Below are 127,956 nucleotides of genomic sequence, written 5' to 3'. Positions count from 1 at the left end.
AAAACCAATCATTTGATTCCTATAATTATAACTCAATTATAACTTAATTTTTAAATTTTAATTTATTGTAATTCAATCTTTATAGTTTTAACTAGATTATGATTTAATCCTTAAATTTTAACTCTAGTAACCAATTCTCATAGTTTTAACTATTTAAATTATTGATCCCTATATTGTAAAATTAAAATTATAAATATTAAGATTATGTTAAAATCAGGACTCAAATTTTAAGTTACTAAGCCTTTTAAATTTTTATAAAGATAAAAAAAATTAAAATTTTAAAATAGTTCTAATCTTTATAATTTTAATTTTTAAAATATATGGATTGATATTTTAAGTGGTTAAAACTATAGGAATTGAGTTATAACATTTAGAATTTAGAAATTGAATTACAATTGAGTTAAAACTATAATGATTGAGTAATAATGAGTTAAAATTTAAAAATTAAATTATAATTAGATTAAAATTATAATGATCAAATGATTAATTTTTTTAATTTTAAAAAAATTAAATAAAAGGTTTACATGCGCAACCCAAAGCTATAATAAAAGGAGCAAACTTTGTGAATCATATTCTGTATGAGAAAAATGATTTGCATCACCTAACCCTTTTGGCTGGAGTTCGGATTAAATATGGGTTGGGTTTAATAGGTTATTTATTTAAGCTTGTTTTTGTAAGGCTTAAAAAATCAATGTAACTGAACTCTTAAACCCTACCTTGTAAACAGGAGCTCTCTCCCATATTATTTTATTTTTAAATTACATTGAAATGCACAGATGAAGAAGAAAAACCCCAATATCTCAATTTGAATCCCAAAGGCTTTTGTTTCCTCAGTGAAATTTTTATACTTGAAATGTTTTTGTTATGGTGTGGTACTGTTAAATAATTATTGGTCTTGTTCTTTGATGGGTTAAGCAGGTTTAGGTGTGAAATATTTGATCCATCTGACTTCCAATTTAAACTTAAATTGCCACGCGCATATTGGCTGTACCAGAAGACTATTTTCTTTTATATACAATACTGTCTTGATGATTTGAAATTAATTATATTCTCTCGTTCTATTTACATACAATTTATGATTAGCATGTAAAAGCTTGGTTTATAATTGTGATATAATCGATGATCTGAATTGATTCAATTTATTTTAAATTTTAGAAGATTCTAATTAATTTATAATGTCATTATGTTGAACTGTATTTTAATTTTTTAAAATAACTTACAAACCTGGTTTTGAGTCATTTAAATAAGGACCGGATTTATATAATTTAAGCATGCCCGTTTTCCAATTCTTATAACTAAACTCATTGGATTGAACATATTAGGATCGGGTCACCTTGTTTTCCACCTCTACATGTCGACTTGGATTTGAACTTATAAATGTATAAAACTTGTTTTGAAAGACCAACTTCAAATTAATCACGACTCAACTCAATTAATTAGTCAGAGTTAAATTCAAGATGATTTGCCTTTTACATTAACACATGGCAGGAGGAAATTTTGCTTTAGATTTGGTGCCGCAAAAGGACAAAAGTGGGTTCCCCACCAACATAATGGCCATCGTCCCCTCTTCTTCCTCCCTACCCCACGCCGCTCTCTTTCCACAACCCTTTGTATTGGATTATTGATGACCCTTCCCTCGTCAATTCACGATGAGGATGTAATGTTTACTCTTGAGAATAATTTTTTATTTTTTTTAAATTTAAAATTTCAGCATCTAAAAGTCAGACTTGAATTCGATGAATGAAATGAGTACCCTTATTTAACAAGTTTTTAAATGACAATCGTTGAATTTTATTTCATTAATATTTGAAGATTTTCAATAAACATTTCTCTTCAAGAATTTAAAAAAAAGTTAAAATAGTTTTCTTTATGCGTCATCCCTATCAAAAATTTAAAATTTTATAATTTTTAATTAATATATGACAACATTCACAAAATTTTTTTGAAATCATTTAATAATTGAATAGTTGTCATGAGATATTTGTTAAGTATGTAAATTTAAGTTATTCATCAAAATCACATTTTAAAAGTCACATAAAATGATTACTATTAAGCGGTTTATTGTAATAAATATTATTTATTCTTTTCGAATATATATATATATTTAATTTATTCCAAAATAAACTAATAATTACAAGTTATTTTGAGTCAATTAAACATAATTTCTAGTACTTGCTCTGCGTTATAAAAATAATAAATAATGTACGAAAAAAATCAGTAAAATAATGCTCCCTCCCGAGCAAAACCATCCATCACCGCCCTGCCACTAGCAGAGCCAATCAAACCCCTCCTATTTCATATCCACGAATCATTATCTGACACTCAAATTCACAAACCAGTATCATTATTACTAATCTTTATTCTTTTTATTTTTATCCAAAAAAGAAAAATTCATTTTTCACTTTTCAAATCAAATTTCCTCCACCCTCAGTCATCTTCTCTCACAGTATCCGTGGGTGTACTATTTTGTCCTCTTTGTCCTCGTCCTCCTCTCGCGAACCTTACATTACAATACAAAGCACTCTGTTTAAAGCAGCCTCATTTTCACACAACCCATTACCTAATCATCAATTCATCATCCCCTGCTTCTAATTCCTCTATCTCAGAAGATACCTCTCTGGAGAGTGCCTGCAGCATGACACTGTCCCTCTCGCTGTTGCACAGGCAATTCGTAGCTATAGAGCCGTAGAGTCGGTGAACCTCATTCTGATTGGTAGAGGGAGAAACAAAAGGAAAGATTAAAAGGTGTTTGTAGTTATGCCTCAGAGGAATGAAAACAAGCAAACAATAAGATCTTGGCGTGTATGTGTGTGAGTGTAATACGAGAGTACTGTCTGTGTAGCGAATGTGTATAGCTGATGAGGTTCTGGACAAAGATGTGGTGGGATTGAGGTTTTGGATTGGATCTGACTTAGCCTGATCAGAATAAGAGGCGTGAGAACACACATAGAGATAAATGACAGAAGAGAGTGAGCACTCTGCTGGCAATTGTATGAGTTCATACATTTGCAGGTGGGTGCTCACTTTTCTTTCTGTCATATCTCGTTTTCCTTTGTCGTGTGTTCCTTCGTCGCACAGAAGCCACCTTTCATGTCTTTCTCTTTTCTGGCCTCCATGGCTCTATCTGCAGTTCAACACTCCACAGGAGAGAGTTTTACTCTCATATTCTCTTACTAGCACGGTCACTTTTGACTCTCTCAGCCAGATCGCTTCGTTTTGTGTTCATCTTTTTCTGAATCTCTTTCAGTCAATTTTGAAAGGTTACAGAAAGCATGCTGTGCTTATGCACACACAGACCCCCATGATACTATAGCCCTTGAAATGACATATCTAGCAGCAGGCCTAGCTAGGCGCCTCCCAAATCTGATCCCTATCCGCTTAATGTTCTTTATCTCGATCTGCTAGAACCTACTAATCCTAGTGTCTAACCTGATCTGATTTCTTAGCCCAAAAAACCAAAAAAGCGATAATTAGGAGTGTCTATATTCATGCTGTTTTTGAGTATCTGGAGATAAGAGCTAGCGTGTAAAGGCTTCTCTCCATCTGTTTATGACCTGATCTTTATCTTTTCCTGTATTTAATCTTTTTTTCCCCAGTTGGCTGTCTGTAAATTATTTTTTTGCCTTTTTTAATATTGTTTGCGTGACTTTTTATGGTACTCTCTCCTTCCGGGGAAGTAGAAACTAGAAGACCCAAAAGAAATTCTTGAAGGTACGCTCTGTTACTGTTCATATTTTAACGGAAAGCTGTATGCTTTCTTCAGTTTTCTATCAAACCCTTATTTTCATTTCCTCTTATTCACCATGCAAAGAGCTAAAGGCCCATGTTTTGGCCACCCGATAAGCTCGAATCTTCCGAGAAAGGAGCGAAAGGGGGGAAATTTGTATCAGGAATATAAGACAACGGGAAAATAAATCGAAGCTTTAATAATAATGCAGAGATTTAAAGCGATTTTTCTCGACGAATATTGGAATCTTTGTAGAGTTGGAGGAAAAAGGAAAGTCTTGGGAACGTGTTTCAGGAGGCTAAATATGGGAAGATTTCGTTCTTTCCCTTTCTGGGTTGGAATGCATTTAGTACTTGCCGTAATTGAAGGATTTAAAGATGCGAGCTTCCTTTTACAGGTTAGATAATTTTCAGTAAACAGATTCGATGAGATTTTCTTGAAATTTTTTCCTCTCTCTCTTCGCCTTAATGCGATGGTTTGATTATTTATACAACAAGTAATTGGACGTCTCCTTTTATATTTTTATCACAGAACCTGTTTGGCGTTAGGAAGCAGAAACCTGCCTCACCTATTTCCTGCAGTATAATTGCTCAGGTAAAGTTTCTCATACTTGGTATTTTTATCTTCCTCTCTCTTTTTTTTTAGCTTAATCATTTGTTTGATAACTTTATTGAGTATACAAAACCAGTTCACTTTAAGGATTTTGTTGTTTGTATCTTTTTATTAATTTAGCTTTTATCAATGATGATACCTGTCGTTCCGTGTGTGCTATTCATGTAGTTTTTGATACAATTGGGGTTTCAATGGAGGATCCAGAGGTCCCATCGTTTGTGAGTGTGTGTGTTTTCCTGATAGCAGCAGTCCCATGGTTCACATTTTAGAACAAAGAATATAACTTTGACCTTTTTAATGATACAGTCCAAACAAAAACAAATTCTCAAACCCCGGTGCAAGAGATGTCCCTTTGCCTTCACATGCGTGTCTGTGTGCATTATTCATCTTGGAAACGTTTCGTCAATACTGAATTTGATAACTTATCTGATTAAATATGCTTACTAAAATTGTCAAACTTATGACCCAAATGGTGATTATCTAATTTTCTTTGGTGTTTTTCTTTTTTAAAAATATTGCTAAGAATTTTTGTTGTGACAACATCCATCTTGACCATTTTGGATGGCATGTGATATAATGATATGCATGGATCTTCAATCCTCAATTTTTTTCTCCTAATATTTTTACAAAATACCAATTGTAAAATTATTGTAATAATTTTCAATTGTAAAAACAAACACAAGAATCTCATATGCCTATATCCTTGTCAAATATCTTATCAAAATTTAAGGCATGTACTTATGTGGGCCACTGTCCTATATTTGGTAATTTACAGTGATACAACATTGTTCCCAAATCTTGGGTATCGTGAAATATTGTCCAAAAATTGGTGATCTTAGATGTAGCTTCCCTAGCTTTTATAGCATGCTAGTTGTAAAATTTCTACGGTAACTTCCTAATGTCATGATATATAAAAATGGATAAAAAAACCATACCAAAGTATGTTGCACAAATAAATGACGCACATGAATCCAATAGGTTCACCTAGTGTGTGTTAAAAATTAAAGTACTTGACCGTTACAATTTTTGTTTGGAATAATGTTTGATTATTTACGGTTACGGTAGTGTTCCAAAAATAATAAATCACATGGAATTGCCACGTAATATATTAATTAAAAGCCCCCTACTCATCCTATGTCCATGTTAACATCGCACTAGCCTTAATGGCCACCGCAATATCTTGTCATAGGCCTGAAGTAAACCCTAAAAGGGACTCCAAGACTTGAACCTGCAGTCTTTTTGGGACATAAGTATCGTAGCTAGGCAAAATCCCACATAAAGACCCCAATTTATATATGTGCTGGAAATTATTATTACTTCAAATTCAAAAAGGTTCATCGATCTGATGTAGGTTTGGGGCTCAGGGTAAGAATATAAAGCACACCGACTTTTATGCCTGAGGAACCATGGAAATTATATTGTTTAGCGGTAACGCCAGTTTGTGCTTCATTTCAATGGTACCATGGAAGAATGTCATGATTGCAAACTGAAACTGATGTACTTAAATCATGTCAACTAAACGCTGCTGGTGTCTCATATCTTGTTTCTCTGAAATAGTACACAAGTGACTGTAATTTTATATTTCTTCAACAGGAGACTGTTGGTATAAAATTAAAGAAAAATATAACTTTAAATTTTTATATTTTACTTTCATATTAATATAGGTTGCGACATTTTTTTTGATATTATAAATTTTTATACTTTTATTTTTTAGTGTTTTAAGTTTTTGTACTTTTGTCTTGTTATAAAACATCGAAAAACAAAAATATAGGGATTTAGAATACTGAAAAAAGTGCAAGAATTTGTAACAAAATGTGAGTAAAGTGCATGAACCTAAAGTTATGTTTTTCCTAAAATGAATGTAACCATCTATTGATTATCCATCATTCATTAACTTGGAAGGTCATTAAAAATATGCATGTTTAGTAGAATAGGTGTTTTATTTTTTTCAATATTAAAGTGTTATTTATTTGTAAACTTCATTGTCCACGCAAGTCATTTGCCATTTTGCCTGCAAAGAAATTGGAAATATGGTGAGGAATTCTACTTCTATCTCATTGTGTTACTAATCATTATAGACAGTGAGATCATAGTGGGTAGCTTCCTCACATGACAGTAAATAGTAATGCCATTGAACAGTTTGTTCTGGTATTGTGTATGGATTTTGATTGCACAGGCTTCCTTGTACTGTGTATGCCTGTCTGGAGACATGAAAGCGATGGCTTGGGTCTATTGTCAAGATAATGTTTCTGGTGTGTTGTGTATTGATTTATAATAAATGTAATTTCCTCTATTTTCTTAAATTCTTTATTCATAAGTATCCAACATAAGATATATTTCTAACAAGTAAAATAGCTGCGAAAGAACAGCCTCTTAAATATGAGGAATGTGAAAAATTGATTAAGCCAACCTCCTTTAGGGAGGGGCATTAATGCATTTTTTTCCCTTCCCATTTGTTCCTTAAAAAAAATTATAACACTTTGTGATTCCTTTTAGCTCTCTACCATTTATTCATGAGATCCATTCTCTTAAAATACCCACCCCCCAAAAAATAAACATGATGATGCAGTAAATATGTTGATTTGCTTATTAATTTGGTGTGTCTAGCTTTACTTTTTTCTTTTGAATCTTTTATTTTTAGTAACCTTCACTTCTTAAGGTGTTTTTGTCTCTTTTCCTTTTATCTGGGCGCCTGTTTCTCCTCTTTTCGTTCCTTTATCATTTACACTCCTTTTCCCATCAGAAATGGTTGTCTTAAAAGCACTAATCTCTTCTCTTATTTATATGATAACTTAAAGACTACCTTTAGTTAAAAGAAGAGAATATAAAATATAAATTTATAAAGAGCATCTGATTTCTTTGTCATAAAGAAGAAAGAACACTGAGCAAGTGGTCCCATGAAACAAATTACAATGAGATAATTAGCAAATAATGAGGTATAACTGTGGACATTTTTGCAATAAAATTTAACTTTGTGCTCCGGTGATGCTGCACTGCTTGTGAATTTTATGTCAGATATTCCGAGTTTCATTTCCTTTAAAACATGAGAACCAATCTATGATCAACTTCAGTTATAATGGTTAATGAGGGCCGATTAGTGTTGGTTTCACTTCCCGCTGTACTTGAAACTTATGAACTCAGATTTGCTGCTTTAAGATCGCATTTCAGAATTGGAAGGTAGAAATATCAAAGCCAGATTTAGGTCTTCTGTGTGGAAGAAAGTTCCAAATTAATGCAGGGAATTTGAGTTTTGGTTAGCGGAAGCCTATCCTTCAGTCTCTCTGGACATTTTTACAATAAAATTTAAATTTGTGCTCTGGTAATGCTGCACTGCTTGTGAATTTTATATTAGATATTCCGAGTTTCATTTCCTCTAAAACATGAGGACCAATCTGTGATCAACTTCAGTTATAATGGTTAATGAGGGCCAATTAGTTACTTCCTGCTTTACTTGAAACTTATGAATTCAGATTGTGGTGCCTTAAGATCGCACTTCAGAATTGGAAGGTAGAAATATCAAAGCTAGATTTAGGTCTTCTTTGTGGAAGAAAGTTCCAAATTAATGCAGGGAATTTGAGTTTTCGATTAGTGGAAGCCTATCCTTCAGTCTCTTCTAATTGTATTCTTTGCATAAACAAGTTATAGAGGTAACTCTTACTTGCTTGAGTGTAGTTGATTTAGTCTGTGGGATATTTGTCTAAAATCTCTCGTTGTAATGATAGGTATAACAAGTAAAATATCATGCCTAGCTATTGACCTTTGGGTCTAAAGACACTTCTGCACTCCCTTAGATTTTAACTGAATGAAAAACAAAACGCTCAATTTCATGGGACTGTGATTGCTTACATATGATATAGTCATAAAAATTGGGTTTGGTTGGGTTGAACTCTTAACATTTAACTGCGCTTTTTGATCTGATGTTATAAGAAGGAAACATCCATCTTAAAAGTTCAATGTTAAGAGAAGACTCGCATCACAAACCATTAAAGGATAAGTTTTCAAAGCTGAACTGGTTGAAATAAGCTCTTAATTAAGACATCATTCTAGTCATTGCAGTTTGTGCATCCTTATCAAAGTGATAAAATCATAAAAACCAAACCAAGATGCTACGTGCTGATTGAACATATTGGTGTGGTAAGATGTTGTCAAATCTTTAACCAAACTGCCTTCTTTGTCAGTGTAGCAATTTGAACAATTATCATTACAAAACCATAACTAGATGGCATTTTGCTATGGGCTTGAAATATAACTATTGTTTACTTTACTCAGTCATATGTGGTATATCTTCGAAGAACACAAGCAACTTTATCAGCTGTATGCTTCAATTTCTTGTTTTCAAGGAAGTGTGATTAAATGACACCATGTTGATCTGATTATTTCAATTTGACATGTAGTTAAAATATAGGTCACAGTGAAATTCTTGATTAGCTTTTACTGAAAATCTCAATCTAATTTGCATAGTATTTGCTGCTTAAACTAAATGAATGAACTATATCTCACAGATATGACCGATTCTTTAACTTCTTTATCTGCCACTTTTTCCTTGGACGTTCTCAAGAAATAAGTTAGTGAAGAGCGGCTCACATCGGTACTTCTATTTGGTTGTCCCTTTAGTCGCCTGTAGTTGTATGAGGTTTTTGCCCAGACTTTGTGAAACAAGTTGGATGTTCAACATGCTTCATGGTTATATATTTTCTCATATGGCATATGGTTTCTCATTGCTTTTTGATTTTCTTGAATGCTTGATATTTTGAGTATGTCAGAATATTCAACAATGTAACATATTTTCCCTCCCATTATCACATGGGGCTTATGTAAAGTGGTTCCATCCCCCCTTTTTAGTTGCATTAGCTGCTTGTAAAGTATTCTGTTGTTTTTTCCATTTTAATTTGTTTTCTGTCTTGTGGTTATCAAACAAGGATCTTCTGGATTCCCTACCATCAGCATATCAATATTATTGTTTCAGATTGACAAGTGTTTTAGATAGTCAGCCAGAAACTGAGTTTATGATTTGACGTTGTATGCTTGATGCATTAGCTTTCTGATAGGACTAGATTTGACAGATTATTGGATATGCAATCCCTGCCTCTTTCCTAGCCATCTAAGTGCAACTAGTTTCTATTCCAGTTATTTACATTCACGTTTCAGTTCAAAATTACACATTCTTGTCTTGGCATGAAACTCTCCATGATTGCCCTGTGGCTTGAAATAGATTGAGGATGCCAATAAACTGTGTACATGACATGAGGGATTCCAATATGAATATATTGCTGAAAAGTTCAGGATACAAAATAAAGAAATGTTGCTTGAATGGTTTTGCAGCAGAATTCTGGTGGAAGAGAAAGTGTCAAGTGAAGGATCAAGTGGTATGGATAATGTGAGCCCAGAAGGTTTAGATTCAAATGGCGATTGTTATCCCACCTATCCAAACAAACATTTAGGACATGGCAGCAAAGAATCCATTAATAAATTAAAGGGCATTGTGCCACGGCAGAATGGGAGTTGGGGTTCTAAGATGTATGTTAATAGTCATCAGATTTGGCTTGGGACTGTCAAGTCCAAAAAGGAACCCGAGATGGCTCATGAAAGTGTGACTATTCAGCTTCGCTGCGCTGGTTCTCACCAGAATTTTCCTTGGACTGATTTTACTGTTGAGGAGCCAAGCTTCATGAGTCAATATAGCCAAGAAGCTGTACTTGAGATGATAAGGGGTGGTTCATGCCAACCAATATTCCAAGGACATCATAGGGATAATTATGGAAAGGCTGAATTAGGTATTTGTGGCCCCAACCTTTCTGCAATGCAGAGGAGAGGTGGCTTCTCATGTAAACTACTTTTCCGAAAGATGCTGACACCGAGCGATGTGGGTAGGCTGAACAGAATTGTCATACCCAAGAAAAATGCCACCACGTGCTTTTCTGAGATCTCTGGAAGAATGGAAGAAGATGCAAAAGTTGGAGTGGTCACTGATGTGCAGGTAGATTTCTTTGACAGAATGATGAGGTGCTGGAAGTTCCGGTACTGCTTTTGGAAGAGCAGCCAGAGTTATGTGTTCACGAGGGGTTGGAGCAGGTTTGTGAAAGATAACCAGTTGAAGGTTAATGATGTTGTTGCCTTTTACTTGTGTGAAGTCCAAAGGGAAGGAAAAATAGTGGACAAGTTCTTCATGATTGACCCTGTGAGAGGTGAAGAATCTGTTGGTAATGGCAGCAGCAGCTCAGTGATTGAAGTTTCTGATCACAATGCTGGGTTGAAACCTGAAATGTTAACCTCGGTATTTGAAGGCACTTATCACAACAATGTTGGGTTGAGACCTAAAATTAGTAGTTCATCAGTATTTGAAGGAGCTTCTTGTCACCACCATAATGTTGAGAAGAAGCTCGGAGAGGAAGTGACGGAAGTTGACCCACCAAGCAATGTTGAGAGGAAAGGATTTAGACTCTTTGGGGTTAAAATCAATTGAAGGACGTAGGCCTTCTTATATTATGACATATTTTATGGTATACTTTTATAAAGTTAGGGTTTGTAGTGTTTTTCCATAATCTGGTCTATGCATATATGATATGAATGCCTTATACTTGAGTTTGTGACATGGGTTTTGGCATTTAAGTTTTGATCATTATTAGATCATTGATAAACTCTCAAGACTCTTTACACTATTAGGATGATGTAATTTATGGCTTATTTGTTATATTTTCTTGTTGATATTTTAATTATTGAATTTCGCCTTATTGATATTTTACATTTATTGAATTAGATGTGAGTGTATGTGTCTAACATTAAAATTATGTTTAATTTTACTTTCTTGAACCCCATGTCTCAAAAAATGTGAACAAGGTCTGTCCAACCAAAAAAAAAAAAAGAATTGCACAAAGAACTTCATTGATTGTAGTTTTCTGAGAATAAAATATTTTGAATTGAGGAGAAAAAAATCAATTACAAATAAATCTGATAATTCAAATCTTGTAGGCATAATACCAAAACCAAAAAAATTAGAGAAAACACCACTTGGGGTATTCTACATCAAAGAAGAACATTAAGTTTTTGATTTTCCAATGCATCACTTTAGTCTGCAGTTGAAAATAAATTTTCATGAGGCATGACTTAATTGTCCCTCTTAGTGAAAGACAAATAACTAAACAAGAATTTGTTGTTAACATTTAAATATATTGTTGTTAATCATGATTTGATTGTTGTTAAAATTTGAATGGTTTTTTTTTTATGTAAAGTAAACACTTATTTTATTAAATTGTGCTATTAGATTTTTAATTTTATTAAAATTTGAATGTGTTGTTGTCAATTATCAATTGGATGTTGTCAAAATCTAAAAGACTTGTTGTTTATGCAAGGTGAACACCTGTTCTATTAAACTCGTACACTGAGTTTTTCAATCTTGTTAAAATTTAAATGTGTTATTAATCACAAATTAATTTTTGTCAAAACTCAAATGACTTGTTTATGCAAGGTGAATATTTGTTCCATTAAATATGTGTTGTTAAATTTTAAATGTATTATTATTAATTATGAATTGATTGTTATCAATACCTGAATGACTTGTTATTTATACAAGGTGAACACTTGTTATTTTAAATTTTAGAGGTAATTGGATCATTTCTCATAAAAACTTATTTTTAGCTAAGAATAAGGGGGTGCAATGAAAAATTGGAATCTTGAAGTTCTTATCTGATATAAAATACTTCTAGTAATCCTTTGGTGATATTTTCCCAAAAAATTATGACGTTTTGAAAACATAATATTGTCTATTTTATTTCCAATGAAGGAAAAGGTTATATTGATGAATTAGGAAGGAAGAGCTATTATCATTTACAAACCCGAAAAGGAAATATGCAGCGTCAAAATTATTAAAAAAATCAGTAACACCATAGTTATTATGATAATGGTTATATATATAATGAAGTTATAGTAGTACTCCTATTTGATTTGATGATAATCGCTAGATGCTAATTGTCCCATTACTAAAGGGGCACGTTTCTTCTATTCTTATCACTTGTGCCTAACCAATTTGCTAAACTTATCATCAAATTTGGATTATTGGAGCCAATTAAAAAAAAAAAACACACACACCCACATAGATACTTTTCTTGATCTTTAAAATTTTATCACATTTATTGTCACGTTGTCTGTGTACTAAGAAAGAAAAACAAAATTGCCATCGCACTGATTAAAAAGGCAAAAATGAGAGGTAGGAGTTAAAAATTCAAACCTTTTATGTATTATTTTTTTGAAAATATATATAATACAATGTTGATATATACTCCCTGTGAATCATGATATAAATTATTTTTTAGAAGCTTTGCTTAATATAAAATATAGGAAATTGGGTAGTTGTTATATATATTTTTTAACTACACCCTTACTTTATTGAGTAATTAATGAGGCTATTTTAAATAGTCTAATATTACACTTATTACACATAAGGGCACGATTGAAAATATATGAAAATTTTAAAAAATTAAAATTATAACCAACTTTTTTTTATAAATTTAAATTAGTTAATAATGATTTATATTGTGATCCTAAGAGAGTATGTCAAAATGATGAAATAATTTGCTAGCCAAAAAAATTGATGGAGTAATTATATATGTGGGAACAATACTTAGATACTTAGCCTTTATACTCTTAATTATTTTTTTTTGGTTGAAGGAATACTATATTAGAAACATCAAAAAATCAACAGTATACCAACCAAAGACAACAAGAATACTAGAAACAAAATGAGCAAAAACAAACAAAAGGTTTAAATGTCTTTCAAAAGAGAACATCCCAGAGCCCATAAAGTTATGATTTTGGAAAAGAGCCAAAGGGAGTGAGGGTTGGAAAGCCTAATCCAAAGAGCACACCCCATCCTACTGCAAGAGAGACTCAATTTGTAATAAGGCTGAAGCTTTATAGGATTCACTTAAAGCTACAAGGATTTAGTGTTTGCCCATAATTCAAACTAAAATTCACAATGTTAGAGCACTTTCATTATATGCATGAAGCATTGCACCTCACAACTTCTACCAAAGTGAACCAAGCCAATAGACCCAGCACCTATGATAGACCCATAAAAGAGCAGCACTATAGGTACTGGATCATGGCTTCCACATGACCGTAAAAAGGAGAGATAATGCCTTTACTGTAGCAACCTTAATATAGCCATTAGATGGCAATTGAACTAAAAAAACCACGACTAGAATTATTAAAAACATGACCATCACAGAGAGCAAAAAGATCCATGTCAATAGTAACAAAATCAATGTTAACAAAGCTGGGTCCTTCATTGGTTGCATCTTGATCCCTACTATCCATAATTTGTGCCTTTGTTACAGTATTACACTAATTATTGGCAACTCAGAATATAAGTATATGTGTGGTAGCAAGCTTCTAATCATACTTCCAACCCATAAGATCAATAGTAGGATTCAAAATACCATAAATCTCTATCATTAGAGGTATATTAATTTGATTAACTATTAAATCTCATCCTTGCTAATTGCAACGCAAAGGAGAAGCACAAACAAAGACAGAGCATGGCTTAATTCCCTTAATAGAGAGCAGTATATAATTAGATTCAGAAAAAGATAACTTGTATATAGGATTGAGGCACCTAAATGGGTAAAAACACTAGTTCTTCTTTAACTAACTTAGGGACATGCCTCGTCAATTTCTTAGATCTTGGTCCCTTAGTATCACCAAGCTTCTTCTTTGCCTTTGCTAATCTAACCAACTCTAGTTCATCATTATCCATTGCCATAAGCTCCTTCAAATGGTACTTCCCTGGCCTTGGGGTTGGGGGCACCCATCAAAGGTCATCGGCCACCATCACAAGATCAAAGAGCTTCGAAGAGCAATCACCCAAGTGATGAAGATTGACACCCTTAAAGAAACCCCAACTATGCCTTAACTTTATCTACTTAATATGTACTTTTATCCAAACAAATCAAAAGAAATGAATTTTAATATGTTAATAATATTAATAATAATTATTTGTTTTAAAATGAATATTATATAAAAAATTCACATATCTTGAATTAATTAAAAATAAATATCTTTTTTTTGTCAAAAAAATAAGTATTTTAAATATATAAAGTTAAGTACATAAATACTTTTCGTATAAGGAAAAGCATTGGGAACAGATGAGACCAGGGGACATAACTAACACAAGGTTCTTGGACTCCTCTTTTTCTACATGGCAAAACGATTTCACAAGGTGTCGTATCTCATAACTATTACTCTCTTATCTCATGGATTCACGTATAAAGAAAGCTAACACTTTAAAATTAGCATCTCACATTTTAATTTTCTAAAAACTTGATGGGGAAAAAATCAAAGAAATAAAAAGTAGATTGAAGATAGGGTAAGATCTCTAACACACCTAATATCTTAAATATTTTATATCATCGTTTACAGGTAGGATTTTTTGTGTTTGGATGCCTTGTATCTTTGATATGTCAAGTGGTAGCCACTTTTAAAGCCTATCCTCAAAGTTGGCCGCAAGCTGCTTATCTCAAGCATTTCACATGTCACACCTACCAGCAATTTCTCTGGTTTTACTCATCTAACTCAATATTCAATTATAACCAACTTAACTTATTCAAATTTCAGAAAAAGAAATCAACTTAACTATCTGATTCTTCTCTCCTCCCTCGCCCCTCCCATTAGAGACTTATTTGATTTATTTTAATTCGAAAAATTGAATATTTTTACCATTCTAATTTCGAACACTCAAAGTTTGAATTTGGTAAAAATGTGCTCACCTCACATATGGTTAATTAATAATTAAAAAACAGGCACACCATAAAATGCACATGATAATTAATTCATTCAAGTAGGATTTGAATTAATTGATTTGAATTTAAATTTTATATATTTAAAATTATTTATTTGAATAGTGTACAAATTTTAAAAGTAAAAAAAGACAAGTTGAAATTCAAAACATAAACAAAAAATTAAAAGAAAAAAATTACCTTTATTCTTTAATTGATGAGACATGAAAACGAAAAATAGAAAAGAGGCAAGACTAATACTAGAAGTATAAAGTTTAAATGTAAAGAAAATGAGAGAATTAGAGTAAGATGGAATTCCAAATAATCAAAGTTTAGAGAACATTTAAAATTATAAAGAAATTATACTAAAACATGAATATGACTTTGGATTAAATTTGAATATGAAAAATTTGGTGCAAATCCAAATCTAAATACTTATACATCTAAACAAAATATGTTTGCATCAAATGCACATCCTTGAGTTAACCATAGAGTTAGATTCTCTCCACTATCCCTCCCATGAGGGATAGTGAATCTGGGCAATCTAGACGTTCATATTTAGAATATTTATTTTTAAATTTATTAAAAAATTATAAAAAATTTAATAAATAAATTTCACTACTAACTTGAGGAGTCTAAATTTAATATGATCGGTCCAAATTTAATATTAAAATTAAAAAATAATATTAAATTTGGACCATTTATATTAACTTTGAATTATACATATTGATAATTAGATTTAATAAAAAAATTTAATTATTATAAATTAACTATTCAAATTTACTTTATATAGTTCAGATTTAATATTAAAATTATAAAAAATTATAATATTAAATTTGGATCGTCTCGATTAGATTTAATAACATTTTTATAATTTTTTATTTTAATAAATATAAAGTTAAAATTAAAATTAAAATATTTAAGTTGGACTAACTAGATTGAATTTAGATAATTCAAAGTTAATGGGGGAAGGAGGAAGCGAAGGGAGGAGGAGAAAAACCGAGTCCATAAATTATCTAACAACAAGAAACCAAGAGTGATCAATATGATCCAGAATTAAAAAGGAATCAAAACTAAAAAGATTAAATGGTTTTAATTAAAAAAAATTAAGAGGTAAGGTTATTTTTGCCATCTCAAGTTTATATAAAAGGTTGGGCACCCTAATTTAACTATGAATTTATTATATCCCTCAAGATTTTTTCCCTCAATATTATGCCATTAACTTGTCATTTAATTTATTATTAGTGGATTTTTTAATAAAATATTAAATTAAAGATTATTTTTATCCCTCAACTTTACTTAAAAAGATTAATACGTACATTAAACTTAAATATTTTACAATAAAAAATATTTTAAAAATGTAATATGAGACCCACTTGTAATAAACAAACGGTGAGTTAATGGTAACTGAGAGAGTGAATATTTAATGTTGAGAAATAAAATTAGCTTATAATTAAATTTATAATTTATAATACCTAATGACCTTGAAATAAAATTTAGGCAGAAAAATAAACTTTAACCCAAGCATCAAACTTTTTTTTTTTTAACCTTACCCTAAGATCAAACATGAGAGCCTGGAGATCTGGATCCATTCAGAAATAAAAATAGTTACGCCGTCACTAATCAAATTCCTTTCTACATAACACGTATATCTCTTTCTAAATGAAAGAGATTAAGATATTTTAATTTTAAATCTTAATCTAAACATTTACGTCTTTGTTATCATTGCTTTTCATTTGGACTGTTTTTAGCAGGGTTAAGGAAGATTTGCATAGAGAATTAAGCATTAATTAAGAAACTAAACAGGAATTAGACAAAGATTAACACATTCACACACAAACATGAAAAACCCTATCACTTGATGAACCATCAAACAGTCAACACAACAAAGTCGTTGAATCATTTTGTTCCCTAGCTTCCCATTTTCATAGGGCTTTGGAAACATACAACACAATCACACAAGGGACAAGGGTATAACAAGTAAACAAGAGTAATTAAAGCAAAACACACAAAAATGGAACATCAATCCCCACTAATTGCTTTGTATCCTCCTAAACCAGAAGATTACAATAATCACCTTAACTAAATTAAAACGACGATCGGCTACGAATCGATTCGGGTCGGCTATCCGTTGGTGATGTCCAAGCAATGTCTTTCAGGGCGGGCCGGAGCTCCTTGCTGCAGAACTGGTTGTACTCCAAGGTGTCGCCGTTATCCTTCTTCACCTCCACCACCACTAGCGACGGCGTCACGGCGTATATCTCTGCCGCAATTGCCAGCCTCCCTTTCCGTCCACACTCCTTTCTCTGCAGCCTCACCATGGTGTCGCTCTTCTTCACGTTGAATCTCTCCGCCCTCGCCACCTCCTCTAGCCTCGAGATCACGCTGCTCGCCGGCCTCGCCGTCGCGAACCTCATCTCATCCTTTTCTTCCCTCTTCTCCGAGAAAAGTGGCGACAAGTCGAATCCCTCTGATAGGGATATCAAATGGAAAGCGTTCATTGTTGCTGGCTGATTCTGCTTTGATTTCTCGAAATTATCATCGCAATCCGGATCAGACTCCTTCTCTGTTTTCGTCCTAATACTCTTCGGGATCGATTTCTTGAAGAATGACGAGTCCATGATTTTTGAAATCGTGATTCGAGTATTGGGGTTCGGGTCGAGGAGCTTCGTAATAAGTCTTCGAGCTTCGGATGAAAACCACGGCGGGCATTTGAAGTCTCCTCTGTAAATTTTCTTGTACATTGAAACCAAATTGTCGTCCTGAAAGGGTAAGAACCCGGCGAGGAGGACGTATAAGATGACACCACACGACCAGATATCCGCTTTTGCGCCGTCGTAACCTTTTTTACTGATTATCTCCGGAGAGACATACGCCGGAGTACCACAGGTAGTGTGAAACAAACCATCTTGCCATAAGTGCTCGGAGAAAGTGCTGAGACCGAAATCTGTGACTTTCAGGTTTCCATGCTCGTCCAGAAGCAAATTCTCAGGCTTGAGGTCGCGGTGGTAAACGCCACGGCTGTGGCAGTAATCGACGGCGGAGATCAATTGCTGGAAATAGACTCTGGCCACGTCTTCTTTCAACCGACCTCGAGCGATTTTATTGAAGAGCTCCCCGCCTCGAACGAGCTCCATGGCGATGTAAATCCTGGATTTGCTGGCCATGACTTCGTAAAGCTCAACAATGTTGGGATGCTTAACCATTTTCATCACTGAGATTTCTCTCTTGATCTGTTCCATCATTCCCACTTTTATCACCTTCTCTTTCGACACGACCTTCATCGCCACGCTCTTCCCCGTCTGCAAGTTCCTGGCGTGGTACACCTTCGCGAATGTTCCGTAACCCAGAAGCCGACCCAGCTCGTACTTCCCTTGGAGCAAAGTCGAGTGACCGTCTTTGCCTTGTTCAGCCATTTTTTTGGAACACAAAAGAAAAAAATCCACTACAAAGGGCGTGAAACAAAAACAGTAAAATTTGAACGGGATATTTACAAGAAAACGGAGATCGGCATGAGGTTCAGCCGTCTTCGACCTGTTTTCGGTGGCAATTCCGGCCGCCGATACGGCACTTGGTGGCGGTGGTGCCTATCTCATCAGTGTTCCTCAACCCAGGCCCTCTCATCTTTCTGCATTCCCTGAGGGAAACGACAAAGATGATAACTTTTTTAAGGATTTTAAATCGTTAATGATACTGCAACAGCGATATTCTTAATCAGCAAGCGCTTCTGATAGAATTCCTCAGGCTTCCATTTTTATAGTGGTGTTCATCCATGGAGTTACTATTGTGCCCCCGGAAAGCGGTCGCTGCCGAACGATGTAATCCGTCGATGAAAAGATTAGCCGGTGGATGGATGCCACGTGGCTGGAAGTAATGTGGTGATATGTTGACGTTTGGGGGTCCTGACACGTGTCCGTATCTTTTTGGAATGATCCGGTCAATAATGACGTGAACATGCTGGACAGCTGAAGCGTGAGTGACTACGTAAGTACTCAATAAACAGGCATGTTATGGAAGAGGACAATTAAATATGGGGAATTAGAGAAAATGATATCTTATATTTAGTAGCTATTCAAAAATTCAATAAATTTAAATCAACGGTTCAAATTTTAAACTTTGGATATATGATAATTTAGTTGTAAGGGAACTACCATTGTAGTACAATATAGCAACAGTGCCGACCAATTTTCCTTTTATGATTTAATACATTGATTAATTTTCCGTGAACAAATTTTTATTATCTTTTTAAGCCCAGCACTTGTTATGAATAATTATGGTTAAGATATTATTTAGTCTTTATAATGACGAGTGTTTGTTTTTTTTGGAAAAACAAATACATGGCAATGTAGCGTGATGTTATATTGCAACTATTAGTGTAATAATGTTACATAGTTAATAGCAAATTTCTCTTATACAAATTAATCTGTATCTTTTTTTGGTAAAAGAATAAATATATATCTTTGTTGCATCACTTTAAAATAAAACAATTTAAAGAATCCATCAAACAATAATTCCCGAGCTCATGTGCACATATAAATTAATCACATGGTCTATTTTTAAGTTTATTTTTTGTCCTGGTAAAATTAGTTAAATCCTGAGGAGAGGGAGTATTTGTAATATTTAAACATAATTACTAATTAGTAAAACTGTACTTTTATTTTTCAAATTAGTCTTTTAATATAATAATTGATTAATAATTTTCCCCAAACTGAAAATCTTCCTCAAACACACAACTTAAGTGGAGTTAACTTCCCTTTATTTTTCATTCTCTCTACTTTCTTCCCATTTCCATCTCAATCAAAGGTTGAAATTTAATATTTTATAAAATTAATTTTTTATTTGTAAATATAATCTTAATTCTTAAATTATGATTTAGATAAAATTACTTACATCTTAAATTTATTCAATTATTTTTTATAAATTTAATGTTTTAATCATAATTAAAAAATTAATTTTATAAAATATTAAATTTTAATCATCTAAAAATGAATTTGATGATTGAGGTAAGAAATGTCTTGAGGGGATGGAGAGAAGCTTGACTCAAGTAAGGCAGTACCGTTTCTGCACCATAATCATTAATGACTAATCGGTGATTGGGCCTCGTGGCCTTGTGACGTTCTTGCTATATCGGGAATGCCGCCTTTCTGGGTAATTTTCTTTTTTTTAAAGGAAAGGGACAAGAAAATTCTCTTAAGATATAAGAATAACAATTATATCTCGTGTGAAAATTAAATGTTGTAACATTAATATCTCTTGTGAGAAAACTATGATAACTCTAATTTAAAGTCTAAGTGTTATAAATATTAATAGCTACTCCTTCCATTAAAAAATATAAAATATTTTTAATAAAATCTCACTCTAATAAAATAATTCTATCTTTCCATATCTATCATTATTTAATAGATTATTTTACTTTAAAATAAATGTAAAATAATTTATTCAATATGAACACTTTTAAAAAAAATAATAATTACATTTTAAAAAATTAAAAATACTTTATATTTTTTAATATCTAACTCTTTAAAAAATATGTTATATTTTTTAATGGAGAGAGTACTTTAATTTAAATAATAACTACTTTTATGTTGAAAGTGATTAAAATGAAATAGCAAATGATCCACTATGCAGATTTTGTAATCACTAGTCCAAATTTTTATTTTAAATTTGGTCAATTATAATCATTTCACAAAAAGCGTTAATGTCAAAAAGAATCAAAGTGACTTGAGAATAATTATCACATTTTACAGAATCTCATTGTCATGCATTTACATACTTCCTTCATTTAAAAATGTAAGGTATTTTTAATTAAATTTCATCTCCTAATAAAATAGTTATCTATTTCAAACTAACCTTATTTTTTTATATTTACCCTTATTAAATACCTTACAATAAATATAAAGTTAACATCAATAGAGGCACTTTTGAAAAAAAGTAATAATTACACTTTAAAATATTAAAAATGTCTTATATTTTTTAATATTGAACTTCTCAAAAAAAATTTTACATTTTTTAACGGAGTATTTCTGAAAGATTTTTCAGTCATTTTCCCATGTCTTTTTCCCCTAGTTTCTCCTTTCTCAAATTTTCATTTTCCAAGAAAGATGAAAAACAAAGCGAGACGAGAAAATGAAACCACATTGTCGCATAATCCAATGGCGAGAATGTTTATCAAATTTACTATCAAATTTCTCGGTTATTGTCAGTGAATATTTATATTTTATCCCTCAAACCATCTTTTATTACTGATCTTATTTTTCTGTAATTTTTAATTAGTTAATCCTGTTTAATTCTATTTATCTTTCGTGTGCTTCCTGGTTCTTCCTGGTTCAGGTGAAAGAAATAAATTAAGATTTAAGAGACATCATTTCATGAGAGAGGTGCTTACTGGTTCAGGCAACATACACATATACGACATACACACACATAAGTTTTTTCTTTTTAAGTAAAATGCCATCGATCTGGCTTTGTACCTTAGTACATAATTATCTATTTAGGTCCCACATGTATGCATGTTCATGCATGCTGCTTGCTTCTTCTTCTCTCTCTCTCTTATCTTCATTATATTGTTGTTACTGTCTTATTTATTATTTTTTCTGATATAATATTTTTTCATGTACATGCTCTTATAATTTCGCATATGATTTATTTATTCAATCTTGTTAGGTCCTGTCTGTAGTTTCGCAGGTGATCACTTCACCCTGCACGCCCTAATGATACGTACGGGAGCTGTAAACCACAAATTAATCACCTACCTTACCTACATTGATCATTTTTTTAATCTCATTTATTAGTTTCGATGATCCTACCTATCCCACGTGTCAGACAAGTTTTATGGTATTCAAAAAGCAATTATAAGGGTGCTTGCAAACACTCCTCCATCGTAATTTATAAAAAAATTTTGGAAGAAATTCGACATCACGTAATATAATACATTTTTATAAAAATAAAGTTTTATTGGTGATTTTTTTTAATATTATCATTGTCATTATATTCTCTCTCTTTAATATGTACTCTTTCATAAATGAAGTATTAAATAAAGGATAATTTTATATTTTATATTTTTGTCTTTTAAAAAATAAAATTATAAAATATATTTAATGAGCTTTATTATTAATATACATGCTTTTTATGTAAAAATATCTTATAAGTTGAGACAGAGGGTGTGAGTCACTAACAAAAGTCCTTATTAATTAATTAAGGATACACACATACAAGAACACAAGACTCTCAAAATTATTCATCTTTGTTAAGTTTATGATCCATTATTATTGTTACTATGACTAAATCAACTCTCCTTTCTATAATTTAGATATTAATTATAAATGAATTCAAGCTGGCGTGTGTGGTATCGTCGCTTAAGTGAGTAGTTGGACTATCTTAGATTCCATGTTGTATTTTGATTTTTGAGATCAAATTGATTTGTGTATGTGCTTTTAATATATTTTTTAAAAAAATCATTTTAAAATTTTACAATTGCGTTATGAATTAAGTTTAAAAAGCAATTCCTCGCCAAAAGAAAACAAAAATTAGAAGGAATATTTCTTGGATTAGACCCATGGTCACACGCTTTCTAATGTAAACAAAAGTTGGTATTATATATCAATTAATTGATCCAATAATATAAGATCTAAAATGAAGGGAAGTTTGATTGAATTTGTCAAAGCAATTGAATCAGCTTATATATTTAAGAATTGTGAATTTAAGTCTTGAAATATACAATCATGTTATTAATTATTATCCTTATGTTTGTAATAACAATCTCACACAATAAGAATTTGAATAAGTTTGGACTGAAGTGGTAATAAGTACTCCTGACTTTTTAGGATATCGAGTGATGTAATAAAAAATAAAAAGAAAGAGGCTAAAATAAGACAGAGTTTAAAGCACAATGGAGATGATAGGTGTTAATATTCTGATGTGAGAGGTGTGTGCATGCACCCATGTGAAGTATGAAGGGTAGATCATAAAAGGGTGATGTGATTGGTTGTGTCTTGAGAATGCACCATGCATGTTTCTGTATGATTTGGCTTTCTTAACTCACAACCTTGTTTGTCTTTCATGTCATTTTCAAGGTTGTACCCACAACATGCATTGCCCGCTCAAGTCACCTTCTTCCACACAACCCTTAAATTTCTGCAAAACAGATCATTTCCAATTTGCAATATCCTCTCTCTCTCTCTCTCTCTCTGTCTCCATATATATATATATATATATATTCACATTCTAATTTTAAATCAAAATCTAAATCCGATGTTTTTAGTTTAATCCTCATATGATCTACATTATAAACATGATCTACAAATTAAAAAAGATGCGTTCATTGGACACATGTACATAACAACTCAATAATCACAGTTCTATTCTAATTTCAAACATTTCTTAAATATGAGGATTTTAGTTCGTTCATATTATCTATATGCAAAAGTATGACATGACTTACAAATAAATATTTGGTTCAATTGATCAAGGAAGTTAAATCAACTTATTACGTAATTTTGAGTTTGAATATTGAAATGTGATCACATTAAATAAAAATGTCAAAGGTATTTTGAGTTATCTATAAAGAAGTTAATATAACAATTTCACAGCAGGGGTTCAGATTAATTTAAGTGAGTGGTAGTAATACACCCTGAATTTTCTAGGATGCCGAGTGATTAAATTAAAAGAAGAAGAAGAAGAAGAAGTTGAATCCACTGGACACAAAAAACATGCTACGTGAGCTTTCATTATTTGGAAGCTAAGGTCCCCCTTTATGATTAAGTTTATTTGAATGGATGCTTTTCTCCTTCTCACAACACATGCAATGAATTATTCAATTGTTGAATAGGATGCAGACTCAGTAAGAGTGATTCATCAATTATTTGCACAGGTGTTGAGGTAATTTAATTTTTGTTAAGAAAATATTCACCAATCAACAGTTTAGACTTTGGGACCAGTAAATTTGAATCCATATATCATCTCATTAAATAGTCATACTCCTTTTATCTTTTTATATAAGAGGTTTTTTAGAATATTTTTTTATTTCTAAATATAAAATGTTGTTAACATATTTTTTTAATGAATGGACTATTATACCCTTATTAAATTGGAAAGAAAAAAAATAAATACTCTTATTAATTTACTTTGAAAAGAGAGATTTATTTTTTATTTACAATAATTAAAAAAATTAAAAATATTACTGTACTTTTAATTAAATAACTAATTTTTATTAATTTACGTGATTTAATTAAAAAATATTTTATACATAGTGACAGAGGAAGTAGTTCTTTTCATAATTATGACAAACACACCTCTAATTTAATCCAAATAAATGTAATGATATATGTTGTCTGAAATTCTTGGAGAGAGAGATAACATTCATGTTCGTATAATTACTTCAATCATATTAACAATTAATGTCCGACTCATATAAAAATACCAGTCACTTCTATATATACATATATATGCAATATGCTATAACACATAAAATCTATATAACTCGTATTGTTCATAAATTTGTCTTACATGTTGTGCAAAGTATGGCCCATGATATAATTTTTAAGAATGCTTATATTAAAACAATACACGACACGAAATAGAAAGGGACGCAAATAACAAACAGGTTGTATCTTGTATGTCATGCGTTACATAATAGGAGATAAAATAATTTCAAACTAAACTACAAAAAATAAAATATACTTTTTTTATTATATGGAAGATATTTTTAAAATTATGTTATGTGGATCTTATTATTCTATAACCACATATCACATCACAATAAATATTTGTGAAACTAGCCATTTGATTTTTAAATTATCGTATTTACTATTTGTGTTCCAAAAGCAAAAAAATATATCTTTAAAAAATAATAAATTCATAGTATAGTTAAGGAAGTGAAAGATAATAGAAGGATAGATTAACAAGCTTCAAACTTCGTTTTTTATATTATTTTTATAATTACTATTTTTATGAATTCAATTGCTAAATTATATGGCTAGTGTATAAATTTAGAAGGATTCAAATGAAATTAAAGCATATGGCAGACATAGAATCTCTAAATAATAAGTATGATTAAATTAGAGTGCACATATGCTGAAATAATCGACGCTAATTTTGATTAAAAAATACTCAATTAATTAATTTATTATCTATTTTTTGTCATATGCTAATGCTATCATATTCTTGGCCTTTTACTATTAAAATATATAAACTTTTGGCCTGAAATGAAGGTAGTTATTGTCCGCATGCACAAATTTGAGGCATATGTGTGCTGTACACGATTCCACGAATATATATATTATTGTGAAAATTATTGTTTTAGTCCAATGAATGACTATCTACAGTGTCTTAAAATAATGTTAATCATCGCACCCAAGTAAACGAAGAAAGATCAGTGAATTAATTAATTATAGTGCATTGAGATATTCTGTTAACTGTAGTCAGTACATTGTATTATTATTAGTTAGTTTTAGTTTGACAATTTTTTTGTGGCTAAATAAAAAAATTAGTTTAATAATACTACTTATTTTAGAGCTAATCAATATTATGTAATTATCTGACTAGACCTAGCAACCCAATTGCTGTCCTGATAAGTACTGAACTTGTTTTTTTTATCCCCAAGTTAATTAATTTAATATTACATAATTATGACATTAAAAATTAGATGGCCATACAATCTTTGGCATCACAAAATTAAATTTACAATCTTTTCTGAAAACGATGCCAAATTTATTAATATAAATAGTTTTCACATATTTTTTTTATTTTTATGGTATTAATTAACTAGCTTGCATGGTAAAAAAAGGTATACATTCAACAAATTTGAAGGTACAGTGAAGTATAAATAGTAGTTTTCAGGTAAAAAAAATCTAAATAATAGCAATGAAGATTCAAACCCTCCTGGTATTATAAAATAATTCAAATTCAAATCTCTAAAATATATTATTATAATCATTCTTGTCTCCTTGGTTTAATTGTAAAACCCCATTTTTAAAAACTCACAAGAACCAGATACCATCCATTATACATATATTCATATACATTTGTTTTTTGCGTGGCATGATATTCATATGCTAATAATGTTAATTAACAATGTAATGCAGGTCAATGGATTTTGCTTATTTAGAAAAAAGAAAACAATAAAAATGAGAAGATATTCTATATCCAAATAATATGTTCTAAAATTCAAAATGCATGACTAGTTATATTGTTTCGTTGTTTGTAATGCACATGCATTAGGAAATGTAATGGTCAATGAATAATTTTTTTAATTGAAAAGAAAAGCACAAGCATAGTTGTTAAATTCTCGAATTAACTCTATAAGTTTAATGTGTTTATGTTTTTAGCTTATAAAATCATATCAACTCACTCATAAACTTGAATTAAATATAAACTCAGTTAAATTCACGAGTTTACCTTCAAGTTTATCATTTTTATGTTTTTAATTTACAAAATCGTGTCAACTAATTTATAAAATCAGACTAAATATAAGCTTAGTTAAAGTTTTTAAACTCATTAATTTTTTTCTTTGAGTTGACTGAGTTGACTAATTTTTTTAAATTCTTCGTAGAGAGCTCGCTCATGGGAAGTCGAATACCTGCAACATTGGCAAAACTTGAAGAATTCATAGATTACGAGACAAAGTAACATCAAGCAAGAGGACTCACGATTTTCTCCGCTGGCAAGGACAGTTCCAAAGCTACGCACAGGTAACTGCTTCTCCGTTGAGTCCTCCTAAGTAGCAGAACAATATAACAAATAATGAATGGAACAATTGTATTAAAAGTTTTCAACCAGAAATTACATACCTCTGTAACTTTTGGTCTTCTCATTGAGCGCGCAAGAAATTTTCTGTAAGCATCCTTCAGTTTAGCCATTGGTTGAGCATTCCTGTAAAATGAATCTAATAAGGCATTTCTATGACATTTCCCCCAAAAGAATTCTTAAACCGGGTATCCTTGAGGCATTCTCATGTGGCTTTGTCTTTTCCCCCTTAATTTTTTTACTCATCAGACTTGCTTGCACATAAAGAATTTAGTTCATAAAAGTTATAGAATTTGATTCAAAAAAAAAAACTCAAAATGCAAAAACTAATATTAATAAAAAAAGATAACAAAATTACCAAAAATAAGTTCCCCTATTTTAAAATTTTTATGTCTTTTATATGATAATTTATTAGTATAGATGGGTTTTAATTTCAATAATTTATATTTTTAATATATTCAAAGTAAATTACAATCATATTTTAATAGCTATTTGTTAATAAAGGTGAATTCTTACAAGTTTACAATATAAGTTTACATTTCTATTACAAATTTACTTAAACTCGTGAGTTTAACTATCATGAGCACGAGAATTGATGGTCTTCTCCCACTAATTTTATATACTACAATAATTATAATAACAATATATATATAGTCTTAATTTATATAATATGTGTTTTAAGAGATTGAAAATGATAATATATACCTTATTCTCTCAATTTTTCTGGCCCACGCATTTGGAAATATGCAAGGATTGATTTGATTAATGTTTCCAATATTGATGGTTACTTTATTAATTAATAATTTTAAGAATGGCTAAGATCAAGAAACCAGTAATATTCATCAGTATATCAATATATACAAGAATATTTCTAAGAGGCATATATCCATAAATATAATGCGGCTTATTTGCGCAATTTATAATAATAAAAATTTAAGTATATAACCAAATGACGAGGGGAAGTGGGGTAGGGTATAATAATAAAATTGAGGTGAATGAGAGATACGTATTAATTAAGAGATTGAAATAAATAACTAGAGTCTTGAGGAAGAAATTTGGAACCTATAAATAGATCTTATCCCATCATCATTTTTGGCAAGTGGGATTAATTATATATATGGGCCTATAATTTTTAGGATCTTAATCACGTATCATTTATTTACATTTGGATTAGGTGACTGTAGTTAATATAGACAGTGGGTGCCTATATCATTTAAACCGTTGAAACTCAAATTAATAATTCTAAATTCACACTTCACTTGAAATTAATAAATGAGTGAGTTGATTTGAACTGTTGACGTGAACTTCAACAACTTAAGTGATACTGGCATTCAATACCTTCACGTGAACTTGAGTGTGTGACAAGCTTTATTAAGTAAAGTGATATGCTCATGTTTGATTTGTGAGTTCTTTCTACTCAACTTTTTTCACTAATAGGGATTGGATTTGGTGAAAGAGATTACTCCATCACCGCATGACAAATCTATATTTGAATCTTTATTAGGAGATATTTTCATATTTAGTGTCTGACTATAGAATATAATTGCCTTTAATATAAGAATATTTACTAGCAATAAAGAAAATAAGCTTCTTTCTTTGTTTCCCCCCTCTTGATCTTTTCTTTATCTTCAATAGTTTCATAAATGGAAACTTTTAACTAAGTGTCCATAACTACTAGGTAATGAAACTTTCAACAATTAAAATTTTAAAGTATTAACTATATTAAAAGAACAAATTGTTACTGACATTTTTCAACATATCACATGTTTATTAAAATTAGACCTCGCACGATCTTCTTAATATTACAATGATATATGTTGTTTTGTATTCATGGAGTCGAGATAAAAAAATATTTTCATTCAAGGACGTCGATAGAAACAAATTTCTAACATATTTATATTACATAAAGATTAAGTTAGAATTTTACGAACAAAGTTGATGATGGTTTTGAGAAGCACTAATAATAAATTGAAAAATTAATTAAATAATACTTTTAAAAAAATTCAGCTTCGTTTTAGATAAAGAAGAGCTATATGTGTTAATTCTGATGTTATAGATAAATGATATCATTGTTGTTGTTGTTATTATTCACAATCACTATATATTTTCACTTGATATGTAGCATATATATATTGCTCGTCGTTTGAAATTGTGACATGTGTGAAAAAAAGAACAAACTCTCGTTTGCCAGATGTCTCAATAATAATGCAACCTTCCATCTGCCAAATTTGTCTGTTTTAATTTGTGTGTCCTATTTTTTCACATTTCTTTATCACTGCAATATATCCGCTTCAAATCATGCCGCGTAAAAAATCCTCCACATCATCATCATCATCATCATCAATTATTAACACGAATATACAATTAAGAAGCTATTGTACATTTGAAATTTATTAAAAAAAAAGTTATGTATACCGTGAAATATTGCATTCAAGTCCGATTAATCGTGAAGACCATCTCTGAACAAACAAGTATAAAAAGTTATATTATTCATTCATAAACTATGACGGTGCATTAGTTGTTAATTATAATATTAATATTAATAATATTATTTATCATATATAGGATGAGAGGACAATTATAGTAAAAATGACACAAAAACATATATGGTACGTATGCAGAGTGGAGTTAACTGAGACAGAAGGTATCAAGATTTGGCCACACAACAATAAGGAACTTGTTGGTAATAATTATTCATGAGACAATGCCTGACCAAAGCTATAATATTTGTGGCTAGTAAAGTAGTATTTCCTTTGAACTATAATATAAGTTGTTAATTAAATTGTACTTCTTAAAAAAAAAAGATTTAATTTTTTTTAAATATTCATCTTTCAGAATGTTTAAAACTACCGCATCAATTACATTAATTTTATTAAAACAAGAGTATAAATATAAAAAACTTATTCAATGACTTGTATTTTAAATAAAAAAAATTTTAAAAATAACTTATATTATATTCAAGAAACAGCGATGCACAAATTTACTTGGCAATCAAACTCAAGGCGTAGTGCACCACGTGTCTGGTTGTCACGAGTTGAGTTGAGCAAGAGACAAAACAAACGGTCGAGAAGATTCTAAAACGCCATCGTCTTGGACATTTACCACAAGAGAGCAAGGCGAAGCAAGGCAGTGTAGGGTTTTGAGATTATTGTGACAATGAATTACATTAATTCGACAAGGACGTTGACACCAACAGCTTTTAAGTTGTAGGGTCAAACAATTGATAGTGGTGCCGCTTGTGTGGATTTCTATGGCTACTTTCCTTGTGTTCACGGTTTTCTAATTTTCATTTTTATTAATGTGTACCCCTCTCATTCTCTTTATAAATTATTTTTATTAATTTTATTAATATTAATATAAAAAATATATAAAAAATAAAATTTATAAAATTTTAAATATATCTCTATATAATAAATTTAAAAAGTGATGTTATATTATTTTTTTAATAAAAGATAATTTTAAAAATATTTTTAAATATTGTCTAAAAAATTGTATTATAACTTATAAATGAAATCAAATAAATATTTTAAAATATGCTTTGTAAATAGGAGTGCTTTCTCCATTTCACAGTTTCAACTAATTCACCATAATTAAGAAAAACAGTTAAGTTATTAATTTTATTTAAAAATAAAATAAATTCCAAATTTGTTCTTATATTTAAATAATTTTTTTAAATTCTACATTTTTATCATAATTAACAAATTTAAATAACAATAATATTAAAAAATAATCAATATCCTACAATATACCTTATATCAAGAGTCTACATACTCTATATGATAAGGACGAAGGGAAGTATATATTCCAGTAGGTTTATAGTGCATTATCATTAACTATTAAGCAATCATCAAGTTTTGGATTCATATAGAATAAACTTTAATGATTATATACAAGTGTATAAAAAAGAAAGATTGCTTGTAGACATGGCAATATATAAGTAATTTTGATTTAAGTTGTTATAATTAAATTTCAACAGTTCATAATCAATATCAATAAATTCATGTGCATTTACATATATTTTATCCACTCAATATTATAAAGTACTTTTAATTAAATTAAATTCTTAATAAATTAGTTAACTCTTTTTTAAAAAAAAATTATACATATTCAATAGCTTGGGTGGTTTTTTGTGAGTTGTCAATCTATCATTACTTGTTGGTCCTTGCTGTGCCACTTGTCACGTTTTCATAAGTTGATACCCAGTTTTCATTTACACCTTTTCAGTCTTGGAAAAATTCTCTAATTATGTAATGTACTATTTAATAATAAGAAGTTAATATAAACAATAATGGCTAGTATATTCTCCATTTGATATGACTGATTGGGACCAAATTAAGCATCAATGAACATACAGAATCGATTCTTCGATTATTCATTATATACACATGTCTATTAATTGTTATATATATGTGTATATATACTTCTTCTATTTAAAAATATAAAATATTTTAAATTAAAATGTAATCATTATATTTTTTTTTCAAAAGTACCCCTATTAAATAGATTACTATATTTTTTTAGGGGTAAAACACTTTATTAAATAGAGGTAAATATAAAAAGATATGGTTAGCTTAAAGATAAATAACTATTTTATTGAGAGGTAAAATTCAATTAAAAATATCTTATATTTTTTAATAGAGGGAGTACATATAAACTACCCATCTATTCTTACTACTATTATGTATGAATTGTGACACAATGATTAACAAATCTTTAACTAATGTACACTAAATCATTTAATCTTTAAATATTATGAACATTAAAAGTTTAAAATATTTTTAATTTTTATAATTTTATTTTTAAAAATCTAGGGATAAATATTTAAGTAATAAAACTATAGAGACTGAATTGTAAGAGGTAAGATTTATGAATTAAGTTACAACTAAATTAAAACTATAAGAATTAAATTAAACAAGTTAAAATTTAAGAATTGAATTATAATTATGTCAAAACAACGAACTAAATAATTAATTTTTCTTTTAAAATTCAATTCTTGAATGTGTGCATAGAAAGTATCACATCAAAAATAACAACATTTTAAATAATGCTCAAATCTATTAAAGAATTAGTTTCACAGCTGTCAGTTATAATGATCTTGAAAAATGTAAAAAAGAAAAGGAAAATAGTCAAATATATGTTGGGAAAAAAAAACTTCATAACTCAAACAATGTTAGTGCTTTACACAAATTCACAATCTTATTAGTAAAAAAGCCTATTATCAAACCCTCCATATTAATATTGATCCTGCAGCGGCATAACGATATTATTAGCTGAAGCACCATATATTGCTTTTTGTAAATGTTGTTTCTTATGTTCAGATCTAGAAAAGACGAACAAATAGAACCAAGATGTTTTTAAATTCTTGGGCTGGTACTGGACCATTTGAACCATGGAAAGAGATGTTTTAACTGAAGAAATCTAGACACAACACACACACACAGACAATTTTAGAACCATGTGACTGGTATTGTGGATAACAGTTTTGTGGTCTCTCTTGTTCTTTCTTAATCCCTATGTTTTTTTTTTCCCATAATAAGTGTGGAATAATAACTTGGTCTGGGTGTAATTTTAAGCTTCTGTACTGTAAACATATAATTTTAACTCTTCATAGGTTTAATCTTAACTATGTTATCTCTTTAATATATTAATTCAAAAATAAAAATATTTAATTTCGATCGAATTAATTTTGTTTGTTGATTAATTCAAGTAAGACGATTATTATTTTTAAATTACACCAGGTTAGAATTTTGAACTTCACTCAACTCCTACCACTGGAAATGATGATTAATGCCAAAGAACTAAATTGTTCTAATGAATAAGCAGATACAAAATATACTGGAATTGTTTTTTGTAATATATTGCATTCCTAAAAGGGGGGATTAAATCTAAAAATTATGGTGGCAAGTGGCATTAATACCCAAAAATAATAATAATAACTATTTGATCTTCTTATCATGCTGGTCTTCAATTCTCATTGGACTAACGTTAATACTTGATATAAATTTAAGGTTGGCTCCAGACTTATTTTGCCTCATTTGCAATTTAAACTTCTTAAAAAACAAAAAATGCCCCATCCTATGACTAAGCCCAACAATACCAGTTTTGGACTAGTAAAAAATTCAACCCAAATATGTGGCTCAGCCGAATTGGGCTGCCATAATGGTGGCCCACTTGAAGTAAATTGGGCCACACTGTCATAATTGCTGAGCACGCAGCTTGCCTTAAGAAAATATCACACACACACACACACACTCGCCCAGTAGCTATCACTGTTATCTATTACGTATGATTGTATTCAAATCATCTTCACACATTACTCCCTCGGGTAGGACTCTAAACTACCTTGGTAACAATAATTGAAAGCAGTTTGAATCATTTTACTTTCTTTTTTAATATAATCTTTCCCCACAATACATCTTAAAAAATGTTTCATGCCAAATAGACGTAAATTGTGCGTGCTAGGTTTCGTTCAACCCCAATTGTAAAATCAAGCATAATTGATCACCATGCAACTAAACATTGAGAAAATATTACATTGACTCAATTCACAACACTATTATGCATCAATGATTGCATCCGTGGACCTAATAAATGTTAACAATTAGTGGTTAGCCATGATGAAATATGGGATCAAAACGGGTTACTCTTAACATCTAAGTAAGCTACGAGAAAAGAATAGCTTAATACAATAAAAAGGTCACTACTATTTTTTCTTGGGAGAGAAGTTAACTTCAGGCTGCTTCTGCCAAAAGTAATTTGCAGCCTCAATCCATCTGGGATGAACTAGAAACTTCTTCTCCTTCACTGCCCATCGTGCCTTCTCTGTCCCCGCATCGGTTGCCACTACATGTGTCACAGTGGGATCCACTTCCGTCAAACATGTGGCCCCCATCTGTTCTGCCATCTTCCGGAGTGTTGGTAACATAGCATGAACTATACGGCTGAATACAAGCACGCATCCCTTCAAGACTTCACTTTTAAGAGCTCGCAGTACCTGCACAAAAATTAGTGGAATTTTACATGAAATCTCAATTAAAAAAAAAATCGTAAATTAAACAAGTTTCCACCATCAAAATCTCAAAGGCATAGCATAGTTAAATAGGAACATAAACTACCTGCCTCACATCTCTTTCAGTAAGATCATCTTTAAGTTCCTACAAAAGGATCCCAGCCACATTAGCTTAGAGCACATCAGAAATTACCGGACAATGAGAGAATGAAAGTGACATACGTCAAAGAATGTGTGATGAACTTGTTTGAGAACGCTTAGAATTCTTGAGAGTGCCCCATCAGATTCACATTCGTCGCTCTTTGACTCAGCAAGAGATTGACAATTGAAACCAAATTGCCGGCAACTTGAAGCGAAAAAATGGTATCTTTCCATCAGTATCACATTATCTTTATGCTTCATCCATGCCTATCAAGTAGTAGACAATTTCCATACAGATTATAATAAGAAAGAAAAATGGTCTTACAACGTAAAAACCACGCTGAATGGCATTACCTGAAAAGATAATGGTCATCATACTAGCATACAACGGTAATTTTTTTTTGGGGTTTCTGTCATTGACTAAATTAATTATGAAACAGAGAAATAGACTTGGTAGCATACCTGCATAACATTCAATTCTTTCATACTAACAAAAAAAAAAAATTTGGAAAAAAAAAAAAACTCCAGAAGTGACATTCACAAAGGAAAACTATCCAATCATACAAGCATGCCGATTAAGAAAAATCAAAGTTATAAGTCCGTGAATTGGAATGCACTTACATTTTCTGTATCATCAAGAATGAGAACAGCACTTTCTTGCCCCAGCACAATATCAAGACCCTTCTGATGCTTTTGAGTGCCATCGTCCCGAGAAATCACCTTAGAATGGAAGTATTCCCCCTTTGGATCAAGCAGCTTAGCCATCTCTAATGCATAGGACCGATCGCCCATGGTATATATGTACATTTCAAACATTTCACTCACTTCTTTGAGAAACGTGCGGACAAAGGGCCTCAACTTGGTCATCATATGCATATAATCCAACTTGAAGAGGTTGCCTTTAGCCACATCTATTCATTTCATCATGCAAAGATTTCAAGGTCACTTTTATGGTATAATGAGAAATAGTAAAATACAGCCATTAAGGTAGATTACTTGACATTCAATAAAAAAAAAAAGGAAAGAAAGGTGGCATTGAAGGAAAAATTATTCATAATGCATCATTAAGATCACTATATATAATATAAACAATTGTTGACAGACAAAAGAACACAATTAACATAATAACCTGCTAGAGAATCTGTCTGGTTCAGTAAATACACCTCTTCTGAATTCAAATCAACAAGTTGAGTAGAATTCAGCAGTGTGTGATCCAGATCAAGAACCAAGTAGAGCTTTTTATGACGTAATAAATTCTTCATGTCCGTATCACGCAATCTAGATATTTCTTCATTATGAAGCCTCAATCCCTGTAAATAAAAAAAAATCCATCCTATATAAAGATTAATGAACAATAATTCAACTAAACTAGTTAGACTGAGTTGCCCAAGAACACTAGTCACAAGCCAAACTATCAGCTAGTCAAATCATGAAATTCAATAAAGGATTTATGCATTAGAGATTGAAGGAATACAAAATAGCAAATGTAAATTGGAAGAATCTTCATATTTCAAACCCCCATACAGTAAACCCTTAAGTTGTTAGTAATGCCAAAGATTGAGGCCATTTTGTATAGCTCAAGAATCCAACAATCAAGTAGATGTTCTTTATTTTCAGTTCCTCAACCATGCCTTATAAAACATGAGATTAAATCAACAAACAACCTAATAATTTTGAAAATTTGACAATCTTGTATTGGCCAGGTTAATTTCTCGTATGCATGTAAATGATTGCCCCAGCACATTTTTTTCACATCACAATTGTCATGATCAATGATAACCATTTGTTAACAACAGTGTAACCCAAAAATAAATTTTAGACTATTCATACCTTGTGTATGTACCCAAATGTCACACCAGATTCCCCATCCAACTTTTGCCCACAACGTATACACATATCTCCAAATGAACCAGGATGAGCACATACATCTTCCTTCACAGTTTCCTCTACAGCAACAATCAATGAAAAGGGAGAAAAAACCTCCAAATTATAACATTTCCAAGCTAAAGAGACAGTTGTATATCTAAAATTAAAAACTAAACATTGGTTAATCCATATTACATAGGAAGATCTACTTCCTTTTTTTCAAGTAATGAAAGAACTGAGTTTGCATGTTATTCATGGCATACTCATTTGATTTTTTTCATGAAGAATAAAGAACAATTATTTGACTACTTGATTAAAATGAAAGTTACAGACAGATAGTGACACAAGCCAAATACCCTCATGCCAAACCAGCAAATTAGTTTGAGGGTGCTTTTGAGGCACAAAAAACTATGAAAAGTTACCATGTATCTTATACGTTAATTTTCTTTCTGAAAAGAAAGGTAATGCATAAAAAGGCTCCAGGAAGTTAGAGCTTATCAGTCATACAATTGGAAGGATTCTGGGCTCACCAAAGTCAATGACTGTTACAAATAAGACCACCAAACTCACCTAAGCTCTCCTCTACAAGCCCTTGTGAAGTAGACCCCTGAGTCTCCTCTATGCTTTCAACTTTACGCCTTTTAATTCTGCATCAATTTATAAATCTGTAAATTGAAACTGCATCAATTTATAAGTCTATAAATTGAAACAGAAATCAATGTAATTTGAGAACAAATATAAAACAATTAGAAAAAGCCCTAAAAGTGGCATCAAGACAAAACTTAAATGCAACTATTTTAGAGATTGTTATTAGGTTCTCTAATAAAAACATAACATGTGAATATTTTTTTATAACCAAACATGACATAATTGGTTCTCTTAGTAAAGTTCGTTGCATGTGATGTTTCCAATGGAAAAGAGAAATTAATAGCATACATTTAAGAAACTTTACCAAGCTTTTTTGATAAAATTGTCAATCCAAAACAGCTGAGTACCAAGAAAAAAAGAAAAATTAATCATTTGGTCCTTGTAATTTTGACCCGCGTGTAACTCAGTCCCTGAAGTTTTGACTCAGTTGTAAATCAGTCCTTGAATTTTGTCTCTTGCAATTTAGTCCATGAAGTTTCAACCTCTTAAATATTGGTCCTTCTATTTTAAAAAATTAAATTATAAAGATTAAAAATATTTTAAACTTTTAATATTTGTAAATATTAAAAGGGTTTAGTAAGAGATATTAGTAGTAAATTTTAAAATATTTTTAATCTTTATAATTTTATTTTTAATATACAGGGACCAATATTTAAGAAGTTGAACCTTCAAAGACTAAAATGTAAGAGGCAAAGTTTAAGGATTGATTTACAACCAAGTCAAAACTTCAAAGATTGAATTATAACGAGTCAAAATTTAGGGATTAAATTACAACTAAGTCAAAACTATAAAGTTTAATTGATTATTTTTCCCAAAAAAAAAAAATCATCACCACGCATATAGATGGTCAGTAACAACACTAAACTAAATATCTTTTTTGAATTGTAATGAATATATCAGCTACAAGCACCAGAAAGATATCCCAACTCATTCAATAACTTGTATAACATAGAATTTTTGGTTAAATATATTCTCAAAACATGAACCCTCAAGAAGCCAATGTCTCTCAGATTCATCCAACACTGACATGTTATGAAGTGAAATTGGCTACCCCAAGGCAGTCAAGATTAAGTTAAATTACAAAAATCAACAATTGTAAATGCAGTGACTATTAAAAAGGAAAAGTTGATAGGAACATTTTCTATAGTTTAGTTAATACTCAATGGGAAAGTATCCAAACCTACATCATTAGCAAGCATCCTACGATACATATACATGTTCATTAGTAATTAAACTCTTGATGTCAAATCTCATGAATTTACAAATATAAAAACCATTAATAGTGATTCAAGAATAGCTAGATAAGTGTCATTTCATAATCACTTGTGTGAAAAGAAAATTAACTTAAACTAGATAGAAAAATAACTTGAAAGCAAACAGGGAAACAGATCCAAATTGCCAGAGCACTCTAAATAAAACTGAAAAACGATAACACATCAACTCATTCTAGAACTGCAAATAATAAAATGAAATAGCTTGTAAACAGCACCTGACAGTTTCAGACTCATCTTGATTCTCAACTTCTTGGGTAGCATCTGGAGAGCTTGCATCTAATGCAGAATCAAGGTATGCAATAAAATCATCACTGCTAGATGAATGTACTGGAGAATCTGTCGCAAGACTCATCTGAGTCATAGCCACCCAATAAACCAAATTAGCAAGTGAAATTCAGTATTACCAATAATATATATTATGCTTCATATGAAAGGTATATAGTAGTGTGTTGATTATACACCAAATTAAGCCAGTGATCAAACAAAAGGAGAAAATAAGAAAAAGGCAAAGCATCCACAAGCTTAGATATCACAGCAATGTAATACCAGCCTGCCTAAACCTATGAATCATATTGATAGGTCATAAATGGAACACTAATTCCATCCAAAACTCATATGAAAATCAAGCCATTAGGTTGCCACCTCAGAGAAATTTTACAAGGCATGCTTTGCAAGGCAACTCCAATTCACCCATTACTCTCTTTCTCTCTGTGTCTCTCTAGTTTTGTATCATACAGACACAACGGTTTTACAAGTCACAAAAGATAAGTGTTACAAAAAATTTAAACAGGAATACTTTAATGATGAAAATTTAAAATAAGTAAAGTTAGTGTTGTTTCTGAAATTAGTTGATGCGGATATTTTTGAACAGGTCTTCTGAAAATGTAGTCCAGAGAGGAGGTGCATGGAAATAACTCTAACATGACTCAAGGAATCGTACTGCAGTGCTTAAATTCGTTCACATATTGGCATATAAATTAAAATCTAGGATTGTACCACCAACATAGTTAAGCTAAAGCAAAAAAATAAAAGCCAGATAATCAAGGAAGTAATCTTACCCTAATTCACAAATATTCTTCGTAATGGGAGGTCTTGAACAAAATTTCTCCACAATACCTGAGAAATTCACAGCAAAAGGTCCTTTTCAAAAAATAATGCAGATGGAAGATAACAGGAGTAAGAAAGGAAGCACACCTAACAAGACATGTAACGTTACCCTGGACTTCTTCTTCAGTCAAAAGGGCGAATTGGTAAATTCTCCGAACTGTAACATAGGCGAAGGGTCCCCAAAAGACCTGGCAAAAGAAACAGAACTCATTGACAGACTTAGCCAGGCACCACTCTAACAAAATTACACATAGCATGAGGAAGAGGAAAGGGAGCTAAAAAGCTAAATTGGAGCAACCCAACAAAAACACAAGTAACAATTGAACTCGCCAAATAAAGAAAGTAAATTCAATACCTAGAACTGACACCCACTATGGAAATCAAACCATCACACCAGGAGTAAGAATTAAAATGATAAAACAAGTGGATTGAAACTGGTATTATTACATGACGGGCTATTTTATTGAAGTGAAATTAAAATCTCGAGTAGATTAGGTTAGGAGGTAGAATCAGGGGAAACAGAGCCTCGCTTCTGATACGCCTTCCTCAGGGTCGTCCTCTTCGCTGCCAAAGTTTCCGTCAATGCGGGCTCCCAACATTCCAACGGCGGAAATGGAAAGCTTTCGTTAGACTAGAAGGGCCGGGCTTTTTCTTTTGGGCTGCGAGTCCATTGTAGATAAAGCCCGCCCTGCTTTCATCATGAGGTGTTTCTTTTCAGCTGTCCACCCTCCCTCTACTTCACAACGACAAAACCTATTTATTCAGGCCGACATCGGCATCGAAAGTTACAGTCCACGCTCAATCGTTGGTTATTCCCAAAAATAATTGTCACTTAACGAGCATGATGGGCCTATTCATTTTCCTTTAATCTGAGGGAGCTCATGGCATGCCGATCGATCATAAATGTAGGTGGGGAAAAATGAGAGAAAAAGGAGAAAATGTCATACAGAAGAAGATTAGAGAAGTTCGAGCGTGAGTGTTGGTGTCTGTGTGGGGAGACTAAAATTCTGAACTCGAAATTAAGAGGAGATTCGTCCCGGTTGAACTCGAAATCCCCAAAATTCTGAAAATTAGAAGCTTAACACTTACCTATCGAGCCGATTTTACCGATTAGCACCAGCAGCAGAAGGTCTTCACTTATTTGCCCAAAATCGCTGCTATCCTAATGCTCTCAATCGCCGATCTGGTCTCTCGGCCTGTTTTCTCATCTCCGATAGCTACGGCGGGAATGTGAATATCGTTATGCGCTAGTTGCCCCGTGCGTTCGGTTCAACGGAATGGAGGAAAGAGAAGGAGAGGGAGGGATAAAGAACGGATTTGGTGCAATAGATTTTGTAAAATGACTGGCAAGTAGGGTGATGTTGACGGTGTGATCTGTCTAATAGCTAAGAAGAGAGCAATACGCAAATAGATCTAGCCCTAAAAGGTTTGGACCTGGACGAACTAGCCCTTTTAAATTCAATAATATTTTGGAGATTCATTTTGCATGGCGCGACCTAGGCTCTTAGAATTAAAAGGTCGACCCTAAGGGCTTCTGGTGCATCATGCAAAACACGGGGAAGAGAGGAGGGAATATAGGAGATAAAAGAAATAATAATTTTTATTCGATTAAATATATTAAATAAGCTGAAGTATTATTTATAAGCTTCAACTTAATTTTAAAAATAAATGTATAAAAATTTTAAAAGTTTTAAAATTAAATAAAAGATAACAATAAATAAAATAATAATAATAAATATTGAAGGATAACAATAATTTAAATTAAAATAAAATGTGTGTAATTGATATGAGAACAAAATATCTTTAATTTTTAAATCTGTAATATTTTTATAATATCTTTACTTATTTCTTTCTAATTTTCTTTCCATAAGCTTCATTGCTATTTTTTTATTTTTTAAATTAAAAATATAAAAAATATATTTAAAATTTTTAAAAAATTATTACACATAATATTAAGTCTAAAAAATAAATTTAAATCAATCTACAAAATAACAAATTTAAGTCTAATAAAAAATAACAACATTCCAAAATCAACTCCTTGACAATTAGATTTTGCTAGCATAATCAACTAAATGTTGATGATTTTTATTATCATTAATATTAATAGAATTTGATCCTTTTTCTTGTGAAGCTTCATTTGTAACTAGAGTTTTCTTTTGATGTATTTATTTTTTTCATATTGAATTTTTAAGAAATATATAAATAAGTCTAAAAAAGTTAGCTTTTTTATTTTTGGAGCTTAATTTATTATTTTACACCTTAAAAGAAGAGCCCAACACTAATTTTTTTAACTTAAAATGATTGACCAATAGGCTCAACTCTAATTGATGACTCCATATACAATGTACTCGAATGTTTAGAAAAATATTTTTATAGACCTTTTAAATTATTTTTTCCTATATTACCTTCAGCCTTCTCCAAGCACTCAAATATTTTTTTAATGGGAACAGATAAAAATATTTTTAAAATATTTTAAAAGATATATAAATATATTTTTTATTAAAAAATATTTGGGTGCTTTGCAAATGTTAAATTTTTTTGCACACCCTTCTCTTCCCAACCATTTGGAGAGCAATCTCTTTACAAATAGAAATAAATTACATGATTATACTATATTGGTTTATAAAAATATTTTATAATTTCCATTTTTTTTCAAAAAAATTAAAAATATCATCAATGCATGATGAATATTAAAAAGAGTGGAATTTAGTAGATTGTTTAAAAAAAAAAACCATTAGATAGAACATACGATCAAAATTATCTCGCTTCTCACCCACTTTACAAAATTCACTGCATCAAACCTGTTCGCGAGATAAAGGGAAGAGGAGATTAAGGTTTTGGATTGATTAAGAGAGAGGAGAGAAAAAGGATTTTAATGAATATTTATTTGGTTTAGAAAGGAAGAAGAAAAAGATCAATAATAAGTTGATAAGTTTATTCCATGTTAAGTTCATTTTATTTTTTTATTTTTGCTTTGATTTATTATCAAAAAATAGTTATATTATATTTTATTAACTTTATTATTTTTAGGATATGAGCTTATATTAATAACATTTTTTGAAGAATAAATATATTAACATTACATTTTATCAGTGCATCTAATGAAAAAATATTAAAATTTTAGACAATAAAAATTCTATATTAATTTTCCTAAGATGATAATTTTTTTATTATAATAGAGAGGAAGATAGTGCATAATTTTTTATTATCAAAGATAATTTTAGGATTTTTAAAATAATAAATAAATAATTTAATTATTATAATTTTTTCTCGCTTCTCCTTTCCAAAAAAACCCCCCAAGTCCCCTTCTCCTTGCATCCAAAAACCTCCAACTAAATCTACCCAAAATGTCTAAATAGTATATACTTGCAATCTTTTATTAGTTGTGCTTTTGAAATGCATATTAACTCAAACTCACAATTTTACTTTGATATTTAAGTTGATCTATGGAACATTGTATATGAATGATAAGGCCTAGTTTAAAGTTTAAACAGCTCAAAGTTAGTGTATTTTAGTGCATTAGTTATTAGTGATTATTTTTGGCCAAAAAAAAAGTTATTAGTGATTCTTTAACTCAAACAATAAAGCTATTATTAATACCAATATTAATTGATTTTATTGAATGATAATGGATGGGTTTACTTTCACTGATGTACTGGTTTCATCCTGTCCATACTTTGTATATGATACTTGTATTATGTTTGGAAGAGAAAATTGTTGAATACTCTGTGTAAAAAATAAAAGAGGAATGAAAATGAAGAGAAGCTTCAATAATTACAATTCATTAATTGAATGTGGGGTAAAAAAGAACAAGGATATCACTCTATTAATGATTGCTTTGTTTCTTCTCTCTTTCGGCCCCACAAAATTAAAAAAAAAAAATTGATATATCTGCAAGCTTTGTCTGGAACGCGCAGAGACATCTAAAACACTCTGTAGAATACCACATCACTTAATTTTGACATAGTAATTATTAAATAACGGTCAACATGAAGAAAATATTTTTTTCTTATTCTAATAATTTATTTACTCTAGTCACACTTGCTGATAACATGGAAATTGAATCTGCTTTTGAAAGTTATCACTTATTAGTAGTATTCAATAAGTTATCATATTTTTCTTAGAAGTTATTATTACGCACAATAAGTTAATATTTTTGAAGTTATTATTACAGCACAACATTATTTGTTATGTGAAAAATTAAAGAATATAAGCCTCTAACTAACAAATTTACATCAAGAAAGGAAAAAACTGAGTTGTTATGAGTATCAGAAGCCTTTCATGGTTGGACTTGGATCACTTGAAATTGGAACACTACATTCAAAATGTGGGACCAACTGCACCATGGATTGCCCTTAAAATGCTTTCTTGGGTTTATTTGTTTGAAGATTAATGGGTCTCTGCCCTGGTTGTCTCTGCCCTTTAACTCCAACTTCTTCACATGTTGCTCCTCCTTCCTCCTCCTCCTCCTTCCATTCATCTCTTCCCATTTGATTTTGTTGGTAGTATCTTAATGCTGCTATTAGCACAAAAACTGCAAATTTCATAACATCCATCCATTACTACTTGCTCAACTGCTGTTTGCTCAAAGATAATAGATGCGACAAGCTAAAAGAAAATCAAGCAGAGGAGACTAGATCATCTACTTTTCACAATCCATCCATTTCCTACAACTCATGGGAGGTTCAATAAACAAAATATAGAAGAATGTTATCTGCAGAAGTCGCGAGTCACACGGAATCTGGTGCATCCGTGTTATTAGTGTTGGTACAATCGCACCCACTAAAGTCACAAGTTCACACATTCATTTGCCTCCCCTTGTACTCATAGTTTTTTGATCCCTAGATATTCTTGAAATGTAGTGTGATATCAGATTTGGATATCTAAAATTACAGAGACCAAACAAGTCCCAAACACACACACACTTTTTTATTCCTTGTGTTAGTTTTTCTATCACTTTAACATCATTTAATTTCAGGGAGCTTAAATTAAATGAGAGGGAGTTCTTATGATCTTACCTGCCCAGATACGAACAACAAGTGATGACAGATTCCACACAAGGCCAAAGATGCCAAGACCCACTGCTTTCTTGTGACCACATGAATCCCAACCATCCCTCGCTCGCTTCACCCACGAATTTGCTGCACCAATTTAAGTTCTCCATTCACCACCGCCATCATCATCAAACTACATTCTTAACTATAATCTCCAAAATCATCATTATTCAGAAACATTGTTGCATGCTCTCTCATAAGGTCATCTTATTTATGCTCCCTTCAATCACCATATGGGGATGGAAGATTTAAAAAACTTACTTTAATGAAAAACATTTATTTAAAATAATATTAATAGAGACTCATAGCTGCCGACATGGATAGATAGATACAGACAAAACGGCTTTGCAGTGGGCCTGAGAAGTAAGAACTAGTACACTGGAGAGTCAGGCATTACATTATGCACAGTGAAGCACTGGTCACAGCAATGTCTTGCGTCCTTTTACAGCTTAACGTTATAAAGTCAGGAATCAATACCTTGCATTAAATAATTTGATATCAGAGGTACATTAAATTCAGGTTCTTACCGTATGAAACCAACTGTACAGAATACAGAGAGTAAAGCTTTGGAGCCATGAAAACAACAAAGAAGCCTGAGGCAGTGAGCAAACGTAAGCTTGTGTTAATATGGCGTTCCAAGTGATGGAAAAAGCAAGAAACTTCGCGTAAACGAGTGGAATGCTTGTGAGATTCATTTTCTTCTTGCTTCTAGATGAAGTAAAATAAGGCAGAGTTAAGAGTACTACATGACAATATAGGGTCAGACACCCCACAATATTAAGTACTCATCTTCAGCATGAAGCTGTGAAGTGTGAACGCTATTTCTTTTTTTCGATGGAAGTATGAACCATATTTCTATTCAGTGAAATTTGCAAGTATATGGAAATTTACCGAATTTGGCCATCTTCCAAATGGTTATGGAGCTGCCCCATCTGGCTAAAACAAACAGCAAAACAGCCATCTGCAATTTCAGTGCACATATTAGAAAAATTAGTTGAGTAGAGAAGTGCAGGTTACAAATAATTACAATCCAAGATTTTAAATTTTAAAATCATTCCAACAGATTTGAAAGCAAAACTTTAAACTATATAAGGAAATGTACGACTTATAATTTGGATTTTTTTTTTTTTCTTTAGGATCTTCTAAAATAATTTCAGATTTTAAATTTCAAAGTATTTCAATAAAAGCATTTGTAACATGAGGGTTTTTACTGTAATTTCCTCCGACAAAACAAAACGTTTGTCTGGAGACTACTCTCAATTACCTTAATTTTAAGCTCAATATAATAAATAAAATAAATACTAAAATATAATATGATAAAATATATTATTTTTTAACACACTAAATTCAGCCAACTCAAAGTAAATAAATTTAAACCCATACATTACAAAAATAAAATAAATAATAAATTGAACTATTTGTCGCTTATAAGTAATATACAGATTATACCCCTATTTATCATAAATCTTAATATTTCGTATCGATGTCAGACAAACGAATATGCCGTTCTAACAAATTAGAAAAGACCAGCGGGAAGAAAAGGAAGCAACAAGCAAGCAAAGAAAATTACCTTCATAGTGGTACCAGGATCTCCAGAAAAGAGGGCTCTGAGTTTTAACAGAAACTCGTTCAAGTAAGGCAGAATCATTTTTATGACCCAAATTGCTTCTTCCTCTCCCATATATGATTTGTGCTATCTAAATCTATAACTCCCCTGATGATGAAGTTAAAACACAGCAAAGAGAGTCAGATAGTATTTTACTCGTAATTCTGTCCTTTTTTTTTTTTTTATACTTTTCCCTTGTAGGGTTATTACCTGCAAATGAAGGATCTGTAGAGGAAGATAGCAACAAGATAAGCAAGGCCCAGATAGGACATCACGGAAATAGAACTGTAGGATCAACGATTAAAGCATGTCAGTTCTGGGCTCTGTTCTGAGACAACAGGAATATATGTAATCACAATAAACATTTTTACTGTGGATTTCTGACCTCACATTGATATCCTTTGCATAAGAAGATAAGATTATGATGAATGTTCCAATGCCGAAGACAAATGCTGATCTTGAGACCTCTCTCCACATGATTAAATCCACTGAGGAGTGACAAATATGTAGAATAATTGTTAGAAAATGAATGCAATTCACTTCCATGGTTGTGAAATGTAAATAGATCATCACCTAGGCTCTGCAATTTGTTCTGGGTTTGTGGAAAGGTATGGTGCTCGTCAGCCTTTGGAACTAATAGAGGGTAAAAAATTAGTCAGCCTTCAAAATGACAAGCATAGAACCACCAAACACAGATTGAAAGAGCAAAAATGTATGTAAACCTGAAAGAACATACTTGAATGAGATTTTCTGAAATTTTGGTAAATTGAGGAATGCCTTTTAATTGGGGAAGATTGTTTCGTTGTGCGAGGCATTGAGACAGGCCTTTGATCATGTTGAAATCGCTTTTGGATCAGAACCTTCTTGTGTTGAGGTTCATTTACAGCCTTAAGCTCAGAGACATTGATTTCCTTCACATTCTCCTTCACCATATTAATCTCCTCATCTACTTCAACTCTTTCATCTGCTTCGTCGTCAATATCAGCAATTATATCGCCACCAACCTTCACCGATAATTCAGGAGGATTTTTTACATTGCCTACATTTTCTGAACGGCTTGAAATAACCTTTTCTGTGCACAAAACGAAATCCTTGCAAAACCCAACAGTATTGTTCTTAGATTCATCTTCAACTTCGACCGGCACTAATTTTGTCTTCCTCAAGTGAATTGAATTCTCCGGATTTCCATTACCGGGCCCATCGACATCCTCAACCTTTTGATTAATAGATTCTGATTTCGACTTCTTGAGCTGCTTCGAATTCGTTTCTGGTTCCTCAGCGGATTCGGATCTTAGCTTTCTCATGAGAACGGGGCTTCTCTCGCATTTTTCCGCGGACGAAGAAATTTTCCTGGTAAGAATTGGGCTTTTCTTGATTCCATCTAAAGAAACACTAAGCCCCTTGCTCAGTCCATCGCAATTCTTGAGCGGCTCTGATGATCTTCGTCGAGCTACAAGAATTAGGTTCCTATCGAAACCCTCCGAGCTCTCCGATTTCCAAGTCTTCCTCTTCCCGTTTGGGATTCTTCAATCTGGTCCTACCATCCCCTCCTTCTTCAGGACTTTCTTCTCCATTGAAGACCTTAATCCCACCTCTCACTTCGTCACTCTTCATCCTGCTCTCCCACACCGAACCAGGCACCACACCGCCTCTAGCCCCACCTCTTCTTCCACACACATCCATCTCTAGTATACCCCTCTCCTTCTCTCTCACTCCAATAATGATAAATACTGTAATGGGGCCGAGGTGATGAACGGATATACGAAGCTTCGAGCTGAAGAAATGGCCGTACTTAGATAAAGAATCGTGCAGGAAAAGACAGTTCTGGTTCGCTTTCCTTCCTCTTTCAATCAAGGTGCCCGGTAGTAATCCGAAGAGGGGAAAGCGAAGGAACAAATTGGTGGCTTGTGGGGTAGAAGTAGAGTTGAATGACAATGATATTTAAGGAAGAAGCCTCGTTTGAGGATTTTATAATCGGATTCCCTGATTCATCATTCCCATAAAAGCATCTGATAGTCATGGTCTCAGATTCACTGCCTGGCAGCTAAACAACATGACACGATGAACAGTGTACATAATATTTAAATATGATTTATTTATTTTTTTTAAAGGCTACAGCCGTACAGCGAGCGGGTGGTGTGAAAGACTTGCAATCTGCTGTGACTTGTGATGTAATAAGAGCGAGTGAGTCACCGACAGGTAAACAAACAAAACCCTAATTTGGTCTTTGAAAGTTATCTTTCTTTCCTTTTGAAAGTTGCTCTCCTTCAATTCATTGCTTGATGCTTGTGTGAATGTCTTCTGTTAAATGCAATCAATATGTAGGATTGAATCCATAACCTTACAAGATGTAAAGGTTCGTTTGCAAAATAAAAATAATAATAAAAAATAAATTAAATCATCCTTTCTTTTCTTCATTTGATACAATTATTCATTATTCATGAGTCGAATTAGATATGATTATATTAATGACGAAACTCTTTTGACAAGTGTTTAACTTTTTATGATAATACATATATCACAGATGTGATAATCATCATGCCTTTCATAAATTTTATAAATCATAATTTTCAATCTCACAAACTAAATTATCATTTTACTTCATGAATATAGTTTATCTTCCCTTCACATTTTGATTAATTTGTTTTTGCCTTTATTTTTTTTGGTAAACTGTTTTTTGCTTTTATTTTGTTAATCCATTCAATTCCCTTCTTTTTTTCAACAATCTAACAGATTCTAAGTGCTATTAGACTCTGTATCGTAATTAGCAGGAAAAAAAAAAGTTTTTTTTAGTGAATTGTGCACGTTAGAGGGCATGCAAAGACAAGCTTTTTTTATTGTGAATTATGCATATTAGGAGGCATTAAACATGATAATAAGCCTTCCATGCATGTTTAGATTTATTAGAAATCACAACAAGAGGTGGAGGGAGGGGACCAATGGAAGCCATGATCTTCAAGTTTTTAAATTTTTTTAATAGTTTTTTCATCTTAATACTAATAAAATTTATTAAATACATTTTACAATCTTATTTTTTTAAAAAAAATACAAACTTTAAAAAATATTTTTCATTTAATACTCAATTTGTCAAAGAATATTAAAAAAAAGAATATATAAAAAAGATGATATTGAAAGAACATCATTAATAAAATTTCATTTTTGTTAGAATTTCTTATATTTTAGGACACTAATTTTTTTAAAAAATGTCCTATAATTCGAAACGGAAATAATATTATATAGATGTTATATTTATGAGAGTTTTGTAATGTATATATTTTTTTAAATATCAACCCCTTTATTATTCAACTCTACTTACTATTTTTATTAAAAAAAACAATTACTCCTATTTATTTGCTTTTATGAGAACATGGTTTTAATAATCTTTAATAGCAACCAAATCTCTGATACAATTTCTATACTATAATATATGAAATCGGTGACCATTTCATGGTTATTAAAAAAAATTATGTATAACTTTGATCTCTTAAAAATGGTACATTTTTTTAATTATATTCTCATTAATAAGTGTGTTAATGATGATTTCAAATGCATCATTTTTTCCAAAAATGGCAATAAATAGAGCAGGGGTTCAGTTGAAAAAATAATTATAAAAACAAACCTAATGCTCTATATTTTAGGTCAGATAAAATTTGTAGAAGATGTTGTATATTTCTTAAATAAACTTTTGAATTTCATGTATGAAAAGGTTATATCAAGAAATTGTCATCTGTTTGTGTCGATAACCAAATTTTCATCAATCAATAGCCTTGCTGAATAGCTGGATAAAAAAATTACCAATTGGCTCATAGATTTGTATTCCCATTGAAAAATGTACTCACACTTAGTGCATAACTGCACATCAAATAAGTCAAAAACATGCTTATGAACAATAAAAAAAACCTTCGTTTGCTACCCAAATGATGGAAATAATGAAGATTGCGTGATTCATGCATGCACGTTGCGTCAGTTTTAGAACAGTGATAGAAGATAATATTTTATTATTATTATGCACACGAGATTGTAGGCAAGATGCATGGGATTTTTGCTACGCGATACTGTATATAGTTGTACACTGTTGACCACATAAAATGCAATATACACAATACTCAATCAAATCTGTTATGGCATTAGAGCATCGATCCTAAAACCACACAAACCAGAGATTTCAACACTAAACAGAGAGCATGGCAACGGACGGAAAGACCATCATGAAGGAGGGACTCACCGGAGGTGTGGACGTGCAATCACATTATTACGTTCATGCATCAGATAATCCGGGTTAGGTGTATGTTAGGGAACTTCTTCATGAAAGCAACTATGGAGAATGGGTGAATGACATGAGCAATGCTTTGTTTGCTAAGAACAAGATAGGCTTTATCGACGGATCCATTCCCACGCCGACTGCTGACTCATCTGATCTCAACCATTGGATGCGCTGTAACGCCATGGTGAAAGGATGGCTGAAGAGCGCAATGAACAAGGAAATCAGAAGCAGTGTCCGTTATGCAAAGACGGCACAAGAAATATGGGTTGATCTAGAGGAACGCTTCGGCAAGGGAAGTGCGCCACGTTCTTATGATCTAAGGAGAACCATAGCACACACCAGGCAAGATAAACAATCAATCCCTACTTACTTTACAAAGTTGAAAGGTTACTGGGATGAGTTGAATTCAATCATGCCATGGCCAAAGTGTGCCTGTGGGGGCTGTAAGTGTGAACTACAGAAACAATTAATTGAGATGAAGGAGAGGGAGCACTTATATGATTTTCTTATGAGATTGGAGGAAGATTGTGCGACCATAAAAACGTAAATTCTTAGCATGAAACCATTGCCAAAACTCATATGGCATATCACTTAGTGGCTGAAGATGAGCAACAGAAGCAGATTTCGGCCACTTACAGACCCACGATGGAAGCTTCTGCATTTCAAGTGCAGAATGATCAAAGAGATGGAAAACATGATAAGCCACGGTGTAATCATTGCAATAAACTTGGGCACATAGAAGACAAACGCTATGAGTTGATAGGCTATCCGCCAGATTGGAAAAAGGGTGGACATGAAAAGAAGGATAAGAAATTTGTACTGAGAGTCGCACAAGTAAGCGAAGATGCAACTTCGAGCCTAATTCCAGGAATAACAGCAGACCAATTTTCAAAGTTGATAGAATTCTTCGGAACAAATGGCAAGGAGCAAGTCTAACACTCAGTCAACATGGCAGGTATTTCTTGGGATGATGAACCATGGATCATCAACACTAGTGCCTCGGTTCACATCACCCATAACTAAGCAAAATTTATAAACTTAAGAGCTACTACCATGCCGGCTGTACGTGTTCCAAATGGGCAGAAGGTTCCTGTTCATGGGATAGGCAATGTTGTGATTTCATCAACACTAAAGATAAATGAAGTTCTTTATATACCTGAATTTAGATGCAATCTATTTTCTGTGAGCCAGTTTACTAGGGAATTTAATTGTGCTGTGATATTCTTGGCTGATTTCTGCGTGATCCAGGACTTGAGTACAAGGAGCCTGATTGGAGTAGGTAAATGCATGAATGGTCTATACTTCTTGCAGCCTTTGTAGAAAGGGGGAGCAGCTATGGCTATGCAAGGAGATAAAGATGTAGATTTATAGCATCTCAGATTGGGTCACACACCAACTGAGAATTTAAATAAGCTTTCTTTATGTTCTACTCATGTTGACAATAAACATTGTGATGCTTGTATTAGAGCAAAACAAACCCAGTTGCCTTTTGGCATTAGTTCAATAAAGTCTCAAGCCTGTTTTGAGTTTATTCACTATGATATATGGGAAGGTTATAAAGTTGCCTCACTTACTGGTGCTTATTATTTTGAACTATTGTAGATGATTTCAATAGGGGAGTTTAGGTTTACCCGATGAAAAACAAATCTGATGTGAGCTATTTTTTGCCAATGTTTATTAAAATGGTTGAAACTCAGTATAGGAAGAGAGTGAAACAGGTTCGATCAAACAATGGACTTGAGTTCAAGTCTAACTTCATGATGAAATTTTATGCAGAGAATGGGATCCAGTTACAGACTTCATGCCCTTATACACCGCAACAAAATGGTATTGTTGAACGTAAGCACAGGCATATATTGGAGAAAGTGCGTGCCTTGCCATTTCATGCTCAACTTCCTATGTCTCTATGGGGAGAGTGTGTTCTCACTGCAATTTACATCATCAACCGATTACCCTCCAAGGTGATTCAACACAAGACCCCTTATGAAGTGCTTCATGGTAGACGTCCCAGTTACAATCACATGCGTGTGCTCGAGTGTCTTGCTTATGCTAGGATAACAATGTGTGAAGATAAATTTACTGAGAGGGGACGAGCATATGTGTTTATTAGACATCCTCATGGCACAAAGGGATACAAATTGTATGACCCTTCCACACGTGAGGCACTTATGTCACGAGATGTTCTCTTTGTGGAAGACTCCTTTCCCTTTACACGTGATCATAATGCTAATCGCATACAATCACTGTCCTCGTATACTCACATGTCCACAGATTTTGGAAATGTGCCTGATCTGATCCCACTGACAGACTTCACCAATGATACCCTAGAAGGGGCTCAAATCATTTCTATTGAGTCGGTGCAATCAGAACCAATTACTGACAGTCCAAGTAACCAAACCAATGCTTCAAATTTACCTCCACTTGTAAGACATAGTACTCGACAGTGTACAGCTCCTTTGAAGCTAAAGGATTATGAAGTGGAACTCCCCTCATCAGTTGCACCCCCCTCTGCTCATTCATGCATTACTTCTCCAATAGACAACTCTTTCAGATATCCCATTACTCATCATCTTTCATACAATAAGTTTTCCCCTTCTCATAAGGCTTTTCTTACGGTCATTATGACCACCGATGAGCCTAAGTCTTACTTCCGGGCTCGCCAATATGCCTATTGGTGTGATGCCATGAAGAAAGAAATTGCCACCCTAGAAGCTAATGAAACCTGGTCCTTAGTCCCTCTACCGCCATGAAAGAATCTCATTAATTCTAAATGGGTGTATAAGATTAAGTTTAAGCCCAATGGTGAAATCGCTAGTCACAAAGCTCGACTTGTAGCTCGCGGATTCACCCAAGTTGAGGGCGTTGATTTTCATGACACTTTTGCACCTGTTGCTAAGCTTGTCACTGTGCGTACACTACTTGCTGTTGCTGCAAAACGAGATTGGTTTGTCCACCAACTTGATGTCAATAATGCTTTTCTTCATGGTGATCTTGATGAAGACATATACATGTGTATCCCATAAGGTTTCGCTCGTGAGGGGGAGACAAGAGTGTGCAAGCTGAAAAAGTCACTCTACGATTTGAAACAAGCATCCAGAAACTGGCACCAAAAACTGACGCAGGAATTAATGAACTTTGGTTTTAAACAAAGCAAGGCAGATCACTCTCTGTTTGTCTATCAAAATTCTATGTCTTATGTGGTATGCCTCATTTACGTGGATGATGTAATCCTAATTGGAAATGACATGCGCAAGATACAAGAAACTAAACAGCATCTTGATCGAAAATTTAGCATAAAGGATTCGGGAAAACTCAAGTACTTTCTTGAGATTGAAGTGGCAAGATCATCACATGGTTTTATCTTAAGTCAACGCAAAAACACATAAGATATCTTAAAAAAAGCATGCATAGAGCATTGTCGTCCTAGTAGTTTTCCCATAGAGCAAAATTGCAAGCTGCAAAATGATGATTCAGATCCATATGTCGATGTGTCTTGGTATAGAAGGATGATGGGCAAACTATAATACTTGACAATCACACAACCCGACATTGTTTATACAGTGAATCTACTTAGTCAGTTCGTGGGCTTACCAAGACAAACTCACATGGTTGCAGCTGAGAGAATACTTCGCTATCTCAAGAGCACACTAGAACAAGGTATATTACCCACGACCAAAGGCTCCCTAGACCTTAAAGCATATTGTGATGCGGACTAGGCGGGCTGCCTACTAATGCGAAGATCATGCACTGGGTATTTAATCAAAGTTGGCAGGTCTCCAGTGTCTTGGAAATCAAAGAAGCAGAGTGTGGTGTCCAGATCATCAACGGAGGCAGAATATCAAGCCATGGCATCCACAGTCAGTGAAGTAGTATGGTTAAGGTGGCTCATGAAAGAACTGCAGGCACCCCAGAACAAAGCAACCCTACTGTACTGTGACAATCAAGCAGCCTTGCACATAGCAATGAATCTAATTTTTCACAAGCGAACTAAGCATGTGGAAATGGATTGTTACTTTGTACGGGAAAGAGTTCAGTCAAAGGAGATTAAGCCAAAAAAAATCTGGACAAGAAACCAATTAGCAGATCTTTTTACAAAGGCACTTGGCAAAGACAGATTACAGATGTTGACGAGCAAGTTGGGTGTTATGAACTTGCACGCCCCAACTTGAGGGGGAGTGATGGAAATAATGAAGATTGCGTGATTCATGCATGCACGTTGTGTTAGTTTTGAAACAGTGATAGAATATAATATTTTATTATTATTATGCACACAAGATTGTAGGCAAGATGCATGAGATTTTTGCTACGCGATATTGTATATATTTGTACACTGTTGACCACGTAAAGTGCAATATGCACAATATTCAATCAAATCTGTTACAGAAAAAGGAAACCTGCTAGGAACAGATTGAAGTTGGGGCAAAACATGATTGAAGATGCTAAAATTGAAAAAATATTAATAATATAAAGTATTGAATTTTAACCTTTCGTACAATTTAAATTTTAAATTACAAGAAATCTGAAATTAATTTTAAAAATATAATATTAAAGAATACAATGATTTTAAATTAAGACGTTGAACAAAAAATTGGAGGTTGTTGGAAGTCGAGGTGAGTCCAATAACAACACCGACATAAGTAGCTGGGCGTTGGGTTATCAAATTGCCATTCTTTTTCACTTATTGTTGTTGCCACCATCCTCTGTTAATCTCTCGCCAAATAATTAATTAATTTACCTCTACAAGCAATTACTCAATGATAAAGGGAAAAAAAAGGCTGATTAATGAAAGATATTTAAAAAAAATATAATGTGAAAGACAATTTGGAGGACTGCTTCCTAGAAGGCTTGGTTTGAATGAAAAGAAAAAAAAAATTAAAAAGGGAAGAAAGAAAACTAGAATAAAATATTTTAAAAATAGTAATTTTTTTATCACTTTTAAGAATTTTTTTAAAATATTTGTTCTCTCCGTTCAAACAAGTGAGTTTCACACCGTGGCATGATTGGTATGGTAAAGCATTGAGTGTGAAGAAAGGTATGGCTGATCAGAAATAATCCGTTATATAAACAAACAACATTGTTAGGCGTGACAAGTATTTTGTAAATTTAGGTATTAAAGTCGTGTTTGGCATATTCTGTTACTGCTGCCACGTCATGGAGCACCTCTCACAGAGTTTCATTGACTGGAACACTTCATCACACTCCTATCACTCTTAAGGCAAAAAACGGTACTCACAATTTTATTTATAAGTTATTTTTAACAACTTTATCAATATCAATACAATAAAAGTATAAAAAATAAAAATAAGTAAAATTTTAAACATACCCTTATATAATAAATTTAAAAAGTAATATCCTATTACCTTTTTTCTCTCATGAAGAATAATTTTAAAAATATTTTTTAAATATTACTTAAAAAGATGTACCATGACTTATAAATGAGATCAAATAAATCTTTTAGAATGTGACTTATAAATGGGACTGGAAGGAGTACTTAACAATCTTTAATTTATGTTTAGATTTTTTTTATTTTCAATTCTGCCCCTAATTAAATATACTAATGGTTAAATTATTTGTTAGGGATTGGACAAAAAAAATTATTGGAAGTATATATAAAAAGATTTTAGAATGTTTTCTAAAATTAGGAAAAGAGTACAGTAAAAAACAACAAAAGTATATATTTTTAAAAAATAATAGTTTATCTTATTTTCGATTTTGCCTTTTCAATTATACTCAAAATAGTGGGGCTCTTATAGTCTGGTGGCGCTGGCGCCTCTCTTCTAATAAAGTTGTTGTGTGCTCGTTTTTTATTATGGAAAAAAGTGGTGGCCGGGTGTCCCTACCTTGTGTGAATATAATAGGTAATTATTTCTTACCAAAAAAAAAAATTATCCTCAAAATTAATCTTATCAATTTATCAATCAATTACACTACAAAACATGATTAATTATACTCAAAAACCCATCGCATAAATCAATTTATCCGTCATCAATCTTACCGAATCTTAATCCAAACACACCCCAAAACTTTTGTCCAAGGGAAGAACGAGTATTATGTTAAAATAAACAAATAAAAGTTGAAATACAAAAGTAGAGGCAAAACTGTAAAAGTACAAGGAGAAAAAATAAAGACATAATAAACACACTCAAAACTATGAAATAACTTGGTCCTATATTATTAAAAAAACATGGAGGGAGTATGTCAATTTTACTCCAACTAATCACAATTAATAATAATAATAATAATAATAACAGTGATGGGCTGATACTTGATACATGAAAATGGGATATGTTACCGAACTTTTCCACCACTTGCAACTAAATACCTCTTGTGATAGCTTCTTCTCCCAAATCACCCCTCTCAAGAAAGTAAGGCCCGAGTCCATCAATTGAGGCGGGGGACAAAAACACACACGAGACAACGGCAAAGTCAAAAAAAAATTTTAGAAGGAGTCGAAATAACAAAATATATATGATAATTAAAAAAAATTAAATCTATATATATCACTCACATATCAAAAATGTTTTAACCTATATATTTATATTTAATTATATATATAACAAAAATAAATATATATTCACTTCTTTAAATTTTACTCATTAATTTTTTATAGTATAAGAATAATAAATTATCATGTTTATGATCAAATTTTAAAAATTTCTCTCTCAATATAAATTATCATTAAATTTGCAAAGATTCTATCTTCTCTATAAGCATTAAATAATTTAAATGCATCTTTTAAATTTAAAGTTTCATTCAATATAAAAAACTTCATTACTTACTTATTAAATTTACTATCTAATTCTTTCAATTAATATATTTTTCATGTAATATATTTTGAAATTTTGGGTAAAGTTTGTTAGTAATAATTCTCATAATTTATTCTATCAAATATAAAATAAAAGTAAAATTAAATGATATTAATGCTTTAAGAGTAACTATAACGTTATCTTGTTAAAAATAAATAGATTCTATGATAATTATATATTCAAACTACTACAATAGTTGGATTATAAACGCGTAAGAAATTACTATAAAATTGAAATAAAAATTTCATCTAATGTCTTAAGGTTTTTATAACACGTCAATTTAAGAGATTAAAAATTTATAACCCTTACATTTTATTAAAAAAATTAGGAGAGCAGTGACCCCTATTGGTCTTCCTTGTCTCCACTCCTACATTTAAAACCTTGTTAATTACTTCCTTTGATTCTATCTATAAGGTAAAAAAAAAAATTTTTTGATTCTATTTATAAGTCTTGTCATTAATTTTTTATCATAATTTTTTTTACTTTTTATTGAATGTTAGAGAAAGAAAACATATTATTAAAATATGTATATTTAATAAGGATAAAGTTAAAAATTTATTAAATTTTAAAATAAAATTAATGAATTTTAAAATTTTTTAATATTAATAAAATATATTAAAAATAATTTATAAATAAGATTAAAAGAATAGTAGTTAATATTATCTTAAGACTGACCATGTTTTGTTCATTGTAGAGTTATCAATGTTGCGAACTTCAAAGTGCAAAAGTCTTTTAAACATTAAAATCAACCTTTCCTTCGTTTAAGTTACCCCCTCTGTTTCAAAATTCTTTTAAGGTTTCTCCACGTATATTAATAAATGCAATTAATATATTAAAAAATTTGTCTCTAAAATTTAATAAATGCTCTTAGAAGTTGTTAGAGCAATTAAGAATATATTACCCCTCTCATTCCAAAGTCACTTTCTTCGATATCTTAAAATATAAAATAATTTAATAAAAAATAAAATTTTATTAATGATATTTTTTTAACATTATTATTTTCATTATATTTTCTATTTTTAATATTATTTCATAAATAAAGTATTAAATAAAAAATATTTTTAAAATTTTATATTTTTATTTTGAAAAAATAAAATTGTAAAGTTTATTTAATAAATTTTATTGATATATGTAATTCTGTCTAAAAATATCTTATAATTTAAAATAGAGAGAATATAAAAAATAATACTTTCTTTGGTCCTATTTATAAATTACTTCCAAAATGTTTCACCAAAATTAAAGAAAACTTTAAATCTTATTAATTTTGTCTTAAAATTTAATAGGTTTCTATATTTACCTCTATTAAATATTCTTAAATTTTATCACTGATATTTTTATTTAAAACATTTAATAAGAGTAAACATGTAAAGACGGATATTGAAATTGACAAGTACCTGATAAATAAGATCAAATTTTTTCTTCTCTTTCAACCCTATAAATAAGACCAGAGGACTAATAAACAGTAATACTTTGAACTTGTAAAAAGACATATAAAATGAAACAAATTATTTCTCTTAAAAAATATACTCTCTCGAGTTCTTACTATAAAATATTTTTAAGAAACTTTGCCTAATTCTAAATATAAGACACTTTATAAAACTTAATGAAGTTTTAATAAATTATTTACAAAAATGTCTACATATCTAATTGATTTATTTAGGTGACATGTTTAAGATTAAGATTTAACGGTAGTAATGTTAATAATTATAATTAAGGGTAATTTGGAATTTTTATAATTTTTTTTTGAAAAAAATCAAGATTCTTAACTAATTTCAATCACCTTTCTTAATTATCAAATTTTGATTAAAAATATCTTACATATAAGTGATATCTAGGGTTTTAACATACTATTTAATTACTCTAAGAAGTTGGGTTTATGTCTCCATTTGGCGTTTTCTGCACCAAGAAAACAATTTAGTTATTATTGTTAAGACATATTTACATATATCAAGCTCAAAAGTGACGGCTCCATTATCAAGGTGAAACAATTAAACATATAGATACACATATATTCACAATTTTAATACCACGATTTCATGCTTCATTTGTTAGGGCATATCTCTTCACTACACAAGTACTAGTATAAAAAGAAGTATCGGACAATGCAAAAGTTAAAATAAATACTCGTAAATATATAACATCTTCTTCTTTGTTCAAATATCAAACAATATTGAATATATAATATAAAGTTCTAACAACTCATGCTATGTACAAGACTCTCATCTTAAATTTCATACAATACAAAGCAACCCATTTAGCTACAACCCAAAACTTTCGTGTTCTATACAGGTGAAAGCCTTGGCACCATCTTAGAAGAAGCAGGGGAAAAAAAAGGTCACACAAACAAAAAGAATGCTACAAAGAACAAGCAAGCTCTTGTTTTAAACTCGTGTTTGGAAAGCTGTTGGTGTAGTTTTGACCAAAGTGATATGAAAAATAGTTGAATTAAACAAGATACTGAAAAGCAGACTAATAATTGAATTTATCAAGGAACTGATCCAAAAATTAATGGTCAAAATGCCATCAACTTGTGATTAAATTGATCATAAACAAAATATTTTATTAAATCAGTTTAAAGGTTCAACCAGAGAGGTTGATCTAGATCTCTGTAATATGGAATTAGATGATTGGAGGCCTTGAAGTCTCCCATATATCAAACACATTCTCTTCACTATGAAGAGCAAAAAGCCTATCCCCTCCGATGGAAAAGTCACATATTGAACCTCCATGGCTTCTTCTAAGCCTAGATGTCAAAACCCAATCAGACCCACAGAACACAGAAATACAATCATTCATGGAAGAGAAAAGCTGACCATTATGCAGAGCCAGTTTGGGATAACAAGGCTCTTCTGGCATCTTCCCTTTCGTCAACTTGCTTCTGGAACTCCACCTTATACCAGAAGCTATCCCAGAATTTCTCAAATCCATAAACCCTAAATCTTCATACTCATTCACCACACAGATTGAGTTGTTGTCCTCCATCGCTATCGCGTCTCGAACCCTTTTCTCATCTCCTGCTAGATCTGGACCTTCTAGATCAGACCAACACCAAACCATGTTCTTATCTCTGAAATCCAACATGCTTATGTAACAGTTATCTTTTCTGGGAAACAGAGTAGAAACCAGCAAGCAGTTTCTCCCTTCTAGCCATTGAAGCTTGTCTGCTTCACCAAGTGACCATCCCTGAGGCTCATAGAAGAAATCAATTTGCTCCCCAGTGATCTGATCCCAAACACCAATCCCATGCTCGTTGCTTCTTCCTTTGCAGCTTGAGAATATCTTATAATCTGAACTGAAGCTCAATGCTCCTGCTGTGAAACTCTTCACTTGATTCTCATGGCTGACTTGGAACTTATGCCTGATGATGCAGAAATAGAATCAAGATGGTTCAAATATCACTTTGGTGCAGAATAAGAACACAAGTAACAACAGAGAAAGCACAATTTCTCACAATGGTACCTATATCAATATATTAATCATAAGAATGAGCAAACAAACAAACCACCTAATACAATATATATAATTATCCAAGATATAGAAAACTGTTGTTCAAACAATTCAGAGTAAAACAGAATTTAGTCTCTAAGATCAAGTCATAACTCAAGTGCTAAAAATTGAATATAGCTTCTGTTTTAGTTTACCTGAGCTCCCCCCTTGACGAGCTGAAGAGACCCAATCCGCCGTCGCCACGGCCGGGCCGCTGACTGACGCCGATGACAACATGATCGGCGTCGGCCCAACCTACATCGTTGACCCCTTGGTAATCGAGGTTTAATGGGGGGTGTTCGTCGAGCATCCAATCGTAGACATGAACCATGCTTCCGTGAGCAACGCAGCAACCACCATCTGGGCCGGCGCGAATGGCGGTTCCGTCGCCAGGAGATTGACCTGTTATGGAGCGGGAAAGGGTCAATCTATTGCCATCAAATGGACCCCATTTTGCTGAACGAACGTGGTCGATGAGGCCATAGTATAGAGCCTCCCTGCACAAGAGCTTCTCCGGGATGTTCACTGGAATGTAGAGCTCGCCGGATCGGAGGAGGTCGAGAAGAACGGCGAAGCAATCAGGGTTGCGATCGATAAAGTGCTCAGTGGAATTATCAGCGATAAGATTCCAGCTCTCGTCAAACATTGCTCCAAACATTGAACTACGGCCGGCGTTGGCGAGGGTTGTGGCTGTCGTTTCGAAGATTCTTCCTCCAACATTGAATCTTACCCTGTCTCTCTGAATCCCCATACTCGGATTTCTTTAAGAAGAAGAAGAAGAAGAAGAAGACAAATTTGAAAAAACCCAGATGAGTTTTAGCAGCTAGAAACTCAATGGGATAAGATGACCAGATGGATTCGCATAAACAAGCAAAAATCAGGAAATTTTTTAAAGGCGATACTTGCCGGAAAGTGAAAGAAATTACGGGTTTGATCGAATAAATTGCAAGTTCAGCTGAAAGAATAAAAACCCGAAAATACTGAAGGAAGTGGAGAAATGCGTGAGATTCGAAGGAGAATTAGCATATTTTTAAATATGAAGAATTTGGGTGAGGGGGGCAAAAGCAATCGAAAAGGTTGTGATACGAAGTATAATTGATTGACGAGTTTCTTCTCACTCATTACAGTGAATTCTTTTATTTCTCGCACTTCTTGCCAGAGATGTACTTGGCCTTTCCATTACTAATAACCATGGGTCCCTCCGGTCAGCTAAAGTTGAATGTGTGTTTTTTTTTCATTTTCACCTAATTCATAGAAAAATATGTTCAGTTATATCATTAAACTTTTTGAAATCCTGAAATTATTGACTCAGAGATGGGAATAACCATTGAATCATGGCTATGGTTTTAAGTACTTTACATATAGTTTACTGTTAAATTAAAGTTAAAAATAAAAATTGATACATGAGATAATAAAGATTTATGATATGATATCGTATATTTTCTGTTATTTTTCAGTTTAGAATTTATAAATGAAGATGGCTTGGTGGACCTTGCAAGGACAAGGAGTGAAGTCAACCATTGTTGATCACAGGTTGGCTGTCTTTCATTTGATATTGGGGACAGAGGAGGCAAAAACCAGCTTAGAGTAGACATAATAGAATGATCTTATTCATTCTTGAACTCAAAGAGAACATAGAAATCACAATGCTGCTTTTTCTCAGTTGATGTTGCCAAATATTTCACATACAATCTTGCCATACTTTCAAACTTTATTGATGTTATCATGTAACCAAGAGACTTGCCTCTATTGGTATTTGGGCTGCTATAATAAAATGATCCTTGGCTCAGTGATTTGAATAATCCACCTGAGAACCTTAAAAAAAAAAAAAATCCTATAATTCAATTTCTTGAACAAGAAGATTTATAGCATTACACGTCCCGACATTACAGATTCACAATATGTTGAACCTACCCTGAGACCTGTTTCTTGCTTCTTAGAGGAGAAAAATGTCAAAACCAACAAAAAATTTGGAAATGATTAAGTACTTGATATCATTTTAGACACAACATAAAGCCTGTGAATTTGTTGAAAACAAATTCCCTCGTCTCTTATTTCAATCATTTGCGTCTAAACCCAATATCATGGATATGTCACATTTCTTATTTTCTGTTAACCACAAACAACTTTTAACCAGTAATCATAAAGTTCAATTCATGCATGTAACTTAGATGTTTATCTAACCCCTTAAAAGATATTCGCATCAAGTTTAGTGCAAGTTTCAGCATAACTCAAGCTTGTTTGTTTTCAAAAATATACCTCTTTTGCTTGAAATGAGAAAAAAATAGAAATGAGAGAAAAACACGAAAGAAAAAAATATGAAGTCTGTTTGGCAACTTATTCTTGGAATAATTTTCTGTTTTTTAGAACAAAAGAATAAAAAATTTGTTTGATAATGTATTTTTAAAATATGTCTTAGAGAACAAAAAAAATAAAATATTATTCTGAAGAACAGAAAAATAAAAACAACTTTCAAGTATTCTGAAATTATTGTTCTGAAGGATAACAGAGAATGAAAAAAATACTTATTTTTATTATTTTTTGTTCTCAGAACATATTTTACAAAACACTAGTTCTCAGAACAATAAAATAAAAACAGTACAGCCTCTTACTCTTCCTTCTTAACATGACGTTCTTCCTTTAGTTTATACCCTCTCTTTGGAAAAATCAGGAGAAAATAAGAGAAAAAAATGTATTTTTCCTCTAGCCTTTTATTCTAGCTTTCTCTCTTCCCTGCTTTCTTTTCATTCCAAACAAAGCATAAATAAGATAATGTGCCATGGAAATGGAGAAATGAAGCCCCAACAGAAAGCAAAATAGCCCATGTTTCTCCCCACTTTATAAGGATTGGGCTTCGGCCTCCTTCTTGGGCCACTCCATTCATCCAGGCCCATTTTCTGTTTCAATTACAGTGTAAGAGGTCGTCCAATAGCGAACCGGGTTCGAAGGAGCTGGCTCGAAAGTCGAAATGCTGCAACAGAAACTAGCTGGATCCAGTGGAGCACATTTCTTTCACTGGTGAAGCTCCAGAAAATAGCACATCACATACATGTTGATTACTTCAAGGTAAGGTCCTCCTTCTGAAGAATTTATGAGTTCAACTGAGAACAGATAAAAGCTTGATCCAGAGGTTTGGAACATTCATCTTGGCACGACCTTCTTAATTTGGACATTATGCCTGAGCTAATAAATTTATAGTGGTTGGTGATTTTTTTTTCTGTGAAAAAATGAATCAGATATTTTTAATATTGTTCATTGGATAGTTTTATTCTTTATTTTTTTTATAAAAGACAAATATATTAACAAAAAGAAAAATGAAGTCTACAAAGCAAGTGTTAAAACGGGTGTGTTAAAGTGAATAGAGAAAGCAGGAAAAGACAAAATGTTGGGCCTACATTTTTTAAAAATATAACTATTAAAGTCCCGCAGAAGCTTTGAGATGTCCTAATTCATGAAACGGTGTCGATTATAACAGAAGCAAACTCCTTTGTTATGCCTAATCTTTAAATTCTCTAAACTCAAATGATCTTCAAGATGTTTTAAATAGAACTTTTTTAAGAGAGAATGATGGTTAGGTCCTAAAATGTTAAATTAATATCAGTTAAGTTCCTGATAATTTTTTTAAAAAATAAGTTAAAAATATCAATTTAAATTATTATAAATCTAAGAGTTTCAATTATAAATAAATATTTAAATATCAAGTATAACTTTTAAATTATGGTATAAATTTCTGGTTGTAACTGTTTGAAGTGATATGTATAATTCATTTTATAAAAACATTTGTCAAGGGCCTAATTGTCATTGATTCATTTTTTAGGAACTAACTATTATTCTCTCAATTTTTAATCCAGATCAAGAGACTACAAACACAAAAAAAATAAAAATAAAAAAAATTGTGCGGAAATAGCTTCATAGTAGCAATTCGAACTATCTCTTATGATTGCAAAATAAAAATACAACTGAGAGACTTCTCCTTCTTCTTTGAAGATGGTAGACTAATTTTTTCAATTTGAAAAATAAAATTGAGTGTGAGGGTTGCCAAAAAAAAAAAAGTGAGGGTTGTCCTTTCATGACTTCATAGTTTGTAACTATCCTTGCATTACATCCATTTACATGCACCTTTTAGAAAAAAATATTGTTCATGAAAGTGCTGAATAACTTACATAATTTGAGTTATCTTTCTTATACGAAGAGCTTAATTTCTACTATTACACTTAGCTTTGATGACTTTGACACACGCACCCATTTCACACTAACTTTTGTTTCTTTTTAAGCCAATTTTGCGTTCTGTGCAGTCTGAACATGAATTTTCTTCATCACGCTGCCACACTTGCCCTTCAAAACCACGTTAAATTATTTCTTATTTTTCATATCAATGCATCTCGGTACTCAATGTAAGGGTCCATTTATCCCTCCATAGCTTACTCAAAAACTTCAATCCTCCCATTTAAAAAATTTGAATTATCTTTCACATACGAAGAGCTTAATTTCTAGTATACTATATCAAACGAAGAAGGTAAATGTGATGAAGCGTTTTATAGAAGCATACAAGTTTAGTGGGCCCCATCACTTTCAAGAAATTGCTGCCAGGGTGAACAAGCCTGCTGTATTGATTATGTTTTGAGGATGACTATATATTGATATTGATAATCTTTTTTTTTAACAAAAATATATTTGAATATTAACATTAAATTTGACTTCATAACCTAGTAGTATCCCGTGATTCAATAGCCTTTAGTGCTGAATAAAAAAATTATGAAAGTGAAGTATGAACCAAACCCACTCATGCTGGAATACCCGAACAGACAAGTGAGGTAGGTCGTAAATCACGGGAAAACGATATATTTTTTTTAAAGGAAAACTATATATTTACTTATAGTAATATGTGTTTATAGTGATGCATGTATATATTTTTATTTTTTGTTTTTAGTATTAATTTTTTTTGTGTGACGTGGTATTATACTTTTTAGATAGTGTACATATAAAATACATAGGTAGAGTTTAAGCATTTACATATTTTTTTAGATGTTTTTTCCCAGAAAATTCATAAATCTAGGGAGAATAATGCCACGGGCTGAGAGTCTGGCGCAGCACACGGCGCCCGTGCGGCGTCCCGAGGACCCCATAATTCCCGAGACAAGTCTTACCACATACGAATCACACTGGTTTCACCCTGCCATGGACTCATCAGGGAGGCGGCACTAGCCCCCAACCAGTTGTGCACTTAGCCAGAAGACTAAGGCAGAACGCACCCAATGCCAATGTGGCCCCCTTTACCCATATTGTGTGAGGCTAACCAGCGGATTGTTCATTACATTGGTCTCTACACAATCACGAAGATATTATCCGTGACATTTTTCCACACCCAATCTAGCACGCCCTCGTGCTAAGGGAGAAAGACTCCGCCCAAGGATCGCACGTACAGTACTGCCACACATACATCAGCTTACCGCTAAATGGCCACCCGAGTCCCGCACTCTTCAGACCCACTCACACCCGCGAGCCAACAGGAGTGGAGTCGACCATGGCCAACCTTCCCGCTCGAGTCCCCACTTTTGGACCCACCTGCACCTCACATGCCTACTGGAGCGGTGCCGAGATCGACTAGTCCCAACGTGGGACTCCACAGGCACACGGCAGTAAAGTACGTCCTGCTCTGATACCACTCTGTCACGGGCTGAGAGTCTGGCGCAGCACATGGCACCCGTGCGGCGTCTCGAGGACCCCATAATCCCTAGGACAAGCCTTATCACATACGAATCACACTGGTTTCGCCCTGCCATGGGCTCATTAGGGAGGCGGCACTAGCCCCCGACCAGTTGTACACTTAGTCCGAAGATTGAGGCAGAACGCACCCAATGCCAATGTCACCCCCTTTACCCATATTGTGCAAGGCTAACCAGCGGATCGTTCATTACATTGGTCTTTACACGGTCATGAAGATATCATTCGTGACAATAAGCTCACTTTGAAATCTGGCTCCCTTAAGTATTATGAAACCTTTTTTTTTATGTGAAATAGCATGTTAAGAAAAACTCCTCCCAATCACAATATATGACATCTTCTATAAGCATTGTTTGGTTTTAAATATGAGATATTAGGTCATTTTTATAATTATTTTTCAATTATAACTATTTTTTTTTAAATGATGCATTGATATTTCATTTGTCATTATTAAGGCATTTATATAGAGAATTTAATAATAAGGGTATAACGTAAATTTTTTTAAAAGATTAAGATTTTAACTAACTTAATTTAAGAATCGTAAAATAGTTATCAATGTCTTTATAAATTGGTTCAAAGGGCATACATGGTATTTTAAATCTTTTAAAGTGTAATTAATAAAATTTGTTCAAACGTACCCTTAATTTAGAGTCTAACTAATGACATTTTTTTTTATTGAGACATCATATTAAATAAAGTTATAAAGGTAAATATAGAAAAAATGTATAATTATAAATGCTATTAACTAAGTCATTGGTGGTATAAATAAGTTAAAATCTCTTGTATTTTTTAAATGGAGGGATTGAAGCATTTGAGCAAGCTATGGAGGGATAAATGGACCCTTACATTGAGTACCGAGATGCATTGATATGAATAATAACAAATAATTTAACGTGGTTTTGAAGGGCAAGTGTGGCAGCGTGATGAAGAAAATTCATGTTCAGACTGCGCAGAACGCAAAATTGACTTAAAAAGAAGCAAAAGTTAGTGTGAAATGGGTGTGTGTGTGTGTGTGTCATAGTCATCAAAGCTAATTATGTCCGTCATCCTTTCAGTCACTCTAAATCAGCAGACTTTCACATTACTGTATCATCCTCTCTTTTCACCAACCTCCCTCTTTTTCTTTCACATTCCAGATTCCATTACGTGATATTTTTTAAAACCTCCATTTAGTCCAAAAATGTAGGATATTGGATATGATATATATATATATATATATATATAAAATATTATGCCCTTATTTTATTATATTTCACGTAAGTAATTAATGAAAATATTTTAAATTAATTAAATATTCTATTCATTACACTCAGGAATGTAATTGAGAAGATGTAAAAAAATTTTAAAAAATTAACAATTTGACCAACTTTTTTTTAGAAACATAGATCAGTGAACAACAACAACTTGTACTGTGGTCCGATGGGAGTATATAACATCCATAGCATCATGTATCTCATTCAAACCATTTAAATACTCCATTTATTCTTATCCACAAGTTATTTTTAATATATTTGATTTGAATAAAAAAATTTAAATCTTGTTAACTCTGTATTAAAATTTTAAAAAAATTTCACCTCTATCTTGATGAGGACAAAAAATTATTTTTAATGAATTTTCCTATTATTTAACAAGGACACAAATAAAAGTGAACATGAAAAATGATAATGTACCTTGTAAACAAAACTATAACTAATGTTCTTTCTCTACTTTATAAATAAAATCAAAAGAGTGAGATTTAAACCATCAAAGTCAAGATCTATCTCGTCTTATTATTGTACTTCTTTCAAGTTAAAATATCACTCAGCATTTAGTTCATTCCCATTTTGTATACTCTATAATTTGAGATCACAGAATAATTAATAGTCTATTTAAAAAAAATATGAGAAGATTTAATTCTAAATAGGGATGTGCACGCCATTCTGCATACACACGCATATATGCACATTATTTTAATAAATATATATATATATATATATAATTAGTGTGGCTGTGTGTGTTTATTAATGAAGATGTCAAGTTGTCCTGTGCACAGCGAGTGGCTATTTTTTTTTTTGGGCCAAAACAAGTGGCTAAATTTATTTTGTAAATGTTGTGTAAATGTTGTGTATAACTTACATGAACACGCACACACACATAAAAACATTTATAGATTATGATGTTTCATGCGGTGGATCCTTTCATCATCATTTTGTATTGAGAAACACTCAAATATTAATTATTATAAAACATTCATCAAGCATGTATTTATGAGTATATACTATTCAACAACCAAGATACTGTGGGGATAGATCTATGTATAATGTTTGTCTCTCTCTTTCTCTATCTATCTATATATATATATATATATATTAATTACATTCCAAGACAAAATGAAGTCAATTATCGCTCCTACAATTTTTTTATTTGATTTTTTTAATTCAAAACACATTTTTTAAAATTAGTTCCCCGTGCCTGTTCCCAGATAATTCTTGCAAGCAAAGTGATGTTTGGTTTTATAAAGCTAGAAAGCCAAGGATCCATTTTATGAACCGTTGGCTAGTGTATAAGCGCGACACACATTGACACGACAAATTATGATTGCTAATAAAATAAATATTCTGAAAAAGTAATATAAATAAACAAAACATGTTAAGATAGTTTATATCCATCAAACATTCTCATTATTTGTAAGCCGCTCTATAGCCTTTTATATAAGTTACATAATGATCGATGATTGCAAAATTTGTGCTGATGTTACTTGATTGAAAAATATTACTTATATATTTTTTACTTATGGAATTATAAATGTTCTTCTATTAAAAATAATCTTATTAATTACAATGAAGCATGACTTATAATCACCCAAAATGTAAATTTAACTTGTCACACGCATTACACATACACACAGTTGAAAGTTATAGCATCTGGATGCAATTGTGCATATCCAAATTTAATGATGAGTGCATACGATCGCTTTGCACATAATCAAAATCATTAGGATCAATAAAATCAAAATTAAAGAAAATGGTTGAAAAAGAAATGAACCGAAGAAGGCTGCTTAAAGGATTCCCCCCCCCCCCTAAAAAATACGAACCATGCATCACGTATCTATACACATAAATATTACAAAAGAATACAGTCTAATATAAAACATATAATTAGGCATTATTCAAAATTTATAAATAATAAATAATGTGGCTCATTTTTCTTTTATGATATAATAAATCAAAATAAAGGATAAATTGGCCCGATGGCTGAAAAAAAATCTTATATTTAAAAAATACAGACTAAATTTTTTAAAATTTTAGAGCACAGCCAGTTTATATTAATACATAAAAAGGTTATCATTGAAAATTTGAAAAAAGGGTTTATTATTTATATACACCAATACATCATTTACAAATATAATAAATTAATTATAATGTAAAATATAATAAACACTAGGTTGTTGGTCCAGTTTGATCTTATAATATAAATTATATTTGCAAAAGTCCCAATAATAAACTAAAAAGTGTTTGATTATAATTAAATACTTAGATATTATAGATTGTAAAGCTTGATAACATGTTTTCACAAAAAAAATTGACAAATAATCATTTCAAATTAGATAATATTTTTGTTATTTTATGAATTATGAAAAACTGATTTTAATAGCAAAATTTTAAAAATAATTGTAATTTTTAAATTCTTGTGACTTTAATTTATAATATCTGGACTGTTTGATGTTTTATAATAGTTTTTTTTTTGGGAAACTTAATTAATTTGTGCCAAACAGCAGCTTTTCCCTTGCCAAAAGAAAAAAGAAAAACAATTATGCTTGTTCAATGTTTGACAAGATTATTTTAAAAAGAAAATTAAAGAGGATGGCCCTTATGTGGATAATTGAGCCACAAATCCAGGATTATCAATCATCATGCATATCCAAAAAGCAAAAGCATAAAAGTTAGAACATTTTACAAGTCAACAATACACACTTTGCTACCAAATTTCCAGCTAACCCATTGAAATATCATTATTATTTATTACTAGCTAGGACTGTCATAGTAAGCATTCAAAGGAGACAACTATAAATATTATATAGGCATAACTTTTGTAAACATTTATTATTAAATTTCTCAACAAAACATGAGGCATAATATTTTGAATAAATTTAAATACATACAAAATAAATTGTAAATTTCATGAGTCCAACAAGTGGAAAATGAACTTACAGATAACTTTCAGTGAAAAGGAAAAAAAAGAAAAAGGTGAATAGGCGATAAGCACTTTCACTTCAGGGAGAATATCATCATTGAATTCCCCAACAAAGCTTTCGATAAATTCACTGAGCTCATTCACAGCGACATTCCAATTCAGTTCCCTTTTGATTTCTAAAGCTCCCACCCGTTTCCTTCAATAATCTGAGTGCACACTTTTCCCCTGGAAAACTTGCACTTAAGCTTCGTTTCTTGGAAATCGTTTTCTTCCTCTAAAATAGTTTTTCTTTTCTCTAGCTTTTCAAGGCAAAACCAGTCAACCAGACAAAGCTTGTTTCTTCGTTTGGGCTTTCATGGATATGTGCATCACCATTTGAGGGTCACATTTCTCTGGATAAAAGACTACAGCGTTTTTTCCCCCTTCAGAATCGATTTCTTTTGCACATAAAAAGTATTACTTGCTTTGTGTCCTTCTGCTTCTATTCTTCTTGCTTTTATTCTTCCCTCTCTCCTTATCTCTGTACTTTTAAGCCCAGCGAGGCTCTTCTGTTTTCTGGGTTCATGGAGATTCTTAATTTAATGCAGTAAAACTTTTTGGCCTTTGTGTCGTTTTGAAACTATCCATTCTACGAGATATGCTCATTCTGTTCTTGACCTTCGGAAAGGCGTGTTAGCGTGTTAGCGTGTTATTGGAGGTTTTGGGATCACTTTTCTTCATATTTATCAGTTTCAGAAATTACTTGGAAATGGGTTGGGGGATATTTGGTTCAATCGTAGTTCTGACGTTTTTCTTTGAGCATTTGGCTTGCCAGCGACCAAATACTGATGATTTCTTTGTGTCTGAGTTCTTGAAGAACATGAGTGTATCATCATCTTCTTCCCAAGCCTTCAACTTCTCTGCTTCTGTTTGTTCATGGCCTGGGATTTCCTGTGATGCAAATAAAGAACATGTGGTTGAGTTGAAAGCTTCTTGTATGGGACTTTCTGGGCCTATTCCTGATAACACCATTGGCAAGCTCAGCAAGCTTCAGACTTTGGATCTTAGTAACAACAAAATCACTGCCTTGCCTTCTGATTTCTGGAGCTTAGGCTCTCTCAAGATTCTCAACCTCTCGTTCAATGAGATATCAGGTTCACTTGCGAGCAACTTTGGCAACTTCGGTCTCCTCGAAACCTTTGACTTGTCCAGCAACAATTTTTCTGGGGAAATTCCTGAAGCTATTAGCTCCCTTGTGAGTTTAAGGATCCTCAAACTTGATAAAAACAAGTTTGAGCAGAACATACCTTTTGAGATTCTACAAATTCAATCTCTAGTTTCTATTGATCTTTCACAAAATCAGCTCAATGGCACTCTTCCTGAAGGTTTTGGAGCTGCTTTTCCTAAACTTGAAAGCTTAAACCTTGCAGGGAATAATCTTCATGGTCATGATTCAGATTTTTCAGGATTGAAATCCATTACTAGTATCAACATATCTGAAAATTCCTTTCACGGTTCTGTTCTGGGTATGTTTCAGGAACAGTTGGGTGTCATTGACCTTAGCAGGAACCAGTTTGAGGGTCAGATTTCTCAGGTAAAGTTCAAGTACAATTGGTCTCATTTGGTTTATCTGGATTTGTCTGAGAATAGGCTTGGTGGGGAAATTTTCCAGTATCTGAATGAAGCCCAAAATCTTAAACACCTTAATCTAGCACACAATAGATTTGCAAGTCAGAAATTTCCACAGCTTGAAAACCTCTCGAGATTGGAATATCTGAACTTGTCCAAAGCTAATCTGCATGGCTACATTCCTGCTGAAATATCACAGCTGAGCAATCTGAATTCACTTGACATTTCTTTGAATCATCTTATAGGGGGAATTCCGTTTCTGAGAAGTGAAAACCTCCAAATTCTTGACCTTTCATACAACAATTTGAGTGGAGAAATCCCTCAACCTTTGTTGCAGAAACTCCCATCAATGGAGAAATATAACTTCTCTTATAATAACTTAACCTTCTGCTTTTTGGGAATCAACCCCAATATCCTGCGAACAGCATTCTATGGATCATCAGACAATTGCCCTCTTGCTGCAAATCCTAATCTTTTCAAAAGAACAAATGAGCGCAAGGGGATGAAGCTAGCTGTGGCATTGACCCTCTCAATGATCTGCTTACTTTCTGGCCTTTTATTTCTAGCATTTGGTTGCAGAAGGAAAACAAAGTCATGGGCAATTAAGAAAACTTCCTACAAAGAAGAGCAGAACATTTCGGGCCCCTTCTCGTTCCAGACTGATTCAACTACCTGGGTAGCTGATGTCAAGCAAGCAAACTCAGTCCCAGTTGTAATCTTTGAGAAGCCTTTACTGAACATTACATTTGCAGATCTCCTGTACTCAACTTCAAATTTTGATCGCGGTACCCTTTTGGCTGAAGGGAAGTTTGGACCTGTTTACCGAGGCTTTCTGCCCAGTGGCATTCAAGTGGCAGTTAAAGTATTGGTTGTTGGGTCCACATTGACAGATCAAGAAGCTGCAAAAGAGCTCGAGTATCTTGGTCGAATCAAGCATCCCAATCTTGTTCCCCTAACTGGATATTGCTTTGCTGGGGATCAAAGGATTGCCATATATGATCACATGGAGAATGGGAACTTGCAAAACTTTCTTCATGACTTGCCACTTGGGGCACAGAGGACAGATGATTGGAGCACAGACACACTGGAAGGAGATGACACAAATGTAATTCACAATGCTAGCTCTGAGGGATTATCACTCTCATCTTGGCAATTTCGACACAAAATTGCCCTTGGCACTGCTCGAGCATTGGCATTTCTTCACCATGGCTGCTCACCTCCAATCATTCACAGAGATGTTAAGGCTAGCAGTGTCTACTTGGACTACAACTTGGAGCCAAGGTTGTCTGATTTTGGGCTGGCCAAGACTTTTGGAAGCAGCTTGGATGAGGAGATTGATCGAAGCTCTCCTGGCTACGTTCCACCCGAGTTTTCTCAACCTGAATATGGCCTCCCAACACCAAAATCTGACGTTTACTGTTTTGGGGTCGTTCTCTTTGAGTTAATTACTGGGAAAAAACCAGTTGGGGATGATTATCCTGAAGAGAAAGAAGGGACTTTGGTAAGTTGGGTAAGAGCATTGGTAAGAAAGAACCTAGCTGCAAGAGCTATTGATCCCAAAATTAGTGATAGAGGAATTGATGATCAAATTGAAGAAGCCCTCAAGATTGGTTATCTCTGCACTGCTGATTTTCCCTCCAAGCGACCTAGCATGCAGCAGATACTGGGACTTCTGAAAGATATTGAACCTACTGCTTAGTAGTGAATGGGAAAAAATCAAAAGGAATTTAGTCTTTTTCTTTTGGTCTTCACTCCCTTTGAATTTGCTGCCATGGGGTTGTTTCAAATGTTGGTTTCTTTCTTTCCTTTTTAGCTTCCATGCTCTGTAGTGGAAGAAAGCTTTGAGGAACACACACACCAGAACTTGATCTTTGAATCTTTTACAGCTTGTTTTCTTCATTATGTATACTATTTTTGGTTTTCTTGGAAGATGAATGTTCCATTAACTTAATCCTTAGAACACAATTATTATCATTTAACTTTAGAATTTGTTATGGCCCATCAATATAATTCTGGTGGGAACTATACTCTTTAACAGTATTTTGATCCCTTCTTTTTAATATATTTGTGGAGCCAAATCATAGTAGTTCCCTCATCTTTCCTTATATCATCAAATAAAGCAAATGGCACTGAAACCAATTTTGTGGTGTATTTTTAAAAAAAAAATATATAATTATTTAATATCCAGTATTGTTGGATTAAATTTAAATACTTGAGCTCATTGAGTAGAACTAGTCAGTTGCATCTGGCCTTGTGTATCTATGAATGAAGACAAGATTTATTTGAAATGTATGCCTGTAATCAGATTTTCCAAAAGAAACATAACATGTGGTCCTTTGACTCCAAAAAACTAATTTCTTACCCACGCGTTTGGACTTATATTGACAAATGTGACAGTAACCACTTCTTCCCAATTTGGTTTACTTTCCAGAATATGAACAAATTCAGGGGAGCGACTACTGTTACTGTGTCACTACCATTCAATTTTTCTTCGTTACAGGGACCACTTGCAGAGTCCAGAAAAATAAAGTGAAAGAAACATGCATGGACCACTGTTTCTGGACCATTCAACTATAACAAAGGGAATTCAATGGTTCCCATTTTCACACAACTGCATGTTCATCTGTCATTGATTTGGATGTCTCTGTATCACTATTATAGTAAATAGTAAATTAAGCAAGGCTCACTTCTGATTGAAACTATATAATTGTAAAACTTGAGTAGCAAAATTTTTTTGTGAGATGAAAGAAGAGGCATGTTCATGAATCATGATGATGCTGGAATGGAGTTATGATGGATATAATATTTAACATGTGAAACATGATCATTGCAAACTCCAAGTTGGAATTATAATGAGTGGCCAGATTCACTATTGACAGGAAAATTCATGGGTGAGACAGGATTAATTAGTAGGTGAACTAAGGACAATTTATGAGGTTGCAGTATTTGTTTTTCTTTCTTAGGCTACAAAAATAGTATTAATATGTATGACGTGGAAATTTGCAGCCCACTGTTGAATTGCCTGATGAGGCATTAGATTTCAGATCCATTGGGCTAGAAAATGTTGACTAGTTTGCCGTGACTGCCCCGCGTTGTATAGTGCCCACAATTATTCATAATTCACGTGCAGCCAAATCTTGATGTTTCTCTTTAGGTTTTAGGGTTGGTTGAAGACAATTGGAGAATCTTATTTTCTTAAATTATTGGTTGAATATAAATTTGTTGGGATGTGAAGTTTTGAACTTCGCTCAGTGCAGAGAAAAATTTCACATCAGATAATATTAATTTTAAAAAAAGGTGTATAAGTGTAGAAAAGACTCATAAAATGTAGTTATTCAGCAAGCTTCTTCAAAGTGTCAACAAATAGGAGGAGTATGTTTGTGCAATCAATGACAGACCCTTATTTGAGAGGAAGTTATTAAGATGTTAAGTGTAAGTGAATTTGATTTAGTATAGTGAGAAGTTTCACATAAAATAAAATTAAATTAGAGAAGAGGTATATAAGTGAAAAAATATATACTTTAAGATTGTGGATTAATATGTGATACCATATTTATTTATATGTATTCTTTTAGAATGATAGCTAAAATGTGTTCTATCCCCTTCTAGAATGCTCTCTGCATCAGATAAAATTAACATAGTTTCATTTCAATAATCTAAAATTTTAGCGACCTAACATTTTTATTGGAAACTCTACTTGCAAGTTGCATCTTCGACTAACATGCAAATAACCCACCATGGTATCACTGTGCTTTTAAATTGTTTTTTTTCCCGTTAATATATGTATACATTTGAAATTTGTCATGTTGATCTCATAATTATGGTCATTGGTTTTTTAACACGTTCGAAATGCACTGATATGCGTTTTTTTTTTTTTTGTGAATGTAAAGGAAGAAATGAATTGCTATATTTGATGTGATTCGCAATTGAAATTTTTTCATTATTTTATGCAATTGTAAATGAAAATAAATTATTATTTTTAAATATTTATTAACTTGATACTCTTCTTGCAGTAAAATTATTACCTGAGTGACAGTTTGAAGTGTTTTACGAAGACGCATTGATTAATTGTACGATAGACTTCCTAGGCGGCATAGGAAGCTAGAAGATCTCGTGACAGTTTGAGAATTATTAGACATGTCTAGGAAATTCGACTTGGATACTATTGAATGTCTGAAGTGATTCCACACGTAATCTGGGAAGAATCACAATAAATATCATCCTCCGGGAAATGTCAAGATCATACATTGAATTTGAATCTTCTAAAGGAAGAACATTTTTTACAAGAAGACAATGACATTTAAGGACCCCTAAAAACTTGAAAATTCAGAGAAAAAGCCACAGTCCATGGTTGGAATTAAAATTTTTCTGAATTATTTTTTTAATTCTTATCTTTCATATTTTCAATATTCATCTTTTAAATTTTCAATATAATATTTTTACTATTTATTTTTTTAATTTTTTTAATAGTCATCTTATATATTTTAATTACTCATTCCCATATTTTCAGTTTGGATAAGAATAAAAAATAAATATTAAAAATATGAAATACAAGTATTGAAAATATGCGAGATAACTATTGAAAAGTTAAACTAAGTACCGAAAATTTTAAAGATTAATATTAAAAATGTAGAATATGGGTACTAAAAATTCCAAAGGTAATTAAAACTATGGAAGATGACTAAGTAAAGAAATTTATTTAGGTTGTATTTAGATGGATAGATTTAAGTTAAAAATTTAAATTTAAAATCTCATATTTGAAATTCATAAATTTTAAATTATTTGTTTGAATGATATAAGAAATTTCAAATTATCATATTAAAATTCTTTGTTTGGATTTAAAGTAAAATTTTAAATTTTAAATTTTGATATTTTAATTTAAAATTAACTTCTGGTAAACAAAAATTAAAACAAAATTGGATGATGTCGGCACTTGGTTCCTAGTAAAAGTCGACAGCCCAAATAGCTAACTTCGACCAAGACCGGATTGTAAGTGCTGATAGGATTGTAGCACTGGTAATAGTTGGGATCAAATAGCTAACTTTCACCCGAATTGAACCGACGATGATGACATGGACAAGAGGGCCGACTTTCACCAGGACCAAATGGACGGTGACAAACAAGACAAGACAATTGACTTTCACCAAAACTAGACCGATGGTGATGAACGAGATAGGACGGTCGACTTCTACAAAGATCAGACCGACGACGATGATTGTCATCGGACGACCGACTTTCACCAAGACCAAACCGATGATGATGATCGTGATCAAAGGGTTGACTTCTAATTGGACTAGACTAATGACAACAACCACGATCAAACAACAAATTTCTATTAGGACCGAACCGAACTTCAAAGCATTCGTGGATTTTTAATTTATATTAAGCCACCATGAATTTGGGTCAAAATACAAAAAAAATTAAATTAGGATTTGAAATAATAAGAATTTAAATATTATTTCAAATTAAAAAAAATTAAAGTAGAATTTGAATTCAGATTTGAGTAATCAAATCCATACATTTTTAATTACACAAATAATGAATTTGACTGAAATCCAAATTTAAATCCATATATATCCAGACATAACATTAGATAAAATTAGATTCTAACAAAATTCATTATCCTTTTTTTAAATTTTAAAATTTCCAGATCCTAAATAATAAATTCATAATAAATGTATATTCGTTCCCTTTTCATAATTCAAACAGAGAACCCAAAAGGACACGCAAATATATCAACTATTCAACTTGGATTTAAAAAAATGGATCACTTTTTGCCAGGAATAAAAAAAGAGGGACAACTTTCAATCCTGGGGAAACTCTGTTCTTCATTCCTCTCATATAAAAAGAAATAATACTCAAAAGAAGACATACAAGATAATTTCACTCCATGAGAAATAAAAGGGGAAGAAGGGCTTCATGGCACTCAAAATTAACCTAGAAAAGGCTTTCGATAGACTCTCTTGGATTTCATTGACGATACTTTTTGTATTATTGGAATAAATGATAATTTCAGAAAACTCATCATGGCAGCCATCTTTATTACTAGCATGAAAGTTCTTTGGAATGGTGAACCTACAAATGAATTTACACCAACTCGTGGCATTAGACAGGAAAACTCTCTTTCACCATATCTCTTTGTTCTTTACATTGAACGATTAAGTCACAACATACTTAGTAACATTGATAAAAAAGAATGGAAACCTATTAGCCTAACAACTAATGGTCCTCCTATCTCTCATCTATGTTTTGTTGACGACTTATTCTTTTTGCAAATCTTCTCTCAGTCAAGCTAGGATCATCCAACAATATCTTTCTAACTTCTGCAATGCTTCTGGGCAAAAAGTTAACAACACCAAATCCAAACTTTTTTGCTCCAAGAGTGTTAATATCAACAGAGTCATCCAGATGAGCGATGAAATAGGAATTCCCCTAATTGAGAATCTTGGAAAATATTTAGGGATTCCTATTATCCATAAAAGAGTTTCTAAGCTTACCTTTCCCCCACTGATCGATAAAATTAACTCTTGGCTCTTAAATTGGAAAAGCATTATCTCAACTCTGCTGGGAAGGCTGTTCTTATAAAATCTGTCCTATCCTCTATTCCCAACTATGCTATGCAAACCATGCTTTTACTTGATAATGTCCTAAATGATATGGAGGCTCACTCCTGCAATTTCCTCTGGGATTCTACCGATAGTACCAAAAAACCTCATCTCTTATCTTGGAATTATATCACTAAGGATAGCAAACATAGAGGCCTTAACTTTAAAAAGCTCAAAAGTCAGAACAAGGCCTATATTATGAAACTTTGCTGGGGTATCATTACGAAACCTAATTGTTTATGGGTTCGTGTTCTTCGTGATAAATATAAATGCAATAACCCTATCATTCCTATGATTTGCAAAACTAGCTCTTGCTCTTACACGTGGTCTAGTATATGTAAAGTCTGGGACCAATTCATCTTCATGTGAGTTGGAAGGTTGGAAAGGGAGACCAAATATCCTTTTGGTATGACAAATGGTGTCCCCTTCCTGAACCTCTTATAAAGTACGCATCTCCTAATTCAGATCCTATTCTACATGCAAAAGTCTCAAACTTTTGTACTAGTATAGGTGTCTGGAAGGTGGCCCAAATTTATAGATATTTGCACCATGATATCATCAAGCAAATCATTACCGTCAGACCTTCCCATCTCAATGCTCATGATGATACTATATGTTGGAGGCCTTCTAATGATGGTAGTTTTTCTATCAAATCAACTTACAAGGCTATTGAAAATCATTGCAATAATACCAACTCTAAAATTTGATCCAAAATCTAGAAATGATCGACTTATGAAAAGATCAAAACTTTCCTCTGGAAAGCTGCTTGGGATCTCATACAACCTAAATTCACTTGCTCGGATGGGAGCAATCCTTGTTACAAAATATGCCCCCTTAGTTGCAACTCCTTGGATTCAACTATACAGATTTTAAGAGATTGCAAGACATTAAAAGAGGTATGGTTAAAATTATTAAAACAATCCAAAATTAACACTTTCTTTTCTCTTCCTTTACAGGATTGAATAATTTGGAATGCCGAAAATGATATGGGAAACGCTTGAGCAAGGAAGGCTTCTTGGCAAAGACTCTTTGGTCATGTGTGTTGGAACATGTGGAAAGAAAGATGCAAAAAGTGCCTATTCTGAGGAAGACAATCAAGATAGGGACATTGCTTTCACCAGTATTCAGGATATTATCAACAATCAATATCTCCAATCCAAAATTGAATTTCTCACTCAAAAAGGAGATAGAATTAAAGCTAAATGGCTCTCTCCTAAAGAAGGATAGGTTAGGCTAGACACTGATAGCCTCGTTAATTCTATTAGTACGGCTTCTTATGACAGTCTCATACGAAACGATCAAGGCAACTGGATTAAAGGCTTCTCCAAATATTTTGGATATCACCCAAGCATAGCTGTTGAACTTATGAGCATCTTGGAAGGACTTACTATCTACTGGGTTGAAAAGTGTAACAAAGTTAATGTCTACTCTAACTTTGCTGAAACTCTATCACTAATCCGCAATGAGTTCTCTACCAATCACTCTCTCTCTACCACTATCAACAATATTAGAGATCTTATTTTGCAAGATTGAACTGTCACTTTCGACCACATTTTTAAAAAAGCAAACACTTGCGCTGATTGATTGTCACATGAAGCCTCTATTGATAATTTCAATGTACTTATTTTTGATACTACGCCCCTAGGTTGTAGGGACTTTTTAAACGCTGACATGACTCAACAAGTCAGTCAGCACGGTCTTTCCATGGCCTACCATTCAAGAAAAAAAAGAAAAAAAAAAAAGAAGACATACATATAAATTGCATGATATTTACAAATTTATCAAGAAGTCGCCTTGTGTTACATCCCCATACGCAGAGCCGGAACAATATCAATTCAGGAGACATATGAAGAAAGAATTACTGAACAGATTCAACTTACATTTAGAGTGGTTACATGTCTCTTATATTGACGACTTATTCTATAGAAATAGAACTTTTCTGATCAGAATTTACTCATAAGCCAGCCGAATTAAGGAGAGTGAAATCTAGGAACGTGTCATGATGATTTTTCAGGCATAGAATTGCCATATATATATGAGCCAAATCCCCAGACGGTGATGACCAAAGAGAGGATCTTGAAACCACTCATTGGATCATGCAACAGTATAACAGCAGCAATACTTGTGATGGGTGTTCTTACAGCATTAAGCACACCAGCTAGCACAGTAGAAGCTAAGAAAAGCACAGCAGTACCACCCAGAACTCCCAGTTGAAAAGTAATCGCACTCCAAATGAGAACCAGATAATACGCGGTTCGACCGCCTTTAAAAGATCTTGCTTCTGTTGCCATCTTTTGAAAATCACCATTCACTATGACCCCAATAGTGGTAAACACAAAAGCAAACAGAGAGACCATGACTTGTTGCTCTAGCACAACATGGAAGGATCTTCTCTGTAGTAACTTGATGAAGACCAGTTCTGAGAGCGCAAAAATGAGCCCATGAAGAGCAGATCCCAGAATGTCCCATATGTATCCCATGATGTATTGGCTGTCAGTGATGTTATCATATCTATCTGAACTTGAATCCAAGGCTATGATGGTCATTCCAGCAGTTATCACAACAATGGCGTTTATGATTGAGGCATTGAGCTTGTTCTTCACAATAAAATATCCAAAAAGTGCAGAAAACACCAGGGAGGATGATGCCACAAGTGAAGCCGTAGATGCAGGGAGGTAAGCATAGGCATAAGCATACATGAGGTTATCAGCAGCGCTTAGGAATCCCAGAAAAATGTAGGACAGAGTGAGTTTGAAATTCAGAGGAGTAGGGAAGGTTTTGCAAGCAAAGTATGTAGGGAACAACATCAAAGCGGTTAAGGGCCATCCTGCAACAGCAACCCAGGAAATGATCCACTTGCTCTTGCCGCCATTCGAGTAATAAACACGAGATAGAAGGCTGGAAGCAGGAAATGCTACAAGCATCGCTAAGATGCTGAGAACAAGAAGAATCCAGTAGGAGATTGGCTTTTTCTTGCATGCTTCCACAGTCATGGTTTTAAACAAGCAAACTTGTCCCCACAGAGAAGTTGGAGGAATGATTAGATCGTCCTCCATAGATTCTGCTGAAAGGATCAGTAATTATCAGGAAAAACACAGTAAACAACTCCTCAGAACACCGTTATAAAGAAATGAACACGGCTGTTATACTTTGAGCACAAGAAACATTTTTTTTTTTTTTAGTGAAAGGGAAATTCATTAAGAAAACTGTACAGAAACAAGAGGCAGAAGCCAATTACATCAAAAGCTTAAAAGTAGGAAAAACTTGTGCTCTACCAAAATCCTAACATGTACAAGGAATGAGTCAACAAAGTAGTGATCAGCAGTAAAGATTCTATGGTTTCGAACCTCCCATAATTTCCAGCATATAATGGTAATTCCCACTTTCCAGGAGATGTCCAGCCTTTTACTCTGGAGTGTATGAACAATCCAAGATTCAAGGGTAGTTTTGCAAAATTCAGCATACATATCCATCGGTAGAACTTTTTTTCCATACCGCAGGCGCAAAGGAACAATTTTGGAAAACATGATTTATGTCTTCAACTAGCACAAGAAACTTTTTTAATGAATAAGATAAGAAGTCAACAAAGACAGCCACAGACATTCAATTCAGCCACAGAAAATAAAAAGTTTAAAACATTTGAATACATTAGGTTTAGGTAAGGCTGAAACACGTGCAATTTCCATGCACCAAGGCGGATCTACAGGAAGGACTCTTTGCATTGAGCTGCTGAGGTAAGAACTGAATTTGATCAAGTAAATCTTCTTTAATCCAAAATTTCCAGACTGCCTCGTCGGAGTGTGGCGTACAGACGAATTCAAGCATGTTATAATTCCCAAACCCAACTGATAAAGAAACCAGCACGAGAAAATTCAAGATCACTCGTTTAATGTAGAAGAAAAGCAAAATTTGAACCCAACAGTAGAAAGTATGTTATTTTCATCGTCAAAACACCGCATAAAGTCGTTTAAGTTTCACAAAGTCGTTTGGAAGGTTTTGGATGACACAATGAGTACTGCATCTGCATATTATTTCCATGGGACCCTCGTTTTCGCGATGAAACAACAAAGAAATGGTCTCAAATCTTAATCCATAAACAATTCTGGCTTCCCAGCATATGCAATCCACTAGATAATTCATTACACGAATCTCAAAGCATAAAAGCCACAGATTCGCTGTAAATTATCACTATTTTCTCAGGTTAAACACTGACCGAAGTTCAGACGAAAACTTTTTTTTTTTTTCCAAACAGGTCAACAGTATCCAGAGTCTGCAACATTCATTCTTCATAAATTATAATTAGCAAATACAATCAAAATGCACACAGGGAATCTTTTTCCCCAAAAGTAAAACAAAAGAAAAAAGAGAGAGAGGAAACCTGATTCAAGTAAGGGTTGTTGAATGACGAGGGCCATCAGGAAAAGAGGGTTTTTCAATTCGTAGTGGGAAACATCATCTTGTCGCCAAGCAGACGCGTCTGGGAATCATTTCCGTTTCGAATTTAAAAAAGATAAAATATAAATAAGATGATTATTACAGCATTTCTGGGTTTATTGACTGCCGAAGATGGTGGTGTGGGGAAGTGGATGAGCACTGGGCCACCAGGGACGCCACTGATTCACATTCACTGATTGGTGAGCGCTTTAGCTCCATGAACAAATTTTCGCTCCGATTTGATTTATCTTTTTTAAATCAATAAGATGAGAACTTTGGATTTTTTTCCCCCTTATTTAATTTTCATTTTTTTTTTACTTTTCTCCTCTTGTTAAAACCAATTCTGTTCCACATGTAGTCAGGCGGTAAATATGCTTCTCTCAAAAAAAAAAAAAAAACAAAGAAAGAAAGAAGAAGAAGAAGAAAAAAATTCGAACCTTTATCCCCCGCATTACAATGGACTCGTCCCTACTATTAAACTTAACCTTTGTTAATAATTTTTATTTGAATTTTGTCATATTGTGGATGATGATTTTTAGTTATTTATTCTTCATTGTTTTGAGATTTATGTAATTGAGTGAGAGCGACCCAAACTTTTTAAATTAAATATTCGTATTAAAAAATGTAAAAAAAAAATCACTTCTAAATGCATTGCTCGTGCTAATAAAAATTTTAAAAAATATAATTTTTAATTCTTATATTTTATTCATATTTTATTATAAGTTTATATATTTTTTTTTAATATTTTAAATTCTTACACTTTTATTTTTAAGTATTTTGGATGTTTTTAATATCTCTATACTTTATTCATTTAAGAATTTAAAATATTAAAAAATAAAAATATAAGAATTTAGAATACTAAAAAAAATATAAAAACTTATAACAAAATATAAGTTCAAAAGTTATGTTTTTTTAATTTAAAAACATTAGGTATTTTTTATCAAAAATAACATGATCTGCGGAAGCAAGTTCACTTTCTCGATTGGCGTCCAGGTTCGTTCAATTTTATATACTGCTCATAAATAATTTAATTTTAAAAAAATTAATTATTTGATTTTTAAAATTTTAATTTAATTTTAATTTAATTTTTAAATTTTAAATCATTATAACTCTAATTAAATTCCCCAATTTTGACATTTGCAACTTAATATTCATAATTTTAATCATTTAAAATATTAATTTTATATTTTAAAAAATAAAATTATAAATATTAAATTATGTAAAAGTTTAAGATTAATATTTTAAATTAAAAAATATTTTTAATATTTATAAAGAATATAAATATTAAAATTTTAAAATAATTTTAATCTTTATAATTTTATTTTTTAAAATATAAGTTCTCCTGCTTAAATGGTTAAAATTATAAAAACTGAATTACAAAAATCAAAATTGACAGATTAAATTACAACCAAATTAAAATTATAAGAATTAAATTATATCAAGTTAAAATTTAAAAATTAAATTATAATTAAGTTAAAACTGTGAAAATTAAATGAGTATTTCTTTAGTTTAATTTAGGCCACCCATCATACCCCAACAGAGAATGCCGATGTGTTCCACTAGTGTCCATGAGATCTCTGCAATTTTAATTAGATAAAATAATTTTGAAAAAGTTTTAAATTCATATATGACAAAATAATAATTTTTTCAATAAAATATAGCAAATTAGTAACAGTTTTATAACGCATACAAAGATGAAAAAAAACCATCTACATTTATCTTAATGTAACTAAACGTAGACATATTGTCATGCATGAATCAGCCTAACTCTTGAACATAAATTATTTTGAATAAATTATAATTATTCATATTTAAAATTACTATCCAAATATTATATTATATTTGTTGAATCGCAAATCTTTGTCTTTTCGTCCAAGCCACAGGAGCATGTGATTTTTATTTTGGGCAGCAGAAACGTGCGATCAGAAGATTGACTTTGAAGGATTTGAATAATTCAATGTGATTTCTTTATGAATGGGAATTTTGCTGCGAGAAATCATGCTCCTTGTTTCCATTGTCCAAACCCCCTGGAAGAAGATAAAGCCTGGTTTAACCTGAGACTGTGCACGAGTTTAGTCTGAAATTTAGGTTGACTTGACTTAATGATGATTAAATTAGATTGATCCAATAATTATTTTTCGGTCAAAAGATCCAATCAATTAATTTAAGTTTTTTTAAAACAAAACAAGTCCATATCATGTAAAGCTCTCAGCACTCATCTAATCTTATTCATATTGCACGGAGAAAGAATATTTATTTTAGTATTATTTACAAGACAACTCAATAATTATTATATTTATTTTTATTCTTTTATTCTTATTTTTAAAGTGTGTATATTAATATAAATAAAATTAAAAATTTATTAAATTTTTAAATAGAGTTAATAAAGTTAACAGTTTTCTTAATTCTAATAACAATATTGTAAATGATTTATAAATAGAATTAGATAGAGTATTGCATATAAAATTAAAATCAAGATTGCTTCCCCCCCTCAGGGCTATGGTGATGAGAGAAAATAATAATAAATAGACTCAAATTATATAAATTATAATTTAATTTCTTAAAATATCATGATTTTACTAAAATTTTTAGGGACTTTCATGTCAATAAATTTAAAAATAAAAAGATTATTTTATTTTTATTAAAAATAATAATTTTTAATCATAATTTTTACTTAAAGAACAATAATTTTTATTTTATGAATTGTAAGAGTTGGACAATAAATCACAACTTGTTAAATATAATTTTTATCAGTGAAAAATAAGTTTTTAAAAAAATAAACTCTAGATATAGCTTTTGTTTAAGAAATAACAAATTTTGTTGAAAAATTTATAAAAATTGAATAAAAAAATTATAACTTATTAATAAGGATAAAATAATTTTTTTAATTTAAAATTTATTGATATAAAAGTCTCTAAAGACTTTAATAAAGTTATGACATTTTAAGGGGACTAGATTGTCATTTTCCTTGATAATAATCCATCCATCATGCAATAGTCATAGTGTAATATCTTATCTATCAGTCATGAATAATATTCAATTTGGATTATAATATAAAGGCCCCTTGGTTTGCCTACGTTTCACATTAAATAAAATAAAATTTTAATTTTAAAAAGTTAAAAGTTATTTGGGTAAGATATTTTACACGAAAGTATATTCCAAAAACACATGTAAATAGTGATTGAAAGTAAATTTAAGAAATATAACTATTTGAAACTTTTAAAAAGTAAATTTAAAAAGTAGAATATTATTTGACCATACTACTCTGAGTTTAATATCTTATTCTTTTATTTAAAAAAGTTAATTCATTAAAAATATAATTATCATTTCAATAATAGTAATTAGGTATCAAGTTTTTAACATTACAAATTGAATAATTAATCATGCTAATTTTTAGCATTAATGTATAATAAAAATTACAAATCTTTATCATGATTTTTAAAACTACAAATTGAAAAAGTACAAATAACTAGAGATAAAGTTTTTAGCATTATAAATCAAATTTTATGTTACTTAAAATCTTTATCACATTTTTTAAATATTTCAAATATATTACATTTGTATAATAAAAATTACAAATTATCATAAATTAATATCCTTTTTTACAATTGTACGTTAAAAAGCACATTTTACTATCATAATCAAAATAACTTTTAGTGTATCAAACTAACTTGTGAAAAAATATATCCAAATACAAATTTCATCACAATAATTGATTTTCACTAAACTGACTTTTATGAAATGGACTTTTGGCAAGCTGAAAATCAAACACACACTAAGTTATTGTTAGTTAGCTCTTTTTTCCAAAAAAAAAGGTTAACATCTTAATCTTCTAAAAAAGTTTATATCTTTTCAACTATAATATTGAGTAGAATAAATATAATATTTGATTTATTTAAAAAATTCTTATTGATCAATTACGTGGAATATGATAAAATATGATGAAAACACTTGCATAAAACATGAACAATAATATAGTCTGAGTTGTACCTGAAGACATTGTCTTTAATAGTTATTCCGTCACAAGATAGCAACTCTTCAAGATGAAGTAGATTTTTCCTGTGAAAGGCAGGGACACAAAACAACAAAAGCTTATAAGATAAACTTAGGCAACATCGTATATGAAATTGTATGGCAGAAGAGGAGAGAAAGCTTGAAGCTTAAAGGCTTTTTTTTATTAGAACCTATAGCAAGATGACCTTTTTATAAGCAAAGGCCTTAAAACATCAGGCAATAAAATCATTTTAATCACAACTAAAAGCCCGTTATGAACAATAAAGAGGTTAAGTAAATATTTTTAAGCAGAGGGTTATGATAATTAATATTAATTTATAATAACTCTTTTTGAAATACCTAAGATATTTTATAATATCCAATGAGATAAGGGTGTATTTGAAAAAAATACAAAACATGTCCGACACCTTGTATTTTATATTAAGTAGAGTCTTTAAAAAAAATATCATGTACTGTGATAGGAGTAAATATCTTGTCTACAACCCAAATCTACATCTGGAGCTCTTGACATGGCTAATCATGTTCTAGATGGTTGAGTGCATGTTTGTGTTAAAGAAGTCACTAAAGCTTAGTGTAGAGCCTAATTTACGTAGTCCGAGTTAGTACTCCTGTTTCATGTATCTTACCATTAGGATATTATAATATTTTATCTTGTATATTTCTGTTACTGTATTTACACAATACTGTTTCAACAGATTCTGTATTTCTCTATATATGTACCCCACCTGTGTAGCTAATGAATTCAATCGGTTCATTCATTTTTCACTCAGTTTTTTTATTTGGTATCAAAGCCTACTCACGGCATTTGCCGCAATGAGCTTCTCGTCATCATCCACCACGTCTCCCTCATTTGATTACACTGCAACAGGTTCTCTAATTCTTAAAGCCACTTTCCTGTTGTCTCCTTCCAATGGCTCTGTCAAGCTAGACAGACAAAATTTCATACTTTGGAAAACCATTATGTTGTCTATCATTCATGGCCACCATCTCAATGGGTTCATCAACGGCACCAAACCTTATCCACCGATTTACGTCAATAATGGTAACATGCTCAAAGACAATTTAAATTATGATGAATGGATTTTAGCAGACCAACTATTGATAGGTTGGTTTTTCACTACAATGCAACCAGATATTGCCTCTCAATTCATGGAGTGCAAAACGTTTGCAGAGCTGTGGCGTGAAATCAAGGTGTTGGTGGGATCTCAATCACGTGCTAGAGTCACACTTCTTCATGGTAAGCTTTAACGAAAGGGGTTACTCAAAATGGATGAGTACTTGTTCAAGATGAAAAATATTTCCGACAACCTATCTCTGGTCGATAATCCCATCTCTACTTCCGATTCAGTCTCACACATACTTGCAGGTTTGGATGGTGAATACAACCCAATTGTCTGTCAATTACTTGACAAGATCGACTTAACATGAGTCAAGCTTCAAGCCGCTCTTCTTACATTTGAGACTCGTCTCAAACAGCTTTAAAATCTGAGCAATTTAAAGTTCTCATACAGTCAATCTTGCCACTAATTCGCATCCCCAGCATAACAACTTCTCTAATTCTCATGGTCGAGGATGTCACTCACAAGGTCGAGGAACCTTTAGTAGAGGAACAAACAAAGTTCGTTGCTAGCTATGTAGGTAAGGTTGGCTTATATGTTGTGACGGATATCCACTTCGCATCAAACACATTGGAAATAATAAATTATATATTTCTGATGGACAATGTTTATAACTTAATGGCATTTTGCACTCTCTTGATATTGATAAGAACTTAATAAGTGTTGGTAGAATGACTGATGATACCATCACTCTGCCTTTGTTGCTACAGCAGACACAGTTAATGACCCTAATTGGTACTCCAATAGTGGTTCCACAGCTCATGTTACGAATGATGTGAATTAGCTTGACGATGCTACTCACTATGCAGGTAAGGGTAGCTTATACATTAGTGACGGATATCCACTTCGTATCAAACATATTGGAAATAATAAATTACATATTTCTGATGGACAAAGTTTACAACTTAATGGCATTTTGCACTCTCCTGATATTGATAAGAACTTAATTATTGTTGGCAGAATGATTGATGATAATAATGCTTTTGTTGAGTTTTACTCCAAGTTTTGTTGTGTGAAAGATGCGAAGACAGGCGCAGTCCTCCACTAAGGGAAGCGTGAAGAAAATGGGATGTTTAAAACTTTAAATTTAGCATCAAATAATACTTTAGTTTGTTATTCTATCTCTTAGAAAAATAAGCTTTTCAGTGATGAACTTAAGGCATGGCATTGTTGTTTAGGCCATCCATCCTTTAGTATTTTGTCTCAAATTTTGCGTTCCTATAATTTTGAAGTTTCTAGTAATGATATATCCTTCTTTTGTGAGGCTTGCAAATTTAGAAAGATGTACAATCTTCCTTTTGATACTTCTACTTCGCACTCAAATTCTCCTCTTGAATTAATACACACAGTTGTTTAGGGGACTGTCTCCCATTGTTTTAATTAATGGGTTTAAATATTATGTGCATTTAGTTGATGACTATATTTGGTACACATGGATATATCCTTTAAAATGCAAAAGTGAATTCAAAGTTGCTTTTATTCAATTTAAGAACTTCGTTGAGAACTTATTTAAAACAAAAATTAAAGTCCTACAGAGTGATAGTAGAGGAGAAATTTAAAGTCTTACAAGTTTTCTCACTTATTGTGGAATTCAAGCCAGGATATCTTGCCCATACACCTCTGTTCAGAATGGTAGAGCTGAACATAAACATAGACACATTATTGAATTGGGCTTGACCATGCTAGCACAAGCTCAAATGCCTCTTTGATATTGGTGGGAATTTTTTCACACTGCTGTATGCCTTATTAATCTAACTCCTACTCCTATACTTACAGGGAAATCTCTATATCATAAACTTTTCAACAAAGAGCCTGATTATAGTAGACTCAAAACTTTTGGGTGTGCATGTTATCCTTGCTTGAGACCATATAACCAACACAAATTTTAATTTTGCTCAAAAAAATGTGTTCTACTTAGATATAGCGAGCAACATAAAGGATTTAAATGTCTCAACTTGAATGGAAGGGTGTTTATTTCTTGTCATGTGGCATTCAATGAATGTGATTTTCCTTTCTCTATAGGTTTTCTTTATGTGGCTCAACCTGTTGTTCGACAGCAAGAAACTACAACTATTATGTTTCCGTTCTACCTCAAATATGTTCCGTCACTTATTAACACTGGGCAACTTGATCCTTTTGACTCACCATCTGCATCAAATTCTTCTGCTCCACATAATGATCGCGACAGCCCCATTAGGCCAACTCAAGACAAGCCCATCCCTCTTATAAGTATAAATCCAACTTTTAATTTGAGCTCGTCCTCCACCTCAGATCTATCTTCTGAGTCTAACAACTCTACACCATCACCTTTGGGTCATCCCATGACAACACAATTTAAGAAAGGAATCTTTAAGCCTTGTTATCCTTTCGTGGGCTCTGTTGTTGCAAAAATTATTGATGATATTGAACCAGCTACTATCTCACAGGCTCTTAAATCTACCAGATGGACTCATGCTATGCAAATGGAGTATGATGCTTTGATTCGAAACAATACTCAGGAGTTAGTTCCACCACCGTCCGATACTAAAGTTGTTGACTGTCGTTGGGTTTTCAAAATGAAGTACAAAACATATGGTTCTATTAATCGACCCAAGGTAAGACTTGTTGCCAGGGGGTTTCAACAAGATGCTGGAGTCAATTTTGGATCAACTTTCTGTCCTATAGCTAAGATCACCACCATTCATGTTGTTCTTGCATTTGCAGCATCCATCAACTGGCCTGTTAAAAAACTTGATATTAATAATGCCTTCTTGAATGATTATATCATGGAAGATGTGTTCATGAGACAACCCGAGGGATTTGTTGACTCTGCACGTCTTTACTTTGTTTGCAAATTATGTAAGGCTTTATATGGTCTTCGACAAGCTCCACGAGCTTGGTTTGCGTGACTTTAGAATATACTACTCAGTTGGGGTTTCTTCAACACATAGAGTAATCACTCTTTATTTATTCTGCATAGTGACAGGTTTATCATCATACTTCTCATATATGTAGATGACATACTCCTTATTGGTAACAATTCTATACACTTGGCTTCATTCACTGCTAAACTAAATGTTATTTTTTCACTCAGAGATCTTGGTGATCTTTACTACTTTTTGGGTTTTGAGATTCATCATGATCCTATTGGGTTCTACTTAAACCAAGCCAAGTACACGACTGAATTGTTTCAACACTTCAACATGCTCTACGCCGCACCATGTTCTACTCCCATGGCAGCTGGTAAGCTCCTTTCAGCTAGCGTCGGTGACCCTTTACATAAGCCAACCAAGTTTCAACAAGCAATCAGAGCTTTACAATATCTAACTAACACCAAACCGGATATCGCATACTCAGTCAATCAATTAAGCCAATTCTTTGCCAAATCAACAACAGCACATTGGCAAGCCGTCAAGCATATCTTCCTTTACTTGAAAGGCACTGTATCGGTGGGCCTCAAGATTTGTCCTATTAGGCGTTCAGAAGTCTCAACTTACTTAGATGCAAATTGGGCTGCCTGTCCTATGGATCATAGGTTCGTTTCAGGCTATCTCGTGTATATTAGAAGAGCCTTAGTGTCTTAGTCTTCTAAGAAGCAAAGCATAGTTGCCTGCTCTAGCATTGAGTTAAAGTATAAAGCTTTAGCTAACATTACCACAGAGATCAAATGGCTAATGGTGTTATTATCTGAACTCAAAGCACTAGTTCCACGAGCTCCCATTGTTTGGTGTGATAGCTTAAGTGCTACTGCACTTGCAGAGAACCTTGTAGCTCATGCACGCACTAAACATATCAAAATTGACGTTCACTTCGTTCGTGATCAAGTCCTTAATCATACTCTTGAGATTGGTTATGTCCCTTCTGCTGAACAAACTGTGGATCTCTTGACTAAGCCTCTGGGAGCTTCATCCTTCATCTACTTATGAGACAAACTTAGGGTTACTCATCCACCTTCTCGTTTGAAGGGGGCTGTTAAAGAAGTCACTAAAGGCCAGTACATAGCCTAGTTTACGTAGTTTGAGTTAGTACTTATATTGCATGTATCTTACTGTTAGGATATTATAATATTTTATCTTGTATATTTCTGTTACTGTATTTACGTAATACTGTTTTAATAGATTCTGTATTTCTCTTTATATGTACCCCACTTGCACAGCTAATGAATTCAATCAATTCATTCATTTTTCGCTCAGTTTTTCTATTATCTGAATTGTGGTTTGCATCACCTCAGTATTGCTTGATGGCAGCCATTTTTTACTTGCTCATACAAAAACTTCAGTTTTGCCATCTTATACTCTCTGCCATGCTAACAATAGAATGTTGCAATAGCATTGCCTTCCTTAAGAGTATTCAAGCTTAAGTATGACATTGACACATTTGCATATATGTTTTTTAAAAGTTTGGTTGACAACAAAATATAATAATATTGTGTAATCTATATAACTGATTTAACTTAATGCGGTGGAGCTTATTATTATTATTATTATACATATGCATAAGTTCGTGTATGTATGTCTCCCTTGTTTGTGCATTAAAAGACTAAATTAGGAGCAAAATTTTTAAAAAACTTAGAAATGCTAGCTTTCTCTTAAATATTAGGTCATTACAATGAAATCAATGCTTGTATAGATATATTTTAAAAAAGTTAGTTTAATAAACTCAAAATTGTTTGGAGAGCAATCATTATAAGCTTTTACCATTAGAAAATAATTGAAAGTTATTCAAAGAAACAAAAATTGTTTTAAAAGTAACTTGAATAGGCCGTCGACAAATAAATTTTTGGAACGAACTTCCTAAAATGAGAAGAAATTACCTAAGTTCACTGTGGAGAAATCGATAAAGTAAACAGTCTTAACTAATTTTTTTTAAGTCTCCACGGTGTGATTAGAGGCAATGACCGTACCACTCGCTCTGACCATATTTTACAAGGTAGGGAAAGAATAATTGTTTAATCATATTTATAAGTTATTCATCCAATCTCATTTTCAATCATTTCATATATTTAAAAATAAATTAATTTTTTTTTCTTAACATCACAAAAAAATAAAACATTCTTTCATTTTTATCTTTAATTTTAAATTACAATACAACTATATTAAATATATTTATCTTAATCAAGAAAATATAAAATTAAAAAAATTATCTAATTATTACAAAGTGTCTTATATTATGGATTAAAAACTTTTAAAAAGTACTATACAAATAAAAATGAAGAGAATATATTGTTGAATTTTATTATAATTTTTTTACTCATTAAATATTGATAATAGAAAATATGTTATTAAAGTGTATATATATTTAATAGAAAGAAAGTAAAAAACTTGTCAAATTTTTTTTTAGGTAGAACTAATAAATTTGAATTTTTTTATTTTTTATAAAATATATTAAAAATAAGTTATATGTAAAATCGGAAAAATATGTGACGATCCTACTCAAGCGGCTTCTCCTAGGGCTGTAGGGATCACAGAGTCACTTGGGAAAAAAAAAAAAAAAAGTGCAGCAGAGAGACAGCTGGGAGGCAACGATAATGAATCACCTTGCCAAAAACCCTCGTCGCTAGACTTGTCTTCATTCATTGGCCCAAATAAAGAAAGTGTTACTCATTCCATTTCATCCCAACGACTTCTATAAATTGGTCCAACAATAATTTTTTTTTTTTAAATAAAAAAACACCATCCCAATTCCCAAACACGCCTGGGACTGAATCAAAGATCCGTCAACTCACGGCAACAAGCAACGACGACACAAGCGTGTCCTGTCTTCCCGTTAAGCGTAACTCCCAAATTGACGGCGACCGTTACCTTGGGTTCGATTCAACTATTCAAGAGAGCTCTGTGAGAGAGTCAATGGCAGTCAAAGACACAATAGAGTCACATTCCACAGAGACCAACCTTGGTCTCTCGTCGCTTCCACCATGCCGCTTCACAGTCACACATCGGACCCTATAAAAAGGCTTTCCTCCCTCTTCCGAACCATCCCCTATGCGGCCATGCCTGAGCACCACGCTCTTCGCCCGCCTCCAATTCGAACCGCTGATCGTCCTGTAGAACCAGAGGATAAACGAGAGGGTCAGGATAAAAATGAAGGACACCATGACGACGACGACGACGACGGTAAGGAGGAAAAGCACCGGAAACGAGTCTGTAAAGAACCGTCTATCGAGTTACGGAATTGTAAGCCTCCGGATGAGGCCGCAGAGCCGCGAGAATCTACTTCAGAAACCCTAGTCGTGGCCTCTTCGGTTGAATCGGTGGTGTCCAGTCAGAGTGCTGGTAAGCTTTAGTTTTAACCGGCGTCCTCACGTTGTTCTTTTTTTCGCTTTCATGTCTTTTTTTTTTTTTTAAGGTCATTAAATGTTGGTTGGTGCCACAGATTTGCAGGCAATCTCTACTACGCGGATTGATGCCAGAGCTGAAAGTAAGGTTAGAGCATCTTTGTTGTAAAATCTTTTTGGTGGTCGTCAAATTTTGGCTTGTTGTCAACGCTTCTCCTTCCTGGGGTCTATGACTTTTTTTTTAGCCAGCTCCCGGTGTTTACGACTTACACAACACTATTTTGAACTTTAAATTTGGCATCTAATTCTGATATACTGGTCACCTTATGGTCATCGTGTGTTGAAATGGTTTACATATCCAATGAGAAATTAAAATTGTGATCACTGAAAGTAGCTTTCTTATATTCGTTGTAAATTTTCACTGTTGGAAAGCCAAAGCGTATGAGCAATTAGTCATTTGGTTACTTCCTGATGATCTATTTCTAACCTACTGTATTCAGTTTACATCATTATAAAGCACGTCCATCTAATTTACTTATATATGGTTTCTTGAGCTCTAAAATAGGCCATTTTATGAATTAACAACCTCTCTCAGGAGCCAAATGGACCTTCAAACAAGGAAATTGTTGTAAGAGAAACATTCCAGGGAGCTCAGAATCAGACAGAAGATCGTTGTGAGGTGACTGTATGTGCAACTCCATTGTCTGCACTATCACCATCTTCTGCTACACAATCTTTATCATCTGTTCCTAGTTCAACTGTACCAGAACAAAGACTATCTCCTCAGAGCGTTAATAATGTGCACGTGCTGGGAGCGGGCAAGAAAAATTCTTCTGGTGGTAAAGCTTTATCTGCTGTTACTGTTGCAAGGACTTCTGCATCTGATGGATACAACTGGCGGAAGTATGGTCAGAAGCAAGTTAAGAGTCCAACTGGTTCTCGAAGCTATTACAGGTGTACTCATTCAGGGTGTTGTGTGAAGAAGATTGAATTTTGCAATCATTCAGGGCTTATGATAGAGATTATTTATAAAGGTCAACACAGCCATGAACCGCTAAGGAAGACTAACACCACTGGGGAAATTAAGTTCATGCCATCTGATGAACCTACTGTAGAAGCCAATCTTCCAGAACAGCCCATTGGAGTGCTCAAAGATGCAGATCCGTCTTCTTCTACGAAAGAACCTCTACAAGATTTACCATGCAATGCTGATAAGAAACGGCAAAATTCATCTGGTCTTAGCGAGAATGGTAAAATTATTTTGAAGGTGGAGCATATTGATGAACCAGAGCTGAAAAGAAGGCAAGTTTGCACATCAAATAAATTTCTTTGGAAGTAAAAAGTTAGACAATAAGTTCTTTTTCAAATCTCATTGTGAAAGGTTTACTAGCATTTGATTTAATGGCCTTCTGTAATCTGGTAACCAGAGTGAAGAATGGTGACTTAACAGACTTGGACTTGCACGTGGAACCTGGAAAGAAATCCAAGTTTGTTGTACATGCAGCAGGGGATGTTGAGATATCAGGTGATGGATATCGATGGCGCAAGTATGGACAGAAAATGGTCAGGGGAAATTCTCATCCCAGGTGCATGCCGATGTGTTTTTGCTTTTCTGTTATGTCTTTATTTTCTTCTTTCACATATTTTGTGGTTTTGATACCTTTGATATCACTAATTAATGTATATGAACCAAGATGATGAAACTTCAATTTTGCTTAATCTAATGGTGTTTAAAATAACTTTTTATATCAAAGATAAAGTTAGATGAACATGATGCATTTATATGCGTTTAAATAGTTTGAAGAAAGACAGATACTTGCAAACATCTTTGTGAATGTCAAACCAGTGGTCGTCTCTTTGACTGACTTTTAACATAGTGTATTTATTCTTATATTTTGGTAATTTTTTTCCTTTTGGTATATGTAATGTTATGTGGGAGGTGGGTTGGGAACCTTAAGCCAGTGCTTTGAAGCACCAGTATCGTTTTCTTTGCAGCAGCCTTTTGACTGAGCGAGCTAGGTCCTAGGTTCTTAACTGTCAAGCCTTGTTAATATTCTGTGTTCTGGATTGCTTTTATGACAGCTCTCATAGTATATTCGTCAATTGGGAATAAAGACAACAAGTTTTATTTTATTAGACGGGGTCAGTTATCTAGATTGCATGATGTCATTGTGCTTTATCTAGCATCAACAGAAAAATGTCTATTGTCCATATTCATGTGAGATTCAATGGAGTTTTATACTGGCTGTTGAAGGCCTGATACAACCCTCCTCTGGCTGAGTTGATTAAGTTTAAACAGTCATGCTGAGAAAGAGATTCCACGCAATACCCTCAATTTGGGAAGCCCATTGATTTTTTTTTTTTAATTGCAAAAGTTATGTCCTACATTTAATTTCTATATCCCTCCATTATGGGTGCTACACCAAAGGAAAGGACACCAGCGATGCCATGATGACCGTTGACCACCATTGGGGCATTGACAACACTGATTAGTGATTACAACGTTCTTTGGAATTTCAGGCAATATGGGTCTGTCTGGTATCTCGAGGGAATATATTTCATCTTCAATATATAAAACACAAAATATTTAATGTCTATTATACTCCTATTATCAGTTATCGAAAGTGACTGTAAAGGCACAAGTATCATTTTTCATCCATCTTCTACTCCCTCGCCATTTCCTTCTCCAACTTTCTGTGTGCCAAATAAGCCCATATGTGTTGTATTTAGATGCATATTTCTGTGCCTCTTATGGATGCAACGAGAGGTGATGATAGCATCATCCTTGTGGCTCGTGGATGCTTTTCCACTAGGCAGCTGTGTTAGGTATCAGCTGGTTTATGCAGTTTGGAGTGTGGAACTTACTTGGCCTTGCATTAAACAAAGCAACCTGGCTGCTAAGTATCAATTATTTTTATACGCTTTTCTGCATGCTCAGGTCATGTTTTCCCACCTTTTCAATGATTATTTGGATCCTATAGTCAGAATAATGAGAGTTTCATCCCTTTTAACAGAGGGAGATACAATATTTCTTATCTTCTGGAGTCAAAGTTGTGTTGTTGGTGGTGTTGTCCATTACTTTCTGCTATGCTGAGTGGAGCTGCTACCTAGTTGTCATGAGAGGAGGAATAGGCTAAGTGATGAAGCAACAATGATCTAAACTGATGTTTTCTTTGAGCAATAAATGCTCTTATTTCTTTATTTGTTTCGTTGCCTTCAAAATCCCCAACCCCCCTTTCTTTCTTTTCTCTTAAATTGGACCTTCAATCTTCTTTCTTCCGTTAACTTCTTAAATTTTCAGAAATTACTATAGATGCACATCTGCTGGATGCCCTGTCCGTAAGCAAGTTGAGACTGCAGTAGATGATCCTAATGCTATCATCATTACATATAAAGGAGCACATGACCATGACATGCCTGTGCCCAAGAAAAGACATGGCCCACCAACCGCTGCTCTCATGGCTGCAACTGCCTCTATCTCATCAAACAATTTGCTCCTCAAGAGTACCGATTTGCAGCAAAACCAACAAAGTTCTGCTCAGTTGTCGGTGGATTCAGAAGAAGAATTAACTGAAGATGCCTCGGACCTTGGGGGTGAGAAAGCAATTGAGTCGGCTCGAACTCTTTTAAGCATGGGTGAAGTTAAGCCTTAGCATAGGTGAATTTTAGGCTTGTTGAATGCATCATTCAGGTATAAGGTGGTTGTATCTCTATAAATTGATTGATAGGTTTCATTTATTTCTCCACCACCCCCCCCCCCCAAAAAATTTTTTTTACCTTTTCCTTTTCCTTTTGTCCTCACTCTCCGTGTAGTCTCTTGGCAAAACCACAGGTGTCGCATATTTGGTTTTACCCTTTTAACCTGTCTAAAACGGATCAGTAGTAGTAGGCTTGAATATAGAGTTGATTGGTACCTTTTTTCTTTTTGAAAAAAAGAAAAAAATTCAATGGTGGGTGAGGTCTGAGAAATAGTATATCGTATCATATACACTCAAAGGCTCATGTATTAACAAATATTTTGGCATGCTCTCATCTTGTGCTTTTTTGGCTCTTCTTTTTGAGTGCGGACCTTAACAAAGATATGTCTAAACGTGGATAGGGTTACTGAGTAAATATTTTTTTTTATTTCATATTTCATAAAACTAGTTGTGCAACTTGATGGATGTGAAAATCAGCACATATATATATATATATATAGTCAACAACTTGTCCTCCTCAATCTTCGTTATTTAATGCATGAAAATTTGTTTAGGTAGTTCTTTTCTGCCGGATGTTTGGGGTGTTAGATAAATCAGACTTGTTGAAAGGTTGCTCTCAAAACCGGTACTCATTTAATAAATGCAGAATTGATACCTATTGTATCGGATTTCTTACTTTCACAAAATGAATATTGAATTGAGATGGTGCTTTTTTTTTTTTTTTATTTGGGTAAGCTTTGGCATTCCAAGTCTTTGGTTTAAATTAATCCGGTTAATGATTTGCAGACAATTTTTTAGGGACAAGTATTTTACTGAGAATTTAATTGCTATTGCATATTTAGTGATTAAATTCAAAATCTCTAGTTAAGCTAGATCAATTGCCTTACTAATTTGATCTAAGCACCGAGAGATAATTATTCAAATTTTATTTGAGTTGTGCGGTTTAGTCATAAAATTCATACAAATTTTTGGAGAAGTTTTTTGAGACCTGGGGCATGGTGGTACGATGTTTGTGGCAAATGGAGCATTCCTCAATCGTGTTTCTACAGCACAGATCAGTGCCCCTGCCATCAGTGCCATGTCCCCTCGAGCAGATAAAGCATTCCCCTGTTTCCCTCCCTGTTATTTTTCCATTTGGCCACGAGGCTGTGTTTGTATTATTCATTAATTAATTTTGGTATAATGATGTACGATATGAGAGCCAATGCAACAGGGGATTGGCATATAAGTCCTACTTGTAATGAATCTTTCAGTTCTCTTTGTTTTAATTATCAATTTAGTTTTTCAAGTTTAATTTTTATTAATTTGATTCCAACTGTTTTTTTAATTATCATGTTAGTTTTGAAGTTTTAAAACATAAATTAACTTTTAAATTAATCTAATGTGTAAAGTATATTAATGAATTGACATTTATATGTAATTAAATGAGAACAAATTAGCTTACAAATTAATTTAATTTTTATCAATCTAATTAATCCTTTGAAGTGCATTTTGTTCTTTTATTTTTTAAAATTTTTTAGTATGTTTACATAAATAGCCATGTTTCTCTTTATTAATCTATATGGCATCAATATTTCCCTATTTATATTAATAAATTTTAACAATATTACTTTTTCTTTAAACAATAAAGACTAAATCGATAATTGAAAAAAATTTTAAAGGTTAAATTGATAAAAATTAAATTTGAGGGATTAAATTGATGATTGCTACAATCTTGACAGACCAAGTGTTTCATTTATCCCTTAGGTGTTAATCAAATTATCATATTATCTATAATTTGAAATTACAATGGAGCCCCGTGACTGGTTTATAGTATTACTAATGATAATTACAAGTTCAACAATTTAGAAAGTGAGATTCTTAATTTAAAGGGTTAGTATAATGAGTAATAAATTAGATTATAACTAATGATTACTACAAATTCATCAGTAACAACTATTAGTTAGAGGGTTAGTATGATAATTTAGAAAGAAAAAATGTTATCAAAAGAGAAAAATCCCTAAAAACTAGGGTACAATTAGCTCATTTTATGAGAGTTGTATGTCAGTACTCTGTCTCTTTGATTATAATTAATAATAATTATAAATCCATCAGTAAAAGCTAATTTTTAGAGGTTTAGTATATTAATTTGAATAGAAAATCTAACATTAAAAAAGAAAAGTCCCTGAAAATTACAGTATGATTAGCTAATTTGATGTGAGTTATGTAAATACTCTATATCGCCTATATTTCAATAACACTTATATGTCATTATCCCATTTATTTATCATTAGGTAATACTAATCCAGTAAACTTTTAATTGTTAAAGGGTTAATGAGTAAATTATTCCCTAAATTTTAGATCAATAATCACCATAGATCTCAACTTATTTACTATATAAATTATTCTCTCAACTTTAAAAAGAGTGCAATTTAACCCTCACTATTAATAAAAGTTAACTCTAACATTTAATTGACAAGAAAAATGATAGAAAAGAACAAAAAATAAAAATAAAAGATCTAAAAATGATAGAAAATGACAAGATATTTTTTATCATTTTCTATAATTATTTATATTTTGTTTATCATTTTTTATTAATTAAAGATCAAAATTAATTTATGTCAACAGTAAGAGTTAGATTGTGGTTTTAGAAGTTAATAAAATAATTTATATAATAAAAAAATTTAAAAATTATAATATTGTTGGACCTAAATTTCAATTAAAATATACTTATTTATTCATTATTAAAATAAAAGAAGTGATGGGATGTGAGAATTGACACTCATGATTTTGACACTTCTTGTGCGTCGACCATAGCCCCCTTTAAACTTGAAGCGGCGTCTCATTAAAAAAATTACAAATCAAATGATTTTTTTTTTGGGCAAAAAAATAACCAAATGGAATTTTAGTATAACACTATAAATCATTCATAAGTATATCATTAACGCGAAACTAATCAAATTATCAAAGTAATATAAATAAATAAAACAGTAATAAACAAACTCTTAAAGATGATAAACTCTGAATACACCCCCCCCCCCTCACAAAAAAAAAAACACCTTATCTTCTTTGCCCCTCCAATCTAAACATAATAAAAGCGATGGGTTGTGCTGAGGTGTTTGAGTGGGCATAATAGTAATAAACATAGATAATCCATAATATCAATAATAGCATAAAAAATTGCCAATAGTGATTTAAAAATCATGTTTAAGTTTAATCATATTTCTTTGTGTTGCTCAAAAAAAAAAGTTTAATCATATTTCTTTTTAGGTTAAATTACAATTAACTAAGGGAAAATGATATCATTGAAATATATAAATGATAATCAGATCCTTCAAAATATCATAATTTTTTTGAAATCTCTAAATACATCTTTTGTATTAACGAGTTTAGGTTAAATAAGTAAATTGCTCTTTGTTTAAAATAAAAATAACAGGTCTAGATTTATTTTTTTATTACTACTTTTATTTATAAATTAAAAAATTGAATAAAAAATCATAACTTTTTACATAAATTTTTTCTTATAATTGATAAATAAGTTTTGAAAATAATAAATCTCAATCACAATTTTTATTTGAGTAACACAACTTTAATTATGTGAATTACAAAAATTATTTTTGGTGTTCATGTGAAAATTCCTTTATTATTGAAATCTAAATTTTAAAAATAATCAATCATAATTTTTATTTAAACAATCATAACTTGCTTTTGTTACGCAAATTACAATAATTGAACAAAAAATAATAACTTTTTATGTGAGCTTTTATCACTAAAGTTTAAGTTATAAAAATAATTAGTTACAACATTTATTTTTGAAATCGCAAATATTGAATAAGAAATCATAATTTTTCACGTAAACTTTTTTTTAAATTTTAAACAAGGGACAATTTAATTATTTAATTTAAAATTATTAATGTCAAAAAGGTACCTAAAAATTTTAGAGGACTTGTAATATTTTGAGGGATCTAATTGTCATTGATATATTTCGATGAGATTTTAATATTTTATTATTATTTTTTTATTAATTAATTAGTTGACCAAAAAATTATTCAAAATTTATTATTTTATGTACAATTAAATTAGCTATTTTAGTGTTTGGTGAGCGGAATAGTTTTATTTGACAAGTGATACAAGTAATTTAAAAATTTTAAAAGGAATCTTCTGTAACCACCAATGAAAAAATAATAAATTTTTTTAAATGTTGATGACAATACAAAGAGTTAATGATTGTAGAGGTTAGATTTAATGAAAAGAGTTAGTTCTTTATAATATAACAAATTTATGTAGAAGAGATGCTCACATTTAATTTAACGCTCGATTGTATTTTGAATATGGTTACTTTTAATAGAATGATATCTAAATAAAAAAATTGATGACCGATTATTATTAAGTTAGTTTTGCTCATTTTTTATATACTCTTAAAATCAATGTCTAATTATTTTAAATAAGGTTTAAGTTGGAAATAAAACAGCTATAAAATTCATTTACTTATTATTCTCTCTCCCTCTGTTTATAACACATTTTTAGTAGTAATTTGATATTTCAAAATATAAGATATTTTTATGAATAAAGTTATATTTAATGAAAGGTATTTTTAAAAAATTATATTTATTTTTTAAAAATAAGATGGTAAAATATATTTATAAATTGGCATGGAGGAAGAATATTTTTAATAAAAGTTTTGAAAATAAAAATAATATTATACACATTTCATTTAATTAGCTTAAGCAAGGTCTCAAAGAGTAAATAATCTGGAGTGTGCATGCGTGTGAGCCAAATCCAATGTACCGGCTCAGCCGGTAAATTACCACAGAAAGAACCGGATTTCCTGGTAAACCCAATCTTTTCACTCTTCTTCTATCGTTACACTCATTCGCTTCCTTGGCCTATTCGCTCTTTGATTCTCTCACTTCATCTTCCTCAAATATTCTTCTTGGTTTTCAACCTTTGTTGTTAGATCATCAAACCCAGCTCTCTCTTTAACGCTCCTCTTATGTCTCCCTGGTAATGGAAGGCCATTTTCCCGAGAGCTTTCTCTGCTGTTTTCTGGGAAATTAGCATGGGAATTATAAAGAAAGGAAATGTGTCAGCCCTTTTTCCTTGTCGGGCGACTGAAAAATTGAGCGCCTCAGTTTGAACATTTGCATTTCCTCTTTGAGGTTATAAAGCTCTCTCGTTTTCCGCAATGAAGAATGGTCGTGAAGTTTCGAGGCTCTGTGGAGTTCATTTGAAATTTACATGAACATGGAATGCAGCCCTCTAGTTGACCCATTTAAAGCCCTAGCGTAGGTCAAAAGGTGAACCCGTCTTACTGACTTTGATGATGTCGTGTTGATTAATTCTACTGGCTTCAGGTTTTCTGGGTTTTGTTCTTACATTAGATGGATTGGGGTATTAGAGGAATGGGGTCGAGTGTTTTGGTTGCTTCTGAATTTCAAGTTTTAGATGGCTGTCACTGTATATTTATGTGATTTGAGGATTTTGAGTTATGTCCCCAAGCAGCTTTGACTACAATGATCTCAATTTGGAGGTAGAAATCTGAGATCTGTTTTAGAGTGGGCGCCAACTGCCAAGACACTGCACAGTGCACACTTTGTGTTGGCTAAAATTTGATAGTGACTCTGGTTTTTATCATTCTGCTATCTTTAAGCGTTTAACTAAATGAAAAATGAAGGTTTCATTGAATTTCACTGTCAGCTGATGGAGCATTAAAATTTCAAGAACTCACCGGGGGGTCACTGGTGTTGGAATACTTCAAGTGATTGCCAGTTTGGAGAGTTCTGAAACTATATTTCCTTTACAAATGTCTGGAGCTCCCAGATTGAGGTCAACAAATGTTGCTGATTCAGAGGCAAGGCCTGTGCTTGGACCAACTGGAAACAAGGCAGGGTCATTGAGTTCTAGAAAACCCACTTCAAAGCCACAGAGGAAGGCAGAGAAATTGAGGGATGAGGTTGCATCAGCCAAAGAGAAAAATACCCACCAATTGTCTTCAAACGTAACTTCCTCTCCTAAGTCACATTCTGTCAGTGTTCCTTCAGTACTCCGCAGGCATGAACAGCTATTGCATTCTAATTTGTCTCTGAATGCTTCATGTTCATCCGATGCCTCTACGGATTCATTCCACAGTAGAGCATCTACAGGCAGATTGACTCGGTCTAATAGCTTAGTTAGTAGAAGGAAACCATTTGCGTCAAAGCCAAGAAGTGTTTCTTCTGATGGTGCTTTGGATTCTCCACCTGATGGTTCACAATCAAAGAAGAGGTGTACCTGGGTCACGCCTAATACCGGTTAGTTATCTTCTTTGACTCTTGATGGGTTCTTGAGGTGGCATTCTTTCTGATTATGGAATAGACCTGGGCAATGATTGAATAAATGAATTGGTTTTAGTTTTTCCCCAATAAGACAATAATTTTTTTGGTGGATATTTTACTTTGCGGTTCTGTTAAATATTAAAAACGACTCTCAGTAATGAGCACACATTTCGCTTTGTTATGTATAAGAGCTAATATTTTGGTTCTCAAGTAACTTGAAGATAAATTTCAGTTCTTCAAGTTTGAAATTGCGCACTACATTAAGAACATAGCTCCATTTGGATTCATGTGTTTCAAAACAGTCACATTAAATATTCATGTATAATACAGGTCGCTAATCATTATTGGAAAATACGTCCATTCAATATGTAGCTTCTCCATAGATTTGAGTTGATGATTTTTTCCATCGAAGAGAAACTTGGGAACTCTAAATAAAACGCATGAACCTGATATGCTAATGGAAGTAGAGTTGTTGTATGTGAGCCAGTTAAATGCCATAGCCATACCTTTGCTCGAAAGTCCTCCAATATAGTTTGATTTGTTACTCTTGAGCTTGACTAGCTTTCAAAAGTTGTTTGCTGACTAAGTTCACCTATTGAAAATTGAAATCAGAACCGTGTTACGCTGCTTTCCATGATGAAGAATGGGGAGTTCCAGTACATGATGACAAGTATGTTAAACACAGTTTTAATCATGTTATCAACATACCTTTCCATGTTGAATATTTTGCTTGACATTCTATATCTCATGCAGGAAACTGTTTGAACTTCTTGTACTTTCGAGTGCACTGTCTGAACTCACTTGGCCAGTCATTCTGAGCAAAAGGCACATTTTTAGGTATTGTATTTCCTTGTTAGAAGTCCAACATTGCTTCCTTTTACATCTAGCCTTGATATATAGTGGCTGCCACAAACTTTTTAACCTCAGCTGTAGGAAACTCTTCACTTTGTCCTTTTTATTTTTGCTAACAAGAGTTTTTGCAGGGAAGTATTTGCAGACTTCGATCCATTAGCTGTCTCAAAATTGAATGAAAAGAAAATGATTGCACCAGGAACTACTGCAAGTTCCCTTCTTTCAGAACTTAAATTGCGTGCTATAATTGAGAATGCACATCAAACATCAAAGGTAGATTATTATTTCCTCTTGATTTGCGAACCTTTGTCTCAGAATAAGTGTAACTCCTGGGTTTGTTGGCAATTCTTTCTTTTTTCCTGGACCATTGGAAAAACTAAAAGAACCATGAGATATAGGTTTATGGTATTTTGCTGTAATGCCTTGGGAACTGATGTTTGAATGCAATCCCATGCAATATTGTGACTTTAACAGCTGGACTAGGTTGCAAATCATAATTCTTTATTGCTAAATATGAATATAAAATATGATCCTAGGGTCCTGTATTAATGCCTTTTTAAGTATGGTGGCCTTATTTCTTTATTTATTTTCTGTATTGATCTGCTGTTGTCACTTTTATATGCATGACTGTTGTCTCTTAGGATGTTTTAAATTCTCAGCATGATCAAATGAAAGAAGCTTTTTTGGCTAATGATCAAATGAGTGGCTTATAATTGGTGTCCATTTATGATTTAATCTGGTAGATTAGGTAATAAGGTAATTGAAATGGTGAACGTGATCCTTTTTAAATTTACATGACCCATGTAGGACGAACCATGTTATAATCCTCCGTACATCCTGAGCTTGTAGTAGTCTAGTTTACAAAGTGATATGCAACCTAATTATTTGGATTCTTTATTCTGCCAGCTTGCTTTGCTGGTGTGACCCGGGTCCTCTATCAGTCATGATACTTTTTCAACTATCAATCCCTACACTGCTTTCTTTTTTTCTTTTCTCTTTAATTGAACTGCCATTATTGCATTGTAGCTATTATTGTCTCTTTACCTAACTTTTTGCAGGTTTTACTCATGGCAGGTTGTTGATGAATTTGGGTCATTTGACAAGTATATATGGAGTTTTGTGAACCACAAGCCTATAGCTAGTAGATTCCGATATCCTCGACAGGTTCCTGTAAAAACTCCAAAAGCCGATGTGATTAGTAAAGACCTGGTAAGAAGAGGATTCCGTGGTGTGGGGCCCACCGTCGTGTACTCCTTCATGCAGGTAGCTGGGTTAACAAATGACCATCTCATCAGCTGCTTCAGATTCCACGAATGTATAGCTGCAGCAGAAGGGAAGGAAGAGAATGGCATCATGAACAATGCTCGTGAACAAAAGGAGAGTGATAAAGTGATAGAATCAGATCTGTCCATTGCCATTGATGATTTGAGTTTCTCCTCAGAATGATGGTTCCACTGTCTTGGCTGACAGAGCCTCCAGGTTCTATCAGCAGTGTCATCCTGTCCACTGATTCAATGCTAGCCCTTAGATTGAGTAATGATGGAGGGTAATTTGTGTATAAATTTCATATTATTCTCCCTGAACTTGATTATGATGATGGATTCTTAGATTGTAGATTTTTACTAAAGCTCAAGTGAATGAAATCAACCCTGTACCTGTAATGTTGTATGAAGCTTCTTCAGGCAGCCTTTTAAACTGGTGTTACTATTTTCTGTACAGTTAAAGCAAGTGATTATAATTTTCTTTCAGAGACGCGGAAGCAGGGATTCAATGAAATTCTGAGTTACACATTCCTCAAGAATCAAGATAGTTGCAAAATTTCTTAGTTATATGCAATGAACTAATAAAAATTCACGAGGAAGAATTTGGGACTTCATTATCATTTTAGTGAAGGATCTTTAGCTTACACTATGCAAGTTGGCAAGTGCTTAAGTATTACAATAAATTTGAATGAAAATAAGTGCAATATAATATTTACAAGCTAATGAAGATTGATGTAGTCAATAAAGATGAGATTTATATCCCATAAGAGTATAGATTCGAATCTTATCATCGATGGGATAATTTTATTGGTGGATGATAAGTGAAAATTTTTACAAATGATTTTTAATTTGTGAGATTTTTCTCTGCTCTAGCCAATTTTTACAACTCAATTCACCGAAAAATTTTAAATATAAAGAAATATGCAAGAATATTTCTAATAATATTAGTGATTGGTTTCAAGTATGAGGTGAGAGTGTGGCACAAGGTGATTGTGATTTAGGGGTGGGGCAAGAGGGGTTTCCCCATTAAGGACTTTAAATTTAAAGTGTGCTGGACAGCTAGAGAAAGAGATGGCAATGATAAAACAGATGGGGTTTGTGTTTTCTTGTCTGAGTACTCCTTGTTGATGGACAAGCGTGCACCATCTTGTTTCTGGATCGCCAACAATTAAGGCATTTCTTGGCCACTATTCAATTGTCCCTCTGACACGCGCCCTCTCCACTTTCTTCGTCTGTAATTTTGTGAACGCTGTGGCCATAAGGAAATACTTAAGCCGTCAAAAACATTTGAGTGATAGAAACTCGGGTAGTAAAAATGCGATGCGATGTAGGAAAAAGTTTAAAGTTCAAATATTCATGATATTTGAAAATAAAGAACTTATTTTGTGCTTGTAGAGACAGCTAATGAAGGATTTGCACCCCATAGCCGTAGCCCATATAACTACGTCTATAAACAGAGATGAAGAGAATACATTTTGAAATTGGAATGAAAAACAACAAAATCAAGGGAACGAAACCAAAAATGGAACTCGTGTGGCCCTATTAACAGCGAATCGCTTTTTTGTTTTTTTTTTTACCAACACAGTGAAGATTAGTTTATATTTCCACAATGATAGTTCAAAATCAAAATGCGTTTTCATTAAACTGAAACATGAATGGAAAATCTGGAATCCCTAAAACGGCAACAAAAAATCTAAGGTCAGGCATTGAGTATACAAACATTCGAATACAAAATAAAGGACTGTAGAGTGTAGACCTCGACCAAGACACAGGACAAAAGAACACCGCAAGGGAAGATTCTTCCAACTGCCACCAGTCACCACCATGCGATAAATAATCATTGCAGCTACAAAATCCGAAAATGACATCTGCATGGATTCAACATAGAGGAAGCCACACAATAAATAAATAGCATATTATTAGCAGTAATAATTTCTTAATCTTCATGCTCTCTGTTGGCTATGATCACAAGGTTATTAGCCATTAATTTTAATTATAATAACGGCTACAACCAATAACTTGTATTGAGATGATTTTGATGCCGAAAATAGTGCTCAACTTACTATAGAAAACTTAGAGTAGAAGTAATATACAATGGCCTTGACAAGTTAATCCATAACTGGAGCATGCCCCACTGGTGTAGCTTTCTAAGGGCAAGAACAAGGGGAAAAGACTCTAAGCTAACTATCAGCAAGGGTACAGCTAATTAGATTCAGTTAAACAGAACGGTGAATCATAATACAAGTATCCAGCAATATTGTTTCTCGGAAGGGAGTTTAAAATGCAAAAATAAACCGCTTTAGATACAAGAGGAGCTTACCCAAATCAAATAGACCTTCCGATAAGGAGGCTCAGAACAGGATGGACATTTTTATTGAAAAAGAAATAATTTAAAGTGAAACAAGAAAAATAGAGATAAAAGTAAAAGATATCCTCCAGAAGCAAAAGAACAGGAAAAAACGAAAGAACCAAAGGACAAAAACTTAACACACCAAAATTCAATTCCTATTTTCAATCTCTCCAGCAATTTTGTTAAGTCTGTTGGTGGTATACTAGCATTTTGGCCATTTGGGTATATTATTTGAACATGGGAAAGTGTGAGAAAGCAAAAAAAATTAATAACACGGTTGTTTAAGCCTATTCTTTCAAAATGAAAATGTGGATGGCGATAAAATAACACTAGTCATAAAGCAAAAAACAAAAAAAAAACAAAAAAATTTATCGATATCGCATGCATACCCCAATAGACCTCTGCCTGGCCAAGTTCTAGGTGTGACAATTAAGTTGATCATAGCACCTTGCCTCATGATTGCAACAGGTATTGCATGACCCAGATTTGACTGAGCCTCAGAAGCCAGCCTTTGGAGCAAGTTATCCCCAGCTTCCACGCTGCCAAATTTCAAAATTTGATCTCCAAGTTGTAATCCATCCTCTGCAGCCGGTGATGAATCAGATATCTCATCAACCATCGCAAATGGTATACTAACAACCACATCCACATCCATGGAATTGGAGGAATCTCTCAGAAGAACATTTTGCACTGATGAGCCTGACTCAACAGTTGATGAAGTCTGAGCATTAGGTCCATCTTCATCACCTTGCAGAAAGGAAAACATTTAATATGATTTAGTATATGCCATTCATTATTGTTATTTAGAGACTTGGAGTAATTTTAGGTCCAACTTAGGACACGGGAAAGGAAGAAACGTAACACAAAGAACTTCACATTTCAAAACGTTATAATTTTCCAGAAACTTATTTAACTACAAAATGCTAGGAGAAATAGTCATCTTTGCTAACGTTGAGAGATTGCTTAATAAACTTTTGGTATCTTTGAGGCAGCAAAATTGGCCAGCCAGCTTGGAAGTGTTTGTCAATGCATTTTCAAGGCCTTGGTCAATGGAGGTTCAAAAGACCCTTCAACATTTTATCAAAGATTTCTTCCTTATGCCTCTTATGGAATTAGGGCACCACTAGTTGTAGATTGAGATACAGACACAGAAACATGCAGGCCCTGACCTGGTCGTGGTGGTAAAAGTGCAGCTCATGAGTTCTTACAGCATAATCTAAGGAAATATCACCGTAGAGAAACTACTCTAGATGAGTTAAATCAAAGAACAGCTATTTTTCAGTCACAGCAGGAAAAAATTATACACACACACATTATTTTATCGGTGAATTCAAGTCTCTTGTATATCTTTCACCATATCTTCACTCACCAAAGTGAGAAGCATCATATAACCACTGGGAAAAAAGAATACACCTTATGAATCATACTTGTACGTGGGGGAGTACAAAATATATTATCTTCAGGAACAAAGTTCCAGAAGGCAACATCAATAAGAAGCCATAGTTACCTCTCAACAAATGGTATAACAACATTCATTACTTGGTGGAAGCGTACCTGAAACTTTGAGGAGTGACGTTTTATTTCCAAGTCTTGCTGCATGCAAAATTTGTATGTTTTGATTTATTTTCTCACTGATCTCCTTGTGATCATTACGCAGCTCTGCATGGATGAGGAGGGGGAAATAAGGGTTAAAAAAATGGCAGGACAATGAAGTAAAACCAACGCTACTCTAGCTCCTATCTTAAAGCCAATTAATTTATTACATCACGACATTCTGTAGCAAAATTATGCTATTCGATGTGATGACCAACTTTAGGCCCAAATGTCACTCGAGGTAGCCCTTCAATTTGTTGAAATGCCACATGTTTATACAATTATTCATCAAAAACAAATACTGGGAACGGGATTCATACCAGAAAGACGACGTCGCTCGGCACGAACAACTGGAATGTCAATATCCGTTCGAGGAAATCCCTAGAAAATTGATCAACTAATTAACACTCTTACACGGTGAAGATACTTCAAATTCCTAGCAAAGTATACTGAATTGCAATAATTAGTCATCGAACACCAAATAGGAGGCGCGAAAATAAAGTATATAACCAGAATCGAAAGAAAACCTCAGAATCAACGAGATTGCCGGAAAGCCCGGGACCACCAGGTTGATTGAGGCGCTCGATGATTGCGTTCATCTCCACCTCTATCGCAGCACGTTTGTCCATAAGAGACAGCGTCTCCGCCTTCACGTTCGTTGCCACCATTTTCTCGAGAGAGCGTTCAACCGATAAACTTCTTCTTCTTCTTTTGCTCCTTCACCGTCGCAGAGCGTTGAAGTCGATACCACGCTAAACTGGAATTTGTTACAGCCTTACCGCGTTCCGCTACGCTTCGGGGACTTTAGACGCCCCCCCACCCCCAACCCTTTTGTTTCTTTCTTTCTTTCTTTTCTTCTTTTCTTTTCAAAACGTTACATTTATTTGTACATGGCTCCCGTGGAACAATTTATTTATAGAAGCAAGATTTAGAAATTACAATCAATTTTTTTGGACTGAATATAATTTAAAATTATGGTATAAAAGTAATACTTTTCTTACTATAATATATAATCAGTTAACTATTAAATATATAAAATTATAATTATAAAAATTAAAATAAAATTGTAAATTACTAATAAATTAGTTTTAACCAATTAATGTTAAATTTTGACAGTGCGTATGATTAATTTAATTATTAGATATTTTAAATTATAATTTTAAAATAATAAAATAATAATTATAAATTATTGATGAAATAATTATAAATAAATAGTGCTAAACTTTGTCACTAATATGTAATCAATTTGACTATTAGATATGTGAAATTATAGTTATAAATTGTTGAAGTGATAATGTAAATAATTAATGAGGTAGTTATGTACAATTAATATTAAATTTGTAATGCATGATCAATTTAACTATTAAATATATGAAGTTAAAATAATAAAAAGTTGGAGTGATATGTTTAAATTACTGATGAAATAATTAAAAATTATTTAATTAATATAATGTATGTTTAATAAGAATACTATTGTCTCTGCACTCTATTATGGACATGGTTTTTTGAATTTTCTAAAATTTATTTGTAAATATATTTTATGACATCTATATATAATTTTTCTTTTCTTTTCTTTTCTTTTTTTGAGCAACTTGCTTGACTTTTCATTCGTGTTTTGAAATTTTATAAATTTTATCCTATTCATAATAAGACTTATGAAATTTTAAGAAAAAAGGGAATTGACGTTTACAAGTGATATATGTAATATCATGAGTTTTAAAAACGTTTACAAGTGATATATGTAATATCATGAGTTTTAATCCCTTAATTAATTAAATCTAATTAGGGTAATTAAGTAAATTGAAGTGGTTTGTGGCTAGAAAGATCTAATAATCACATTTGATGCTATTTTAACCCTAGTTGTGAGTCCAGTATGGAGGCGGATCACCTAGGCATCAAAAAGAGAAGAAAAGGAAGAGTTAAAGTTACTGTGCCACACGCCGTGGCGCGTAGATCGTCCGCCACGATGCACAGCCATTTCTGAGCAAGGGAGGACCTCTCTGTGCCATGTGCCATGGCACATAACCATTTTCTGCACTTTATCAGACGTGAAATGAGATAGAAAAATAAAGAAAAGAAAAGAGAGAAAGGAGAGGCATGCTAATGTTCTGTTAGAGTTTACTTGGGAACTACTTTAAGAGTATTTTAAAGGTTACAAACACCCAAAGTAAGTATTATACTCATCAATCTCTCCTTTTTTTTAACATTTATGAGTTTATGATTAGAGTTTGATAATGAAAGTGGGATTTTAGTCCATATAGGTTATGAGTTCGAATTTGTTGACTTAAATAAAATTAATGGGGGTAGATTAGAGTATCTAAACCTAGGTATAATGAGTTTTAGCGTCTTGAGTTGTTGGGCACCATTAATATCCAAAAATCCCATTTATTATGGGTGGTTGAAAGTTTTGTGATGCCATGAATGAGAATTTAATAGCTCGCTAATACTATTGGGGGCTAAAGGTAACTATTAAACCCAATGGTTAGGTTTCACCTTTTGTAAAGTGAAGATTGGGCAATTTAGAAGTAAAAATTGAAGGTTCAAATGTTTGAGTTTGTTATATTGATGAAATTCAACTTCGTTAATTGTAGTTTTGGCTCTTGGTCACCTATTGAAGTGAAAATTCAAACTTGAAAGCTAATTGATTGAGGAGTAAATCTTTGACCTTTCAAAGGTTTGAGGTAATTTGGGAAAAACTCTACTTTGGGTAATTGTATGTTACTTGATTGTTAAATGTGAATGGTGAATGTTACATGCATGAGATTGATTTTTATGTAAAACTATATATTATTTTTCAATGAATGTATGAAAATTTGATTGAGTATAATGCTATTTTGACTTGAAATGCAAAATGCAAAGTTAAAAGGATTTTACTGTGAAAATGCTTATGTTTTGAAAAATGAATGTGATGATGAGTAGAGATATTTATGTGTTAGTAAGGAAATGAATTTTGAGAAATGATGAGAATGCACATTTAGGTAGCGCAAGGTCGTGAACCCAACATGGTGGTCGTAACAGTAAGTAAATGAAAGCGAAAAAAGTATACTCAAGTGAGTAATGATTATGGCATGATCAGTGGCGGGAGTTCGCTTGGGGATTGGGAGTAGAGAAAAAAATTTATATGATAATTAGGCTATCCTTCGGTGCACGAGGGCTATAGCCTTATCCCACTATTTGTCGAGGGACTAGAACCTAGCTATCTCCACCAATTTAATGAGGAGAATAACCTAGGGTATGAGACACCCCAGGGATTCAAGAATGGGAAAAACCGTGGTTCGAGAGTGAGTCTTGTGATTTTGGCTGGGTCACACTTTATGATTTGTGAGTTTGGGTAATCCAGTTACACTGATAGAGCCTTAATCAATTTTATAGCTCACGGTTTCAATCTGAGAAAATAAAGAGGATATAAGGTTGGTTGATCATTACTTGAGTAAATATATGACGTGTCACACATGCTAAGTGATGGCAGATCACGAGAATAGAGGTTATGTCACATATATGAACATATGGTGATAATGTACCTAGTTACGTGAGTTAAAAAAGCTATATAATGATAAATGGTAAATTATAATACATGTGAGTTTGATTTGCATATTTACTCTCCTTGTGCATGTATTTGTTTTATAATTGATATATAATGGGTAGGATTAATCTTAGTTATTGAGTGGCTAGACTCACCTCTCTTATTTAATACTTTTCAGGCTCTATCTCTGGTGTTGAGAGGGAGAAGACTAAAGAGGCGAGAAATTAGCATATTTCTACTTTATGCCTCTAGTTTAACTTTAACTGTGTAATAGTATATGGCTTGTCAATTCTAGAATGCATATTACTTTACTTGCACTATTTTGGTTGTTGAAAATGTTATAATTGCATTTTGAGCCATTAACCTTTATGTATGTTGACATATATATGTTTATAGGGTCAAAATACTAGTACAAGTGTAGAAATGAAGATTTGAACATGTTTGAATGATTTGAGTTAAATGCACTGGCAAATTACCTCCCCCTTTATTTTTGGTAAATTGGGGTTGAGGAGTGAATTTTAGTTATATTGATGTTTCGATGCTTATGACGTGTTGTACTGGTAGTCTTAAATCTATTGGACATGGTCTAAGTGTTAGGAAAAGTTTTTGGCACTTGTTGATGGTTTTGGACACCCATTTTATACAAATGTTGAAAAGTCGTCAAATTATGTTTGGGTGTTCAACTTTCTAGTGTGACTTATTTTGGAAATGAAATCCATATCATTAATTAGTTCATGTAAAGAGCTCTCTATAGACACTTAGATTACGGACGTCAGATGGAGAATTGAGGTGAGTTAAAAGTTCCCCCGATTCTGCTGTCAAATGACAAATAGAACCAATGAAAATTCATGCAACACGCCACGACGCATGGCGCCTGAGCTGCGGCGCTGCATCGCATGACATAGAGAACAACACGCCGCAGTGCAAAGTGCGTCCGCTGCGGTGTATTGCTCTATATTTCAGTATATAATTTATTTTCAAACGTTTTCAACTTCTTTCACTCCTTTGAGGCATCCTATGCTTCCGAAACTTATTTTTACCTTGATATAAAATATTTTGATCAATTTTAACTTATTTCTATTTAGAAAACTTGGAATCCCTTACTTTTGAATCAAACCTTTGTAATTACTTTTTGAGCTAATTCTCTGATTACCATGTGTTTCATTAATTAATTGTGTTTAGTGGAGTGAAAACGTTATAATATAAATTTAAAATTAATTTATATAAAAATTTCCTGAATTTTTTAGTTTTACATTGTTAAATTTATATAGATATATTAATTTACACCCAATGTATTGATTTGGAAGAGAAATTTCAGGCCTATTTGGTAGCCTGTTTTGGAAACAGTTTTCTGTTCTTTATAACAAAAGAATAAAAAAATTTGTTTGATAATGCATTTTTTAAAATTGTTTTGGATAATAAAAGAATAAAATATTATTCTGTAGACTAGAAAAATAGAAATAACTTTCAGATATTTTGGGATTATTGTTATGGAAAACGAGAAAAAAATGAGAAAAACATATATTTTTATTATTTTTTTATTTTCAAAATATGTTTTTACAAAACATCAATTTTTAAAATAATAAAATAAAAATAGTTTCAAACAGTTCTTTCATAGTTGGAAATATAACCCTATGTGCAGGATGGGCGGTCCTTTAGGTAATACTAAATTTTCAATGAAAATATCAATATTATAAATACAAATTGAAATTAAAAAAAAAATCTCTCAAGTAGAATAACCCTTCACAATCACAACGATAAATCTCATTCTACTTGTGAAGTTTTTCAATATGACATTGAATGTGATTTTTTAAGTTTTGAATTTTATACATACGAATTCTCTAATATTAATAGTTTGATTGGTTTATTTTTTTAAGAATAGTTTTTTGTTTTCAAAAATAAAAGAATTAAAAAACTTGTTTGTAAAAGTATTTTGAATCTAATTATTTGTAAAATTGTTCTCATTTTTTATTTTTAAGGAAAAAAATCTTAAAGCTATTTTCATTTCATTTTTTCTAGAATACATTACATTTGATTATTAAAAACTACATTGATTGTAACTACTAATAATTATTATAAGTCATCACCATTAATTGTCAATGACTATTACTATTTGGCCAAAAAAAATTGACTATTACTATTGACCAATTTTTTAATTTTAAAACTATTTTTAAATTGACACATCCAAAGAAATTTTCCTTTTATTTTGTTTTAAAAAATAATTCTAAAATTTGCATTGCAAAACCGTTTTTGGAAACAAAATATAGAATAGGAACTTAATATGCCCTAAGTTATTCATAAATAACCATGTTTCTGTCTTAAATAATAAAAAACAAAGTCATGCTCAAAAGTTTATATAATTAAACAAACTACTTTACCATCCGTTTTGTCAATTTTTTTTAAAAAATATTATCACTTTCTCTGTGTTACAAATAACAAAATTTTTATGTCAAACTTTAGTAAAAAAGTTTGTGTTAATTTTGGACATATTTGATTTCTATTCTATTTTTTTCTAAAACTATTTTGTATTATAATTTTTAAAACTGTCTTTTAAAACAAAGCAAAAATGAAAATCCATTGACTCATGTTAATTTAAAAGTAGTCTTGAAATTAAAAAAAAAGATTGATAGTAATAATTGCTGGCAGTTAATGTATTTATGATAGAAATTAATCAAATTAAGTATATTTTTTAATAATTAAATATAATGTATTTTAAAAATAAAAAATAAACTAAAAATAATTTTAAAATATTTTTATATTTTGTTTTTAAAAACAAAAAGTGAAAATAGTTTTGAAAACAGTCAAATTCAAAACACTTAGTCAAAGAAGTTTTAAAATTTTTTATTTTTAAAAATAAAAAATAGTTTTTGAAAGAAGGAACACAAACATGCCTTCATTTTTTTTGTATTTCTTGTTTTCTTTCTTTTTCATTAACATTAGATTTGATTTTTGATTTTTATTTTTTATTTTCTTTGAACTAGATCATATCGATTCTATAAATCAAATTTTATATAATATATACTTAACTTACTTAATTTAATAAAAATTAATGACTTTAATCAAGTTTGCATTCAATATAAATTTATAAATAAATTAGCATGATTTTATGATTCAATAAATCAAATTTTATATAATATATACTTAACTTACTTAATTTAATAAAAAATTAATGACTTTAATCAAGTTTGTGTAACACACCAAATTTTTTTTTTAAATAATTTAACTCAACCATAGTTGGGTTACAGCCACCCAACACATTTTTATATTAATAATTTCGATATAAAATATTTTATAATTTGCTTCAACTCACACACTATAACATTTCAGATAAATTTTTACCTCCCACATGCCATTAGGCTAAATCACATTTGTCCATCCTTATACTCCCAACAAGTAAACTAAATCATATTTGTCCATCCTTATACTCCCAACAAGTAAAATAAGCAATTTAGTCAATTTTCAACACAAGTCAGTTATTTGGCCTTATAATCATGTCATTTTAACCAATCCAAAGTAAACCAAATATTAAAATTACAGTCATCCAAATTGTACCAAAAATAGAAATAGTTTGAAAGGCATGATTACATTTATATATTCATATAATTGACAATAAACATAAAAAAGTCCTAATATTGGCAATATAACACATTATAAATCATAAATTAAATACCCAAAAGAGACAGTGGATCTATACCACTAAGCCTCTGGGACTCCTCCACGTGTCACTCTTGGCTCTTCTCCTGAAAATTGTTAACCACATAATGAGACTCAAAAGTCCCAGTAACCAAAGCCAATTTATGATAGTGTATACAAACAGTTAAGTGTGTGCTTACTAAGTGAGAATTAAAAATAATATAATTTCAACAAATATATAAAATATTACAATACACACAAACAACCATCCTTATATCCCTCCATTAACCTCGAGCCGTAGCCCTCACTCGGTGCTAAATTACCCGGCCAAAGGTAGATTAGCCCGAGCCCTTACAAACCACCTATTGAGCTCCAATAGGGGCATACCACGTGGCACATAAATACAACAATAATAACAAATCTCCCAACACCTCCCACAATAATCAAATAAATTTATAATAATATTGCACAATTATATAATATTACAAAATTTATAATTTTCTCAATAATCACCCAATTAACAAGAAGTAACACTAATCACAAATTAAAAGCATGGTTACCTTGTGGCTTTTTCAATAAATTATTCCTTAAAATTTCTCTCTCACCACAATCTTCACCAGTAATACAATCTACAAATAACATATTATTTATAAATATTAGTTTCACTTTTTGAAACTAATAAAATAATTCTAATAATAGAATTAAAAATATAACATAATTCTTAATCTCAATCTTAATACAAATCTATAGTTAATACTATTAAGTATAATTTTTAACTCCTCTTTTAATTATTAATAAACATTAATAATCTAAAAATCAACTTCTAAACTAATTTCTATTATCAAAATTTTCTTTTTATTTTATAAATTCGCACCTAAAATACTCAAAAATTAAAAATTGAGTCTTTAGCTTAGAATCATAATCTTATAGCCATAATAATTCATTTCTCATCCCAAATAATCATCTAAACCTCCATAAATCAACATATATTTTCAGATCTAGTCTAGAATTTGATCCATAAGCTACAAATTCAAAGATCACCAATAAATTTATACTCTAGAATATTTATTATACTACTAACAACCTCAAAAACCATATTTATTCAACATAAATTCATCCCTCTTCCAGATCTTAAATTTTCTATCACTACAAACTCAGAAACCAAAGAAAAAGGATGACTAAGAAAAAATTTTAGAACACTTACTTAGTTTTGAAAAGCTTAAAATCACACCCTAAATATCCTATTAAAAACTCTTACCTTAAAACCCAGCACCGGTGAATTTGGCTCACAGATGCTCTCTCTGCCGAAGCTCACGCACGAAAGAAGGAATGAAGAAATGAAGGAACAGGTGAGTTTTTATAAAAATTCAGTGGGTCCCACATTTTTTTTAATTATTTTCTCTCTCTTCTTCTTCTTTTTTTTTATTATTTTATTATTGTTACTGTTGAGGCGGCGGACGAAGCAAATTCGTTTTCTTCTTCTTCTTCCTTTCTTTTTTGCATACCTTTTTTTTTATAATAATAATTTAATAATTTTTTTAATTAATTTTTTTTTAAAAAATTTAATTTAGAATTATATCCTAAGTTAGATTTAATGATCATTTTCTACTAATTTATTTACCTCTAAATATTTTTTTTAAATTTCTATTAACCCAAATTAACTATTAAAATTTATATTGGGATATTACAGTTTGCATTCAATATAAATTTATAAATAAATTAGCATGATTTTATGATTCAGAAATGTAAAAAAAGGTAAACTTAGGGTCTATTTAGTTTCTGTTTTCATTTTTTTGTTTTTAAAAACTACTTTATAATATAATTTTTAATTTTTTAAAATAAAATAAAAATTCATTTAAGTATGTCAATTAAACAATATTTTTAAAATTAAAAAAATGGGCTGACCGTAATGGTCATAACAGTTAATGGTTATCATTAATAATAAAAATTAGTTAAAATAACTATAATTTTTAATAATTAAATATTATATTTTAAAAATGATAAAAATAAATAAAAAATAACTTAAAGATATTTCTACTATTGTTTTATAAAAAAATGTAAAATAATTTTAAAAACAATTCAATGAAAAAACTTACGGCCTTTTTAGTTTCTGTTATCATTTTTTATTTTTAAAAATTATTTTATAATATAATTTTTAAAATTATTTAAAAAAAAATTAAAAATGTGTTTGATTATGTCAATTAAAAAATAATTTTAGAATTAAAAATGAATTGATAATAATAATTATATACAATTATAGTGATTAATAATAAAAATTAGTCAAGGTAATTATATTTTTTATAATCAAATATTATGTATTTTAAAAATTAAAAATAAAATAAAAAAATTTAAAATTGTTTATATTTTTATGTTTTTAAAAACAAAAAATGAAATCAATTTTAAAAATAATTAAATTAAAAACACTTATCAAAACAAGTTTTTAAATTTTTGTGTTTTCACAGTACTTATTTAAACATGTTTTAAAATTTTTAAAAATGAAAAAATAATTTTTAAAAGCCAAAAAAAATTCAAGTAATCAACTCACAAATTTAATTAGTTTGCTTGCAATTTAATTTTATGAGCGATTTAATTTTTTCTTGGTTGAAAAAAAAGGTTGAGAGGTCTAACTATGACAACAATGCATAGTAACTGAATCTAGATAAGAATCTGTGACATATGAAGTTCAAGTTTTTTAAGGAGAATTATTCTCAGGCTGTTATTGTTTTAAATTCAGCGATTTCAAAGGATATCAATTTTTCAAGTTTCCTTGAGATTTTGCAAGTGAAGAAAAAAATTTATCTTAAATTCTCACCGAAATTTATAGGCCCGCCAAGCGAGAAATGACAGCCAGTATAGCAGTAATTGCTACATTACGTGTTTCTTCTTCCAAGTCGTCGTCTTTTGTGCCCGTCACTGTGCTACACTAAGGTCTGCTTCTGCCTCGCGCCTTTCAATTTATGCAGCTCCTCTGCGCCAAATAACGCAGAACCTCATGGCTCACACTCTCGCTCGGGCCACTCTTGGTCTCACTCAGCCGGCTAGCATTGAAATCCCCAAGGTCTCGTTGAATCTCTCTCGCACTCCATTTCCCCTCCCCACCTTTATTCCTTTCCCTCTAATAATCTTTCGTTCTCTGCTTTGAATCAATCCTGAATTCGATGCATTTGCCTATAATTCATGGTCGATTCTAGTTTTTGGAATCAATCACGAGTTGATCGACATGTAAATATCTTTTTTTTTTTTAACATTTTACCTGTGCCTGTTTCTCCTTGAGTTTATTGCTATATTGTTGATTTGTCTACTTTCTGTTTGTGAAAATTTCTCGAAGGTCTCTTTTACTGCAAAAGATGTTGACGTAACAGAATGGAAAGGGGACATACTTGCAGTGGGTGTAACGGAGAAAGACATTAAGAAAGATGGGAACTTGAAATATGAGAATCCGATTCTAAAGAAGCTTGACTCAAAGTTGGGCGGTCTATTAGCCGAGGCTTCTTCTGAAGAGGATTTCACCGGCAAAGTTGGCCAATCGATAGTACTTAGAATATCAGGGCATGAATCCAGGAGAGTTGGTTTGATTGGGCTTGGAAAGTCTGCTTTAACGACATCATCTTTTAAAAGCTTTGGCGAGGCTGTTGCAGCGGCTGCAAAGTCTGCTCAGGCAAACAATGCTGCCATTGTTCTTGCCTCTTCTGAAGGGCTTTCTGCAGAATCAAAGCTTAATTCTGCATCTGCAATAGCATCTGGTATTTTCTTTACAATTTTATATGTGTATTGTAGAGCTTTAGTGCTGTCCCTGTCTGGGTATCTATACTTGTGTGAGCTGTGATTTTTTGTTAAACATGACATGCTTGTTGAACTGTGTTAGGGACTATACTGGGGATATTTGAAGATCACAGGTATAAGTCAGAATCAAAGAAGCCAGCCCTTACATCTGTGGACATTGTTGGTTTGGGAACTGGACCTCAATTGGACAAGAAACTTAAGCATGCAGAAGATGTTTCTTCTGCAATTATTTTTGGAAGGGAGCTTGTAAACTCTCCAGCTAATGTGCTCACACCAGGTTCATAGGACCATTTTTTGTTTGTAAAAATTATTGTTCCCGAACCTTACTGTTATCGGTCAGGTGGATGACCGATTTTATAGTTCTATTCCCTTGATACAATAATCTGAGATTCACTGCATTATACTCGTGTGCTTATTTAATTTTCAGTCTTAACAAATGAATTATCACTAAAGTTGTCCTATGCTTGATGATTTATCTTCCTCAGGGGTATTGGCAGAAGAGGCATCTAAAATTGCTATCATGTATGGTGATGTTTTTACTGCTAAAATATTGAATGAAGAGCAATGTAAGGAGTTGAAAATGGGATCATATCTGGGTGTTGCTGCAGCATCGGCAAATCCTCCTCATTTCATCCATCTTTGTTATAAACCTCCTGGCGGATCTGTCAAAGTGAAGTTGGCTTTAGTTGGAAAAGGTTTGACTTTTGACAGGTAATTGTATGGTTTTGAGCTATGCCTCTTTCTGTTTTTGCTACAACTTAGAAAACAAGTGATTATTCTGCATTGAAATGTGCCCTTCTGTGCGAGTCATGGTTTTAAAGCTGCGGTTAATTTTCTTTTTATTTGGTTATATTGTTAAAATTACTAAGGACTTGGTATTTTGTTCTTGTTGTTGGTTACTAAGTGGCATTCTCACCTGTCTTCTCTCTCTATATGCATTGTTGTTATGGCCTAACGTTTTTTTGGGTTTTATGTATAAATAACTATTGCATGAGATTTACACGTTTTCTTATGTTGTATCAGTATAAATTCTTACGTTTTCTTTTCTCTTATCATCTTTAATTATTTTATCTGCAAATTATTAGTGGTGGCTACAACATCAAGACAGGACCAGGCTGTTCAATCGAAACCATGAAATTTGATATGGGTGGTTCAGCTGCAGTTTTAGGAGCAGCAAAAGCTCTGGGTCAAATCAAACCTCTTGGCGTAGAGGTAAGTTGTTTATGCCATTATTTTAGGCTTTTTTAATGCAAAGAATATCTTGCAAGATTCATTGAAGAAGGTGTAGTTTGCCCTTTCATCTTTTTGTTATGCTAAGCCTTTGGGTGCAAATGTTGTAGAAAAGTTGTGCCTAACTTTTCAAATCTTCATAGATGAAATGTATTCATACTGTACTAGAATTTGAATTTTTGTATGCTTGCATGTGCAGGTTCATTTTGTGGTTGCTGCTTGCGAGAATATGATAAGTGGAACTGGTATGAGGCCTGGAGACATTGTCACAGCTTCGAATGGAAAGACGATAGAGGCAAGGATTTATTTGGTTCATGATTTATTTATATATCATCTAACTTATTGCATAAGGTGTTGAATCAGAAACATGTGGATTTTGATTAAAATCTTATCATCTTAACTTAGCTTTCAGTTTTGTGTACTGCTTAATACTATTCACTTTGTTGTTAGATAGACTTAGCATTATCATATATGTTTTGTTATTGCAGAATTATTTAAAGCAATTAAAATATAACCAGTATTTCTTTGAATACTTTTATTTGGAAAAATGTTTCATTTATTTACATTTGAAAGAAGTTTTCCCTGGATTATTTCAGAGAAAAACTCTTGAAGAGTGGTGAGGTTATCTATTTTTTTTTTTTTTGACATTTCCTAATAAATGGATTTGTTAACAAATTGGTTCACTTCAACTTATCGATTTTGTGAACATTCCTTAATGAATAGATTTTTCATGTGCTGTATTATTAGCCTGAGCTTAGACATCGATGTTTTAAACTTTCTTTATTTTCCTTACCTCCCAAATTTCTTTTTTCTGGAACCTTTTGAGAATGTTTTCAGTGTATCAATGCTGCTAACCTGCGCTAGCAACATCTAGTACTGGTACATAAGTGGTGTACTGCTTAATGAATACTTGAATTTGTTTACTTATTAAGTATCGGTATCTGAAATCATGTACTATGAGTAAGAATGTGTCATTGGCTTAACCTCTTGGATAGGTTAACAACACAGATGCAGAGGGGAGGCTTACCCTAGCAGATGCTCTGGTATATGCTTGTAACCAAGGTGTTGAAAAGGTACATCTATATGACTAGTACATCTTTGACAATTAATGCGTCTTCGTATGTTTGATACGCATCTGTAACCAAGGTGCTTTTCACCGAGGATATCTCAGATATTCACTCAAATTAAAATAGTTCTGATTTCTTTGAGAATTAATGTCTTTGCATGGTTGATACGTTTCATCATCCATTTCTTAAAAAGTCAGAGAGAATATTGTCACCATTCTTGTTAGTCTGATTGAATCAAAGTGTTAAACTTCGTCCATGATTTTCATCCTTAATGTACGTGGGAAAATCAAGTTCGATTCTTGTAACAAGATCTAAACTTGTTGGATGTATGTTTTTGTTTTAGAACTGTGCTAACAGGATGATAAACTGTTACTAGATTGTTGATCTGGCAACTTTGACTGGAGCCTGCGTGGTTGCACTTGGACCCTCAATTGCAGGTAATCATGAAATCAACCCACGATATTATAAATTATATTGTGTTCTGATCAGTTTTAAGAACCATATACCAACATGTGCTTGTTACGATCAGAGAAACGCTCACTGTTCAGGTGTCAATGAATTAATTTTTCCCTGACATATCAAATGAGAGAAAAGCTAAGCTTTGTGAGGGGCAGAACCTGAAACACATGTAGCTATTAAAGTGGCCACATTGTGGTGGCTTTTCTAACACTTGACAATTTTAGTGTTCGCCGAACTTCTATACTTATTTATTCATTTTCTTGAATATCGTCTGTCATTGATTGTCAACTTTACTACTTCTGTAGGTGTGTTCACACCCAGTGATGAACTGGCAAAAGAAATTCTTGAAGCTGCAGAAGTGAGTGGAGAAAAATTATGGAGGATGCCAATGGAGGAAAGTTACTGGGAATCCATGAAATCAGGAGTAGCTGATATGGTGAACACTGGTGGGCGACAGGGTGGTGCTATAAATGCAGCTCTCTTCTTGAAACAGGTATGTTCTATACTCATTCAGCTCTGCAAAGTTAATTAGTTCTGCTGAAGTCTTTTTGAAGGAAAATCAGTCCAAATGCTGTACGCCACTTCACGATTGTCTAACAACAGAACAGGATTTTGAGCAATTGGAATAAAATGGTAGTGCGTTGTTGGACATGATGGTTGAATGATACAGATGGATTGGCATTCCATGGAATACCCTAATTTGGAATGAAAATTTTGTGTAAAAACCACTCCTTCCGATCTTATTTTTATAAGATCCTTTATAAAATTTAATAAAACAGTTATAAACTAATATCAAAAAATGACCTTGTCTCTCTACAATGGCTTTCCCATTCATTCTTCCTAATGATCTATCCTAATTGAAGGGTAATTTTGCAAGGTTGTAAAAGCTTTAAACGTTTAACTAACTTTAACTAATTTCCTTAATCTTAGGAAATTAGTTAACATGGACTTATAAAAAGTACCAGAGGGAACATTTGTTTGATGCAATTATTTTGGGGAAAAAATATGGACAACATGCAAAGAAGGCCACTAATGGTGCCAATAGAGAGAGTTGAGTAGATGGTTTTGACCTTATGATAATAAAGAGGAAGAATAAGAAGGATGCTTCAAGAAGTTATAAAGCGGAATCTTATGATGAATGATACATCTGAAATGCTGTTAACAGAACTTAATAGCATTGTGCAATTTATGCAGCCAACCTCAATTAGTGGGACAAGTCTTAATTGCGAACAATCTGAACTTCTTTGTTGTTTTGACTCACCCTCCCATTCGTTGTTGTTATTATTCTTTTTATGAGTAGGTTTCGAAATATATTAACAATTCTGTGCTTTTGCAGTTTGTTGATGAAAAGGTTCAATGGCTGCATATTGACATGGCTGGTCCAGTGGCAAGTGAGAAGAAGCTAACGGCGACAGGATTCGGCATCGCTACCTTAGTGGAATGGGTTTTGAAAAATGCTTCTTAAATGATAAAGGGAATCAAATCAAAGTCTGTTAGAACATGAGTGAAACAGTGAGGATGAAATAAATTGCAGGCTTTTTCTGGGTTTCTGAATCATCTGTGATGAGTAAATACTAAATAGCCTCTCAGTTTGTGTGTGTGGTTCACAGCCTTGACTTCTTGCTTCAGCTTTCACGGTTCTTGTAATGTGTCCCTTGTAAGACATTTTAGCCTCTTTCTTGTGCGTTTCCAGTATGCTCAGAGATTAATAGCATAGACCAGGGCATGATTCACTTAGTTAAGAAAGTTGAATTAGCTTATTTTGAAGATTCAAAATCAAGTCTTGAGATAGATAGTCGTGTTGAATAAAAATGTTAAAAACATTCTTGAGATACTTATAAAGTTATCATTAATAACAACAGTTTCATATAGTGAGAGTTCATTTTAGTTGGAACAGGAGGTTGTGGTAATACTTACAGGTTTCCTAAGATATTACATGATGGAATAAAAAAAAATTTAATCTTTTAGTCCTTCAACTTTTAAGTCATTTATAACTCAGTCCTTCAATTATGACTCGCATATGATTCAGTCTCTCAATTATAACTCGCATATGACTCAATTTTTCAACTTTTAAATTACTTACAAATTAGTCCCTTAATTTTTGTTAATTTTTTTTATGTTAACTTATATCTCACATTAATGAGCAAGAGGAGGATATTTTAAAATAATATATGAGTTTTTTTATCTTTCTTATTTGGTAAGAAATTTCTTTAAAAAATTAAAAAATAAGAATTGAGTTATAAGTGAATCAAAAGTTGAGGGATTGAGTCGCAGCGAGTTATAGTTGAGGGATTGAGTCGCAATGAGTCATAATTGAGGAATTGAGTTACAAGTGAGTTAAAAGTTGAAGGATTAAAAGATTAATTTTTTCAAAAAAGAAATTAATAGTAGCAAACAAAAATCCACCCATTTAATGATAAGAGTAAGCATAATCAAAGAATGTTAGGCGCGATTATTGACCATCAGGGATGTGATGATTGCTTCATTCAAAGATTTGCATTTAAAGATTTTCCTCCTATGGAGTAGGAACAAACAAGAGTGTTCCTTGAATTCATGCATGTACATAGATATTTTGGTCAGATTTTTTAATGTTAATTTATAATACAAAAAAATTCTAAAAGTCTTCTATTAAAGTTTAGAAAATATTTCTTCTACTTGTTGTGTCATTTCGTTATACGAGATGACTTTGTTTGTATACTTTATTTACCTAAATCTTGTAATACAGAAATTCCAAGACCAAGTGTAATATAATCTTTGCAGATCATAACCCTTGCAAACTAAGACTTTAGACAAATTAATGTTTATAATGAATAGGGTAGTTTAAGGAAAATAAATAAATAAGTGAGATAAAGGAAATTAAGATTTTATGCTTAAAATCAAAACAAGCTAAAAACCTTCTTCTTAAATTAAAGTTTGGAAAAAAAAATGGATACTTTAAAATGTAAAGAATGATGTGGGGAATTCAAATACAAGAAGAATCCTTTGATATAATTTTTTTGTTCATGAATACTTAAAAAGAAAGATGTACATATCTCTATTCTCATAACATCCATAACATAATCAATGATCTCAATATTCAATCAAAGTTGAACTATTTGATTTTGGGTTCAAGAAAATTACAAGCTAAATGATATAACCTAAAGCAGGATGGGTTGTATTTAACATAGATAGCTTGGTAAATATAGAATACTTTCAAAGAAGTTGATTGTGGAGGCATTATCTATGATAAGGAGGATAATTGGATGATGGGTTTCACCAAGTTTCTTATCTCAACATTGCATTGGAACTCATAGGACTTATGGATATCCTTAAAGACCTTATCCTATGTCATAGTGCCAAACTTTTAAAAAGTGAACATTTACACTGACTCTTAAAGCTCAAGCACTTATTCAAAATAAGCTCTCCCAAAATCACCCTTTCATAATACAATCATGAAGATAAAAGATATCATTATATAGAATTGGATCTTCACTTTTTTGAATATGCATAGGAACCTTCATTCAAAAAAGAACAAATAAAGGGTACAAGACACCAACAAAAAAACAAAAATGAAACTGACTAAAAAATCCCCAAAAACGAAAATGGCAACAACCCAAAACCTAAAAAATAGGTGGTTGGTCAAAAAGTGTAAAATCAAAAGGAATACTATGAGCCAACTTTACCAAATAGTCGGCCATCCTATTCTCTTCACTGTAAACAAAGTTGAGGTTAATACTCCAATTCTTACACAACAATCTCTTTGTCGACTTAATGATATCTATGAAAGAGTGGAAACTATGGTTGTCTCTTGTGATAAGTAAGATGGCATGTGCACTATCACAAAAGACATCCACAGTCCAAAACCCTTCTTCCAACAAAACTCAAGTCCCTTAAAAATGCCATAGATTTTAGCAATGGTAGTTGGAATACTTTCCAGCTTGTAATCAAAACTTTGAATGCAATCGCATCTCTCATGGCGCCTTCATAGGAGCTACAACCATCAGCTAAGGCAGAGCCATTAGTCTCTAGCGATATCGTATTCTCATGCAAGGGATATCTATTTAAACTTGATTTTAAAGTATGCAACATAGAAATCTTGATTAACAACCTATAATCAGCAGCTACCTTAAATAAAAGAAAGTAAGGCTCTTCAATAGCCTTACTATCAATTTCCTAGAAGAGAACTTTGCATTT

General features: G+C 32.2%; 12 protein-coding genes and 2 long non-coding RNA genes across 42 annotated transcripts; 6 read left to right on the top strand and 8 right to left on the bottom strand.

Moving 5' to 3' along the window:
• The first annotated feature begins 2,440 nt into the window (after positions 1-2,440).
• Positions 2,441-11,030, top strand: LOC129320053 (AP2/ERF and B3 domain-containing transcription factor At1g50680-like). 5 transcript variants are annotated; one of them, XM_054965202.1, is made up of 4 exons: positions 2,441-3,711; positions 3,983-4,124; positions 4,259-4,321; positions 9,662-11,030. In XM_054965202.1, exon 4 carries the CDS (start codon positions 9,708-9,710, stop codon positions 10,800-10,802), a length of 1,095 nt encoding a protein of 364 aa, XP_054821177.1. In that variant the 5' UTR covers positions 2,441-3,711; positions 3,983-4,124; positions 4,259-4,321; positions 9,662-9,707; the 3' UTR covers positions 10,803-11,030. The 5 variants fall into 5 exon arrangements, with proteins under 5 accessions (XP_054821177.1, XP_054821176.1, XP_054821174.1 ...); XM_054965201.1 differs by having other exon boundaries at positions 3,939-4,124; XM_054965199.1 differs by having other exon boundaries at positions 3,845-4,124.
• A 5,920-nt stretch (positions 11,031-16,950) lies between these two features.
• LOC129320841 (CBL-interacting serine/threonine-protein kinase 6-like) lies at positions 16,951-18,838 on the bottom strand. The gene has a single exon (XM_054966495.1). It carries the CDS (start codon positions 18,522-18,524, stop codon positions 17,196-17,198), a length of 1,329 nt encoding a protein of 442 aa, XP_054822470.1. The 5' UTR covers positions 18,525-18,838; the 3' UTR covers positions 16,951-17,195.
• A 14,491-nt stretch (positions 18,839-33,329) lies between these two features.
• On the bottom strand, positions 33,330-40,317 carry LOC129320958 (RNA polymerase II C-terminal domain phosphatase-like 4). Of its 8 annotated transcripts, XM_054966661.1 has the most exons (12): positions 39,985-40,317; positions 38,983-39,083; positions 38,847-38,904; positions 38,004-38,140; positions 36,437-36,513; positions 35,831-35,946; positions 35,130-35,310; positions 34,622-34,911; positions 34,326-34,354; positions 34,082-34,205; positions 33,966-34,004; positions 33,330-33,844 (listed from the first exon to the last, which is right to left on the bottom strand). In XM_054966661.1, the coding sequence occupies exons 4-12, from the start codon at positions 38,138-38,140 to the stop codon at positions 33,554-33,556; spliced, it is 1,284 nt and encodes a 427-aa protein (XP_054822636.1). In that variant the 5' UTR covers positions 38,847-38,904; positions 38,983-39,083; positions 39,985-40,317; the 3' UTR covers positions 33,330-33,553. The 8 variants fall into 8 exon arrangements, with proteins under 8 accessions (XP_054822636.1, XP_054822629.1, XP_054822631.1 ...); XM_054966654.1 differs by lacking the exon at positions 34,326-34,354 and having other exon boundaries at positions 34,082-34,267; positions 39,985-40,309; XM_054966656.1 differs by lacking the exon at positions 34,326-34,354 and having other exon boundaries at positions 34,082-34,267; positions 39,005-39,083; positions 39,985-40,309.
• Positions 40,318-43,041: 2,724 nt separating this feature from the next.
• LOC129320764 (reticulon-like protein B21) lies at positions 43,042-47,603 on the bottom strand. 11 transcript variants are annotated; one of them, XM_054966353.1, is made up of 9 exons: positions 46,292-47,603; positions 46,129-46,188; positions 45,941-46,043; positions 45,766-45,840; positions 45,520-45,663; positions 44,841-44,910; positions 44,477-44,657; positions 43,914-44,388; positions 43,401-43,429 (listed from the first exon to the last, which is right to left on the bottom strand). In XM_054966353.1, the coding sequence occupies exons 1-5, from the start codon at positions 46,857-46,859 to the stop codon at positions 45,600-45,602; spliced, it is 870 nt and encodes a 289-aa protein (XP_054822328.1). In that variant the 5' UTR covers positions 46,860-47,603; the 3' UTR covers positions 43,401-43,429; positions 43,914-44,388; positions 44,477-44,657; positions 44,841-44,910; positions 45,520-45,599. The 11 variants fall into 11 exon arrangements, with proteins under 11 accessions (XP_054822334.1, XP_054822328.1, XP_054822330.1 ...); XM_054966355.1 differs by having other exon boundaries at positions 43,914-44,169; XM_054966351.1 differs by having other exon boundaries at positions 43,914-44,397; positions 44,477-44,542.
• Positions 47,604-49,892: 2,289 nt separating this feature from the next.
• LOC129319712 (uncharacterized) lies at positions 49,893-50,755 on the top strand. The gene is made up of 2 exons (XM_054964794.1): positions 49,893-50,262; positions 50,415-50,755. Exons 1-2 carry the CDS (start codon positions 49,893-49,895, stop codon positions 50,753-50,755), a joined length of 711 nt encoding a protein of 236 aa, XP_054820769.1.
• An 8,325-nt stretch (positions 50,756-59,080) lies between these two features.
• On the bottom strand, positions 59,081-61,242 carry LOC129320536 (BTB/POZ domain-containing protein At4g30940-like). Its single transcript, XM_054966041.1, has 2 exons — positions 60,267-61,242; positions 59,081-59,983 (listed from the first exon to the last, which is right to left on the bottom strand). Exons 1-2 carry the CDS (start codon positions 60,860-60,862, stop codon positions 59,245-59,247), a joined length of 1,335 nt encoding a protein of 444 aa, XP_054822016.1. The 5' UTR covers positions 60,863-61,242; the 3' UTR covers positions 59,081-59,244.
• Positions 61,243-70,110: 8,868 nt separating this feature from the next.
• Positions 70,111-73,651, top strand: LOC129320868 (probable LRR receptor-like serine/threonine-protein kinase At2g24230). Its single transcript, XM_054966526.1, has one exon. The coding sequence runs from the start codon at positions 70,757-70,759 to the stop codon at positions 73,313-73,315; it is 2,559 nt and encodes an 852-aa protein (XP_054822501.1). The 5' UTR covers positions 70,111-70,756; the 3' UTR covers positions 73,316-73,651.
• A 6,319-nt stretch (positions 73,652-79,970) lies between these two features.
• Positions 79,971-82,898, bottom strand: LOC129319439 (probable purine permease 5). Of its 7 annotated transcripts, none has more exons than XM_054964508.1 (4): positions 82,600-82,898; positions 81,869-82,066; positions 81,569-81,776; positions 79,971-81,285 (listed from the first exon to the last, which is right to left on the bottom strand). In XM_054964508.1, exons 3-4 carry the CDS (start codon positions 81,585-81,587, stop codon positions 80,219-80,221), a joined length of 1,086 nt encoding a protein of 361 aa, XP_054820483.1. In that variant the 5' UTR covers positions 81,588-81,776; positions 81,869-82,066; positions 82,600-82,898; the 3' UTR covers positions 79,971-80,218. The 7 variants fall into 7 exon arrangements, with proteins under 7 accessions (XP_054820483.1, XP_054820481.1, XP_054820484.1 ...); XM_054964506.1 differs by having other exon boundaries at positions 81,569-81,763; XM_054964509.1 differs by having other exon boundaries at positions 79,971-81,282; positions 81,569-81,763.
• Positions 82,899-93,587: 10,689 nt separating this feature from the next.
• On the top strand, positions 93,588-98,070 carry LOC129320486 (probable WRKY transcription factor 32). 2 transcript variants are annotated; one of them, XM_054965972.1, is made up of 5 exons: positions 93,588-94,038; positions 94,139-94,188; positions 94,636-95,342; positions 95,468-95,626; positions 97,055-97,485. In XM_054965972.1, the coding sequence occupies exons 1-5, from the start codon at positions 93,681-93,683 to the stop codon at positions 97,149-97,151; spliced, it is 1,371 nt and encodes a 456-aa protein (XP_054821947.1). In that variant the 5' UTR covers positions 93,588-93,680; the 3' UTR covers positions 97,152-97,485. The 2 variants fall into 2 exon arrangements, with proteins under 2 accessions (XP_054821947.1, XP_054821946.1); XM_054965971.1 differs by having other exon boundaries at positions 93,608-94,038; positions 97,342-98,070.
• Positions 98,071-103,520: 5,450 nt separating this feature from the next.
• LOC129320137 (uncharacterized) lies at positions 103,521-106,631 on the top strand. Its single transcript, XM_054965354.1, has 5 exons — positions 103,521-104,007; positions 104,644-104,701; positions 104,785-104,868; positions 105,015-105,156; positions 105,958-106,631. Exons 1-5 carry the CDS (start codon positions 103,521-103,523, stop codon positions 106,327-106,329), a joined length of 1,143 nt encoding a protein of 380 aa, XP_054821329.1. The 3' UTR covers positions 106,330-106,631.
• LOC129320139 (uncharacterized) lies at positions 103,937-105,019 on the bottom strand. Its single transcript, XR_008595679.1, has 3 exons — positions 104,740-105,019; positions 104,538-104,623; positions 103,937-104,073 (listed from the first exon to the last, which is right to left on the bottom strand). It is a non-coding gene; the product is annotated as an uncharacterized LOC129320139 (long non-coding RNA).
• A 1,130-nt stretch (positions 106,632-107,761) lies between the features above and the next one.
• Positions 107,762-110,928, bottom strand: LOC129320138 (uncharacterized). Its single transcript, XM_054965355.1, has 5 exons — positions 110,616-110,928; positions 110,409-110,469; positions 110,050-110,154; positions 108,885-109,242; positions 107,762-108,013 (listed from the first exon to the last, which is right to left on the bottom strand). The coding sequence occupies exons 1-5, from the start codon at positions 110,754-110,756 to the stop codon at positions 107,992-107,994; spliced, it is 687 nt and encodes a 228-aa protein (XP_054821330.1). The 5' UTR covers positions 110,757-110,928; the 3' UTR covers positions 107,762-107,991.
• A 6,194-nt stretch (positions 110,929-117,122) lies between these two features.
• On the bottom strand, positions 117,123-118,588 carry LOC129319868 (uncharacterized). Its single transcript, XR_008595535.1, has 3 exons — positions 118,503-118,588; positions 117,805-117,873; positions 117,123-117,351 (listed from the first exon to the last, which is right to left on the bottom strand). It is a non-coding gene; the product is annotated as an uncharacterized LOC129319868 (long non-coding RNA).
• Positions 118,589-120,124: 1,536 nt separating this feature from the next.
• LOC129319280 (leucine aminopeptidase 2, chloroplastic) lies at positions 120,125-125,471 on the top strand. The gene is made up of 10 exons (XM_054964292.1): positions 120,125-120,302; positions 120,573-120,987; positions 121,110-121,304; positions 121,513-121,738; positions 122,113-122,239; positions 122,457-122,552; positions 123,253-123,330; positions 123,701-123,761; positions 124,089-124,276; positions 125,120-125,471. Exons 1-10 carry the CDS (start codon positions 120,237-120,239, stop codon positions 125,246-125,248), a joined length of 1,581 nt encoding a protein of 526 aa, XP_054820267.1. The 5' UTR covers positions 120,125-120,236; the 3' UTR covers positions 125,249-125,471.
• Positions 125,472-127,956: the final 2,485 nt, after the last annotated feature.

This window comes from Prosopis cineraria, unplaced genomic scaffold (genome assembly GCF_029017545.1).
Source record: "Prosopis cineraria cultivar Desert tree isolate PC_DT_omini unplaced genomic scaffold, ASM2901754v1 PC9, whole genome shotgun sequence".
NCBI lineage: Eukaryota > Viridiplantae > Streptophyta > Magnoliopsida > Fabales > Fabaceae > Prosopis > Prosopis cineraria.
Note: the sequence above shows the minus strand (reverse complement) of the source record. Positions and strands in the feature narration are given on the sequence as shown.

What these genes read in the sequence shown, in the direction of transcription:
- LOC129320053 (XM_054965202.1), top strand. Translation starts at nt 9,708, where the DNA reads ATGGATAATGTGAGCCCAGAAGGTTTAGATTCAAATGGCGATTGTTAT.
- LOC129320841 (XM_054966495.1), bottom strand. Translation starts at nt 18,524, where the DNA reads ATGGCTGAACAAGGCAAAGACGGTCACTCGACTTTGCTCCAAGGGAAG.
- LOC129320958 (XM_054966654.1), bottom strand. Translation starts at nt 38,140, where the DNA reads ATGAGTCTTGCGACAGATTCTCCAGTACATTCATCTAGCAGTGATGAT. An exon ending in GATGAGTCTGAAACTGTCAG is followed by an intron (nt 36,514 to 38,003) that starts GTGCTGTTTACA and finishes AAATTGATGCAG; the next exon opens with AATTAAAAGGCGTAAAGTTG. An exon ending in CATTTGGGTACATACACAAG is followed by an intron (nt 35,311 to 35,830) that starts GTATGAATAGTC and finishes TTTTATTTACAG; the next exon opens with GGATTGAGGCTTCATAATGA.
- LOC129320764 (XM_054966350.1), bottom strand. Translation starts at nt 46,859, where the DNA reads ATGAGAAAGCTAAGATCCGAATCCGCTGAGGAACCAGAAACGAATTCG. An exon ending in TTTCAGAAAATCTCATTCAA is followed by an intron (nt 46,189 to 46,291) that starts GTATGTTCTTTC and finishes ACCCTCTATTAG; the next exon opens with TTCCAAAGGCTGACGAGCAC. An exon ending in GCAAAGGATATCAATGTGAG is followed by an intron (nt 45,841 to 45,940) that starts GTCAGAAATCCA and finishes TTGATCCTACAG; the next exon opens with TTCTATTTCCGTGATGTCCT.
- LOC129319712 (XM_054964794.1), top strand. Translation starts at nt 49,893, where the DNA reads ATGAGCAATGCTTTGTTTGCTAAGAACAAGATAGGCTTTATCGACGGA. An exon ending in AAAGTGTGCCTGTGGGGGCT is followed by an intron (nt 50,263 to 50,414) that starts GTAAGTGTGAAC and finishes CATATCACTTAG; the next exon opens with TGGCTGAAGATGAGCAACAG.
- LOC129320536 (XM_054966041.1), bottom strand. Translation starts at nt 60,862, where the DNA reads ATGGGGATTCAGAGAGACAGGGTAAGATTCAATGTTGGAGGAAGAATC. An exon ending in TCGTCAAGGGGGGAGCTCAG is followed by an intron (nt 59,984 to 60,266) that starts GTAAACTAAAAC and finishes CTGCATCATCAG; the next exon opens with GCATAAGTTCCAAGTCAGCC.
- LOC129320868 (XM_054966526.1), top strand. Translation starts at nt 70,757, where the DNA reads ATGGGTTGGGGGATATTTGGTTCAATCGTAGTTCTGACGTTTTTCTTT.
- LOC129319439 (XM_054964504.1), bottom strand. Translation starts at nt 82,636, where the DNA reads ATGGCCCTCGTCATTCAACAACCCTTACTTGAATCAG. An exon ending in ACAACCCTTACTTGAATCAG is followed by an intron (nt 81,286 to 82,599) that starts GTTTCCTCTCTC and finishes TGATCCTTTCAG; the next exon opens with CAGAATCTATGGAGGACGAT.
- LOC129320486 (XM_054965971.1), top strand. Translation starts at nt 93,681, where the DNA reads ATGCCGCTTCACAGTCACACATCGGACCCTATAAAAAGGCTTTCCTCC. An exon ending in GAACCAGAGCTGAAAAGAAG is followed by an intron (nt 95,343 to 95,467) that starts GCAAGTTTGCAC and finishes TCTGGTAACCAG; the next exon opens with AGTGAAGAATGGTGACTTAA. An exon ending in AGGGGAAATTCTCATCCCAG is followed by an intron (nt 95,627 to 97,341) that starts GTGCATGCCGAT and finishes TTAAATTTTCAG; the next exon opens with AAATTACTATAGATGCACAT.
- LOC129320137 (XM_054965354.1), top strand. Translation starts at nt 103,521, where the DNA reads ATGTCTGGAGCTCCCAGATTGAGGTCAACAAATGTTGCTGATTCAGAG. An exon ending in AGCAAAAGGCACATTTTTAG is followed by an intron (nt 104,869 to 105,014) that starts GTATTGTATTTC and finishes GAGTTTTTGCAG; the next exon opens with GGAAGTATTTGCAGACTTCG. An exon ending in ATGCACATCAAACATCAAAG is followed by an intron (nt 105,157 to 105,957) that starts GTAGATTATTAT and finishes TACTCATGGCAG; the next exon opens with GTTGTTGATGAATTTGGGTC.
- LOC129320138 (XM_054965355.1), bottom strand. Translation starts at nt 110,756, where the DNA reads ATGGTGGCAACGAACGTGAAGGCGGAGACGCTGTCTCTTATGGACAAA. An exon ending in GCAATCTCGTTGATTCTGAG is followed by an intron (nt 110,470 to 110,615) that starts GTTTTCTTTCGA and finishes TCAATTTTCTAG; the next exon opens with GGATTTCCTCGAACGGATAT. An exon ending in CGAGCGACGTCGTCTTTCTG is followed by an intron (nt 110,155 to 110,408) that starts GTATGAATCCCG and finishes TCATCCATGCAG; the next exon opens with AGCTGCGTAATGATCACAAG.
- LOC129319280 (XM_054964292.1), top strand. Translation starts at nt 120,237, where the DNA reads ATGGCTCACACTCTCGCTCGGGCCACTCTTGGTCTCACTCAGCCGGCT. An exon ending in TGCATCTGCAATAGCATCTG is followed by an intron (nt 120,988 to 121,109) that starts GTATTTTCTTTA and finishes GAACTGTGTTAG; the next exon opens with GGACTATACTGGGGATATTT. An exon ending in AGCTAATGTGCTCACACCAG is followed by an intron (nt 121,305 to 121,512) that starts GTTCATAGGACC and finishes TATCTTCCTCAG; the next exon opens with GGGTATTGGCAGAAGAGGCA.